This window comes from Papilio machaon, chromosome 5 (assembly GCF_912999745.1).
Source record: "Papilio machaon chromosome 5, ilPapMach1.1, whole genome shotgun sequence".
NCBI lineage: Eukaryota > Metazoa > Arthropoda > Insecta > Lepidoptera > Papilionidae > Papilio > Papilio machaon.
This window is the reverse complement of record NC_059990.1, coordinates 8,199,423-8,343,601: the sequence shown is the minus strand read 5'-3', so window position 1 is coordinate 8,343,601 and position 144,179 is coordinate 8,199,423. Positions and strand designations below refer to the sequence as shown.

Below are 144,179 nucleotides of genomic sequence, written 5' to 3'. Positions count from 1 at the left end.
GACGGCACAGGCGGTACACATTCAATCATATTGGATCAATTCAAAGAGATATTTTAAATTGAACGACTACATTATATAGGTATTTTTGAGGATGCGACAGGCTTTGAAATAATCTTGTGTACTTGTCATAATGACTATCGACTAAGCTTAAGAGTTTGTAATTCTGATCATCGCCCTCTTACCATCATTTTGAAGGAAAAAAGAGTGAAAAGATGAAGTGGATTTAATCGACAAATTGGATAATTTGACGAAGAAAATTTTCTTTTTCTGTCTAGTTCCCCTTTTATTTCCATTTAGTAGATGTACCTGCAACCCATGAAAAATATAACTGTAATTTCAAACAGCGAAAATGTTTAACTCGCACGACTTATACGCAAAGATTTCAATAATTTTCTTTCAGAATTACAAAGATATTATAGAGAGATATATATGATAATAAAAATTCAATATTGAAATTAACCTGGACCTCTCTAAGTTTAAACTAGACTGTAATAAATTCTATCAGTATTGTGAACTCGGAGTTGTAAGTCTGCAGTTGTTCTTGAGAGATCTTTAAATTTTTAAAGACGAGAGAAAGTCGCTTAGTTTGTGCGCTTTATTTTCTCAACGGTTCACAGCATATTTAAAAGAGAAGTCGTATTATTTAAAAAATAAAACAAATTTATATTTTTCACTCTTAATTAATTAACATAAATAATTAAATAGTTTTCCCAATTAACTTTATCAGTATCAAAATAACATGTATTTCCTTCCATAAATTCACAAAGCACATTGTTTAAATAAAATAGTTGGATACTTTAATACAAAGTATACATTTATAAAGCCGTAAACATACAAATCGAAAGTAACAGGCTGCTGGTTAGATTTATATCGACGTTACATAGAGCGAAAAAGAAAATTGGAAGAAAAAGGGTCGCGAAGAATATTTCAATATGCCATTCACATTTTTACGATCGTCATGTGCGCCGCCTTACGATTGTGCAGAACCGCAATATTGGACTATTCTTTTATGTTGTTTTCTTGTTATTATTTTAGCAGCTTATTCTCAGATGCTATCGTTGTATTTACGTTGAAAGATTTTGTATCTTTCTTCTTTATTTAGAGCCTTTTTCCCAAGTCATTAGGCGTCTATATGTATTATAAATGTCTATTGTTCTATCGTTTAAATCATTTCCTAATTGGACTAAAACAGAAGCATTTTTGTTTTTTTTTATTTTCGTTTCAGTCAATTTTAAAATTTTTATCAGTTTTTGCAAACTAATGAATTTTCCCAGTAACAGTATTAAACCCTCCTTCAGGATTGTCACCAATTTTACCTTTTTTAGGCTTAGTTTTAAAATGCTGTTGGACATGAAGTTGATAATTCCGTTTTATTTAAGACCTAACTATATGTAGGAGTATATTGGTCCGTTAGGAACCAATTCAGATCGCCTGAGTTCGTGCTAGGAATTTGTAAATTTGATTCTCTCATTCAACTGCGATTGCAATATAATTTTCTACAGTACAGAAAATAAATATGATTTAAACTGAGAATAATTTTTTTTTTAAAATAAAATTCACCTATGAAACATATGTACAATATGTCCAACTAAATTGTATTCCGTAGTCAATTACATAACTGTATTACAATGTTTTATTACCAACATAAATAGTAACTAATAATACATATATAATGTACATTTTTATGTTTATTAGTTAACTAAAATCCGTGCCGAATATACTCAAAATGGCGAACACAATTCTAAACAACTAAATTTTATACATTAGTCCCCTGCCGGTCGTTCACAGATAATATGTGTATCTATATCGATTACAATAGTAGTGACACGGTTTTGTAGAATAAAAGATAAGTATTTCCTCCTAATGTAAGGGTTAGAAGACGCACGAGGACCGCATTTGGGATAAGAACACGAACGTAACTTATTGCCTGCCACCCAAGACTTGCGTCTTTTATTGAGAACATACAATGCATGGCGCTCAATATTTCTTTTCTCGGAAAATATTCATTATAAAAATGTTCTTTCCTATTCTTTTTATTTCTTTAAATTTTTCGAACCAATAGCCATTTTTTTAATGCTCTTATTAAAATCTTAATACCCGATATAGCAAAGTCTGAAATGTTAAGAGTGAAGACTTTGTATGAATGCAATAAAACAATTTCAAAATTTTGCAACTACCAATATTGTTAAAATTAGGTATATCAATGTATTCTCGAAATGCCACTCAGTTGAAGAACCATCGACTACTCTATAGTTGAAAAGCTCTTAAGCCGTGACCTCGACTTCATCGAGTCCAATGAAGAATTTCAATGTTCACGGTTAACCTATTGATTTTTAATACTTCGAATAACTTTTCTATAATATGAATTGCAAATTATGGACATAAGTAATGAATATTAATGATAACTTGAATATTGATAGATTTTGCATGTAACTTAATTTATGTTCAATCGAAAACAAATAAAAGAAATAACGCCACGTGAACAGTGGCGCAGTGGTTAAGCATCGGACTTAAAATCTACAAATCCAGGTTCGATCCCGCCAAGTACCAAGGTGTTTTTCGATTTTTTAATTTCAAATTTACATTTATTCGAATTTTTCGGGTAGTTCCTCAAGCCCCTTGTTGGGCACATATTAATTGACGACACTGGCATATTAATAACATATTTTCTATCAAATACTTTATTTTGTAATAAAATGTATTATGTAAGAAAAAAAAAATTAAATTAATATGAATATTTTTTTATGTAACTTATGTTTAATGTAACAAATAAACGTTATTATACTTAATCCAATTACTGCAAATAACTATTTCAAGGTATTCTTTGTCAATACATATAGAGCTTTATATTTGTTTTTCTTCAGGCCTTTAAAGGAATGTAATTGTAAAAGTTTTACTTGAAGTGGTCATAATGGATTGAAACTTTCTTTTCAAGAAATAAATTCTTTGGCACAATATACAAAGAAATATCGGGCATTGTTACTTTTGAAGTAACAGGAGCGAACAAAGAGTCGCCAGCTACTACGGAAGTACCTGTAGTACACAATACAAGTAAGTGAAAGTAATGCAAGGCGTAATGCTTCTTTCTGTTAATATTTGGACTTTAATATAGAGCCGCCATTAGTAATTTCTTCATACACATTTTTTTTATATTACAAGGTGGCAAACGATCAAGCGGCCACATGAATTCACCGAAATGGCGAAGTGACCGCTGCCCATAGACATTCGCAATTGCAGATGCTTTGCCTACCCTCAATCGACGAAGGTGGAGACGCACAAAAAGAGAATATTTAACCTTCCTATGCATCTCCAACTCCTTCAAATCCACCTCCCCTTCTCATCCTTTCATTACAGGAAAAGGGTGGGAAGGGAAAGAGGACTAAAATTAGGCCTCCGGCACCACACTCATCAGACGAAACGCGGAATTACTTCCACTTCACGCCTGTCTTCTGTGTGGTCGTGGTATTTCACTGGGCTAGCCGGCCAATTTGTGCAACTGATGTTGTTGTTGCTGGCGTCTACCACTGTTAAACATTCAGTATTGCGGTTTTTATTACTTTACTGGTATTTATAGATTGATTATTATTTCATATTCTGCATCATTTGCAGTTAAATTAACCTTAGCCTACATAATGATTACCAAAGGTATGGTCATCACTATCACTATGGCTATAAAATCACTTCAATTTCATATTATAAATAACTTCGTTCTATCAAGTAATTTATTATTTATATTTTGTGTTGTTTTTTTTTAATATTCTCATTTATATTGTATTTCAAAACATATCTAGCGCTTTTATATTTTTGAAATTAAAAGCTAAGGTTAAAACAAAAGGTGTTAAACAAAGGCACGGCTACCAGTTTTTGCTGCGGTTTCATAATTTCCTTATTTGCAGATGTCTACTGATTTTTATTTTTAAATTCTTCGCCAGACCGGGCTTAGAAATTTCCGGAGCTTATATCGTATTTACATTTCTATACAATATTCATTATTCGCCCTTTTTAAATTTTGTAACAAACTCTTTTGTAATTTTATCCTATTATTAAATGAAATGATATCATGAAACAAATTATTAGGAACATTGCTCGGTATACGAGACAATCAATTTTTTACTTTGCATATGGCATCGCTCTTGCATGGCATGGCATGGCTCTTGCATGGCATGGCATGGCTTCCGTATATCAGTGAAAAAATAAACTTTTGTTTATGGAGTTATTATTACTTTAATATTCAGACAGACTTGAAAAGTTAGTTTTACAATATGTAGAAGTATGAAAGCCTTTCCATTTTTTTTTAGAAATAAAATTTAACAAACTGATATGCAGTACAATTAATAAAATACGATTATAATTAATGATGCGAAACTCATTGATACTTATTTAAAATCGAATTTAATACGAATATGTTTAAAGCAGAGAACTTATTTGATAACAATAGGTTCGCAGCGATTGTCCGCGATTTATATCGAAATATATTTTAATAAATAATCCACTACGCAATATGTTTCGCTAATCAATACTTGTATCGAATTTATTAAAAACTAGTGGTCGCCTGCGACTTTATCAGCGCAAAATTAAAAATAATAAAGTAGCCTAAAATATTCCGTTCCGGAGATTACGCATACTTGATTCGGAGATTATCCGGAACAAAGGCGGATATGCGAAAAGGCAGACAGACGGACAAAAAAAAATTGGATTTTCATTTTAAGCAACACAAACATACATCGTATGAAATATGTTTTTTTTTCGATGTTACACATACAAACACCCAAATTTTATTAATTGTACAGATGTTGAAAATTTGAAATATTAAAATTTAATAACGTTGTGCACTCACTTCAATTTAAACAATTTTTAAATATTGAATTTACAAGTTTATTTTATATTATACTAGCTTTTGCCCGCGACTCCGTACCCGCGGAATTAAAAAAAAAACTTTATTAGTGCCTAGAACCTGTGTCTTCTTCCAGACTATTTTCTAGATCTGTGTCAAATTTCAGCAAGATCCGTTGAGCCCTTTCGGAGATACCTTCAAACAAACATCCATCTATCCATCCATCCATCCAAACTTTCGCATTTATAATGTTAGTAAGATTATTTATATTATTTATTTGGACATCTCCTCCTCCGTCGAATAAGGCAGCGGTCGCTTCGCTATTCCGGCGAATTCAGGAGGCCGCTTGCTCATTTCCCATAATATTTTAAAGGACCGTCCAATAATCATACATGCTATGCTGTACTTTCTGCCACATGTTTAATAAGTTGTTATCTACACTAATACTACAATGTTATAATTTTTTTTTAAATGTTTATACAAACGAATTCTTTCACCATTATAATGCTACATTTTCCTGAAAAAGACGGGCTATATAAATGTCCAAGTTTACGACGTCAGAACTAGCTAGTCAATAATATATAATTCAAAGCTATGTTGTATTACTATTCACTCTAATAAATTTAAATGTCATATAATATTATGAAGATTCAACTCCAATAATTGTTAAAAATGTGATAAACTACTGCGATGAAAATTATTACATTTTTTGTTACATTAAAGTATTAAAAGGCAAATACGGATCAGAGCCTTATACAGCAATTAATTTAAATTGCTAAACTTAATGTTCCAACGCTATAAATAGTTTAATTGGTTCTCAATGCATACTCGTGAATCGTGGAAATTGCTTCGTAATTACTAAAGCTTCAGCCTTGTTTCTTGTAACTTGTGTTATAGTTTTTTCTTTACCTATTATCGTTGCACATGAACATCGTAACAATTATTATTAAATTAAATAAACAACAGTTTATTTTTATTGTATATTTTTATTTCTTTTGATTGATGAGTTAACAAATTATTTGTGAATAAGCGTTTTAATTTATAACAAGACTGGAATCCCGAGGAGATTTATTATGACATTAATCAAGTTGTAATATCAAACCTTTACAATTAACTGGATTTATTTTTAACTGTTTTTCATACCCTTGGTGATCAGAGTACAGAATCTTAAAAATATTTATTTTATTATACAAGTGCTCGACTGATGAGATGATATGTTTGTTTATTTGTAGTTATTTGCGTTTTTAGTTAGTTGTAGTTAGTTTAGTTAGTGTTAGTTTTGTAGTTAGTTGCGGATTCGTGTGATTGGATTCAAAATTTTGATTTTCTATAGTGTAAGCAACTAAACCGTTTTCAACAAATTAGTAATATTGAGTCACTAACTTCTAGTTATGTGTATGAACAACGCACATTGGAGCTTTCTTTTTTTTCTACGAGGAACTGCAAATGTAAATTTAACGGATTTTAATTTTTTCACGACCATTATAGTGTAATTGGTTCCACTTTTTATAAAAGACAATTTGACATTTTAATATTTAAAGTATTCGTCAATATTAACACATTAAAAGAAAGATAATTTCAAATATTTCAATAACAGGTGTCAAACTTTGTATGTTTATGTTGACCCTCAAATTGAACTCTCCCTTTGTTACTTAGTACACGTTAATTTACCTTGTTGTTTTAGGTTTAAGGAAAGAGCAATGTCAATAGGAATATAAATTGTATTTATTCAACACAGAAATTCTCCCGAAGTTGAAGTTCTCCGGTAACTATACTACAAATATTATATAAAATAAATAATTTCAAATGGTTACAAACACCAATATGAATTGAATTGAATGTGGATGGCTATAAAGGTAGAGGAAAACCAAAGAAAGTATGTATGGATTGTGTGAAAGAGGATATGCGTAAGAAGGGGGTAAATTCAGATATGACGGCTGATAGAGATGTATGGAGGAGTAGTACATACTGTGCCGACCCTCCATAGGAATAAAGGCAGGTTGACGATGATGATGATGGTTACAAAAACCAATATCTGTTTTATTATAAATAGTAATATTTTCTTCATACAAGACCGAGGAGCATGTGCATAGATATGTGAATATAGATGAGGTAAGAGAGATGTGCAAATACCGAATCAAATGGAAGTCCATAATCTCTACCTAGCCTTTAAGGTTACGGGAGTGTAGTTGTTGTTTTAAGATTTACGTGTAATTTGAATGAATTAATTTAAATTTTATTTAAATGTTGGTAATGAAATTCAAAAAGCTTTAAAAACTTTTAAGCTCAAAGCAAACCATATTTAAACGACTCTCACTTGTGCTAACATCGCCGGACGTTAGACCAACACTTAATCGAATTAATATTGACGAACGATATCAAGTAGAAAGTGTTGATTGCGGATGGGAAGTTAAACACGATTTATATCCTAACGGCTTGAAATAATGAAGTTATTTTTTACTAATTCTTATTAATACTTCAATGTAAATTAAAAATAAACTTAATAAGTAGCCTATGTGTTCTTTCAGACTATGTTCTACATCTGTGACAAATTTCATCGAGATCTGTTGAGCCGTTCCGGAGATACCTTCAAACATCCATCCATCCATCCAAACATTCGCATTTATAATAATAGTAAGATTCTGTGACATTTAACAAATAGAAATGTATCATATTATGATATTTATCTAGTAACAAGTTACTTTGAAAGCTTTTTATCTTTTCTTACGTGCTACTTCGTAAGTATGCCTCTCCATTAAGTCGCACAAATTAATAAGTTTCCCCTTACAAGCGTCGAGTGAAATTATTACGATGCTTCAAGCTTGTCCGATCTTAATGGACTATTTTCTTTCTCATCAAAAAATTTTCTTCCTTATATTTCCCTTTTACCTTCCTTATTTTGCTCGTATGTTTTCTGATGAAAGTGAATTTACGTCAAATTTATCTGTTTCTTTAGAGTCACCTACATTCCATGTCAAAATTTCGTTCCATGCGCATCTCAATTTATCCCAATGAATTGTGAGATTACCTTTGTAGCATATACCTATAGTACAGGAGCTCGGTTAAGTTTCACTATACACGAGTAAATCCAAGTTCGGTGCTTTACCAATAAAATCATTTATAGAACAAGAACAGATTTGTTTTAAAGAGAGAAAGACGCATTATCAACTAAAAACAATTCTGTTCTATAATGTAAAATTGAATAAGTAAAAATCTAATCTAAAGTTATCAAATTTAATATTGGTAATCTTCTATCTATGGCTTCCTTTGTAAAGATAGCTGATATAAGAAATTCCAATTGGTAATTATCAATGCCCGATACAGATAAAATTTGTTTGGCACAGTGACTCGCGAGAAAATATTTACACATATCAAACAATTAAAATATTTTCTCCAATTATCTAACATTCAAACATTCGGCAAGTGGTCTTCAAAATTCATACATTTGCAAGCTCATGTTACGTATAAGCTCTAACAAAGCAAACAAATTTAAAAAGCTATTACTTAAGCTAACACTAGAAGTTATATTGAGTGATGTTTGAACGTCCGTTCGTGTCCGTTAAATGAAATGTTGATAGAAGTTATCAAACGAAAGGTTCAATTATACGTTCAATTAATTCTATCCTATTCTATTTTCTACTAATTTATTTTGAACGCTGCCAGTATCTTCGGAACCTTGCCTAAAGGGACACCTTTTAATGACATATTTTAGTTTTTATATATTATGTTTAATCTAATATCTTAACTTTATTTTATATTTGACATAATTATTTATAATATAACTTTTTGAATTGATGTCAATAGTAAGACTACATCTATGTCATTTATTTTTGAAATCACATATTATACGTACTTTTTAACAACGTAATGCTATTTTCACATCAGGTCAGATAGACCAGCAGAACAGTGCAGTATTGCTACTGGACGGGAAGTGTATTTGGCGAAGGATTGAACGTATAGGAAGGTGAATTATCCTCTGTCTGCGCGTCCCCTCCTCCGATAATAATTAAAGGTAAGCAAGGGAAGGGGTCGCTTCCCTATTTTGGAAAATTCAGGTGGAAGTTTGACTGTGTAAAAAAAATAAAGAGACTCAAAATACACTCATAGCGGTATATAGATATAAGTACATTATAGAGTTTTTACTATGTTCAAAAATTATTTTTCTTGATGAAACAATAAAGTAGGGAGATAATTAAAACATTTTTACGTCATCATTTTAAATATTCCACAGTCGGCAGTCAGCAGACAGGCAGTTATGAGTGGAAAAAACTCGAACACCTATTTTGTGTTGAATCAAAAGGAAATTACATCGTTTATTTACCGTAGCACTTTGACAGCTGGAGTTGGTGAATGATTTCTTTTTTTCGCATGCTGGCATAAAAAAAAGATTAATTGACCTATGTATATTACTTGGGTATTTACCACTATTATGTATTTGTTCTTTTATTATGTTTAATTTGTAAAAGAAATGTTTAAATTTACACGATATATAAAAATATCTCGAAATTAAATATTAATTTAATAGAACTAATATATAAGTAATGGTATTAGTAGTATTATCTGGAAATCACAAATATAAATTATTCTAGAACCTTGAACCAAAAATCTTAAAAAATATAATGTAAAAACTAAAATATGTCATTAAAAGTTGTCCCTTTAGGCAAGTTTCCGAAGATACTGGCAGTGTTCCTTTGAATGGCTAGACTACGACTTACTAGTACTTGTGTGTTTACTTTGATTATTAAATATATATATATTAAATCAGTGTCCTATTTAATATAATACCTTTGAAATGTGCAGCTATGTTTCATCATCATCATCATCATCAGCTCACTATACGTCCCCACCGAGGGGCTCGGAGCCTACCCCAAGTTAGGGGTGACTAGGCCATAGTCAACCACGCTGGCCAAGTGCGGGTTGGTTGACTTCACACATATCATTGAATTTCTTCTCAGATATGTGCAGGTTGCATCACGATGTTTTCCTTCACCGTAAGAACGTCGGATAAATGTACATATGTAAATCGAAAATCGAAAAACACATTGGTACATGGCGGGATTCGAACCCTGGACCTGCAGATTGCAAGTCAAGTGCTTAACCCCTGAGCCACCGCAGCTATGTTTGCTATAAGAAAATTATAAATTAAAAATCAGTTGTCAACATTATAACAAATATAAATTGACGGAGTAAAATGACACTTAAAAATTTTTGCTTAGAAATATAAACATCACAAAAAGATAATTTTATTGTTAAACATAACATTAGGATTGATGGTTAAGTGTTAAAGTGTTAAAAATATTGGTCATAATAAAAGATAATTAAATTAACCATCCGACTCTATTCCTTATCTTTTCAAAAACTAATTAAAAGCTTGTTATCAAACGTGAAAAAAATGAAGCGACGACTAAATCCTATCAACTTGATTTTTCAATTAAAATCCTGAATGACCAAAATAAGTGTTCGGTGAAAACAAAGGCGCGGATGCCAGTTAACTTCGGTTTTATAATTTCCCTGTTGCAAATTTCGACCTTTTTATTTTGAAACGAGGATTACTTGATTTGAAAAATATTGACTGGTTTAGAGTTTTAATGCTGTGAAAAATAATATTAGTTAAACTTATCGTCATCTTATCTTATCTCATAAACTCATCATCATTATATTAACGTCATATGAATACAACCGTATAATTCCATTGTGAGACACTTTAATACACGTTGACATTCTTTTCGCTCTAATTAAACAGAGACTAAAATAATAAACTAGCTGTCGCCCGCGACTCCGTCCGCGCGCAGTTAAAAAATGGGGGGGTGGGTATGAAAATAGATGTTGGCCGATTCTCAGACCTACTGAATATGCTCACAAAATTTCATGAGAATCGGTCAAGCCGTTTCGGAGGAGTACGGGAACGAAAACTGTGACACGAGAATTTTATATATTAGATTATTACAAGTGTCACGAAAGTTATATACTACTAGCTGTCGCCCACGACTCCATCAGCGCGGCATTAAAAAAACGTAACAAGTAGCCTATGTGTTCTTCCAGACTATGATCTAAATCTGTGCCAAATTTCATCAGGATCCGTTCAGCCGTTCCGGAGATACCTTCAAACAAACGTCCATCCATCTAAACATTCGCATTTATAATATTATATACAGTACGATGTTCTTTTTAGGTATATGTCTAAAGGTTTTTGAAAAACCTTATCTCCAACGGTCTCCACTAAAAACCTGCATTGTAGCTCTTTAAACATCGAACTCTTGAATCTTAATTACGATTACGTAAAAGGACACATCTTTTTCCATCAGCTAAATCTATTGTTACTGGACCTATATCATATGAGTAATAATTTATTTTTACTCGAAAAAAATCCCTAAACAAATTTAGCTTAAATTATAAAATTCTGTCGATTTTTTTAAATTAGAATCATTGAAGTACAAAGCATATTTTAATAAATTGTTTTCCTAAGTAGAAGAAAAAGTTGCAACTCTTTAAAAATACTTATTTTCATTTAAATATTAAAACATAAATATTAAAGCTGAACACCTGACCTAAATCTGCAGAAATTAAAACGACAAAGATAAAACAATCAAAATAGAAACAACGACCTATTGTTGCGGATTTCTACAACTGGAAGACCATTTGAACGTGGAAGAGGTTTCCATAAGTTTAATCACAATATTCTTTTTAAGACGTCATCAAATAAATAGAAACACTATAAAAAATTCTTAAAAGCGAATTTTAAAAAGAGTATCTAAGTTTATATTTATTATTTTAAATGTATATGAAGGGGCGGGAGGGCCTTCATCAGAAATTATATTGTGCGAGTATAAAAGCGGGTATGTCGGCAGGTGGGCGTGAACAGATTACGAGTCCTTGTTGCAATCGCAGTTGTTTAATAAGGGTTAAGTAACCAAAAATACACAGTGGAATGAACACTGTAGTGTCTAACCAACGCGACATCAACTTAATTAAGCGGTAGATTTAATTTGTTAATTAGATGCTAAGCGATTCGTCGCAAGCGTGGTGCGCGGGCGCCGTCTCGAACAACACTGTTCAAAGATGGCCGCCCTCACAACCATCGACAGTGACGCTTCGCTTGGCTGACTTTTGACAGCTAAAAGTCAACCAGTCATTTGACTTTGGCGGATACGCCGTCACGGCCGGACTGACATTCGACCGTCCTCGGGCGATTCTCTGAAACAATGAACTGCAGTTGTACCTATTCCGTTCGGCATCCTGACGGACTACTCATTACAATCATCATATGATACTTAAGACTTAAGGCGAGCGTTTCGTAACAATTAAGTCAGATGACACCGCCTTGTCACTAAACAGCATGTAGGTTAACTGTTCACAATCGGTACTATTGGACAGGTCAATCCTTTGGTGGATGTGACCCGGACGACAATATTCGTCTTACCACAATCTGCAAGGCATCCAGAACAAGTCAGCCAACATAAAGGGCTCTGACTCGGACGACAATATTCGTCTTACCACAATCTGCAAGGCATCCAGAACAAGTCAGCCAACATAAAGGGCTCTGACTCGGACGACAATATTCGTCTTACCACAATCTGCAAGGCATCCAGAACAAGTCAGCCAACATAAAGGGCTCTGACTCGGACGACAATATTCGTCTTACCACAATCTGCAAGGCATCCAGAACAAGTCATCCAACATAAATGGCTCTGACTTGGACGACAATTTTCGTCGTATAAAACAAAAGCACAGAGACAAGTCAATCTGATACTGACTCGGACAACATTTTTTGTCTGACTATATAGCAAATTTTTCTGCATCCGATTTGCTGCTGCTGCCGATTGGCTGCACTCGTCACTTAATCGAGGTACCTACGTACACCGTCGATTATTATGTAAAATGAACATGCTGAAGTAAGGGTTTTGAACCCCGCGAATAGCCTCCACCATCACTTATAGCCATCCCTATCCACACGGTCTGAATTTCTCTGTTAAATATCAACAAACAACTCACCGCAGTGATACACAAATGACACAGTAACATCGCATATAAACTGTACTCACAACATTAACAAAAATTGTATAATCGCTTACCAACTGCTGAATCGCAATCTCTGTCTGCCTTGTTTTGTAATATTCAGCCAAAGTGAATAAAACATTACCCTCCATAATGAAAATATTCTAATGTTGACAGGAGAAGAACGTTGCTAGTTCAAATACTTAGTTTCTTACCGAACTAATTCGCGTGCGTTCGCGACACTGCCGCCCCATGTCTTGAATTATCCAACACGTGTCAAGATTTGACCTTTGAACTTTGAATTCTTGTCTAAAATTTTGAACATACAAATATTCAACATTATTGTTCTGACATCTTAATGGAGTTATTCGATTTTACATTTGTGTTAAATCTACTGGCCTGGTAAACATGCTTTTCAATATCAACTAAAATTATCAAATGATAAAGAAACAGAAACATTAGGTTAAAGGTAAACATATTTCTTGGAAGCATCTTGATAGTCATAATAATGGCAAGGTTATACCTGCAACCCTTTTATCAAGTCACCAATATTATGGGTATTGGCAACAAGTGTAACAACTAAATCTTGATATTTATTCACCAGTGCAAGATGTGCAACTGCACAATAAATGTAATGTAGTTTATTCTATACCCACACAGTTGCCTTAACAACAGATTGATATAAAGCAGTACAAATTACCAAAGAATGTAATTTTGTCTGATGATAATTTCAATGTACCTGATGAGCTTTCATTACTTTTAGGAGCTGATGCATATTTTAACATACTTTAGAATGGTAATATTAATTGTATAATGGTCCTGTCTTACAAAATACACCCTTGGATATGTTGCGGGAGACACTGTCTCTAATAACTCATCAAGTAAAAATGAAAGTTTAGTGTCAAATTTTCCTATTTGTAATACTGAAAAACTTGAAAACATTATGCAGCAGTTTTGGTTGAGTGAGAAAGTGCCAGAGGTACCAATGGGTAATCTGGATTAAATACCAGCAAAAGATATTTATTTTAAACACAAACTAAATCATCATCATTAGGTGACTATACTCATTAGACATGTACATTAAACTGTGACCTGTATGGTTACAAATTGGTTAAAGATATTCATTTGTACTTCAAGGCTATGATTTCCTAATAAGTAGTTATAGGTATAAAATGGATTGAGCTCACCATGTTTCCTATGTTATAGTCATCGTCTGATAGTCATCAACATGCTTTCTGTTTTCCTGCTTATTAAGGAGACTTACATGACAGGAGAGTCGTTTCAAGTTCAGTTGCTACTTACTCACAATTCTTCAACCAAAAGTAATTCCATGGAGTCGCTCAACATCTTTAAACATGTCTCTCATGTTTAGGGGTAACTAAAACTTACACAAAAGGTCCCATCCCACTTCTGATGAAGGGGCGGGAGGGCCTTCATCAGAAATTATATTGTGCGAGTATAAAAGCGGGTATGTCGGCAGGTGGGCGTGAACAGATTACGAGTCCTTGTTGCAATCGCAGTTGTTTAATAAGGGTTAAGTAACCAAAAATACACAGTGGAATGAACACTGTAGTGTCTAACCAACGCGACATCAACTTAATTAAGCGGTAGATTTAATTTGTTAATTAGATGCTAAGCGATTCGTCGCAAGCGTGGTGCGCGGGCGCCGTCTCGAACAACACTGTTCAAAGATGGCCGCCCTCACAACCATCGACAGTGACGCTTCGCTTGGCTGACTTTTGACAGCTAAAAGTCAACCAGTCATTTGACTTTGGCGGATACGCCGTCATATATTATAGTATATTTAAATGTATAACGCAGACTCAAGTATGTATATTCAATGTAATGTTGGAAGTTTAAGAATTAAAACTAAGAATAAATAAACTATAGCGTCCTTGTCGATGGAACAATTTGTGCTTGTGCCATCTCTTGTGACGTCCTCTTTATGACTTCCATTGTTTGCTTTATCTATTGCATATAATATGTATGTTATAGGTCTTCCACTATTTCTTTTCCCTTCTATTTTCAATTTAAAATTTTTAACATAGTTATATTCGAAAAAAATAAATTCGTTTTAGATTAGAATTATAATGGAAAATTTGAGTCAGTTAAATCGATAGTTGTTTCTGTATTTAAGTCCTGGTTCTTAATGATTATTTTGTCAATGTGTAGTAACATTTTAAGACCATCCATTTCCTAGACATTGTAGTCCAACACTGGAATCGATAACACATGTTCTTTGTCACGAGAAGACAAAGTTCTTGCGGCCATAAAACATGAACTAATTTGTCCAAGTTCTCAGTTGCAGCTGTAAAAGCAAACAACACAGTCGCAGTACGGGATTTAAATTCGCCGTTTTGCTCTACCGGAGGGTAATGTCTTACACGAATATTATTGCTGTCTCCTTTTTGTCAAAGATAACTAGATAAATCACAATATGTTTATATACGAGTGTTTAAACTATGGAAATCGTTACTTTTAGCATGTAAGAGATGACTAACAAATCAATGTCTGTGTTGCGGTTGTTAAATTATTTCATGATTCGATTAATGTATTCGCCCTCCGCTTATATTACAATTAGAAATGTTGAACATTTGCGAGGTTCATGTAATATTTGGCTTTGTTCAAATTTATTTTCTAATGTTTTTGTTCAATATTTGTTACTCAATAATTATTAAATGATAATGTAAAATAAAATAGTTTCTTATATTTTTATTTGCAACGCGCAAGATTGCAAACGCGTTTCTAATGGTGTCATTGAGTTAACGACTCAGATAAAATTATTTTATTGATCTCTGTGCACTAATCAGTTAGACCTTAATTTATAAAAAACAATTAAGTTATAAAATAACGAAATTCCTATTAAAGTAATCTGTTATCATGATAACAAGTTATATTTGTCGCAAGTTAGTCTTAGAAAAAAATAATAATCTTATCATAGAGGTTAAATCTAATGACATTAACGGGAGCATTAAGTCTACGCCACACGATAGTGTGAAACAGCAAACTACGCAAACTTGTGCAATTGAAACTCCAATATTATAATCTCGGTTACAGCGGCGTCTGTTTTTGCCGCAAGACGGCTTATAAACGCTTACGCGATAACAAAGTGTCCTCGTATTTTGCAAATCTCTTTTGTATTCCATCTCTTTTCGTATTTACTTTGTTATATACACAAAATTATGAATACGCATGATTTGTAATGAAAACAGAGGATTGTACAAAGAAGTATAAAGTAATGGGTTAGTTTACTATTAACTCATCAACTTAAAAGTCCACTTTATCTTTTTTACTTTGTAATCTGCGTCTAAAGAATTATTGACCTCGAAAGAATTTTGGAGCGATTTTGGGTTATCAGGTTTTTCGTCAGCAATATCTACGTCGATTGAACTACGTTTCATTTTAATCGGAGCACATTTTTGGTCTTTTAATAAATCAAAATCACAGCATTCATTAAAACTAATTAATAAAGTATATCGGTCACTAGTATGCCTTATAATACAGTTTAAAAGAGTAAGAGATATAAAGTAGGATTTATTTTTATTTTTGTGTGCTCAGATTTGAGCTTCGTCCAAAAAACTTCATAGCATTATGTGATATGCGATTCGAGGCAGTTAATAAAAGAATAAAGGGCAATTTAGCAACGCAATCTCATAAAATTATTTAAACGTTCAGCAATAAAACGGCCAGAGGACCGCTATAAACGTATCTTAATTGCGTGCGGGAGCTATACACATCTAAGAATTCTTTTTTGCCCTTTTATAGTTGAACGCCTATGTCTTTGATTTTAAAATTTCACTGAAATTTACTTTACAAAAATATTTATTAATCAACTTAGATCAGATCCTTTTTTGATGGAAATTGATCATGAAGGGAAGCCTCAAGAAATGACGTTGTTTGGCGAGTTAGACCGAGTACGGCCGATTGAAGATTTCACCCCCGACAGCAAGAAAAAGGTCGAGTACAACCGAAACCAAATGGTTGACAAAATGCATACATGATGATGATAATAAAATTTTAATAAATTGTATTATAAATTTATTTTCTTTATAGTTGTTCACGGATAACATGAGATGAGGAACTTTCTAACTCGATCGTTTCACTGGAACTTGCTTTGTTTGTTTGACAACAACAAAGTACACGTTCTAAGTTAATTATGAAATGCAATTTGAATTTCAAATTTATTGAGGAAGCCAGTTAGTGAAATAAACATTTACTTTAATTACTTTACTAAGTTGGTAACTGTTATTGTAAACTCTAATACTGGCGGAAATTTCTTGTGTACATAATATTACAGAACATAATATTTATATATTGCATCTCATCTTTAGTAAGAATACTAAATAGTTTAAGTTTAGTTGATTTTCATCTGTTTTATCTATTTATATTCACTTTGAGTGTAATTTAGTTTTGCGATTTTTGAGCTTTATGCAGATGTCTATGGGCAGTGATCACTCCACTATTTTAGCGATACCAAGTAATCGTCTAAAAAAAAGTAATTAAAAAATTAAATTAAATGTTAACAGGATTCAAAACCACGATTTGTTTTATAACGCGGTTTGTTGCTGTTGGCAGTTTTGTGGTAACGTTGGTTTAGTGAAACAGAAATTAATTTGACCATTTTATAGCATTTAAGGTAAATGAACTGTGAATACGATAAATGGAATTGTCAATATTATATATTGTCAAGTATTTACTAGTCTATATTAGTCTATAAACTATGAATAATTTTGTTAAATTAGGCGATGATCGAAGCAGTAATTAATCTTAGTAAGGCAATACATGTAGAATAGTTGAGTTAGTAATGCACAGAGAGACGGAAAGTAAACAAGTCAAAAATAAGAATGGGAATACTTTAGTCGTCAAATTTTTAATTTGTACCTATAATTGATAATTCAGTAGAAACAGCAATTAGATTAATGTTTCTTGGTTCTGTTCGATTAAATTTAGTACTTTTATACCAGGTTTTTAAATACCATAATGTTAAAATTTTGAACAACTAACATCAGTTCAATAATCAAAAGGAAAAGAAATGACTGACTTAAAATCTGCATTGAGAAACTACTCGTTAAATCCTCAGTGTTCGTGATTCATAAAAGTGACGCAGGTCTGGCGGCTTTGGGATAAGCGTCTATCAAAGTAATAAGAGCGTGTTAGAAGTTCGAATGACATTAAATCTTCCTCGAGGTGCACTCTCTCGTAACCAACCTGACACTCTAGTAATGTACTCGATCTAAAATGTAACATTTTTGAGCATAGTGTGTAGGTTTGGTAGAAATCTTAATATATATAAATCTCGTGTCACAATGTTTGTCCTCAATGGACTCCTAAACCACTTAACCGATTATAATAAAATTCGCACACCATGTGCAGTTCGATCCAACTTGAGAGATAGGATAGTTTAAATCTCAAATTATAGTCGCAATTTTAATTTATTGCTAATTTTTTTTTAACTGCGCGCGGACGGAGTCGCGGGCGAAAGCTAGTTTATATTTTATATTTTATACCAACTGTCACCCGCGATTCCGTCTTAAAAAACTTAATAAGTAGCCTATGCGTTCTTCCACACTGTTCTACATCTGTGCCTAGTTTCATCAAGATCCGTTGAGCTGTTCCAAAGATACCTTCAAACAAACATCCATCCATCCATCCATCTAAGCATTCGCATTTATAGCTGACTTCGTCTGATTTCTTTTTGTTATTTAAGTACAACTTGTAACTATTTTTGAGAGAGAATACATAAGATATTCTGAGAAGAACATCGAGAATTTTCCAAACCGACTAATAATTTTATCAAATTAAGTTAGACGTTGCTATTTATACTTATAATTGTTTCCAAGAAAATAACCTCAAGACTTATAGCATCGAGTTTTCAAAGTAGACACAAAATAGATGTCTAAATCTAATTACGAATTATGATTTGAATATCAAATTTATCTGGGGACCAAGTTTGGGCCATAAATATTTGCGTTAATTACTTCACGAACTTTGTGACTGTTTATGTTGACTGAGGCGCTGAGTAAACTTATTATTAAAAACATTTATGAAATTTCCCTTCGCAAATTTGCAAAAAAAAAAACATCTTTTAAAATTTAAATACTTATTTAAAGCGATTAAGGGCCTGACAATTATGGATTTCACACTCTAAGGCCCTTCGTACACAATGTAATGTAAATCTTCGAAACCTAATGAGTTCAGTGGCTAAGCGACTTACGTAATTGGCTGTGGGCGGCTTAAATTTTTAAAGCATTTAAGCCTTCCTATTATTGGTCTGTACCAATCACTGTTGATTTCCATGAGCAATCGTAAAGTATGGGGTGATTGTAAATTCTTTATTTGAAAAATCTATGACTTATTATTTTTTCATAATAAAAAACATAAAAGTAAACAGATTTTAATTACAAAGCCTAATAATATTACGACGTATTTGAAATAGATATAACCAAGTATAATTGTAGTTTGAGACACAAGTAAGATAGAAGAAGATATTGTTTGTTTAGGTGTAAACAACAGAGATGTATACCAATCAAGTTAAACAGAAGCGACCCTTATTTTGAAAGTTTTACCGCAATACGACACAAAATCAGTCCATATTTAACTTTTAAAGTTTCCACTATAAGTTTGTTGTAACAAAATATAATATTAACAGACTTAGAATTAAGTTAAAGAGTTCAGTAAAATAGGATAACATGTAATTAAATTGTTTAATTGTCTCCTATTTTATAATAAAAAGTACATTAGCTTTTTTATCTTAAATAATAATTTAACCTTTGTTTGTCTCTCCTCTCTCGTCCACTCTTTGTAACACATTCATCTCTTTTAAGTATTTAAATTTCACACACAATTGCAAATATATGTTAAAGTAGTAACCAGTGTAATCGTGTGGGTGAGTACCTTTTCAACCAGTCACCGATTAACGCTTTACAGCTTACCACAGAAACACGAATGAATAAATACGTAACCATCATTTCCGCAACATAAATGAATTTTTACGCTGAGCATTTGACTTTATCTACTTTGTTTTATGTTAAAATAAATTAAAATTAATTATTTAAAGAATATTAATTTTAGAAGTATTAAGACTAGCTGTCGCCCGCGACTCCGTCCGTGCGGAATAAAAAAACTAAATAAGTAGGCTATCATGTGTTCTTTCACATTATGTTCTACATTTGTGCTAAATTTAATCAAGATCCGTTGAGCCGTTCCGGAGATACCTTCTAACAACATTCACCCATCTATCTAAACTTTCGCATTTATATTATAAGTATGATTGTACTTTCGTAAACTTAGAGAAATTTTTCCTATGCTTTCAAACTACTATTTACGTTATTTTATATTTGTTTTTTTTTTTTTTTCATCTAATTTGAAATGTAAAATTACATGATAGGTATGACTATTAAAATGAGACGTAGTACACATATTATTATTGTCCCGTTCGTATGTTAAAATTAATCAGGTAATTTGCCTGTCGACTTATAACTTTTATATCCATATCCTATTATATATATCTTATTATATCCTATATTTTTATACCCCTTATGAGCGGGTGAAAGAAGAATAAATAAATAATTTTAACCTATCTTTATCTCTGACCAGATTTCCACGGACGTAACAATTCATTTGTTTTATTCATACAGTCAATTAACTAGAGATGTGTTTGAAAATGTTTCGCTTTTATTTGGAATATTGTAATATTTCTGCACTGCACAGCTTTGAATTGCGGTTCAATTTATATTGTGACACGAATTTTGTCGTTGTCAGTTAAACAAAACTGCAACAAAAACGCTTGTTCGGCAGAACAAACACCGGCTTTTTGTTGTAATAGCGGCTCTGATGTCGGTACACCTGGTTTTTATTGTTCAAATATAGAACATCATATCTAGCTCGTTAAAACAAGTTATTTTTAATACAACCCACTACTCCAAAGTTGTTGTGTTTCTTTGGAAAGTTGGGTTGGTTGGGGTTAGTCTGAGTCCTGCTCATTCGCAAAATACACGCTAGCCGTGAAGTTGCGGAGAAAAAAACGATTCGATTACTCTACACTTTTATTTTCAGTTTATATTGTTCCAGCATTTGCCTTTTTTTTAGTGGGAAAGCCAGCATTTGCCTTGCCTCTCATTAAACTCGATTTCCAATTCCAAAAAACTGAAATGCATTATTGACACCCTCATAACTTCCCTTTAGAAGAGAAAGATGGCTATATTATTTTGTACAATCAGTATAAATGTATGAAAACATATCTCTATTGTAGCTTATAATTTTGTAAAGAAGTATTCTTTAAATTTGATGCATCAATAGTCGTAACCAAAATCGATTCATAAATTCCATATATCGGTTAATATAATAAAATGATTCGATTATGCAATTTAATCGAATATACTTGGTCGCGACCGTCTCGAAAGTGCCCGCGCGGTCCCGTAAGAGATCGAACGTTGCCGATCTCGTCCATTGTAGTGCAAATTCAATTTACTTCGCCGTCGTATTTGCCCAGTCCATTGGAAGATTAGCAGGTAGTACGTGGAAAATGAAGACTTTATTTTTGTCAAATATTTTAAAATTCATAAATTAAAAACTATTAAAAAAATTAACTTTGTAATAATAACTTCAAAAAAGTTAAGCTTCTTTTTTTGATTTAAAACGCTATTGCAATACTTACTTAGTAATGTTTACGGACGGAAAATCTATCATTTAAAATTACTGTTTGTTGTAGTTTATAATGATTCTTTTTACCGCAAGGATTAATGTGAATAATACAATATAAAACTGCAACTCAATGAGTAAAAACTAAGTTGGAAAGCACTAGAAACTAGTTTCGAAACTAATTCAGCTCTGCGCATAGAAGAACTTCATATAAAACACAATTACGCATATATTCACCCTTTCATTATTCTACTGCACACATTGTGTATGAAAAAGCGTAAATTTTAAATAGTTAAAAAGTGAATTAAATTAACTCCGTTTCATCTTTTATGACAGCTAGCAGGTTCGTCCGCACGCAATTATAAATAAATAGTAATAAATAAAACATACTAGTATGTTATCCGGGGATATTTTAGCTTTCCAACAATATAAGAATTTTTCAAATCAGTACGAAGTTTCGAAGTCTATTCAATGTGAACAAACAAACAAACAGTCAAATATTTCCTCTTTATAATATTAGTAAATATAATAATTACTTGCTTGGTTTTGTTAACAAAACATGTTTCTTGATTCCCAAGTTTTAGAATAGGAGAGCTAAACACGTTCGGCTTTCGTGGCTGTAAAACAGGTTAAACTATTTTGGCTTATAATTAACTACTGAACTCTCCATACAGAATAAATTCGAACTGTTTCCAGCTCTAATCTCTGCGCTGCGTACGATTTACACGATACAAATAAATCAAACGACGACTATTCATTAGTCTTTATTTACTGGAAATCTACATCCGCTCTTTAGTTCCTAAATAACAGATTAAATTAGACTTTAATTACAGTTTTTTCTTACATAAATTGTTACATAAATGTAAGGTCCAAAAATTAATGTTATTATGAGATAATTTTCGTTATGCCCGAATGCAAAATAGGGTTATTCTTATAACTTATTTTTAATAAATACGTTGAAAATTAATTACCAATGATTGCTGTTTCGCGAACTGAACTCACAAATCGGTTGACCCAAATTTCGATACTTGAGGTAAAGAGTTACATCTCATATGTAAATGTAACTCTTTTCATCGCATGGGTCGATTTGGTTTATAAGTTAATACAAAATGATACCGTTTGATATTTATATTAGGTTCTGTGTTAGTTAGTTCAATTATAATTTATGATACGTGCAGGGCCGAACATTAATTAAAAGGGGTCACATAGGAATACCACAACATGGCGTTGTTAAATTATATTAGAGTTATAACATATTCTTTAGTTTAGATTAAACTAGTTTAGATTAACAGACATAAACTCTTATACTCTTTAAATATTAATGAGATAAACAGAGCTAGCAGTTGTTTACCAACATTCAGCAAAATTATTATTTACCGAAATACAACAAGTTAGAAAGCGTTTTTTGACAATTACAAAAGATTTTTTTTTTTTCAAATGAATTATACAATAATGTAGTCTAAAAAAAACTTTACAAATTTCGCATTTTTTCGAAATTGGTTACTCTTAAAAATTCCTTATTTTAATTTAGATACAATATGACTTATGGCGTATATCCCTAGCCGTGAAGTAAAGAATGTGCGAATCCTTTGAATCTCTAAAGCCTCCAAAGCCAGTATCTTGGGGTGTCGGTGAATTGATCCCTATCATATAAAAAGGCTTTTCTTCCCTAAAGATTTGTTGCTATTAGCCAACAAACTTTATTACGGACACGGTGAAGATAGTACAGTTATTTAGTATTTATATTTTATCCGAAGGTTATAGTTTTCAGTTACCGTGATATTTCGCAACAAGAACTCGTCTTGTAACGTAGTATGTTTTTTTTTTTATTTAAAGACAATTTTTTTTATAAAATTTCTTAGACGACGAAACCTACAGTTGGATGAAAAATAACGCATATAACTTATTTGATACCTATTTTATTAAATGCCTTAGAATTATATTATAGAAAAATAACCAACAGATCTGAATTTCATATTTGGTGTGATGATTATGGTATTTTTAAATAAATGTGTAAGCATATGGATTTTTTTAAGGATGAAACATTTTACACAGATTTTAAAACTACAGAGGTGCTTGTTTTGAACAATGTTTTTTTTATTTTAAATCTTGCAATTTATCCACGTTGCGCAGGTTTGAAATGCGGTGCAATTTATATCGCAGCACATGTTCCGTCGTTGTCAGTTAAATAAATCTATAGTTAAACCGCTTGTTCGACAAAAAACATCGGCTTTTTGTTGTAATCGTGGCTTGTGCGGCCGTGCACCTGCTTTTTATTGCTTGAACATTGAATACTGCTATAAAACAAGTTTTATAATATTAAATCGTTTTATCCGGAAATAATCCCCATACCTTATCCGTTGCCCGGAAGAAAAGCAAATTAAACTAGGCTTTGCGTGTTAAGGTCTTTTTTTTTTTTAAATGATTCCTACTATATTATTTTTTTTTAATCTTCTTCTTCTTGAAGTGCCTCTTCGACCAGCGAAGGTTGGGGATCAGTTCTCCATATTAAAGGGAGAACGGGAATAACATCTACACCAACCCAATTGCCAACCTCACCTGCACTGTGTTTATAGACTTTTGTAAGGAGTCGGCCCTCACGGCCATAAAAAGGAATAGGGTGTAGGATAATTTATTGTTTTAATTATTAATTGACATTATTTATTGTTTTAACTTTTTATTTATAATTGTAAATTTAATTTGTGGATTTTATGGATATTTAATTGGTTTAATTTTGTTTTATTGTAATAATTGATTTTAATTGTATATAGTGTAATGTTTTACGAAATTTTTAGCTTAGACTTAACAATTAACATTGTGATATTAGATTTAAGTTATTTTAAATATGAAATAAAGATAAATCCGCACCCCAGGTCCCTGACCCAAAACATGTTAGGGGGAACGAGAGGGCGGCATAGCGCCGCCCTCTCGTTCCCCCTAAAAAAAAAAAAAAAAAAAAAAACCTCACCTGCACGCGTTGGTGCTTTGAGTAACCAATGGCGGTGATCCACTAAATCTGACCGCCGCGGTGCCCCCTGCTAGATAACAGACGAGGCTCTGGCGACCTAGAAACGGCGGTAAAACCATACACCCCTCTGGGCAACCAGACGGAAGACGGAAGAGGCTATAGAGGCCTGGAAGTCTAGATAACTTCTAAAAAGTCTAATGCAGAAGGCAATGGGAAACTACTGCATAATTTATTCCCTAGTCTTCAGTTTTTTTTTTAATAATTTAAAAAAATACGTTGAGGAATAATAAGACAAGCCTTAAACACCGTTTAAAAAAAAGTTGAAATTTTTCATTGAATTAATATTCGAATTATCCTTTCATACAACATCAGTTAGACGTCATCATGGACCAGAAGTGAATTATTCCACCATGAATATTACATCAAGAATGTAACAGGTCAATGTGTTAAGTAAATTGGATGTCGTCAGCGGAGACTTGACAGTTAATAATGTCGTCGCTAGACTATACTGTTACTGACAGTAACGCAATATAATATGGATATGAATTTGACGCTATTGGATACCGTATGTATGAAGAATTTAGAATTAAATTGAGCAAACATTGTTCATATCCAACAAATATTAGGTCCTTACATATGAAATTGGCGTTTTTCGTACTGGCCACTTTAATCACGAATTTCTCCTCTTTGGTAAGGAATTCCAAATTCAAATTTGTACAGCTATAGACTCATGTATTTGTGGTTCGATGACCGTCATTCATTTGTTTTTTTTCTTCTGTTTTTTTCTGTTTGCGTCACTCATTTTACAAAATGGAAAACTTAAAATATCGCATTATTTACGAGTACGAGTTCCGCCGTGGCACTAGTGCTGCGGAAACGACTCGAAGGGTGAATGATGTGTATGGCGGTCGTGTTGCAAAAGAAAACACAGTTCGTTTTTGGTTCCAACGTTTTCGTTCTGGAAATTTCGATCTGCAGAACAAGCCCCGTGGACGGCCTGAGACTCAAGTTGATAATGAAGAGTTGAAGGCTATTGTGGAAGCGGATCCATCGCAAACCACGTCCGAGTTAGCTGCAGGCTGCGATGTTAGTGATAAAACTGTTTTAATTCACTTGAAGCAAATTGGGAAGATTAAAAAGCTTGAAAGGTGGGTACCTCACGAATTGACTGAAGCAAACCGGCAAACGCGCGACGACTGTTGCGTTACATTACTAAACCGGCACAATAATGAAGGTATTTTAAACCGAATCATTACCTGTGATGAAAAATGGGTTCTTTACGATAATCGGAAGCGCTCAGTGCAATGGTTGGATCCTGGCCAGCCAGCCAAATCCTGCCCCAAGCGAAAATTAACCCCAAAAAAGTTACTTGTAAGCGTTTGGTGGACTAGTGCCGGTATTGTTCATTACAGCTTTCTCAAATCTGGCCAGACTATTACGGCTGATGTCTATTGTCAGCAATTGCAAACCATGATGGAAAAGCTAGCGGCTAAACAACCTAGGCTGGTCAATCGCTCCACGCCACTGCTGCTTCACGACAACGCTAGACCACACACTGCGCAACAGACGGCTACTAAATTAGAAGAGCTTCAATTGGAAAGTCTAAGACATCCTCCGTACTCCCCGGACATTGCTCCAACAGATTACCATTTTTTTCGAAATTTAGATAACTTCTTGCAAGGGAAAAAATTCAACTCCGATGGGGCAGTCCAAATCGCCTTCAAAGATTTTATTGATTCCCGTCCGACTGGTTTTTTTAGTAAAGGGATCAATGAACTACCTATGAGATGGCAAAAGTGCATAGAAAATAATGGTTCATACTTTGATTAATTAAATATATTATATTAAAAAATATTCGACTTTTTGTTCCTCCCATACAAAACGCCAATTTCATATGTAAGGACCTAATATTATAAATGCGAATGTTTGGATTGATGAATAGATGTTTCTTTGAAGGTATCTCCGAAACGGCACAACGGATATTGATGAAATTTGGCACAGATGTAGAACATAGTCTGGAAGAAAAAATAGACATATTACGTTGTTTTAATTCCGCGCGGAGGGATCGCGGGCGACAGCTAGTAGTTCATATAGTTAAACACTATTTTTGAAGTACGAATTATGTCTGTTTGACGAATCCAAACGTTTAAGACCAAAAATGGAGTTTTATCAGTAAGAAAGACATTCTAAGTGAAAAACTTCCTAGCATATATTGTCGTGAGTAGAAAACCTATGAAGGGATTAACTTAATAGTCTTGGTTTCTACGCTTTGATATTATTTCGGGTAAGTTAATTATTTCTATTCTACAGTCAATTAAAATTCGATGGAGACGGAACAATGGAAAACTATTGTTAGTTTGAATATAATTCTTTAACTTCTTTCTTTTACTATATTAATAAATAGTTTAACAGCAGTTATATTTAATACATGTTTAATTAGTAATTTATAAATCGTAATCACATTCTATTAAAAACAATGTTTTCTACGTTCACTATAATAAAATTTTTATACTAGAATACGAAGTTCATACAAATATGTTCTTAACATTGTGATGATTAAAATTGTTATTAATCGTACTGAAATATCAGCTTCCTTCAATTATCTCGTGTTTGATAGAGCTTTTAATTAAGCCATTGTATATTCTTGAAGGTAATAAATGATTAGCGCCGGTTGGATTACAATTATTTAACGCTCCAAGTCAACATTATTATGATTTCTTAAAGAAATTGTAGAAAAAGAATCACTCTTCATGTTTTAATTAAGAGATAATCTAAAAAAAAAACACTTTCGTTAATTTGTACTTTTAGATCTTGAACAATTGCGACTCAAAATTCACCGAGTAATTATTATTAAAGTTTTCATTGGATTTAAAAGTACTTTTGCATTTGAAAAAAGAACATTATTAAAAAAAGTTCGATGGCTGAAACTTGTTGACTTACTGACCTCGCTTACTCTGCTATTTGCTATAGCGCTTTGTATAGCAGTTATTCTCAACCTTCTTACATTATTATTTATAACACACTGGCAGCTAATTAGCTGATGAGTGTGTCGAATAGCTTGGAGATATCTTTTTTATTCAGTTTATTCTTAAAAGAGTTTATTGATGGACTACATATTCTGGGACTGTGCTCCTTTTGCCTAAGTTTCAATGGATGACCACGTAAGAGCTCATTTTTTTTGGTATATATTTGTTTTAAGGCTCGCCACATCATAATAATTATTGACGATTTTATAGGTTTCAATTAACATGCCCCGTTGTCTACATGAAAGTGGCTTTAGACTTTATATTTTGCCAATACCTTTATACTGTCTTACTTGTAAACTCGTTTAATATGACAACAAATGATTTGTTTCAAGTGTATTATTTGTTTAAACGACAATATTATAACATCAGAATATAACGTGAAACCCAAGCAATGTCACTATTACTCCGTTCCCAAACACTATAAACTAAAGACTCGAACTGTTTAGAAATAGCAATAATTCGCCGGTAATATTTGTAAGGCTGTTTGCGAACTATTGTTATATTAATTGATTGTATTGAATACCTCCGCAGCGCGTTACTATCAAACAGTGACAAATGGGAATTGTTTCGCATCCATTACCCCAGCCACTAATTTAGAATCATTATTTAACGTTAAGATCGCATTTATTTCATTTATAAAGAAACAATTTCACATAAAATAATTTAATTTTGGGATAATCATTTTGTTAGCGATTATCGCTTCGCGCCTATCGCACACTAAGAAATCATAGACATAACTGTTCTATATCTTTGGACATACAATAAAATGTTTATAATTTATGGAATATACTTTCATACATATTTTAAGAAGTATGACTAAATGGAGGTGGCTTGGGGTAGAACCTTTAATGTAAGAAAATTACCTGTTGAGTTATTTAAAATGTAAATAAATTTTCAAAGTTATTCACGTATAGTGGTCGCTCGCAACTTCGCAAGCGCAGAAACAAAAAAAAGTAGTAATAATCTTGCATACATTAGCTGTTTAGCGTTTCGGAGAATACCCAGCACAAACTAACAGACAGATAAAATTTAAAATTAGTTTTCTTTATAAGCAACGCAAATACATCATGTTCTCGAAACATAATTTTTTTTTACACAAACAAACATATCTATTTTCTCAATTTCATAGATAGCACATACATACGGATCCCATGCCCTGCTTTGAACAATATATTCAGTAATAAATAATGGCATTAAAAGAAGATTAATATGACCCAGTGGTAAAGACCAATGGTTCGCGCAACATGTATATCTATTTACGTATATGGGAGACGATACCAATCTTTTTCCATCGCTGCCGTGATATCGCCTTTAGCGGAATTCGTACTTAGCGGTGAATGACCCACATGGGACTAACATGGAATTACGTTCTATGGAACAGTCAGTCATAATAAAGGAAATTGAACTTGACGTAGAAAGAATTGATGTTTTTAAAAAGATAAATTGATTTTTATTTCGGATTACAAACGTAACAGAGCTTAGCTCTTCGATTAAAAAATTAAATTAATCTATATATATAAAACAAAGTCGTGTTAGTTACACCATTTATAACTCAAGAATGGCTGAATCGATTTGACTGAAAATTGGTGGGCAGGTAGCTTAGAACCAGGAATAGGACATAGGATAATTTTTACCCCGTTTTCTATTTTTTATTCCGCGCGGACGGAGTCGCGGGTAAAAGCTAGTAATTAGATAGTTTTCCACAATAACATTTTTAACCGTATATATACGTTTGATAACCAGTCATTTTATTTTGCCATCACTGTTTTATGGTAATTTATATTAATAAGAGTAATGTTGGATAATGTTTACATCTTTCAGTTTAAACTATGTTCGCTGTGGAAGAAATAACGATATTTATAATAACGATTATACGTACATTTACGGGAATCTAATTTTCCCATTTTTGTCATACGTCATTCGTATTTTCTCGTGTATAATATATGTCACTTACAGTATCTGTATATCGTATTCTTTGACAAGCAAACAAAGAGGCATTTGGGTCGTGCGAATAAATTTTACAAATCCGTGGCGCGGCCGCCGTTGATCTACATCGGGCCCTAATGCACCAATATGTCGCTGAGGCTTTGCCGACGCTGTTATGGGATCCAATTACGATTAACGCGCGATGTGTGCTCGGATTTTTTTTTTTTCAGATTTTTGTTAACAAAGATTTGTTATGTGTTTCAAAAAAATTAAAAACATATTGCTAATATTTCAACAGACGGATAGCCCAATAAATAAATGTTTGCAACTACGTTTATTAATGAATAATATTCATCTATTTAGATAAATTTGAAGTGATTAGAAAAATTATTATAAACATCGCACAATTTTTGAAAAATTAAAAAATTACTCATATTAAATTACCTTGGTGCCTAAACTTAGCGATTATGAATACCTTAAAACTGTTAAGTGGTAATTTAATTTAATTAAGAAATAATAATTACACTAATAAATTGTGTATTATAAATTATATCATAAATAACTTTAATAAGATACAACAACTAATGTTGTCTCCCTTTCTCTGTTAGAACATATAACAATGTAACTGTTGAATGTGTAGGAAGTTTCCTCGGTCAATAAAACATGAACTAATTTGTCGCAGTTCTCAGTTGCAACTCTAAAAGCAAACAATACTCGTGTTATTATTATTTGATATGAAATAAACTCCACAAAAGTTAAGTTACAGAATTGTATTAACATACACAAATGATAATTTTTACTTTTAAATTTAATCAAAGGAACATAAAAGAGGTCGTCGCAGTTTTCACGATAACCGAAACCAAAACATAGTATAGATATATAACCGATACTTATGTAGTTGTAAAGCAAAATTTTAAAACGATGAATGTTCTTTGTATTTATTACTAAAACTGTCTTTTAGAACTCAATTCGCACTTCGAAATAAATTGAAAGGTACATATTTATTTGTATATCATCGTAAAAGGTAAAGGCTCAACATGAGACGTCATTAACGCGAGTGGCTGCGGAGCCGCGATAGTGCGCAACAGCAAAATGTGCAAACTTATGCAATTGAAACTCCAAAATTATAATCTCAATTGCAATAGCGAAATATTTTCAACACAACTTGTTCGATTAACGATCAAAAATTACGAAAACATCGTTATAAGTTTTATTTCTAACATTTAAAATCTACTAAATATTGACAGATGAATATATCTCATGAAAAAAATAAATATAAGTATTACGTACAACATCAAAATGAAGACAGATACACCTAAATATTTAAGAAAAAGACAATTTACATTTTATGAAGTACAGACATTCCTGTTAGTCTAGAAAATGTAACATCTGATTATCGCTAGTAGAATGGACAAAATGTGTCATAAATATGGGAAAAATTCATGAAATACACGTTACATTTTGAATGTTATTCTCACTTCCATACATTTTAGACTTTTCGATAAGTCTAAGAAATAATTTAATACATTCAAATATATTCTAACGTAAACTTCAGTATAGATTTTTAATTAAAATTTTATGTGGATACATTTTCATGTAACCCTACGCAATTATCAAAATTGGGGGCGTTTTATTACTAACTCGGGACTAGCGAGTTCCCTTCTGTTTATAAACAAACAGTAGGCTGAGGAAATAATGGATTGTACAAAGGCTATAAACAATGAGCACGAATACCGCGCTCACACAAAATATGGCTGATAAATACTGTAATTATTTTTTTGAAAAAATAATTACAGTATTTCTATGGACATTTTTTAATACGTACAAATACGACATTTTTATTTCTTTACGTGCAATAACATTATTAAAAAAAGGCAATTTGACGAAGACTAAAAGAAGGCAAATAGGTTTGTCATCTTTATAGTGATCTAAAGTATACAATAAATAATTTATAAAGAATACAAGACAAAAGGAGACATATCTTTAATCAGGAAGAATAAATCAGATCATATTGCAAGTGAAATTACTAACAAGAATTATATCTGTAAAGTATTTTAATTGCTCACAGTAAAACATTAGAACCAAAGAATTCAATGGAATTCTATGTAGTGAATATAAATCGTCACAAAGAAATTGTAATTGATTCCTGGTATTCAGTTAACGTTTGAAATTTGTCTCGAACCGGATAGGAAGTGACCGAAGTGTCCCGAGGGAGCACAAGCGTCGCTGGCCCACTCACTCTAGTGCAAAGTCAATTTCGTTTGTTGTCGTATTTGCCCTGTCCATTTCTGGATTAGTAGATAGTGTTGTACTGAATATTTTGTATTAAACATGTCTTATTTTCGGTTTTACTGGTCTTTCTAAATTTTCAAAAATATTTATGATATTTAAACGGCATATTTATAAAAAGTAACAAAAATATAATATTTTCATGTAACAATATTCAAATGTTCAGTTGTAACAATATTCATGTATTTAAAACGTTATTGAGTTTCTGTTTTTACATAGAATAGATAATTCAATGAGAGTGAGAAAGTCATCTTATTTAGCCCTGTAGTTTTAGTAGCTCCTTCCAGCAGTTATAAAATAAATGTGAATGTAAAAAATAAATGTAACTGTAAAAATAAATGTAACGCAATTAAAATGTTTATACAAACTGTAATATTGATACATTCGTTATGTTGAAAGAGTATATAAATAATTGAAAACTGTTTTCTCTAGGAATGCTTATACTACGCAATTTTGAACTGCATAATTTTCTTTTTAATTTTTAATGTTTAACATGTTTATGTTATAGTTAACTAGAATGAAAATAACATACAATTGTAACTATTATTTTACAATGTACTCTTATAAATAAATTGGTTTCCGTATATTACCCATCAACCCCATTTCATTTGTCTTAGAAAACATCTAAAGGAATTTTTGGAACTTTTCCAACGCTATTCCAATAGTCATGAAAGTGGAAAATTGCACTCTTGTATTTGACATTAATATAAAAATTCGATTATGTTTAAAATTAGAAAAAAAGCTAATAAACATTTTATAAAAAGCTATTTTATGCGTAGTACAATTTTGGTAATGTCTTAGTAACAATTTCGGAGTGGATTTAAAACTTAAAACAATTTTGTTTTCAAATAGAAAAAATAGCGCTGCATCTTGGTAAGGTAGTAGCAACAAAGATTTCACGCCAGATTGTGATCTGTAATTTTATTTACTTTATAATAACAACATGCCCTGAGATACCACTCATATTAAATTAAAATAATTCGGCAGACAATATATCGATTTTCATTTATTAACACAAAAAGGCTTCAGTTAACGTCAGCGCTCCTTTATGAACGTTTCAATACCTTCATTGTCGCTGAGCTATTGAAGTGTTTGAAATGAGAACAAAACCAAAAATTCATTCATGCCTTAAAATGTCTGTAAAGATAACGCCGTTTAATAAGGGAGAACTAATTTTATTGAGTTTATAAAACTGTTCGCGTTTATAACATTAGTAAGATTTTTAAAATAACGTATTTCATGAATTATGTGGATTTTTTTACAAGAGAAAGGAGCAAACGAAAAGCGAACTGAAGCTGATCAACGAAGCCCATGGACATCCGTAACACCAGAGGAACTGTAGATGCGTTGCCGGCCTTTAAGGATGTGATAGTAAGTACGCTTCTTGAAGGACGGTCACCGTTGGTTTCTGAGATCAAATATTATAACTGTTATGTCAAAGATAATTACAGGGAAAAGAATATGATTTAAAATAAACACAACAGAACATAAACAATACATCGGATTTTGGGTTCAGAAACTCACGGTAAGTCGTTTCAGGTTTGTAAATACTGCCGAGGACAGATCATTCCATAGTGCTGTTATCTGTGGCAAAAGTTAATTCAAATTAAATTTATCTAAGAATCTAAAAAAAAATCTTCGTCACCTACCACTATCAAGACTTAGTCTGTACAACCGAGGAAAAATATAAAGTGGTAGAACAAAGGGCAGTCATCGCATAAACTTCCTTTGAGCTTCATTGAAATTGCTGTTGCATTAAAAAGACCTTTCGCTATATCAAAGTTACGAAACCTTACTTTAAAATAAGGTAATATGTAGGATCTTTCGATATTACAATATCAGATTCTAAATTTCCAAGTTGAGTTGGCCTCCGTTGTTTAAGAGCTATTGAACTGTAAGAAACTCGAGAGTTCTTCAATGTATGGCATTTTAGGTCCGTATCGAGAAATACTAACAATTTGTTTTTATTATTACCCTGACAGCAAACGCTGCATGGTAATTTTCTATAAAATAAACTTTTCCGATTATTTTTATTATTATTATGCTGATCAAAGCTATAGACGATTTTAAAATTCTAAACACTTTTAGCTAGATCTCTAAACGTGTTTTTAATATGATCCTACTTTACTAATTATAATTTACATAAGACGAGGTATAGCCCTTTATATAGATAAAGTCTTATATTCTAATGATGAGATTGCTTCGTCTATAATATTCACGAAATGTACTCTTTCTATAAAAAAAATGTTTCGACGACGTTACAAATCGTGTAGCCTGTGTACTGTTACAGAACGTAACAATTGTCGAGAAATGTATATTCATAAATTGGAAGTATAGTCAGGCATTTTCTTTAAACAATGTTGTTGACGTTGCGTTTATTTGTGGTACCAGAAGCAACGTCGATACGGCGACAGTGGACATAATGCTTTATGGGTAACGAAAACAATAAGAGAAGGAGGCCTTTTGTCTACTATGAACAATACGAAAAAGCTTCGAATGCCACTTGCATTGAAGAATTCAATGGATTCGTGGTCGACAGTTATTACCTCCTCGACAACGCTGTTTGGGATATTTATTTTATTTTATGGAAAAAAAAATTGCCGTGACGTATTTTTAAATATATTCAATGGGAAAAATAATAAAAGGGAAAAGCCATTGAAATGAGTCTAGACAGAAATTTTCCTAAAATTATTTTACGTAAAAAAATGAATTGCAGCTGTTTGTTCGTCCAGAATGTTTTTGTAACATATTCACAACTGATATTTGAGTCATAAAAAGGGACAATGAAATTACCAGAACAAACTACTACATAAAATGTTATCTGGCATGTTTTCATTCAGTGCCTGTTCTTCTCGTAATACCTCGTAACAACAGCTAGCCGCCAACTACCGACCATTTTCTTCTGATTACGAGTGTAGGGTAAACGGTCTAGTAATGGCCCGCCGTCGTTTAAACTGACGGGGTGTATATATCAATTACTCAAATGAATCTCACGGGAATTCACATTATTTTCATTAAAGTAAAAACAAGGGTGAAGTTGAATTTTGGGTTATTAAATATTTAGGCTCTTATTACGTTTTTACGATTCAATACATATTTGAGTATGTTATAATCTATGTTTATGTTAGATTGTGCTTCAAGTTATTTTCATTATTTCAGCATGTAGTATATACTTCAAATTCGTTCACAGTTTAGACACTACAATTTGCTTTAAATTGTTTGTATATTTTTTACTTCTAATAAATTCAAGTCCATTGCTTGCTGATCGAAAAAATAACGAAAATATTCTCCAATCTGAAAAAAAAAAATAGATTTATGCGCAGCATACGTCGATAGCCGTGAAATAGTGCTTTTTCCCAACCATGAATTCCACTCGTTCTTTTCAATTCATCGTTCAAACGATGATTAAATATACCTGGAGTAGAACGTTGCTAAATTGAAGGGAAGGGCGCTTAGAATAAATATGCACCAAAAGGACACGTAGTGCTCTCTAGCGATCGTTTGCTAATTTGACCAAAACTGGTCAAAGAGATACAGTTATTTTGAAATGTTTCCAAACTTGTCATTGAAATTAGGATTCTTTCTTTTTAAGGTTTTGAAATTAGATAATATTCTGAAAAAATTATGTTGAATAAATTAAATTTTAGTTAAATCTAAGTGGTTACTTAGTGTTGCGGAGTCCATAATTACATATGGCCGAAGTCATTTGTATGGGTTTCTTAAAAGAAATGAAGTTAGTTGGCTTTTGTGATAAAATTAACTTTTCTATATAAGCTTATATGATAATAATGCAATAAAAAAAGTTTTTTAATTTTCTAATAAGCAAATTTATTACATATCAAGAAAAGTTACACGTATCTGCTTATTCCATACGATATGTCAAGAAGTCTTCAGTATTATTTATTAAAGTAAAATAAAATTATACAAAAAAAAAATTAGGAACAGAGACGAAATAACGTATGCAAAATTAATTAAACATTTATCTATCAACAAGATGATTTTATTTCACAAATAAATATTTTATAACATATTTTTTTCTAGTATACTTTATACAATTTAACCAATTGATAGTTACGTAAATCTCTAGTGACTTCATAGCACTTATCTTTATAACATTAAACGTTATGTACAAATGTATAATAAGTGATATAATATAGAGTTAGGGTGCGATCACACAGATTGAGACGGAGAGTGGAGCACATTTTTTATCATAAACAAAATTAAACTTTGTACAATTGAAAGAAGGTTTAATTTCACTTTTTTATCAGGAGTAAGCGTAAAAAAGATGAGGAAAAATTAAATCTTGTTTCAATCTTATATAAAGCTTAATTTTTTTGCAATAAAAATGTGCACTTTTCTCCTCATCAGTCTGTGTGAACGTATCCTTAATATTACAAGTAATAAATTTTATTAGCATCACAGTGAATTTATTTCTATATAACATAAAATACATTTTATATTAAAACAGTTTCATACAAAGTACATTGAAATATGACTTCGAAAATCATACGTCAATGTATTTTAAAATGTTTTATTGAATTGTTGTTAGTGAACTAAAGGTGGTAACAAAAACTTAATAAATTAATTCTGAAAATAATGAGAGCGCAACAGTTTTTCCCTTAAATATTTAGACAGAGAAAATTCAAAGTTATGTTTCGTTATTTATTTCTTATCACGATTTTTATTAATAACATAGAAGTATGTATAAAATTAAATATAGGAAACTTAATACTAAATGATTTTTTACTTATCTATTACGTGTTTTATTGTCTGTATTTCTATTGAAACTAGTTCGTAAATATATTTCAAGAAGATTACAGAACAACTTTATGAATTTATTTGAAAACAATTTTTAAATCCAATTCTCTTTTTATATTTTGAGCTTGCCCGCTGAGGATTTTTTATTTAAATTTACAATTTTGTTGAAAATTTACCTAATTATAAAGAGTGTATTTTAATAAATTTAATTTATATAATAATTAATTACATTTTACAAACAGTGTTCGTTATATATATTTTTTATTTGAAAATACATTATTTTACAATATATTATTTACACATTTAATTCACTAATTTGTCAATTTAATTAAAAAAAATGACAGCTGAAACAGTCTTTGTTTTACATTCGATGTTCAACTAAGGGTGTTCCAAAAATAATGATAATAAAAAAATACCATACACAATTATTCTGAGACTTAATAAAAGTATTAGTGAAAATATGTGTACAATGGGTGAAAATGAATAATACATTCCTTTAAAACATTATCTGGATGATTTAATCAATAAATATTTTCAGATTATTTATTGCACCGATATAAACAATTTTTATATTACAAATTACCTAGATTAGTATAATCTATCTAAACGCAACTTTCTCTTGCGTTGGCGAGCAGTGGTGTTCTTGTGGTGACCACCTCTCTCCGTCGGGATAATGTACCGCTGGTTACACTGCGCCGATCCTCAGCCAAAGTACCGATACTCTGTATGAAGAATCAAATGTATAATATCGACCAAAATCACAGTTTAAAACATATTGTTTTCTATATACAGAGATAACAATATGTTTTATACAGAAATTTTTATCTCAGAAACCCATGGTTAGGACGTTTTCTTATCACGAATTTAATTGCACTTCAATCAAATCATCTCCCTGTCCTTTCCCTATGGAGGTTCGGTACAGTATGTACTAAAAAAGTGTTAAAATTTAAACCCTGCTTGCAAATTTATTCTACATACTAACTTAAGCCTGTAATCAAAATATTTCAAACAGTTGATCTTGTTTGTCGGTGGCATGGCATAGCTAGCGATCCGTAAATTATGAGCACTCGACATTTACCTGTATATCGGATGCCGGTGTGTTCGGCGTGTGAGGCGTGTTAGACCGAACGTCGTGCAAGCTGTGAGTGCTCTTAGATGACCCCACAGGGGGTGACACCACAGCTCCGTAGGGGGGCGGTTCAGGTGGCCGCTCCTCATCGCGCGTGCAGTTGAAATCTGAATAGAGGGGATTGTTTCGTCCGTTTTAATAGTTCTTTGTTTTTAATTTTTATACCTCCAATGTGCTTTCCATTTAGAACGAGCTTAACCAGAACAAAGGATTTTTTTAAATTAATCATTTCAGCTTTGCTCTTTTATAACGCTTAAACAGCGTTTGACGATTTATTGCTAGACGAATGTGTTAATAAATATGCGATGTTTGAATTAAGTTCAATATAAATTTAAATATAACTATGAAGTATCGGAGACAAGAAACTTTCTTAACTTGAATAAATGTAGTCAAAGGTAACACTTAAATTATAAACTCCAATTACTAAAATGAAGCGTTGTTTTAAGAGAAGTAACCTACCTTTACCTAGAGGGACTACATCTGGATTCTTGTCATCTGGCTGTATTGGTGAATGATTGACGGGTTGTATTGAACCCTTATATGCTTTCGCGGTCTGCGTTGGAGCTGAAAAAAACTTATTATTATTTTTCTAATAATTAATATTTTAAATAAAAAAAAATAAAAACAGTAAACTGTGATGTTGAAACAAATTGTCATCGCTTTCACTATCTTACTCTAAATTCAACTCAACATTCTTATTTATCGTCTACTCCTTATCCACCCTGTCCTGGATTGTTTTGTGCCAAAATCGTCATCAGGACTGTTTCATGCACGAAAATGTGATACACATTGGTCAGATAGTTCGAGCATCAGGTACAGAACATATCAAATCAGTTGATCGCTATCAATGGATCTGATGTACATGTGTATGTAGTATGTTAGGGTTAGATTAACAACAAACATATAATGTTAATCTATTCAATCTAACATAGCAAAAGCAAATGTATGATTTAGGATAAAAATATTGGGCATCATACATTAATATCACCGAAGTTCGTTCGTGGCGAAGATTGTGGAGTTCATCACATTTTATAATCTACTAGCTTTTACCCGCGACTCCGTACGCGCGGAATAAAAAAATGCACACAAGATAAAAAAGTTCCTATGTCCATCTCCTAGTTCTAAGCTACCTCCCCCTCAATTTTCAGCTAAATCAGTTCGATCGATCTTGAGTTATAAATAGTGTAACTAACACAACTTTCTTTTATATATATATAGATGTTCGGTATTTTCTTTACCTTACGTTCTTCACGTATCGGAAGAAGGAGAGAGTCAGAACTATTAGATTAAATAGAACATATTTAAGTTAAATATTCATCTTATTTTAAACTGTTAAACTAGTTTACGATTAGACAGCAGTAAATTTAAAATTTAGCGTTATATTCTTTGAAATATCGTGAGCATTGTATAAAACTTAATAAAACATCTGTATCTAAGTGACGAAACGTATGCAATTTCAGCGGGAATGCAGGACATAAATCACATTTCAAATGCAGTAAAAACGGTAGTCGAGTCGATCTTTGCGCCAGAAAATTCCGGACACGCGAGAAAATCTGTCTCCATTCATCAGCGAAATTCACTACGACTGTGAATACGATTTTTATAGAATCATACTAATATTATAAATGCGAATATTTAGATGGATGGATGTTTGTTTGAAGATATCGAATTATCGGTTTATGGGAGGTATCGAACGGCCAAACGGAATTCGATAAAATTTGGCATATGTGTTGGACATAGTCTGGAAGAACACACTAGCTACAAGTAAACATTTTTTTAATCCCCGCGGATGGAGACGTGGGCGAGGGTTAGTGTGTTATAATTATTTTACATTATTAATTACTAGTACTATCACGTTTAATGTCAAAAAATGTACTTTGCCCTATGAATTTGAAAAACCGAGAAGGATAATATAACAAAAGAATTTATTTTCTATTCATCTGTTACATACTTTTAACTTAAGGATATCTTTGCATGGAGGAACTATAAATTATTTTAAAACTGTAACCAGAAGTAGTGGTAGTAGTAGGACCTACATTATTCGTGTCATTACTGAAATTAATTCGAGTGAAAATAAGAAAAATTTTGGAAATACTTATGAAATTCTAAATTTTATTCAAAATTAATGAGTTAACCTACAATATATACAAAAAAGTATATACTTCAATCCGCTCAAAGGACACGTTCACCATGGTACAATTGTAGAGTAAATGATTGTCCAGGACTACTAACATTTTGGTCGGTCAACCCTTGAATGGATGACCGCTTTAGAAGCAATTAATGTCGAGCGTTTTCGTGCTTCGAAAGGCACGTTAATATGAAACGTACATAATAACGGTGTAGGGAATTCGTGACCATAATTATTGAATACTAGATTTTCATGTAAATTTATGTACGCTTAATTGTAATCATTGCCTTAGTTTGCTTACTAATAACATAAAAATATAAATTTACAGTTGCACAAACAAAAATGACTTCATTTTATTGTTTGTGCTCTTTTACGATTATTTATTATCAAAGCTTATCATCTTTTGGCCTCATTATTATTCAATAAAAATGTCATAATTTCATTGAAGTGTATTAAATAAATATTTACATCATTGATTCAATATTTATATGAAGTGAACTAGCACTAGAGAGTGAATTTAAAATATCCAACGGTATTTGTCTTTAATCTACATACTTCACTTTATTGCAACTGAACGTCACATTTTTGCACCTTGCGAGCTTCGAATGTATCGTATTTTTCAACATTTTTAGCTATGCATGCAATCCTCAGTGATGTTATCGCGCAGATATACGAGAATTTCACTACCAAGAAAAGTACAAAATTTCAGTCGACTACATTTGGATATATCGAACCTTTTTACAAACAGTATTTGAAAATTGTAAATCTATATATCAGTTAAGATAAATAAATAAAATTTTATATATAAATAAATAATTTAACAAATAATAATAAATTTTATATAATAATATTTTATAACACTCCAAACTATTCAATAACTTAATGAGGTACTAATGAAAACACTCAAAGGAACAGTAGTTCCTTAATATTTTGTTGGAAGTTGTGACTGATATTTGAAAACGCATACACCATTTGTTTCATTCTCTTACTAAAATGATAATTATATATTTTAATCTGTCACAATAATATAACAGTATGTTGATAATTCAATAACCTACAACTAAAATCCATTACTTCACCGAGTACTGAATTTACTACATTTTAGACTTGCAGTTAGCATTAACGCTATGAGCCAGTCTATTTATCGTCTTCTATCCAAATTGTTTTGTTGACTCTTTGAACCCATTTACCACTATTTACTGCTTTATCGTGACACATGTGCTCTGTAATTTCAAGCCTGCTGAATATGTTAAAGTAATAATGCAATTCTAACCGCAAATAGCCTAAAGGCTTCGGTCAATGTTCGCAAAAACTTTAGGTCGGTCAAAGACAGGCGTAAAACTTTCTCTAGTCTTTCCTAAACTAATACTTGTAACTTTTCTTCAATTGTGAGAAGTATTTGTTGTTTGATTATCTACAGTATTTTAATCTTACTATATTAATATTATAAATGGGAATGTTTAGATGGATGGATGGATGGATGTTTGTTTGAAGGTATCTCCAGAACGGCTGCACGGATGTCCATGAAATTTGGTACAGGTGTAAAATATAGTCTAGAAGAACACATAGGCTACTTATTACGTTTTTCTTTTAATTCCGCGCGGACGGAGTCGTGGACGACAGCTAGTAAATACATTAAATTGAAACACTTTTGTCGCCTACGTTTCATTTGACTTTAAAATCATATTAAAGTGTGGTTATTAGCAATTTTAAGTTGATCAATTAATGATAACAATAAGAAAGATTTTTCCCATTCAAACAACTTGTCACAGTGAATATGGTCTGAAATTATCCCATATCAACCAAATTGCCTTGTAACTAATTATAGCTAGATTATCTAAATTAAAAACATTAAACTAAAATAAGCGCTGAAAGCGAAATTTCCCTAATTTTCGCAAAATATTTTGAAGCTAAATTCAAAATCTACTAGTCTTCTATTATTTAAAAAAAAAATGGGACCCATCTGCAAGCACTTTCTTTCGATTAAAATAATTTTTATCAAAATCGGACCACCAGGGGCGGAACATCGCGGTAACACACATAAAAAAAATACAGTCGAATTGATAACCTCCTTCTTTTTGAAGTCGGCTAAAAAAACGTTACAACAAAATGTACACTGGAAGTTAATAGGAGTGGTTAACCTAAGTCCCAGTAACGCCACATCCCTGTAATTATAAAATAAAATTTGTTCCAGTTTCATGCATTGTATCATTTCTTATTCTACTGAATATAAAGATAAAATTAAACTAATTAATTACCAAAATTTCTTGTTAATTTGAGATGATTCGTGATTTACTACGACGAAGATACCGATTTGTTTTCAAATAAAACAAATATTATATTATTATTACTCATAATTAAAATTATGTACTGATAAGATCTCAATGGAATAACGATATTAATTCTTAGGAATTATTTTTACTTTTTTAACTTTGTAAAAATAAGTTTCTTTTTTTCTTTCACAAAAAAAAATAATAAGATAAAATAGTTAAATTTCATAGCACATTTATATTCTCAACTGTGGGTATGGAACACGCGAAGCTCGGGAGATATATGTTCCAACGATAGGATTCTACAATAAGGAATTACAGTAGGAAACGGTTGTGCTGTGTGCTCAAAGTTGAATGGAAGCTTGGTCTATGTAGCAATAATGTGGAAACATTTTTCTTAGTTACGGTGCAGTGTTTCATTTTTAGTATTCTTCTTTGATGGTATTATAATGTACTTGAATACGCTACGAATGCTAATAATATAGTTTGAGATATAATATTGTGATCAGAATCTAGAAATGTACACTTCTGTTATTTAGAAATATGGAAGTAACAAATTGTAGCCCGAAGTAGTAATCACAATAAGTTCATACAGGCAAAATAATGTGAAGTTCTTCAAAACTTTTTTAATATGCTATTCCCGTTTTTTTTTAGTATGGGTCTCATGTTTGAGACTTTGAAGAAGAATTTGGCTGTCTTTCGCACTTTAGCTCTGAACGTATCAATGACATGGATTGAAATTACAAGCAAATTAGCAAAAATAAAAGTTAACGGTATCAGTATTTAGTATCAAAACCAATATCCTATTAAAGATTTTATTAATTAATTGAAATAAGAGGAATAGTTAAAAAGAGCGACATTAATAGGGACGATACACGAGTAACTGGTCATCGATATCGACGATCTGTGGTACATCCATAAAAAGGCAAAAGGAAGAATTCATCGAACCACTTAGAAAATTACAACGTGTACGAAGAATTAACTTTCAAATGCAAGTAATTTATAGCAGTAATCAACAATAATACACATCAATAAGAGCTAGTGTCACCTTCATACTGTAGAGGTCGATGATGTTTTCTTTTTGCAACTAGTGCGATGATGGTGACCGCAATGAGCGTCCCCGCTATGCCAGCGATGATACCCAGCGCCCAGCTGCTGTCCACTCGATTGCTTCTTGTATTCGCTTCTGAAAGAGATACAACTATTAGGTCTTCATAAAATTTCACTGTCGTATTTGAGCATAAACTGAGATTGGGTACCAAAGTACATCTTGGAACAGAATTAAGTCGCATCTTTAAAACCACACAAAATTCTTTAATACGAGTAACTGGAACAATTTGTGGCCAAGTATTCCAAATACTCTTATTATTCGACTACAAATTATAATAAGCAGTATAAACTAAATTATTCTTGGCACTCACCAGTCTGTAAAGCCAGTCTCGAAAGCGTGTGAACTCTCAGTGTTGTAATTTCAGATCTTCCCCGGGCGTTATTTGCATAAAAGACAAGTGTTAAAGCTTTGCCTGAGCCAAGCCCGTGCAGCTTCCAAACTGGTGCAGTCGCCGACACGTTAGCTACTAATACCTCAGTCTCCCAAGCTTCAACTACATAAGTAGTCTGAAGACCTCCATCATAACCTACAAAATTGAAATTCTCTTTGTAAATTTTACAGAAATGACTATTATTATTATTACGCTGGAAATCATAAATATAAAGGAAGTAAAAAAACAGACACGATTACAGAAATATGAAGCAATTGGGTAAAGATCCTCCTATAAAATTTGAGATACGACGTATCATAAAAACAATTACCCGCAACGCAGCGTAGTTCCGCTGAATCATCAGTCAGATTTAGCGAAGAGCAGTTAGATGGTGGATCTGGTTTGACAGCGGGTAGCAATGTATACCGACAGGGCTCTATCTGTTGTCCGGCTAGATTAGTTGCTCTGCACGCTAAAGAACCATAGTCCGTGTCCCCACTTGGAGTGTACGAGAGAACAGATCGACCGGCGCCGTCCACTGTAAACTTTCCCTTTTGGAACAGACAAGACTATAATTAAAACGATTTTCTTAACCTGATTGTTTGTTTCTTTTAACAATGGCCCGTAATTAATTGAAAACAGAAGTACAAGCATTGTTAAGTTGTAGTATTTATTTTGTTTGGTATCACAATTAATACTTGTTCTTAGACAGTCGATTTTGATGCGCATTCTTACTAAAGAAACAGTTGCAGTTTTAGTTGAAAGCAAATTTCTTACCGCTTCTAGTTCAACAGTTCCAACAGTGTTATTGAGAGTCCATTGAAAGTTCTTAGGCGGTGGAAAAGCATCGACTTCACAAGTGACTTTGGCTGCTTCGTTTACAGCTGCACCAACTAAACTTACTTCTTTGTTTTTACACACAGGCTTATCTGTTGAAAATAAAACATATTTGAAAATCGATTTTGTTCTAAATTGTATTTTAACAACCGCCTATATAAATACATGGACAGGTTTAAAGCCGTGTAATTTTGTGCCTATATGATTCACCATTATGGTGCTTATGGTTTCGGTTGGAGGCGGTTGTAAAAGACGCTTTTAAGTCTGAAAGTAGCAAAACTATCGTTTATATGCAGCGTCCATATATATAAACAGGTCAGGGCATGTTAATAATAATTAATTTTTTATTGTCTGTTCAAAATCTTGAATCACAGTTAACAATCATTCTTAATTATTATTCAAGTTCATCTGATGAATAACAAATAACGTGTATGAAATAAAAAATGCAACTGAAATAGACTTAATTAAAAATGTTGTTATTTATATTTCACCGTTCGGACATAAAGAGCAATTCTGCACAAACTTTCCGACAATATTAATTTAAACATTCGTACTACTTTAAAGTCATTTGTTGGGCAATAATTTACAGATGAAATTTACCGCGTGGAGTATTTCAAGAAGTTCAATTGCCGATACTAAGCTTGGCACAAGGCTTTTTCACGAACTTTTTACCGTCCTACATTTGTTGTTTTACAAAGTATCTAAGGCTTTAGGATCGTGTTCAATGAGGCGTCCTAGTTGAAATAAATAGAGCTTTAACAACCTTTATTTATAGTGTTGTGATGCCCGCTTTTACAGCTAATACTTCCTTTGTTTTATAACCCTTACTTACAATATTTACATATACCAATAGGTGAACTTTTTCTTTAACCGAAATATCGCTTTAATCAGTCAATTTCAGTTTTTATTATTTTGCAATAGCAATCCAAAAAACTTGTTTTTTATGTGACTTTATTAACTTAACATTAAAGATTACAATTAAGTTAAAAAACATTTCTTCTTTAGGTATTATATTTAGCAAGCATAAAAGAAAAAAATTAAAAATTAAAAGCAACGCTTGAAACTTTAACAATAAAGAAAACAAAGCCGTAATAGAATCAGGATGCTACGATGAAGCATTTTAAATACTTAAGCTTTCTTTCAACAATGCTAAGGAAGTTTCAAACAACAAACAGGCGTAAAATCAGATTAAAGCAGTACAAAAACTATGTTGTTAAAACAACATTTGAGTGGAGATATTTAAAAAAAATCATTCAAATTAAGACTTAAAGTGCTATCGAGTCTATTGGAATGTAAATAGGTCTTTCTCATAGAATGACCTAATATTAGTACATTTGTTTAAATACAAATAAAAAAAAACTGCACGTTTAAAAAATTATTTTAAACAATTATCATTCTACTTTAACGGTACAAAAAACTATTAAAGTGAAAAAAGACGATTTAAAATGACACGTGTATGTAATAAATACGTGCTAATAAATCTGTACAGTTTATCGTTACAGACGCTTGCAACGTTGGCGCGGACCATCAATAGCGAAAATTGAATTCACATCTAGCGTACATCGCATCACTCAACTGTTGATACTAAACCTGTTTTCGTATCGGGAAACTATTTCGGGCCCAAAATCAATCTTAGTCACTGCAATAATGTTGCTTGGTATTTGTTTTATTCAACAACAACCACATTCATAAGCTCTACATACTCAAAGTCACTAATTGTCCCCTTAGTGCATATTTACTATGACCAGTATGATTTCCCAAGTAACCAATAAAGGTATTGTATAAGCAGTTAGAAAATCAAAGCATCCAGGAAAACAGAGACGAAAATTTATTAAAAGTACAACCGAACATACTCAATCAAAAATCCATAACTGTAAGGAAATGAACGTATTGTAATAAAATGTAACGATAAAGAAATCGACCAATTAGGCGATATAACTTAGCAGTAGTTCTGCATCATTATTATTTCCTCACTAGGTTGTCATTAATAAAAAAGAGGTCCATAATAACGAGGTGTCGGCAGGGGCCGCGCTAGCCCAGCGTATATCGATCGTATCGGTAACGAAGTAGGGCCTTATTAAGAGTCCTAACAAGCGACGAGCGTGTGTGCGAAGCTTTATAGATAATAATGAAGTGAAACGTGTCAATAGCGTAGAATTAAAATACTAAGGTCCTTTGTTAGTGTGTTCTTAAAAACCTCTTTTGTGATTTTATATTGCTCATTATAATAGATTGCTGTTTAATATTGCTACAACTTTTTGTTTTATTGTTTACTTACAGATGTATTATTAATATTTGTAAAGTGTGTATTGAGCGTCCGAGTTTTCAATAAATATAATTTTATTCAATAAATCCTACTTCTTACTAATATTATAAATGCGAATGTTTAGATGGATGAATGGATGGATGTTTGTTTGAAGGTATCTTCGGAACGGCTGAACGGATCTTGATTAAACTTGGTACAGATGTAAAACATAGTCTATAAGAACACATAGGCTAGCTATTAAGTTTTTTTTAATTCCACGGAGACGGAGTCGCGCGCGATAGCTAGTACTTACATATAACTAAGAGATTGACTGGAGGTGACCTGCCATCTCCTTCTACATTGGATGCGGTACAAACGTATTTTCCCGCTTGTTCTCTTGACACTCCTTGCAGAGCCAAATGTGCCGAGCCCGCAATTACTCCGGCGCGCTGATTGTGCGTCATTACTTGACCCTGGGAGCGAAAGATTATTTTTAACGGCCCGCATCTTAATAAGCTCGAAAATTTAACAATTTAAAAATGTAAAATCTTTGCTTCTCTAAACCTGCAAGTTTTGAGAAACGAACACTTTTGGTTTATTTATTTAGAGATTTTAAACAATTGTAAAAGATTATCGTCATCTAAGTAAAAAGAGCACTACTAGATGCTTTGTAACAACAAAGCTTCTAGTAGTTGTAACTTTTTAGAAATTTAGAAGAGCATTCATTGTTTGAGTATACCTGCTTGAAGTTGAAACATAAAATGTGAACAAGTTAATTTAATCTTTGGTTCAGATAACTTTATTTGATAGATATCACTGTTTTCAATAAACTTATATGGCCCGTTGAAGGTTAATCAGAAAATATACTTAGTATAGAAATTTCACACAAAACATGACCTAAGAAGAACTATACAGTCTAACAAGGATAAAGCGGCACTTTTTTTGAAATTAACAGTAGGGCGCCACTTTTGTCCACCGGCCCAGATAATTAGTGTCGTACCATACAACTAAATATGATATTATTTAGAAGTGCTATGTGACTTTCTTAAAATAGTAATAATACTTTAAAATGTAGTGGTACATCTGAACTCTAGTTTCTTAACTCTGTGCACTATATGCGCTGCTTTGTCATTGTTTAAGGTTTAAAGTAAGTTGTATAAAGTTAGGTACTCGAGTCAGCGAACTTTATTTGTTCTACATACATGAAACTCACGTCTAAGCTATTTTACTCACGTTATGTTCCCAAACTACTTTGTAAGCTGGTGGATTGGCGCGCACGACGCACTCAAAGTACACGTCGTCACCTTCTTCTATATCGTTTGGATTAAGTTTCGATCCCAATTGCAAAACTACGATCGGCACATCTAAATAATAAGTATATTATGTAATAAATATATACCATAAAAATAATCTTACAAATAAAGGTTGTATTCAATGAAATTATGTTTCGTCTTTCAAATATAGATTTATGTGGTACAAAAAATCACGATAAAAATTAATTCAAAATAATGAAATTATAAATTGTAGTAATTAAGTAAAAACTTTTATCATTTACAAGTTAAATTAATAAATTATACATTTTATAAATACAGGTAAAGTTTGAGATAATTTAACATATGGATTATATTTTTAGGAATACTATTTTTTAACCTTCAACTGTTCTAGAAATGAATGTCAAAAGTCAATGAAAATATTTAACAAAAAAAAAACTAGTACAGAACGAGATAACACAACAAACATTCATTAAGAAAACAATAAAGTAGAAAAACGTCGGTGAAAAACTTGTGTTTTATTTGTGTGAGAAAAGAAAAATTCCTACAATGCAAGTTGAGTGACATGGTGGTCTCAATAGTGGTGTGTTCCAGTTTCACGTGAGACGCTCGACAGGTAAGCACCCGGCCGTCGTGCTCCATTCGGGGCGTCCATCGCAGAAATGATACTGTTTCGTTGAAATCGTCAGAGTTCTGAGAACAAAACAAAAAAACATCTGATGTTGGAACATTCTTATAAGAACAATTTACGGCTACAAAATCATTAATAACAAATGTATATGCATCTGCATTTTGCTTTCAACAAAATTCCCCTTATTAAGAAACATATTGATAATACTTGATTATTTCTTGGGACTTATTACTTTTATTGTACTTTAATTCATACGCATTAGACAATTCCAATAAAATCCTGGACTTAGTAAAATATTGACATTGACCAAAATTCTTTTATACACTTACTTTTTGAGGTTCAGTGACCACTATTGGTTTATCATCAAGCCACCAAGTTATAATCGCTGGAGGTCTCGCGCCGACCGCTCTGCAGGCCAGTTCGGCTTCCTGTCCTACTGATAGTGGCTGTTCTCTCGCCAGAATTTCCACTTGTAATGGACGTACTGTACACAAATAATTTTATATTTCTATCAACTTATTGTTAGAAAAGAAAATGGCGTATTTAGTTATCATCACTAGAGCATTTTGTTATCATAATTATATATCTTTTTTTAGCAAAATAATTATGCAAAAGTCACATATTACTAAGGTACTCGTAACTGGCAACGCTCGGGCGCATTTTATTTATTGTTCTTTGTACTGTTCATTGTTTATTATTTGTTACCTAAATAATAGTGTTGCCTGTAACCCAGTAATTGTTTAAAAACTAATTGTCAATTAAATTATGAATTACTTAACCACTCGTAATTTGTTAATTGTTCTAAATTTAATGGACAGCAAATTTATGTATGTAGTCGTACATTTGTATACCATAAAGTAATATTTAATGCTTATAGCTTCCATAATTTTAATAACATTTTATTGCAAGCTTAAATAAAATCGCCGCGTTAGATGTAATAAAAGCTTTAATGGTTATTTCTTTATAATTACCATACCTTGAATGAATTAAATTCACGTTAAGTTACTACGCTTTATAAATGTAGATTAAAAAAGAGCTAATTTTATTCCATTAGTGGCACAAATTGAAAAGTACAACGACGAAAATGTAACCGCCATCCATAAAAGTTTGTGAAAGTTGAACTAGCGAGTCTGGCACGGCGTGCATTAGAAGCCGAATAATATTATGATAATGGAGAATAATTTCCTGTTATTCTGGCAGAGCGATGGTGTTACTGCAGTACAATGAAGCCTCACAAATAAAAACTAATGATCGCGCTCTGGCGTGCCGGTAAAATGACACAAAAGAATTCCTTAATCCGCCGTCATATCTGAGATAATCTGCGGCGCGGACAAGCCTGCCGTTTGATCTAGGTTAATCGCTAGGATTTCGCTGGATTTCATTTTGCTGTAACATCGTACGAGTTGTTACTGTTAGGTGTTTTATTTTTTATTTTTTTGTTGAAAAATATATGATACGACCATTTACTACACTTTAAATTTAAAACTTAACTTTGCTCTAGCAAATTTATTTAAGAAATCCTAGAAACTTGCCTACATATTCAATCCTAAAAGTAATAAAAATGACTCTTGAATAGTTTTGTCTTGAAAGAATACAAAATCTTTTGCTAGAAATAGGCATGTAACATTTATGATTGAGGCAAAAAAGGATTCTTGTTTCATAATTAATTTAAACTTTGCATACTTACGATAAAGTTGTATTTGTACGTTGGTTCTCAAAGGTGGTACGAGGGCTGTATTATCCGCAGTACACGTGTACACCGCTTCGAAATACTCTCGCTTTAATTTCGGTATCTTAAGTTCGAGTAAGCTGAGACGCGAGCCGTCTTCTGCGGGAGCTAATGTTGCTATTACTTTATCGTCTCTCCACCAGCGAACGCGCGGCATCGGTTTACCTGTGGGTATAATTAAATTTGTTACCGAGCGTTACTCTTTAACTTTACTTAATCTTGTCGTTTCCTTTTAGCTAAGAGACGTCAAATTATTACAAAGCTTTTAGTTTAGATCAGATTAAAATTTTAACATCTGTTAATATTTTTATTCAACTACGAAACGAATGAAATGAGCTACCATTTTTTTGTGAACTGTGCTTTTGGACAGTTAAAAAATTAATTGAAAGATTAGATTATGAAATTAATGTTATTTACTATACAAACCAGAAATAATAATGAGAGGGAAAATGTTGAAAATGTTTTATAGATATAGACTGAAGAAGTATTAAAACAACAATGCCAGTAATAACGATGTCTACTACTTTTACCTCCACTTACAACACAGGTGAGTTTGAGACTGGTGTCCTCTATGTACGGCCCGGCCACTCCCACTACTTCCTTTTCGCGTGCATCAAATATTTTCGGTTTCTCAGGAAGTTCTGCAACAAATGTCTTTGTGTTTAATATATCTTACACTTATTTACTAACGTTCGAAATTCCTTTTTGTGTTATACCGTTAATATTAGTATTATATATTTTTAAGTACATAAACAACTTACGCATTGTTATTCTGTAAAGGCAAGAGACACATAGGTTATGTGTCTGCCTATATACGAACGAATAAAACCAATTAATAAATCAAGCTGTCTGATTAAACTTATTTAAATGCTTCTTACTTAAGATATATACTTAATATTGTCATATTTTGTATAATGATAAAATCAAAACATTTTCGTTTTAAGTTAATTACTTTGTAAATAAAAGTACCTCTCTCTCTTTGAAAGGGATAATATCGAAATGTTCCATTTGTTAGCAGGAAATGTCAATTATGCAGGATTATTGCTTTGTCGTAAAAAGCTTTGCTCAAAAAATCCATATACAAATTACGCAACATATATGTGAAATAATTTTCATGAAAAAAAATAAGCTTTCAAATCACTGGCTTTAATTGACATAGAGATTTTCAGTCAGCTAATGAGTCAATTGACGAGATATAAATTTTAGCTTTGTCAATGTGTATATCTCATATAATGTAGACGTCATAGTTATATGTACGTATGTTTATGTATAGCATACTGCACCACGACGTGTTTTCACATAATGAGCTCTACGTTTCACGGTTGATGTTTGCATCTTTTTTTCATATGAGCAGTATTGTTATAAACAAAAAGCTTTTGTAAATTCTGCTAAAGAAACTTACAAAGATTAACATCAAGTAGGGTATTGTAAATGGTGATTATAAAATAAAATAACAATCTTTGCGACGAAAATTTTTACACCTGAAAATGTAAATTTTTTAAGTTATTCAGTCATTATTGGTTTATTTATGGTAGTTATTTATTTATATATATATACGATATATATATATATACGATGAACTAAAAAAATACAAGTAATCGACTTCAAAACATACCATAAATAAACCAATAATGACTGAATAACTTAAAAAATTTACATTTTCAGGTGTAAAAATACCCATACATATATATATGTATATATATATATGTATGGGAGTTAAAATGAATTTGAAAGTTAAAATGTATCAGTTTATTTTTTATATATTTACCAACGAGGTTTGGTTATATACATCTGTGAAATTGTAAGCTAATAATACAGGCGTTTAAGCATCTCGATGTGGTCTTTAGTGCTTACGAAGGTAAGTACAAATATTCAGAAAACGCCTTTATATTCTAACGTTCAAATAACCTCGTAAGCATTATCACTAAATAATACCTTAAACGCTAAGGTTAGTATAAATGTTACGGAACATTGCTTAGATAATTTCGGCAAGAACAAAATTATGGGTTTTATAGAAAACTAGCTTTTACACGCGACTCCGTCCGCTCGGAATAAAAAATAGAAAACGGGGTAAAAATTATCCTATGTCCGTTTCCTGGTTCTAAGCTACCTGTCCACCAATTTTCAGTCAAATCGATTCAGCCGTTCTTGAGTTATAAAAAGTGTAACTAACACGACTTTCTTTTATATATATACTATCTTTTACCCGCGACTCCGTCCGCGCGGAATAAAAAATAGAAAACGGGGTAAAAATTATCCTATGTCCGTTTCCTGGTTCTAAGCTACCTGCCTACCAATTTTCAGTCAAATCAATTCAGCCGTTCTTGAGTTATAAATGGTGTAACTAACACAACTTTCTTTTATACATATAGATAAGATAAGATAAATAACTTAATAATTAAGCCGCTTATATTTCCATTGTATTACGCGTAATTAATAATGCTTATGTGGGTTCTCAAAATGGACTTCAATTTTATAAAAGCGTATACGAAATATGAGGTATAAAAGAAAAAGCATACTAACAACAAATTTTAATTTGGCTTATTGCCAAAGTGGAGTTTGCAAAAGCAGTAATTTAAATTTAGAGGTACTTTTTTTCAACATTACTTATATTTGATAAGAAAAATATGGTAAAATAAAAGCTCGGGTACGACTTCGTTTAAGTTAAAAATACGCATTAGACATTTCTTTTGGAGGCAATCTATTTATGAATTTATGCATGAAACTGACATCAAAGAAATTATGAAAATACTTAGGTATAATAATTAAAATAACTTTTGTGTAGTTACTTTTTTAAATTTATAATTTTGTAGGCATGAGTATTTTGGTAAACTAATCGCATGTGCTTGTCTGAATAAGTACTCATTTCTGAAATTGTCTCTTTATAAGACCAATTTGATGTTCCTATCATCAGGTCTTTGTCCTCCATATCGATCTATCTTTCGTCATCTCAGTAGCTTTCTTCATCCTATCACATTTCACGCAATCCATCCATTTCTTCCTTGGCTTACCTCTACCGGTGTACCCCTCCACACTCATAATTAAAGTTTTCCTTGTCACCTGCAATTGTTCCCTACTTATAACGTGCCCATATCACAACATTTATATAATACCAATGTTAAGTAGAAATATTTGAAATAAAATAAATAAAACAGTGTAAAATAAATAGAGACTAATGTATTTAATAGTCCAGTAACGACATTTACAAGAACTCATTTAATCTAACATGAAAATCAGGCTTAACGAATAGGAAAGAAGCTGTCTTATAAATTAAATTTACAATCTTACTATGTATCTTACTTCTTAATTATATTATAAATGCGAATGTTTATATGGATGGATGAATGTTTGTTGCAAGGTATCTCTGGAACAGCTCAACAGATCTTGATGAAATTTGGCACAGATGTATAACATAGTCTGGAAGAATACATAGGCTACTTATTAAGTTTTTTTTTTAATTCCGTGCGGACAGAGGCGCGGGCGACAGCTAGTATTTATAGATCTGTACAAAATAATTTAAGGCATCATTTACTATTATTATTAAAAATGACTAACAATAAATTATACCTTAACCTTGTTGAAACAAACACAAAGTTTGTTATATAAAACGTACAGGAAAAGGGGTTGAAAATTGATCAATTACTTGAATCATGTAACACGAAACAACTTCTACAAACGACTCAAACTATTAGAACACTTTTAATTATAGCTGCGCTGAAACCTTGGTAGGTTTGAAATCAAGGCTAATCAAACCTACTCGGCTTGTTTTATAACAATGCTATTTTAAAATGATTAAACAATTAAAGTACAATGTTATACGCCGTAAAGGAAAACCGCTTTCTACGAAGTTTCAAGTAATAAAAAACAATATACGTATTTAACCCAAAAAAGTCTTGTATCGGTTTTATAAAAACTCTTGTTAACTCCTTGTTACTCTCAATATGCTAATGTTTACTATGTAACGTTAGAACATTGTGATCTAAAATTTCTAAAAAAAATAACTAAATAGATAATGTAAAAATGTATTGAACTTACCTATGACATGTAGTATAAACTTATAGTTTCTCGTGGGCGATACTTTGAAGTCGACCCGACAGCGATAGAGAGCGCGATCTGTGGGCAGGACGTCACGTATGCGCAGTGCGGCGTGCGGCGCGGCGTGCCAGCGCGCGCGCCCTCCCAATGAGTCGTCCGCCCAATGCGCAGACGGACTCTTCTCGCGACTGTCGTAACTGACAAAAGAATTACATAAAATTTCGGTCCACTATAAACAACTATAGTTGGACCGTGTTAGCACCGACCACTTTCAGACTCCAAAATCTAATATTTGAGGATTTTTTTTAATATTCTATTTTTAATTTTAATGTAATTTATAAACAAAATTAATATTTCGCTGGCACAAGTGTGAAATATTGTGTTTGTATAACTATATCATTATTACAAGAACTATATATGTACTACTAGTAATGAAAAGTGAAATTTATTTTCAAAGTAATTGTTGTACTGTAAACCTTTATACCACTTTTATGCATTACTAATATGAGAATTAAGCATATGTCAACATTATACAAATATTATCAATAATACAAAAACCTTAAGTAACGAACGGGCATGTGTTCTCAAGGTCAGCGACAAACATAATTTTATTTTAAAACTTAACAATGGTGAATCCCTCAACAACAATATTTTTGGGGCCCACGAATGGGCCGCGTTGACTGGTGAAATACGACGACCACACAAAAGACAGGCGTAAAGTGGAAGCAATAACCGTTTCGTCTGCGTGTTCGTGCCGGAGGTCTAATTTTAGTCCACGTTCCCTTTCCACCCTTTTCTTATAAAGAATTGATAGGAAGAGGAAGTGGATTTGGCGGAGAAGAGGATGTAACGGAAGGGGACATATCCTATATCTGCGCGTCCCCTCCTCTATTGATTAAAGGTAGGAAACGCATCTGCAATTGCAGATATCTATGTGCAGCGGTAGCAGCGAATTTTCAGCGAATTCAGGTGGCTGTTTGCTCTATGTAGATTGATAATTGAATTTTATTGTAGACTTCGTGTGATGATTTATTCTTTAAGTTTCAACATTAATTATTTTATATTATTATTTTGTTCAAGTTATCTTAATTCTTACTAATATTATAAATGCGAATGTTTAGATGGATGGATGGATGTTTGTTTGAAGGTATCTCTGGAACGGCTGAACGGATCTTGATGTCATTTGGTACAGATGTAGTATATAGTCTGGAAGAATATATAGACTACTTATTAAGTTTTTTTTTAAAACCGCGCGGACGGGGTCGCGGGCGACAGCTAGTAATCCATATAGTTGGAATGACGGCTTAACCTTACCGGGAACTTACACAACTAATAGACTAACTAGCAGTTGCGCGCGACTTCGTCGGCGTGAAATTAAAGAAAAATTACTATTAACAAACTTGTAACAACTGGGGATAGTGTAGTTTTTCAGTGAAAGAATTTTCAAATCGGTTCAGTAGTTTCGATGATTATATAATGCAAACAAACATAAAATCAAATCTTTCCTCATAATAATATTAGTATAAAAAACTAAAACTGGAAACTCTTGAGCTGGCTTATTTCCTTTTCTATAGATATGAAGTGCGGTTGTCCTTGTACTTCCCTCTTAGCTATACGTCAACCTACCTATCTTATTGTACTTGAGAACGTATTACAGTTTCCTTCATCCAAATTTTGCTGAATAAGTAGCTTGAACACATTCCGGTGATATTCAACAAGTGCAAACCCACACACCACACGGGATATACGAATAATAATGCTAAACTTTACTGAGAAATATTAAAGCGAACTTTGTTAACAAACTTGTTGATTCCCATTTCACAGACAATCAGAACGTTTAAAAGAAAATTATGTTCGTGAAATGAAATAATTATATTTCGTACAAGGCGTAATCGTGACTTGATACCATTAATAAACGTTACAGTGCAGAAATTAACGTTGGAATTTCGCTCACGAACGTTTTTGCTGTAATATTGTTACTTTCAACAAGAGGATAAGTTTGCTAGAGCCGTGATATATCAGTCGCTAACTAATCGACTTACATCTCATAAAATCATTTTTGAGAAATATATTAATACAATTTAAACACTTTACAGTCTTAGTAAAAATTATGATAAAGTAGAAAAATAAATTATAAAAACGCAGCCGTATCGATATCCATTTACTTAAATTACTTCAAAAACTTTTATTTCGACAATAAAATTCGTAGGCCATTTCATTCTTTATGTAAGAAGTTAATAGTAAAACAATATTATTCAGCAAATAATATAAGAAGTAGCCGATGTTTAAAGTTTCCTTTTAAACGTTAATAGTAAACGGAATAATTGCTATAACGTAAGGTAACACAATTCGTACCTTCTTGATGACGCTACGCCCGCTCGAAACATAATTATCGTGAACCATTTATTTCCTTCAGAAGTTACCTTGGAAATTCACGTGAAAGCAGCTACCGCTATGCTTTGAAATGAAAACGTTTCGACTCATAAATATTTCATAACTAAGCGGACTTAAAGCGTCTTAGCAAAGTTCTTTGTACAGTCGGTAACATAACTGATTATAAGGTTTTCGTGTACAGTAGAACGTCTTAATGGTAAGATATTGATACGTAAAATATTATGGATTATAGCTGTGTATTTCCACTGTTCACTCATATGAAAACATCCTTACCATCTGGAAAAAAAACTGGGTTTATTAAAGGTTTTTTTGCATCAATATTTATAAGTGAATTTGGAGACAACAAAATATGCGTTATTGAACGTTTAAGTTGAAATGTAATTAAATACATAGTTAGTAACAGTAGAACATAAAATATAGTTTGCAGATAAATTTCTCAAGGCGAAGTGTTTCTCCTTAATTTTGCTCCAAGTTTGTATGGTATGGTAAAACTTTGTAAGCCTACGATGATTGTTCTTTATACCCTATGTTCGTCTTCCCTACGGCGATTTGCACTAGCGGGAATTTTGTTAATAAGTTTTTCTTCGAGCAAAAAACATCTTAGGTTTCCTACAAAATCTTGTTAATATTAATTAATCGTGAATATTTTTAATTTTAACAGATTAAGAGATAGCTTAATTTTTTTTTTTCGATAATGAATCATAAAAAATTTAAAGCTAAAATATATTATAACGAAAAATTTTGCCTTTTGACTACAAAAAAATACTAAAATATACAATATTTACGTAGCAATATCAGTAGAAATTTATTTTGTAGAAAAACTCGATTCAGCTCACTCTTAGATTTATACAAAGCCCTTTTTAAATTTCAAACGTCAATAGAAGTGAAGTTATCGCAGTACCGTTAGAGGTAAAGTGTTCTTTTTTGTTGAAAAAAAAAGTAAACGGATATTTATTGGCACAAACCATGACCGCTAAGCCTCAAGCGTCCCGCAGCTACCCACAACTAAAGCCTTAAAAATGTCCCGAGTTGTGAAACCGGAAAATGTTACCTTTAATACTTTATAGTAATAAATGTGTAGCAATGTTTTATTTTATACAATTCTTCAAAGTATTGAATAAATGTTGTATTTGTTTGAAATATAATCTTTAATTTAAAAAAAAACAGTGAAAACGACTGGTTGACGCTCTCATAATATAGCGCCATCTATCGGCTGCCCTGTAAGAGTGATTTCAACATTTTTAGTTTATCATTTCACATAATATATAAAAATGAGTTATACCCTTTGACACTGCGGGGAAAAGATGTATCAAAGGACACCTCACTCATCAAAATCGATCCAGATTTTTAGGCTCTAGACTGTTACAAATTAATTTGCATAACAAAGCTAACAAGCCCATACATAGGCCCAAACATATTACTTCTTACTAAGATTGTAAATGCGCATGCTTAGACGGATGGATGGGTGTTTGTTTGACGGCACCTACGAAACGGCTATACGGACCTTGATGATTTTTGGCACAGTTGTAGAACATAGTCTGGAAGAACACATAGGCTACTTATTAAGTTTGTTTTAATTCCTCGGGGACAGAGTTGCGGGCGACAGCTAGTATAACATATGTGCGAAAAACATTACCCACTTTGATAATATAGAAGCTTTCACGACTTAGTATCAAATTATTATTTAATCCATCCATACTTTCTTCGGTATTACTTTACTCTCGTAGCCTTTCTAAATTTTCCGATTTAATAAAGAATTTTATAACTTTGAAGTACAGCCAACATCAAAAAATGGTAAATTGAAAACCTACTTAAAATTATCTTCGAAAACCGTGACATTATTGCAAAGTTCTATAAATTCCTTATCACTGGAAAGCAATAACAACAGTATTTATAAGAAATGGTTTTTGAAATTGAATGCCAGCCAATATTGAAATAATTTAATCTACGCCTCACAAAATATCTCGTTGCCATAATATTAATAAAACTTTATGAAGTTATTTTAAATACTACCTGCCACCCACGACTCCATTCGTGCGGAATTAAAAAAACGTAATAATTAGCCTATGTGTTCCAGATTATGTTCTACATCTGTGCCAAATTACATCAAGATCCGTTGAACCAATTCTGCTGATACATTCAAACATACATCCATCCATCTTAACATTCGAATTTATAACAGTAAGTTTTAAATAACCACTTTTGGCAGAACGCCATAACATTTTGATGGCTTAGGGTTATTAAGAACGAAAGAAAAGTTATAAGTGTTGTTTGTTTTGTGGGGATCAAAAATAATGAATAATGTATTTAATAATAATATTTGAATACTGCAATTAATTATTCGTTTGTATAAATTAATTAGTGTATTTAATTAAACTATGTCACATTATTCGATTTATTAATTTTGTACTATACTTATAAAATAACATTATGTAATGAAGCATAGAAAATTAATTTATAACTATGCTTTTCAACGCTTATTACACACTGGTTTAATCGTGTAATTATAATCTATAACTATTTATAAACTATTTAAAACAAACATGTCGAACAATGTGTTTAAAACATATCAAATAAACTTAATTACACCTTTACAGGTATGTATGTAGCATTCGTTTAATTTAGCGACAGCCAAACGATCATGCATAATAAATAAGCGTCAGAGGTCCTATAGTATCGTTATCGACAAAATTTGTATTAAAATTTGTGTAGCGCCCCCTATCGGGCGTAACTTACGACTAAAATCTCATTCTAATTTTGACATAGTTGACGAGGACGATACGAAGGCTACTGTCACAAATACTCGTGTAGACCCACTGAACGTTGTATAAAATATGCACAAATTACTTGTGCGTGATGATGCAGTCATGAATCTTATGACGTCACGAGATAAACCGACCGTGTGTTGTTTGACATTAAACTGATAGGTAACATAGAAAAACGTGTTACTCTGATATGAAAAATGGTTTGTAGAGTTGATTTTTGTTTTTTTACTCCACAAAATTTGTTTTACCTATAGTCAAACAAGTTAATATGTAATTTCAAAGCTTCTTTTACCTAATATTAGCATTTGCCCGCGACTTTGTGTGCAAAATTAACAAAAGGGATAAAAGGATTTTTATGTGTTTCTCGAGACTTTATTCTATATCTGTGCCAAATTTCAATAATATGTGTGGAACCGTTGCGGATGCATCGAGTAAATATGTAAATCACGGAAACCGTAACTATTTCCAGGATCAAAAATAGCCTATGTTTGTGTTCTTCCAAACTATGCTTTACGACTATACAAAATTTTATTGAGATACCTTGAGCCGTTTTGGACATACCTTCTAACAAACATCCATCCATTCACTCATCTAAATATTCGCTTTTATAAAATTAGTAAGATATGAATTAAAGTCCTGATCATAAACATCACCTGAGGCATTACCCGAACACTCATTGCCTTGTCTCATAAATTTTTCCAAGTCTGAATGAACGAATGAAATATAAATATGTTGTGTTAATATTAAAAATATTTTCCATGCCATCCATAGATAATATTTCTAGTCTAGGTTATAGTTGTAGTGTTTTTTAGACACTAGCAATAGCAATGGGATTTGAATAAGTTTTTGATATAGTTAATTATTCTTCTATGAAATTTATATTATTTAGAAAAAACATTCCAAATCAGCAAACAATATTTTAATATGTTTTAAAAAGCTGATTTTTACACTGTGACATTTCGTGTTGAACTTTATTTTACTTACACCAACATTTTGTACAAGATAGTAACTTTCTGAAACTTCACACAAAGTTTCAACCATTTTATATCTTCACACAAACTTATTTATGTGTACTTTTAAGTTAAACTCAAACGGTAAATAATATTTTTAAAGATGTAATTTTTAAAGTTTTATTTTTTAAAAGATGTACAAAATATTGCGCTACGATATAAATGTTATTTTTTGCAAGTCCGAAAACCACCGAAATTCTAGAAAAACAAAAAGTACTGAGAATCGCGACATAAATTGAGACATGTATTAGAGTTGTAATTGTTCTTTTTGGAATTTCGGACCGAATCATTTAAATCTGTCTTCACAATTACAACGGCAAAAATGTTGCCATTTAAAAAAAATATTCATTTCGATAAATTTTTAACTAAGCCATTAATTGAACGTTCCGAATGTAACTGTTAGTAGAAAAAGCTTTAGTGATTTAAAACCGTAAAGTTTAACGTTGATACTATTACTAGTTATATACTAAAATTTTCTCATGAATTAAACGAAGAAACCTGAACAATTCCTTTGAGTTATTCAAAGAACGTTACTATTTCTCGTTATATTAATAATTCCTAAAATTTAAAGACTTACAATGTTCATGAAAAAAGCTTCCAAGAATCAGCAAAATGGAAATATATCAGTGTTCGATCTACTTAATATGTTCAATTAAACTAATTAAAGGTAATTTTAGATTTCATTTAAATTAATTTTTCACCACAGATGAAAAATTGTTTGTTATTAAACTAAGAAACTGACACTGTTTTAATAGCAACGTGCTTATTTTGTGGAATTCAAAATGTAATTTGAATATAAGCAAAAGAATAATTTGATGTCAACTAAATATCATCCAAGTAATATTTTACAAAGCTATCGCGTTAATCAACGCAGGGTAAGATTTTCATTATTATTCTTATCTCATACTTAATACTTTCAAAGAAACAGAACTTTATTAAAACTCAGTCATTAATGAATATTTCAAAACAGTTACAAGGGTAGAAAGTTATGAAGCTTCGCGTCAGCTAAGATTCAAATATTTACTCGAGCGGTACAAGCATTAAAGTAGAATACCTAAACAGTACTAATGAAATTGCGTTCACAAATGCTAACAGAATACTGCGGCGCATTTAACTTACATTATTCGAGTCTGTTAATACATTTTATAAAAGCAAAACACTCTAGAAGGAACAAATGAAGATTCTCTTTTATTTTGCAGGAGACTTTAATAATCCTTTGTTCCTACAAATCCATATGTGTCGGTGTCTGTTAGTATATCTTTGCATCAACAATGGTGACAAAGACATAAATGTTTAAGTTGAAAAAACAAACTATTGATTCATAACGTGATTGACATTAAAGATAGCTACATCGTAAAGAAATATTTTATTATGATTTATAGAAATCAAATGATCTGGAAGTATTCATTAATTTCTATTGTATTACTCGTATAAGAAGTGAGATGTTTTTAAAAATCACGGATTTTATGCATAACTTTGAAGGAAGGTTATGTTGAAAATAGAAAATTACACATATAATGCACATGCTTTCTTCACAAACACATCTTGGGATGCAACAATGAAACGTACACGAAGTCGTTATGAATAATTCAGTGCGGCTGCGGCAGATGATGACATCTGCGATACTTCGCATTTGATATCCAATTCTGATCATTATTTGTAACATACGAAATATATACACAGCGTAGCGTCTACAAATGTATACACAGCGCAGCGTGTATTTAAAAGTCACCGACTCAATTCTTTCGTACCTAAATCTCGATTGAACGGCTGCTAATTTTATGGTAATAAAAAATAAAACAGTTTGTTACACTTTGGTGGGCGCTTACAGTTGTTAAATATGAATTAGATATTCAAAAAAAACTATCTTTTGTTGCTTTATTGTTTATATCTCTTACTATAATTTTTTGCTAGTAATAAAACTGCGTAGAGCTAAGTGCTAGTTGCAACACTTACCTATAAATTGGAACATCGTCTTTATACCAGACGACTAGAAGCAGTGCGTCGGGTGGTTGCGGCGAGCGGGTATCACACGGTAGCGTCGCGTCGCCGCCCGCCACCGCTGACAAATTGACCGCGTCGAGGGACTCCGCCCTAACGCTCCAACACCCCTGCCGGAGACCTGTTGAACACCTTACTTATGAGAAAGAAGACCTCCAATCCTATTGTCTAAATATTCCACAAAGTTACAAAAAAATCGTGTCTCTATCTTTCGTATCATTTCTCATAAAAATGACAACTTTTTCACCTAGTCAATCATTTTTAGCTGATTTATAGTAGTTACATAAAAGGTGCTTTTCGATTTCGATTCCATTGGTCAATTGATCATTTGACATCACACAACGCTGCTCATGTAACCCATCGGTAATAATAAAACTGTAATACTTTTAGAATCTAAGCGTAATTGAGAATTGATGAACTAATAATTCAGTAAGTACTTAACTTCCATCTGAACTGTATACACACTAGTAGGGTCTAAATTTATGTTCATTTATCACACTTGCCCTCCTCACCCCTAAAATATGATCCGTTCCGTTAACCTAATAATTTGCTAGCGTTCAGAGCATTCCTGCACGGAATGATATTATGTTATAACCATGTCTCGCATTGGATATACTCGTAGAATTATTTACTAGTTTTAAATATAAAGATTCATTCCAAACAGTTCTATGAAAATGTAAATATGAAGCTTAATAAAATTCCAATGTCTCAATTATTTCATAAATTCCAACAGATATATTTTGAACGACGACTCGTTGACAATCTTGCGATTTGAGAACAAAATTGTTCACAAAATTTGAATCGTACCTTTGCACTGAATTCCAAGCATGATGACAAATGGCCCGATTAACAATCCAAGTCCCCGACAAAGGAGATGGCGCGAATAACGACCCAATATATCAAAGGATTTTTCTTAACGCTGACGAGTCTTTGAAAGAATTTCCTGTTTATTAAGTGTATACTGGTCTGCAGTTCTCTTAATTAATTTTGTATAGAGCTTTATTTAAAAAAAACTGTCAAAAAAGTAGATATAACGATTTTCACCGACCTTCTGGTCGTAAGACGTATACAACTTTACGTTCTACTTGGATAAAAGTTACTTAGCCCTTGTTATCAAGGTTGTACAACATTTTTTTTTTGTTTTGTTTAATGAAATTAGTTTTTTAGACTAATAATTTAAAAAATGAATACCACTACTTCTGTATAAAATATTATTGAACAAAATTTTGCTAATCTGGCATCCATTTCGATATAAGGTCTGTTTTGAAGTTTAATATTTCTTGAAGTCATATAAAATAACTGTTTGTAAAACGCGGAACAAAATTTTCTTGTGTCGGTAAAACGTACGAACAAGTTTTACGAGCAAACATTGGAAACAACTGTTCCCTCGTACGTGACGCAAGATAGACAATTGTTTTGAGCTGACGATAGTGGCGCTGTTGAAAAGACATATTACTTGCCAAAGCTATTCTGTTGTTATTGAATATTGCTTTGTTATATAACTTGGATATTTGCTATAGTTATTAGAATTATGGAATTCATATTCTGCAAATGTCCTCGGTTTAACAAGAATTTCTCATCACAAACATTTTATCCTGTAACGAAATTTACATTTCTAAATATCAAGAATATAAATGTAAATTTTACATAGTTCATTTATAACAAATTAAAATGATTTCTTTTATTAAACTTGGAAATTTTTTTTACAATTCGAAATAAGCTTAAAAACGGTTTATAATAAAAAAATATTTGCTTATAGTTTAACTAAACTTTTTTGGTTTTGTCTACTTTTTTTTTTAATTTCCCAATAAATATTATTAAACAGCATTTTTTGTACAGAAACATTTGTGAATCTATTTAGAGTGTAGTTTTGACGGAGTGTAACAATTTGCGATCTGTTTCTTATAAGGGGCACATACGCTACGTGCCGCGAGGGGAGCCTGGGGAATGTTTGCGAGGAGCACGTAACGCTTGAATTGTTACACCAGATCGATGACGCAGGAGGCGAACATACCAAATTGCTATATTCCTTTGAAGAACATTATCCGTATCGTGATACGCGACCCGAATATGTCATATAATTTTAATACAATTTTGTGAATTTCAACAATTTATTATTGGAATTTAAGTTAAAGCACTGTCCCGAGAGCAATTCTGTAGTAAAAATTTTAGTAATCGTGACTAGTAATAATTTAGATGGAAAGGTTGTTTAAATTTTTATTAACAACCGCACTGATGTTAGCCCTTTCCAAGTCCAAACCCCTTACCAATTAATATATGGCTGATAGAGATGTCTGGAAGAGTAGTATATACAGTGCCGACCCTCCGGAGGGACACGGGCAGGTTTATGATGATGACTGATTTCAACCCTTTACAAGTTTTTCTATTATAACTGAAGTGAATTACAAATGGACAACTGGAAGGGAGTCTAAAAAAGTTCTTTCCATTAAAAAAGACAATAAAAGCCAGGGGCCAGTATAATTCAGAGTAGAAACAATAGGTCGCTGAGGGAACGTAAAATGTCGCAGGCAAAGAGAAAATTGTAAAAATACAACGTAAGGACAATTTTTATTATAACTGAAATCCTTCAGGGAAATGTATTTGAAATAGAGATTGAGTATAACAAGTCAAATGATTAGAGATTTAATGGAGTTTTTTTTTTCTTACATTATTTTATCAGTGACTTTTTTATACCAAGTTATATTAAGGAATTTAAAAGCCACTCAATGGACCTGTATGCAATCCTTAATATCGAAGTGATAATCTTTTGATATTTTTCATTTATTATCCGGCTTATTCACAAAATAAAAATTTTGCTTGTAAACTGAACTACGAAAACATATCATAGAAATGTAACATGTTATATCAGGTAAAATCGCGCACCAAAAAATCACGGCAACGACGAATTGTCACTTTTTTTTCTTCTTTGGCCTGAGCTACAATCACCCGGTCCAGTGAACGGGTTAATTAATGTAATCTATTAACTTTTCTCGTCTCCCAAGGGAACGAAATCGCTCGTCAATTTTTGCTGAACCATCCGACGTTGCAAATGTTCTTTGCTTAAATCGGATCATGATTGGTCATGAGTTTACGGTTTTTGTAATAAGCCTTCTTGATACTTGAACAAAAAAAATCGAAACCGCATGTGACCCAAATACTCAGATAAGTAACTCTTAGTTTAGGGAGAAAGAACATTGTAAATATGAATGTAGCATTTTGATATGTTATACCTATATAATAATTTTGCTATGCAATTATTGTAGGTATTTTCTTTATTGTTACTAAACATAAATCAACTTAAGGTTACAAAATGTTAATAGTAGCCACTAATCAAACATCTGTATGTGTCTTACTGTTAATGTATTATGCGACGGAATCAACTTGATCCTCACGAAGAAGGAATAACAATGAAACACAAACATCTAGAGCCGTAGATATATACGAACGCTAAATATCACAGCACATTGATGCGGCGCCGATATAAATATTCATGATAGAGCAGAATATGCGGCATGTTAATGTCACAGCTTAAACGTTTAGACTATGGTACAAGTTAGAAATTACCAGCAGACAAAATTATAATATGGAATTCAAATTATCTAAATAATTTTAACAAATAATTCCTTCGCTGTTTTCGATTCATGTTTACTTCATTCTTCCTTCTGTCTATTTTAATAATTACTTCGTGACAATTTGTTTTCTAATTTAGAAATCGATTTAATAAATTGAGCGCCATATTTGTCGTGGAAATGAATAACAAATTAATATTTATAAGGAACAAAAGGCTCGGTTCGTTTTGAATAACCTTCAACGTCTTTACATTCATTCTTATCTTAAATCACAAAGGTAAAAACACAAAGCGTTTTCACAGATTGTAATCTTTAGAGTTCACTGATTTATGTTGAAAGCACTTAAGACAATGTAAAAAAATAACACTTTTTTCAGTTTCTTTTAATATGCGTTTGGAAAAATTAAACCTTAGTATATGTCATTTTACTTAGCACTTTAAGAAGAAGTGTTTCTTTGGTTGTTCTAAATTTCACCATTTAAATGACATTGGTCAGTAGGTTTTAATTTGTATTCATAATTGAAACGTAACATTATAAAGTTTAATATGTGTTCCGCTTAATACACATACTATGTACCATGTGTTAATAAGGGCGGGGTAATACAGCGTGTTCAACTCGTGGGGTACCGGCTGCTTTATTCCACAAGTATATTCAATAGTTCAACTTTGAAAATATCTGAACATTAGCGCAAGTCACGTGCGAATTACGAACAAGAAAAAATTATTTACTCGTAGTCTTGTAACAGAATACTAACAAAAAAACAATACTAGGTTTTTGGTATGATATTACTACAAATATATTTTTGTGAGTATTAAAAATATTTTAAAACAGTACTTTTTGGTTAATTTAAATTTAGAAATTAAAATAAAAAATACTTTCAAGCATGGAGGATGAAAATTATAGAATTACAAATTACGTACTACTATAATGTTAAAAATTAATTTAATATGACATATTTTTATTCCAACATAGCTATTGCCCACGACTACGTCCACACGGAATTAAAAAAAAACATAACGAAATTTCCAAACAGTGAAAGAACTTTCGACAAACAAATCCTATTTATAACATTAGTATAGATACTAAATTTATACGTAAGTTTTGACAAATAAATATTGTGTAGACTTGCGAGATAGATGAGGAAGTTTCGAGGACTGTACGAGTGAGATTAAGTGAATAAGGGACTTATGATGTCATTGCCTAATGCCACTAGCTTTAGACACGCAGGTTGTCATTTAACTTGCTTTGTAAATTCAACTAATTTCTAGCGTAGATCGTTTATTTTCAAATGTTTTCTGTTTAATTCGTGTAATTATTGCATTGAATTATTACTCTTGTTTTGGTAATTTTTGTCTTTAAAACAAAAGAATGGCAATGTTTAGCGTAGTTTAACAAAGAAGAGGTTTTCGTTCACTTAATGATTAAAACATTTATCAAGACACTAATAGTTGTTACATGTGTCTTACGATGTGATAGATGACTGTTAAAATCAAGAACAATAAAAATATGAATACCTAGCTTTCACCCGCGACTCCGTCCGGGCGAAATAAAAAAAAAACTTAATGCGTAGTCTATGTGTTCTTACTGACTATGTTCTACTCGTACATCTGTGCCAAATTGTCACGGCAAGGCGACACCTTAATACAAACATCCATCCATCCATATATCCAAACATTCATTAATTGAAAAATACGTGTATAACGTAAATAAAATACGTACGTATTCATTATTTCAAATTTGTTACGGCATGTCGATATAATATTACGTTCAGATGGCATATTGAAAGTAAGCACGAGCATTAACAATACGTCATAAACGATACGAATGGGATTACAAACGTAGCGAGGCATTAATATCATCAACATGAAAGCGAACATAAATTTGACGTAAAGACTTTCACGTAAACCAATCGGTTTCCAACATGATGCCGATTTTCATTTGAGTGTTAATAATTCATTCCGAAGATTCAATGTGAAGGAGGAATATTTGAATTCCTTTCGTTGTAATATCTTTCTCGGGAATATACTATTAATATTTTTCTCGTTTTGACGCATTGGCTATGATTAAATTCAAACTTATTATTCCAATAAAGATCGCAAGTTAAATTCTGTATCAAACGATAAAATATTATTTTCTCTGGAATTTTGATGATTTATATTTACAAAATGATACTGTTCTAATCTACATTATTGATTACCTAGGTTTTAATATTTACAAATATAAATACCAAGGAAATTGTATTACCTCACGCTACAAGGGTAAAAAAAAAAATAAGACATAATGCATTTTTTCGTGCAACTTAAATTGTTTTTGTCAGTTATAAAAGAACAATTTGTAACTTTCACGACTTGCAAATTTAATTTTCAAAGCATGAATATATGAGTACGAAATGATTACCTTTTATCACCAATAGTCTAACTTAAATAATTTTAAATTTCATCAAGAATATTAATAAACCTTTTATGTGTGCCAAAGAACAATAAAGTTCTCAGAGTCATTTTCTTATTCTCTCTTATCTTCGTATATTTAGTCTACTACTCGTAGTATTTACTCTTTGACATTTTAATTTCTTTAGTAAAACATTAATACTTAAATACGACCATGACACAGAGGAGTTGGCAAAAATCACTAATGTCCCTTTGGCGTGGTCCTGACACACCTCTCTAGCATTTTTTTTAATAAGTAAAAATATCTACGCAAGCATATATATATCGGTTACATGTGTTTACAATACTACCCTTCTTAAGTATATGAAATGTATGCAAAATATCATTTTCGTAACACAAAAAGATTACTTTTAAGAGATCATGGTCAACGGATTTGATAAGATTCATTCGCGGTACATAAAAGACGTTCATATTCATGCGGCTAGTCTCGCATTTATCTTTCATCGCTGTATTTAAAATCTATCTCGACACTACTATTCACTAAACTGCAGAAACACAAATCTGACCTAAATCTGAAAAAGGAAACAAATATGAATAAGTTTTAATTTATAGAATATACAGGGTATCTTTCGAAGATTCCCCCCACCCCCCGATACCAAAAAAAAATCGTGGTATATCTTTAAGTTACTTTACTTTAAGTTACTTTTCTTACTTTATCTACCTTAATTATAATACCTATTTTTTTCATACATCTAATCTTTTATTGATATAGTATACGTAAATTTAAATTTATTCAATACTATTAGAGGTTTAATCATAAAAATCTCAACAAGGGTCTTATCATAAACGAAACATAAACGTAATTAAGTTGATGTTAAAGAAAACCGAAATCCTCGATCGTATCGCAGTTGAGGTTTCGTGTTATAACCTTGTCCCTGTAGTGTTAATTATTTTATATTTATGTAATTAAATCGCTGAATAACTAAAAGGCTTTGTGCCGCGTTGCAGGTAAATTTAATAAGCGGCCCCAATCGATAAGTGTAATAAGGTTAATGAATTTTTAAATGATAATGATAGCCTAAATTTAATTACGAAATTTACTATCGAATGGAGCAAGGTTTTAGTAGCGTAGAATATAAATTTTATATTAACAGAAAATTTATTGGTTTATAATAAAAAATGGCGGGAAAACGTAGTAACTTACTTTAAGGTCACATAGAGACATATTAATTTAATGAATATTGGTTGTACTTTGCATATTAATTGCAAATCATACTTATTTTTTTAGTAACTGGCCTCAAATAAAAACTGTTTTTTTTCATTTATTCAACAGAGAAATGCTAACTTATTAGGTAATCTATATAAAAATTTGCTTACATTCAAATATATAGTTCACTGAACATTTTCAATTTGTGATTGAAACCCAATGAAACTAACTAAACTACGACATTCAAAACTTTATCTGTGCCTTTGTCGCGGAATAAGTAATTGGCATCGCAGAGTTAAGCGGGACCCGCTAATTTGCGTATGTTTCAAATAGTTGCCTTCAAAGTTATCTATTCAATTATATTACATGGAAAATATTTTCTTTTGAAATATCACACAGGAAAAATATCATGGTGATATCTTTGGAAATCGAATTATTATGTTTTTACTTTGATTAATTAGAGAGCATCAAACATAACATAATATCTTGTCAGCCTTTTATAAGAACGTTGAAGATGAATCAACCGTAAGAGGTTTTCTTTTGCTTTGAAATAAAGAAAGGTCCTTGTATCGGTTTCTATTCGTGCTTTAACTAACACTTATAGGTTAATTTAGAAAATTAATTATAAGAAGCTTGTTGTTTTTTACTTCATAAAATTTAGTAAGAAACTATAAGTTGATCTTTAATTTATGTATATAAAAATTCAATATTACAGAAGATAAGAACAAACAAACAAACTTCTTAGTCCGATATCATGTTTTTATCTACGTATTCTATAATTTGATCTCATGAATCGTTCATTATTGTTTCTTTATTCCACAGACAGTAGTTAGGATGTTCTGTTGTTTCGTGCCGAGTACAGCGGAATTCCTTCAGTGAGTTGCACGTCAGCGACTGTAGAAAGCTACTATTAAGTGATTACCAAGGTGTATACAGACTGACAGAATAATAAGTTACCTACTTCATGATTAGCATATCAATCATAACAAGAACAATAGTCGGCGGAATTTGCAATGCTACGATATAATTAGTCTACGTAGATCTAACATGCTAACGATGCTACGATTCATGTATTTTGAAAATGTTATTTTTTTTTTAGATTTTTTTTTATTAAATTAGTCATATGTCATTCGTGGTCGATTGTCTGACGCCTTTTTCAAATAATATACCAATTTAACGCATAGTATACCAATTTGGCGCATAGTATACCAATTTGGCGCATAGTATACCAGTTTGGCGTATAGTATACCAAACTATCGCATAGTATACCAGTTTGGCGCAAAACAATAGTAATTCCTCAATTTGATCAGTTTTGGATATTTTTGACATTATTCAGTCGATTCTATTGGACGAAATGGGTATCGTACTACAAAACATTTTGTAAAAACATTTTAAAGTTTTGTTTCTACAAAACTTCAAAACAGCAAACGTGTGAAATTATTTGAGTCAACATATTTAAACATAAGCACGACAGGTTTATCTAGTAAAGTGAAGGCAACAGAATAACGTTAGAGCGCAAGGGACGAGCTTCTCTTCGCTTCATTTCTCCTAAACCTCTCAGCTTGGCCTCAAAGGAGTTATCTTTCCTCTTTCCTCTTGTAAGTCCCCATTGGTTCGTGTGAAGGAAAATATTATTTTCCCTTCCTGGAGGACCTATTAACTGACGGAGGCTTACAAAAATAAAATATTACTTCGTACTAAGACAACAGGTAAGAAAGACAGAAGAAGTAAATACAAGCCAGCGATGATATCCCAAAGGAATTATAGTAACCTTTCTATTTTAAGTTTATTAAAGGCGAGTTCCTTGCGAGCTTTATTATGAACTTTGGAGTGTGTGTCGAATAAACAAAGGAACTGAAAAATAACATGATATATTGGCAGATGTATTTTTCAGCTTATTGCTAAATAAAGCATTGAGGCATTTAAAATTGCATAATTACATTTAATGCATACATATTTTAATATGGAAGAATTTTTGATGTAAATAATCATATAACCTAATATTGAAGGAGTATTTTAGTTTTGTAAACAACAAACAAAAGGCCCAATTCTCAAAAGCAATTCCAGGATTATCGACGATTACCAAATAATACGGTTTGCGGCGAATCTCGTAAAACGAACATTTTAATAGCACAAAACAATTGAAAATCGTTTGTCCACGAGAGGTCGGATTTAACAGACTCCATTGAAAGAAAATGTAATCGTCTACTCGTATAATATTAACATAAAACAAACACCATTGATGAGCTACCCTGATTGAAGACCAATTGTAAAACGCCTGTTTAAGTATTTAAATCGAGCGTGTTACATTGACGGCAACATTAATCACTTTGGATAATGCAAAATAATAATTCGACAGCTGATATTCGCAGTAAATTAATAAATAACTTCAAAATTAATGTTTTGGACTATTTCATAAATCTAATATATAAAATTCTCGTGTCACAGTTTTCGTACATACTCCTACAAAACGGCTTGACCGATTCTCATGAAATTTTGTGAGCATATTCAGTAGGTCTGAGAATCGGCCAACATCTATTTTTCATAACCCCCCCCCCCCATTTTTTTTTACTGCGCGCGGACGGAGTCGCGGGCGACAGCTAGTATTATAGAAAAATAAGGTCAAAAGACAACTCTGGTGTTGTTTTGTAGTAATAACTGATTACTTAGTCATTTATGTGTTCACCTATTCTGATATCCATAGGAGTTGCAAGGTGTGGAGGTAAACAGATCGCATGGTGCCATATATCTTTAGTTATTACCATTATTTAGAAGTCGATTTTAGCATAGGTTATCTAATAATAATAATGACATGCTACACTCATAAATTCTCTGTATATATCCAACAAAAATCACGCACCTTTTTGCCGGCCCCGGGCGAAGTAGCGCTTTCTCATGCAAAATACATATACAACGCACGCAACCCAAGCGCCGATTTATTTTCAAAAGGAACAATACGAAATAATAAAAAGCGGCGTACGTGCGAACACGAATCGCTTGTGTTGAATGACCTTAAGATAATAAGTGTCGGAGGGTAGGTCGATGTCGACTCCATTTCATTGTGTCATTTTAGTCTGTATATTTTATGTTATTATTCGAAAAGCTTTGTGTAATGTTTCTTCTAAAAGATTTATAAAAAAATAAGTTTCAGTTCTAAAAAGTATAGAGTAAAAAAATCTAATCTAATATATAAAATTCTCGTGTCACAGTTTTCGTCACCGTACTCCTCCGAAACGGCTTGACCGATTCGCATGAAATTTTGTGAGCATATTCAGTAGGTCTGAGAATCGGCCAACATCTATTTTTCATTTTGTTTTTTTTTTTTTTAACTGCGCGCGGACAGAGTCGCGGGCGACAGCTAGTACCATATCATTCCGTAATAAAGTTTTATGTAACTAAGAAATACTCTTTCAGATCACTGTGATTAATATTCATACTACAGAAACCTGAATCAGATCCGTTGCCAGCACCAATTAAATAGTTAATTGCAATTTTATAATCTAATTAAACTTGTGGTCAATTACAATACGAAAGTTCCAAAATTTATGATTTCAATTTATCATATTATGTTCATTAAAATGTTTGATATCAATTCAAAATTTCGGATCTATATTAACAGAACTTATCCATATCAGGAAAAGATTCTTATTTCCAATAGTACAATAAATTTTATGGGAGATTCTTTTTAACTTACTTATAATATTATTTTGTCACGTATTCAAATAAAATTTAATTTACCTAAATTTTAAAATACTCATTCCTGTAATTCTGTTCTGTTTTAAAACAAAATAAGTTTTTTTTTTTTATTTTTGGCTTTAATTTTATTATCAAATGTGGTTTTAAGTTTATTATACTTTAATTTAAAAATGCATTAAAATCCAAATTAATGTAATTTTACAAAATTAAATAATAAAAAATCGCAAACTTACAAAATAATCTTTTCAACGTGCTAGCACTCGTCTTCAATATAAAAAGCGCACTCCGTGTTTCCACATAATCAAAGCGGCGACACTCGCGCCTCAAAGGTTCACATTCCCGACAATATGAAGGGGTAACATTCCTGCCGGGATTTAACTACGCCGTAATTTAACTTTACGATGCATAGACATTAACACAACTTTTTATACCACCGGTAACAATTTTTTTTCGGCTTTAAATGGCATGGAATTTAAGATGTTTGGAAATTTCAACAGAATTCATAATCTATATATATAAAAGAAAGTTGTGTTAGTTACACGATTTATAACTCAAGAACGGCTGAATCGATTTGACTGAAAATTGGTGGGCAGGTAGCTTAGAACCAGGAAAAGGACATAGGATAATTTTTACCCCGTTTTCTATTTTTTATTCCGCGCGGACGGAGTCGCAGGTAAAAGCTAGTTAAACATAATTAATAACAATTTCATTTGGAAGCATTTAATGTTATAGTAAAAAGTAACAGAAAAAATAAATATGAATATTTAGAACACGATGTCGCACGCTACTCCGTCCCCGCGTAATTAAAAAAAACGTAATAAGTAGCCTATGTTATTCCAGACTATGTTCTACATCTGTGCCAAATTATATCATGATCCATTGAGACGTTATAAACATTCGCATTCATAATATTAGTATGATATAAATTTTCTGTTAACAGGGAAGGCCTACGACTTTTACAGCGAGATTATTTAACTATTTGGTTCAGTAGTTTTTTTGAAAATACCGGTTTAAATTCTTAACAATCCCGAGCGACGTTATAATATAATCCTTGTTTGCAGACTTAACAGTAACAAACATATGACGTTATCTCAAAATCTGTGACGTCGCCACTTTAATGCTTATAAAATTCACATATTGTATCCATGTTAAGGGGTACAACTTAAAGTCTCTCAAAAGAAATTAGATGTAAGCATATGAGGAAAAGAACCCACTTACACATACAAAGTGATTTTATTTTCCAGATAGTGTACCTTTTGCAGCCTGTCTACGAGAAGGTGGCGCAGTAATAAAGCTGACTTTACTTTAAAAATGTTCCTAAACTAGTTTTCAGTACACCTTTAGATGCGAGCTGATTTTATAAAAATATGGGCTTGTGTAATAAACTTGAAGCGCTCCGTAGCTTTATAAAGTTTGTTATCTAAACACCGCCGACTTTACTCTGTTTATACAGTAGTTTTTAATTTTATATGAAGACTTTAGAGAACTTATACAATAAAACCATAACTTTGAAAGTTATCTGAAAACTGTTAGCGCGGGTCATGATATATATTCTTTTATTGTGTTTATTTTATTTTAAATAATAATATTTCTCGTGTCACAGTTTTCGTCACCGTACTCCTCCGAAACGGCTTGACCGATTCTCATGAAATTTTGTGAGCATATTCAGTAGGTCTGAGAATCGGCTAACATCTATTTTTCATAACCCCCCCCCCCCCATTTTTTTGTCGCGGGCGACAGCTAGTTATGTAAAATTCGGATAATGTATCGAAACATATTATCGACTTTGTTTTCAAAGAGATAACAATGTTTACACATAGTATAATAATTGTTAAGGCAGTGGAATTCAACGAGTGTAATTTAATAATGATAAACTTACCTGCGATATTAAAGCTTCCAATTAAAAGAGTCCAGAGTGAGAGAACTCGTGTGGGACTGGGGCGTAGCGAGCACTCCGTCATCTCTACGTATTAATCAAAATTACTTGGCTTAGTTTTTAAGGAATTTCACGAAGCTATTTGTTCACATCGGCGGTTTACGATCACAATCCCGAACTTAACTGAAACAAGGGAAAATTATAATAATATTAATTTAATTTATAATTTATTAACAACTTGATATATATATTCCTATGTGGTATAATACAGTTTATATCTTCGTTATGTTATCAATTAGTAAAGACTAAAAATTAAAATTGTCTTCTTCTGAATTCTACATAACGATAAGGTCTGGTATGAAGAGTTATATTTTTAAATGTTCATATATTTAAATTGAAGTTTCGAATGATCATTAACTATTACTATAAATAGATGACTAGAAAGATGTATTCACTTGAAAAATTATGATTCCTATATCGAGTGAAATTGAACAAAACAAAATAAACCATAAATAGATTAACTTTACATTCTATCTGATTTGTGGCACTTTCCACGTTGTTAATAGATAAGTTGTAGTAAACGAAGTCTATCAATCTTCATATTTCATGAAGAACAACCGACTAAGACCATTCATCTCTGTAAATTTCCATTAATGATTCGAATTCTTATAGAGGCATAATTTTTTATTGGCAAGCAGACAGGCAACTAAGCAAGAAATATTACTTAAGAATATTTAGTCAGTAGTCAGTCAGTAGTTAATATCAAATATGAATATAAATACTCAGAGCGTCGGTGGCTCAGAGTTTAAACACTTGACTTCCAATCTGCAGAATTGAAGAATTAAAGAAAAACTGAATCATAAGTTTGTGTAATTTTGTTACTTTTTCGATACTGTTGATTGCCTCTTTTTTGCCAAAGAGTTTTTTTTCACCTACTTTTACGGCCAATGTATCAAAAGACAAGAAGAAAAATATAGTATTCATTAATTTTCTTAAGTCATTATTAACTTTTCCTTTATAATTTTTCGGAGAGTAGTTCTGAACTTTCACGGAGCATATTCTAAGCACTCAGGGAGTATTAAAAATTCAAAAAACGGCCCCATACCCAACTTTGTCTGTAGCTTGAATTTGCCAGAGCCTGAGATGTAAGAAAAAGGTCTATTTTGTTTTACTATACTAAAAAGACATTTCTATACAACTGCTTCTGTAAAGATGTGTAAGTTAAGGATTATATTAACCAACAGTAAATTAAACAATAAAAACAACCCACTATTTTGTATTCAGCTGAATCTTCTGAAGGTCAACTTTGTTCGATCTCTTCCGGTAGGGTGTCACTCAGAAAGTATTGGTATAATGTATGAAACAAGATTAAGTGGAAGAATGGAGAACAGATAATTGGTAAAATAGTATAAATGTTTACATATATCTTGGCGGCTCTTAATTTGGCAAAAGTAGCTGCGCAGAAGACAATTGTAGGTATAACGGAACGGACCGGTATGCGGGGGAAAAGCACTGCGCAGCGCCCTGTTGACCTTGGACTGCCAAGATATTTGAAAAAAAAACTAATACATACTTGCACATTGCCGTCCTGCGAGGCAGATACATCATGTTTGAAACACTGAATTTCTACCAAAGTATAAAGATATGAACAAATTTCTTGATTTTTATGGGGGCTTTTTGAATAGTTTAACGAATAAAGCATGTTTCGCTTTTGAATTTATTCATACACTGAATCAAATACGAAATTGCTACACGAACAGAACTGCGAACTTATGACAATCTTTACAAATAATACCATTTCGGTATAACAGAGTCGTGGAAATGCCAAAGTGCATCGCAAGTTCTATGCGGTAAACTGAATTTCAAAGACAAATAATTGAATTGGAATTGCTCGAGGAATAAGAGATTTTGTGCACATTCCGCAAAAATGGCTCCGCTTTTGAACGCTATTAAAATTCATCCGTGACATCCATGCTTGTAAAATGGTTCTAAATGAAATTCAAATTTAATAATTTAACAATTTAGATTTTCTTAGAATAATTAATTCATAACTAAACTAAAATATTAATATTTTTGTGAATATAGGACAGTCCAAATACTCATCAAGAAAAAACGTTAACTTTTTTTCAATTATTTCAATAAAAATTATTACAATTTCAATATAATAAATTGTTCTACTAGAGGATAAATTCTACCATAATGTACAGCAAAAAGTTTAACCCTTTCCCATTAAATGTTATAAACCACCTTTTTGTATGTATATTTAGAACACTAGAACCTTCCATCACAACCATCATCTGAATATATCTGTTTTTTTCTTCAAGAAACTTAAGTTTTTTTTTTTTTAGTTCGCCTCAAAGACATGCAATACCATGCCATTCAACAAGGTATGTATTAAGACTGATAATTAAGCGAAGACTGATACAACTTCACTGTTTTAAGCAGTTGGAATTAAAATAGGCTTAGGACATCTTAAAATAATGTCTCTTTTAAATTTTTACACAAAAATACTACAGAAAAGGCAAGATTTGTGTTGTCGTTAACAGAAACAATAACAGTTTACGATCTAAAATAAAATTAAGGCACCTGCATAAAGAGATGGCAGAGCTAAAAGTCTTTTGAGATAGGAAACCCTCAGCCGCGTTTCTTTTTGTTAGGATTATCTTTAAGTTCCATCTCTTTATGGGCAGCGACTATCTGTGCATTTAATCCACTTTCTGTTTTTATCTCAAGACAAGGAAAAAGGTCGAAAAGGTTTGTGTCTTTTGTCCGCGACCCCTGATAACACGGTGACCTTTTCATCTCAACGTTTATTAAACGAAAATACACCTGTGCAGTCTTCAGACGCCACTGCGCAGATTTCATTAAATTCAATGGAGGCCGGTGTAATTGGAATTCCCTGACTTATTTTTCTTTTATTATTTTATTCTATTCTTTGAATTTGTTATATCTATGTTAATGATGTTTTTTCATCGTTAGTGAAAAATTTGATATTCTTTGATACGCCGACGTAACACTTGTAATGTTATAATACGACTGCAAAATAAAATCATCGTGGTCAATTGTGGTCTCTGTCTACCCCTATAGGTTACATGCGTGACTTTTGTTTGGTATTTCAACAATATTTCTCAAATGCGTAGTTCACTGTAGACATGCTTCTTGCTTTATCACTATATTGTATACATGTAATATTTCGGTAGGGGTGTTCAACTGGTGGATATGCAGGCTTACAATGTTACAATATTTATCATAATGAAGGAAACGCGCGGCACGGCGGCCTAAACAAATGAGGTTGTCAACCGCAGGTGCGTTCCTTACGTGCGCGAGTTTACTCAGCGTTTACAAGCCGTGTTTCTTATACCTGTAGACTTATTTTCACGTAATTGACTACCAAGTTTATTCACTCTGAAGCCTGTCAATTATAATTTACGAGTATGTTTTTGGTGAATTTATAGTTAAATAATAAATAGAGCAAGAATATATACTAATTGGGCTAAGGAATCAATAGAAATTTCAAATAAATTTTTGCTATTAAAAACGTTTATAAAATATGTATTAGTGTTTTTTTTTTATAATATATATTAAATACATCAGTTGTAACATAAGCGGTGTATGGGCAAGTAGCACAAGTCCGTTACATGTGCTGGTAGAACATGCCTTGAATATTTCGTATGGTCCTACAAGCTATTCCGTGCAGCAGCGGGCGAGAGAGCCACTAAATTTTGGTTGCCAATTTTCGGTTGGCAAGGCACTCTGGTTGATGTTTAGCCCCGTCCGTTAATCAGCTGAGTGGGCAGGTGCAGTTGGCTTAGATCCCAGTTGTCCGATATTTTCAAGAGTTATAACCCTTGTAGTATACCAGATTTGTGATGTTAACATACTTATATTGTACAGTTATTAAAGATAAACTTAACGCTCTTGATACTTGTATCTATAGAATGCGGCAGAAGGAAAATCATTTACTCTCTGAATTAAACTCAATAAAATTGATGAAAAACTTTCAGTTAGCAATTACTTTGCCGCTACCCTTAAGATAATAATTAGACAAACAGATGTAAACAAAATTTATTGTCTAAAATAATTACAAATACTACATTAATTTTAAAAAATGTACGCTTACTTTTGACTTTATAAAATAACATTGAGATAGCTTAGGTTAGAGCGGGCACGTTGAGTAAAAGCGTACATTCGGTTGCTTAGACTCCAGACAAATGGGGACGTCAGCCTCAGCGTCGCTTGTTGACGAGCGAAAATTGCTTTGATTCTCTGACAAATCCTCGAGAGGAACAATTGCTATCGCGTTTACTACAGAGAGATCACGTTGCACATGATGTTCAAAAGCGCTTCATTACTTGAGACAGAACTGTAAACAGTTAACATTATATGAATAATAAACAATGAACAATGAAAATTCAAAAAATAAAATAATATGGTTTATGAAGCTTCTTAATCTATATTTCTTATTGTGTTATATACCTTATTAATTTACAATTAGTCGTATTTTTAAGCATATCAGGATACAAAATAAATGTTTTCATAAAAAATATGAAAATAGCAAAACATTTTCGATTACTGTACGAATATAATTTGAGCACGTAAAAGAAGCAAAACATATTTGGCACAGAACGCTTTTAAAGTATATGTAGGTATAGTCCCTTAGCATGTAAAATTGATTTTGTTTTCTTAAATTAATAGACAATAATCGTACCTTCCTATTGTGATAATGAATAAAGATTTTAAATATCTATAAGTTACTTACGCAATCAAATATTATTCGTAAGACTTATATAAGTACAAGTTGGTTTCAAGAAAAAGCAAATTTACTTATTTATTCATGCAGTAATTATCTTTAATTAAACAGCTGGGCAAAATACAATCCGCAAATTTTTAATGTGCAAACTAGCAAAAACAGGTAAAGCGGTATTTGAATAGAAACTTAAGTCGACTTACGCTTAACTTAAATTTAATTTTAGTTTTGCTAAAGCTTATCTTCGGGCACAAGTATTGCCGGGGCTTCCAGTTTCGATAAAGTTATACCGGTGAATAGATAGGTACAAATCAAGCCGAGCAAATCGATTGTTACTTACCGCCTTAGAAACATTAGACTTTGAAAACTGTGAACTGTAAAGTCTTTAAAATAACAATGCCAATTTAACCTATTTTAACAACTGTGTTTTACAGCTTTGTATCTTAAAAGGAGGTATAAACCAGAGTTGTTGAAATATGATCTGATATATTTTTATAACATTAAATTTCTGAGCTTAATAGTACCTACAGAATATTATTTTGTATTATCAAGTAATTATGGAAGTAATCTTACTTCTTACTAGTAGTAATGCAAATGTTTATATGGATGGATGGGTGGTTGTTTGTTTGAAGGTATCTCCAGAATGGTTCAACCGATCTTTATGAAATTTGGTACAGATGTAGAACGTAATCTGGAAGAACACATAGGCTACTTATTACATTTTTTAATTTCGCGCGAACGTAGTCGCGGCTGACAGCTAGTAGTATATTATTTTTGGAGCCAAATTGAAAACTAAAAATTAAAGGAAAGTATGGAGCAAACAAACTAATAATAAACAATAGGTACTCCGCCTTAAATGTTACAAAATTCTGGTATAATTTTCAAACCAAATTTATAAACCATGTGTAAATAGTTATATTAAGAATATAGTGTCTTGGCGCTTTGCAATCCGAGATCCAATATTAAGGGGGGACAGGAAAATATATAAAATGCTAGAATTAAATCTAGAATATTAAAAAAAATAAAAAATCACTCTAATAAAAAAATGCCGTTTAATAACTAAACACAGCTTGTAAACACTGCCCTAAATATAAAAATATTTCACGTCATCATTTTACAAAATATTTCACGAATTTTTAATTGAAAATAACAAACTTAATATTTATAGTTTCAATACCAGCTTTGTGACAATAACTCAGACTAAACGACAAGGTCTAATCGATAATAATTAAAACGTTATTATTTATTAAAACCCTATTGATACTGTCTGCAACGCAGTGGCTAACATATTTATATTTAGACATCTATTATTATACAAAATAAACTTTCACCTTTTAATTGGATAAGTTTTTAATAGAACGGACTTTTATTGATTTTTCATACTCGTGTACTTATAACGACGGCATAGAATACGTAAGAATAATATGCCACTTGTACCCATTTAGAATTTTTTTTGCTTGATATTCATTGGATGAATATAATATAAAGGCTGCTATCGTGCTTTCATTATCGCTTATGTGTAGAGGGGTGATCTACATGAACTGCTTCAAGCAACTATCAGCTGACAAAGATACAAGATCAACATTAATGAATAATCGATTAGCAAAATAATTAAGAAAGATCATCTTGCCAAGCGTCATAACAATTAAAATAAATTTAATATTTTTACACAGGATAAAAACTCATTAAAAATTACACACACAAGGTTACACTAAACACTAAGTTGATATAGTAGTGCAATGTAGTGAAATCACTTAAAACATATCTAGGCAACCGAATTTTGCCTATTATAAATTTATGTTGACTGATCTACGTTAATATTTTAAGGCCCGCCTTATTATACAATAATGGTATAACATGTTGGGATTTAAAACGGGGTCAGACCAATCATGTTAATGAAAACAAGCCATGCAATGCGGCCCTGTGTTTAGCCTCCTGAATATTCAGTACGGCTATTTTCTTAACCGCCCTCTAGATTGTTGCTGCAATCTCAAATTATTTCCCCTTAACATTACGTACCATTGTACATACCTACTAATAAATTGTGCGCCTCGAATTGAAATTAAACAAGGAATTTACAAATTGTCATTATGACGTCATTATGGTTTAAAAATTAGTATAGCTTGTGTTTAATTTTAAATATGGAACGTAGAATACAAATAAATAAAATGTCCTATTAAATATTTCATTTAAATATTAGATATCTACGTTAATTTATTTAATACTTCTTAACTTCGATAATAACTTAAGCTTTATACATATTCGGAACAAAGTAGCTCAACGCAAGTTACTTACATTTTTTTAACAAAAAAACTAAAGTCGTGTATTGCCTAAAATTACTTTGTGAAATATGAAATTTGAATAGGCAAATAAAACAAAGGAATGAAGCACAGGCTGAGTGAAAATTGTTTCAACCGCCATAAGCGGGGGTCGCGTAAACTTTTATTAATAAAAGAGTAAGTAACTGTAGGCATGAGAACGCCTTCAAACATTCGCCAGACGTGGGAATAATAAAAAATAAGCGAAATTGATGAGACGAGCGTGGAGCTCGGGCGCCCCGTGGACTTGAATTTTTGCTACTAATATTACACTTTCTGTACAAAGTATTAGAACGTATTGTATAAACCATGGGAATAATTTTATATTTCAATGGTGGTAAATCTTACCCAGATTACAAATATAATAAGAACCTTTACTAAAGATAAAGTCACTTACAATAAACTTGTTAAACACGTTATTAAACTCTTATAAATCAGTTTGTTACACTACGTCCGACTATGTCTCACCAGTTTCTTACAAAATGCCACATAAGTAAAAAGGATGCGACATGAGCATTAATTTGAAATGCTATCGGTAGGAAAAAAAACTATTATTTTATACTTTTTGCTTACTAATATTTCTGTATATGACATGTTCCGAATATTACTAATTAATTAGTGTTCACGAGTACATTGGAAATTAGAACGGTAATCAATCATGTTTAGTATTAATTCATGGTTTATATTTAGCTGACGTAATGTCTACATCCTAATGGAAAGGTAAAAAATTATCATTTGATAAACTTATCATCATCAGCCTTTATCTGCCCACTGCTGGGCATAGGCCTTTCCCAATGCCTTCCACAGTATGCGGTCCTCCGCCTTTCGCATCCAACAACTTCCCGCCGTGCGGATTATGTTGTCGGTCCACCTGGAAGGAGGAAGCCCCACGCTCCTGGTCCCCTGCCGTGGCCTCCATTCTAAGACCTTCCTTCCCCACCTGGCGTCGTGGGATAAACTTATATGACTCGGTAATCCTAATTTACAATAGCTCACTAGCGACCCCCTATCAATGTCAAAAAATAAAAGATTATAATCAGATTGTTACTGTCTTATCCTGTAGAATGACAACGATATCTGACCCGGTGAGCCTTAGTCAAACTAAATATATGACAGCTCACTAGCGTCACCCAGTCAAAGTCAAAAAAACTTGAGAGGTGTCAAGGGACACCCGGATGGAACGAAGTTCCTTTCTATTTATTAGTGAAGGAACCAATGTTTATTCTATGAATAAAAAACTTAAGTCTTCACAAGACGTACATTTTATTTCTATGAATTTTCGTTATATATTGTCACGTCGTTGCTATGGTGAAGTAGCGCTCATTCGTCTATAGCAAAAAGTGTCGTGACAACTTTTCGTAAGAATTTTTTCCGTCTAGCCCCCTTTCACAACGCGCGATAAGGAACTTCGTTCCAAAAGTTTCACAAAATTATTATCCTACATGTAGCTGTATTGTCATATTTTTTTTACTTAATTTTCTACGTCTAATTGTTTTACATATTTTCTGATAGAATTATATGTCGACATTATCTGCCCCATTGGCATAAATGCAAAAAGTTTCACAAAATCTTTATCGGACTACCGCTGTCATGTCATTCCTTGTCTTTCCTTAATAAATTTAATTTAACTTACATAATATGTTCTGACAGAATTAACTGCCACCGGGCCAGAGAAGTTTGTTTCAATATATACGAGTATTAATCATAAGAAGATGTACAATCACGTACAGTCACGTACAGTGAACAGGGCAATTCTGTAAGGGCCACTCAGAATCTCCTTGAATCTACACGTCGTTTTGACTCACATCCGCGTCGCGCCCCTAACAGATTTAATCTGATATGGGACAAGAGGCAAAAAGTAATCGGATATTAGTTTTCGTTCCATTTTCTTCTTTCCGATTTCTTAGAATCACATTATTTTTTGTAAAAGTAGGTACAGTTCAAATTTACTACATAATATTGCTTTCAACATGATTTGTTTTTGCGATAAGTTGATTTTGAACTAAGTTTTCTTGCTAAGGCGACTTTTCTTATTTCAGCTTACTTTTGACGTCGAGTATAGACAGATTGTTATTTACTGATAGGAATTTGACAATGACAGAAGAACAGCAAAGAGTTATTAAAGTTGTTTTAATATGAAAACATCAGTAACAAAGTGTTAAGAACTTTTGCAGTTAAATAAAAATTACTAATGAGAAATTTAAAACTTAAAAATACTCAGTAAAATATTCTGAAACAAAATACATTACATTTGGCAGGCTTCAGGCTGAAGGCAGTTACAGTCTAAAATAAAAATAAGGCCGAAAAATTAACAGAATGCTTCATTAAGTTATTGAATAAGATATACGAATACCTGTCATCAACTTGTTCTTAATTTAAAAATAAATCATTGATCCCGACTGACTTAGATACTCCGAAGCAGACTATGAATCGAGTAACACCTCACTCGCCAGCCGTTTAGCTTAGAAGAAGTCTTCATGAAATTGTTTTTTTTATTTTTTTTATTAAGTATTAGTAGTATTTTGTTTACTTGCTTATACAATTCGTGTAGTTTCAAGTTAGCTTGAAAAAGTTTGTGTTTGGATATGGTTCTCGATAATAGTTAAATGGCGGGACTTGAACTCACGACCGCTAGATCGGTAGACTATACTCTTAACTATTGGAATCTGCGCTTCAATTTCTTACTTATTATAAATGCGAAAGTAACTCTATCTGTCTGTCTTGCTTTCACTCCAAGACTTCTGCACCGATTTAAATTAAATTTGGTACACAGATAGTTTAGAGCCTAATAAAATGCACATGACATACTTTTTAATACGAAAAAAGTGTTTGAAAGGGGGGATGAAAAGATGTATGGAATTATCGACATTTTTATATCTACAAGCTGGATACCTATTTTTAGGCTGTTAATTTGACATTCAAAGTTTGTAAAAGTTTTACCCAGAAGGATGCATAATAATAGGTAATAGAGGTTGAACAATGAAATTTTGTATGGGAATATGTAAGGTTTATGTCAATGTTTTATAAGTTTATTATGTTTTGTAGTAACTTTAAGTTTATTATGTTTTTTGTAGTAACTAAAGTTTGTTATGTTTTTGTAGTAAGTGTAACTTTAAGAAAAATTACAACTCTAACTGTATCGTTAACTTAATGTAACTACCCGAAGACAGTTTTTTTTTAATATAAGATAAGAGCAGAGAAACGACGAAGTCACGGGCACAGCTAGTAATAAATACTTTGATCCAATAAAAAGGGTAAGTAAAACTAATCTAAGCCAAAGGACTCCTACTCCTAAATATATTAGAACGGTACGAAATGTATTAAGTAAATGTAGTTATAAGTTTAACAACATCTTAACTAGATAAAGTGTGTTTTAAAAGTTATCGTCAAAGAAACTATAAAAAATTTGAAATAGAAAATAAAGTCTGGAAAACGTTTCCATCGCGACTTTGGACAGTACAAAAAATAATGAAGACAACAACTCTACAATATCCCGGCAATCCGAGGTCGTTTGTAGGTCTTAATATTATCATAAAATATGCCAAATCCATTTAAGCTCAGTTTTTCTTTCCAGCTTACCGGACCGAAAATATTATTATGGCGGAAAGTCGGCTGTGGGAATTTTAATAATGGCTCTGTACTTTGCCTTCGTATTGCTAACTTCATACCTAATAAAGTTTCGAAGAAATCCCCTACTTTTTTGTTATGTTTTAAGGTCAGAAAAATTTAAGATGCCAACTCTGTATTTATATTAAATAACTTTTAATTCTATTTTATTAGCTTTGCCTGTATATACTTTGAAATAAAAGGTTTATTTGAATTACTCATAGAGTATTTTGATTAACTTAAAACTTTACACGTGTATCGCAAGTGTAACGAACAGAAAAGAATTTCGAGTAACGAAAATTTAATTAATATTCATATACACTTAAAGATCGAATATCAAGTTATAAGTAATGACAACTACTGACATAGATTAATAACGTACTGAAATTTCGTTTTAAATAACATCATAGCCTTATGGCTTTTAGTTAACAGAATATACTCCAAAGAGATACGAAATGATTCAAGTAATTAAAGCGCATACGCCCGAAACACGTGTGCCAGTGGCAGATATTACCGGTTTCAGTTTTGCATAATCCCGCCACCTATCACTCGCTTCTTTGACAACCATACGTTCGAATAGATAAACGCTAGTTCGTCGCGACTGTACACGGTACGCCCTTTAATTTTATTCCAGTTTAGTGTTTTTTTTTTTAGAATTTTACCTTAATACTAAGATAAAGTTGTTGAATTGATATTTTTCATGTAATGAGGATTACAATTACAAAGAAACTTAGCTTATTTAATTCGAAAAAGTATCTAATAGATTTATTACTAGTCACAAAGTTGAAATTAATTCACACGAATAGAGCCATTATTTAAATTTTAAGTCGTTTTTTTACATGAAATAGGTTCGTCGCATCGTAAAACACCTGAAAAATTTATGAGATATTTTTTCATAAAGAATAATTTAAAAAGTTAAGGCATGTCGGACAAGGACACCTTGAAACTTTAACCTTCAGATAAACACGTTAATAACACGATTCTTATTGAAAATGGTTTTAAACTAAGATGTTTTTTACGAACCTAGTGGTTCTTTAATGCTCTAGACTTTTTGAGAGGAATGTGAGAAGGAAAAATCGTGCAAAAAATAACAGTGGTCGTAAAATCTTATCACATTTATAAGTAATATACTATAGAAATGTATACTGAAAAAAGATCGTACCTTTGACAGTCATACCTGTATTTAGAATTAAAATTGGTTAAACTTTACTAAGTTATTTTACTATAATTGTACAAGCTATTCTATCTATGCCTTTGAGATACACAACCATGTGTTTGTGCTGCTTACGTATTTCGTGCGGTAGCAATACCGTTATGTAAGCTTCGAGATACTGGAGGATATCCCGCATTACACATAATATCCTCAAAGGAGGCTTCTATTAAAGCGATCCTCAAATTGTTATTACACTTAACGTCACTTGCATAGGCTTACTGCGGAAATCGGCCTTGTGAGATCGTGTGGAGTCATCTCCTATGAAATTGCTTCGATCATAATCACGCACAACGCTTAGCTTTGAAATTAATAATTATTAAATTGATAACCTGTAGATTAAAAAAAAAACCTTTATTACATAAATATAACAAGTAAGCTATTGAGATTAAAATATAAATATTGTTACTAAGGAAAAATATTAACCTGTTCAAATTATTTTTTAATAGTTTTATAAGTACCAGAGATCAGTCTGTATTTTCTAGCGTGTAATTTATTTTTTCTGGTCTTCTTTATATCAGTTGCCCAAAAAAAAGTAATTGACTAAAATTTTGCTTTCTTGTATGATTTTTTTTTGCGTGAATAACATTTAGATTTTTTAGAAATTACCAGGAGAAAGATTACACACAAAACAGATTTAATAAGCAGTTCTTACTGTTGGCTTACATGGTCGAAATATTTGAACAATTTTGTACTTATGCTATCCAAATTATGGACGAATTTACTACACCTTTTTTTAAATTAAATAGGAGTGGTTGCCATAGTATTTTGCACTACTGTTTTAGAAATGAAAACCCACTGATATACTAAATACACAACATTTATTAACAATAACGTTAAGTCAATCCACATCGTGCGACATAAAATATAAAAAAAAGAAGCGACATAGATAATTCAGGCCGTCACTCAACCTTGCCTAACGCTCAATTACCTTTGAAGGCGCACCCTAAATCATTGTGTTCCCCGAGTATCATTTCTCATATTTAGAGTGGAATATTTTTGTATCGAGCTCGAGGAAGTATGATAAAATGTATTTAATTTTCTTCGTTATTGATCTTTACATTTGAACTTTGGACTACAAAAGACAAATTTATTTTGTAAATATGTATTGTATGTATGTATACTGATAAGACAATGCTCTTATATAATAAACAGCAAAGATAAAATGTTATTATAATTTTTGCCGATATTTACGAATGGAATTTCTTAAAGTAAATTGATACGTAGTTCTATGTTATTAATGCCTTCATTTGCTAATGGATATTTTTAAATTTATTTTATAAGATACAATACCTGCAATAATTATGTAACCGTTGCTACGATAATTACATTATAAGCAAGTTGCTCGCTTAACCGCATAACACCATAATATCCAGCTGCTGAGCGCTGTAATCTATTAAACAGTGTAACTTTTTTACGTATAGAAGTTTTTCCATAATGTCTTATGAGGTTAATGTTTGTGCATGTACACTTTTTATATCGCTAGGTGGCAAACGGGCACACTGCTACTTGAATACTTCGAAATAACGAAGTGACTGGTACCCATTGACGTCCACAATTGCAGATGCTTTGCCGACCTTTAATCGATGGAGGAGGGAACGAACATAAAAAGGATATATTCCATTTACTATGCATTCCCTCCTCCGTCAAATCCACTTCCCCTTCTAATCCCTTCCTTAGGGTGAGAAGGGAAAGGGGACTAAAGTTAGGCCTCTGGCACCACACACATCAGAAAAAACACGAAATTGCTTCATCTTCACGCTTATATTCTAGTTATTAATTTGTTTACTTTCTCTAATTAAAAGGGGAAGAATATAAATCGAATGACAGTCATACAGGCTGTTGTTTTTTGTTTTTTTTTATTACTAACTTTTTTTTCCGTGTTAAGTCTCGGGCAATTGCTAGTATGAAATATTATTTTATTTTTTATAAAAAAAATGGGCTTTATGTACAATTCTGGCCACCGTAATATTCGGGTAACTATGTTTAGAAACATCCTTTACTCAGATAAATAACTAAAACACCGCTATTACACGTCTCGCTTTTCTTATCAAATTAATAATGAGGAGAAATATACCCTTTCTGTGATACGGCGAGCTTTTTAATGAATTAAACCCTTAAAGTTATTGTGATAAGAGTTATTTTTGTATGAAGAATAAATGAGAGTATATCATTTTCATTGGAGGCCATAGTTTCGAGTATAGGGCAGTTAAGATTGAGCGATAACGATTTTAATATGGGCCGGAACTACCCCAGTACTACCTACGGGCAGCTAAAGAAAATAACGCAATTTTCTCTCTATTTTCAAATTAAATATAATAAGCCTTATGTGAAAATTAAGGAAAACTCGGAACGGAAAATTATCCTCTTAGGGAATAATCTAATGATAACAAGTTCGGGAATTAGCTCGATTAACATGTTTTTGAAACATGTTTTTCTTCTTAAACAAGTAGAAAATATGTAGCTAAAATTAAATTAAATATTAAATTAAATTATATACTATGATTTCTTTATCAGAATATAAATATCAAATGTAAGACTTGGGCAGTTTCATTTAAGAAAAAATCGACAAAAATAATTCAATTTTCATTTGTTTTTACAAAGATTTATTCTATATAAAAAGGAATTAAACCTTGAAGACATCGTACGATTCTTCACTAAAATTTAAGACGTAACTACGACGCTTGTGTTCAAAATATTTTCTTTTATATTTTTCTATATACTTCAGCTTATTGATATAACAATAGAAAATGAAACCTTTAACTCAAACCTAAAGGTCTAAAAGCAATAGTTCCCAAGAACCTAAAACTACATATAAATTTAAAAGGCTTAGGTGAACACAACTTTGCTAATTAGCGAACGTTTTACAACAATAGAGCTAATTGGATTTTAAGTTGGGTTCGTAGTTCTTGAACAAGGTCGCAGATGACGTGTTAATGCGGTCCAACTGTTCCAATTAGTTCCACGTACACAAACAAAATGAAAGGGTATTGATAAACAATTAACTCTCGAATTTTAGGGACTGGAATGTTCTGATTAAATACCAGCTAATGGAAGTTATTTGTACAAGCTGATACAAGGCAATAAAGCTTTAAGCCCGTTCGTATAGAATATTGACTGTAAAATTTTCAATAACCTTTTCATTTAATCAATACTAAATTTTAGGACATATTACTAACATTCGATTATTTTATTTCATTTTTTAATTATACGAGTACATATAATTTTTGAATGTTACTAACTTAAGGTTTTTATAGATCTTAACATTTCCATTTAACATCTGATAGTTTGATAATATAATGGTAATAGACTTGGTTGAAGTCGCTACATTTCATTACCAAATTTTATTTCTGACTGGTTTCTGAGTGGAGCAAAACATGCTCTAACTTCAATGATATAGTGCAAACAATCTACATATAAACATTTAAGATACTGTCTGTTAACTTTAATAAAACGCAACAACTTTCCTGCTCTGCGTTGCGATAGTATATAACAGAAGAAAATTAAGCTATAAACGTTTCGCGGACGACGGATTTAAAGCCCCTTATGCAAGTGACACGTCACATCTTTTGCAATGCTGGCTACGAATGAGATATCACATGTGAAATACAGTAGTCATTTTTTTCTTTAACTTAAAACTTAATCTTACTAATATTATAAATATGAATGGTTAGATGGATGGATGGATGTATGTTTGAAGGTATTTCCTGAACGTCTCAACATAGTAGAACGGTAGAAAATAGTATGCAAGAACTTGTAGACTACTATTAAGTTTTTTTTAATGCTACGCGGACAGAGTCGTGGGCGACAGCTAGTATTTTATTAAATGTAAAACATCTGTGACGGTAGAGCAGTCATATTTACTTTGATATTTTCATTAGTTGAGCAAAAGGAGAAAAAAATCTTCAGTGTAAAATTTATAATCCATACAAAAACTATTTTTTTAGCCGACTTCAAAAAGAAGGAGGTTATCAATTCGACTGAATTTTTTTTATTTATATTTTCAACAAAAATTCTCTAAAACAAATTATATTCAATTAACAAAAATCCTGCAAAAAGAAAAACTTTCCCACCCGCAATTAAATGAATGAATTCGATCCAATGACAGCATGACTAGCATTTATCAAAAACATGACAAAATGTTAGGGTGACCTGATAATTCCGACTTTATCCAGGTAAAATTCATCGTCGAGAACGCGTGAAAAATGCCATCCACTTATGACTTATTTTACGACATAACAAAATGAAGCGAGATATGATAATTTGTACAAGATTACAATCGTATTATTAGCATATTTGGATATTTATGCAATTATATCTACGAGTGGTTTATATTTAGAGTGGTACTACGAGTATATGAGGTAATACTTACTAGTCATACTACCTGTATATATATATATGTTACTTATTACTAATATTATAAATACGAATGTTTGGATGGATGGATGTTCGTTAAAAGGTATCTCCAGAGCAGCTGCATAGATCTAGATGAAATTTAAAATAGATGTAGGAATAACAAAATATATAATTTAGTTTTTTTTTTTAAATTCCGCACGGAGGGAATCGCAGGCGACAGCTAGTACCAAAATAATATGAAATGCTATTTTCCTCTCACGCTTGTAATAAGATAAAACTTTGAAACTACTTAATATCTTAACACGTTTTGGCTCTAGTTATCACCATTATTTACTAACTTTCCGGAAAAGCCTTTGAACTGTGTATATAAACATAACAAAATAAATATCAGCAGCGTACATTTGCTGCTGTAAATAAATAAGTTTTGTTTGAAAATGCAATTTTTTCGTCCCATTTGTATCAATAACATTTTTAATACACTTTTAGACGCATCAGGAATATATTACTGAAGGTTTGGTAACTTTTTTACGAAATTTTTAATCGTGATATTTTTAGTCATAACTAGCTTTTACCCGCGACTCCGTCCGCGCGGAATAAAAAAATAAATAAATAGAAAACGGGGTAAAAATTATCCTATGTCCGTTTCCTGGTTCTAAGCTACCTGCTCACCAATTTCCAGTCAAATCGATTCAGCCGTTCTTGAGTTATAAATGGTGTAACTAACACGACTTTCTTTTATATATATAGACTAGCTTTTACCCGCGACTCCGTCCGCGCGGAATAAAAAATAGAAAACGGGGTAAAAATTATCCTATGTCCTATTCCTGGTTGTAAGCTACCTGCCCACCAATTTTCAGTCAAATCGATTCAGCCGTTCTTGAGTTATAAATAGTGTAACTAACACGACTTTCTTTTATATATATAGATATAGATAACGTAATGTCCTAAATTCTTTTTTTTTTGTACGATGCTTTTCATATCGTCGAAAATATAGAGAAAGTCCATTGCTTCTGTAGTCAAAAAAAGAAGGAAATTAAATAAAATTTAATCTGTACAAATAGTTACTCACACTGACGTACCGTATTACGAACTGTCGCATATATTACTTATAATTCGTGTACGATCATTAGTTCGTGCATTGTCAGCTATATAAAAAGTCAGCAGTGGAGCCGTGGCCCATTTCAGTTGACAAGGCAAAAAAAGCAGCTTGAAAATTATTTACGTACCGAGCGAGGTGGGTTACGTGTCGGTCAGCTCGCGTGTCACGAACGCTTACGGACACGCACGCAGAACAATGCGGGGCGGGGCGCTGCGACACCCAACACCCGACAACACACCACAAGGTCACAAGTAATGTATTTCCAAGTACTGGAAATTGAAGGTTTAATCAGTACATACAGTATTTATTAATGTCTTCAACTTAGCGCTTTATACATATGTGATGGAATGTGTGTACAACACGTCAAAGTTGCTACTTTCAACATATACGGTAAAGGAGGCCTGATTTGAATCCTCCATCCCCTGTTGTCCATTTTTAATCAGGACATGAAATAGAAGATTTCCGCGTCTTGTCTGATAAATTGGGTGCAGGAGGCAAAATTAAAGTTCACCTACTGTCCTTTTTTAATAAGGAATTGGACTCGACAAAAAAGTAGGCGACATTTGCGACACATTATGTTCCATATGTAGCGCTTACAACACCAGGTGACATAGTTGCTCGTTTCTTTTTTTTTTTTTTTTTTTACAGAAGGGGGCAAACGAGCAGCGGGAACACCAAGGTGTTCATCGACGCCCATGGACATCTGCAATACCAGAGGAATCGCAGATGCGTTGCCGGCCTTTGAGAAGGTGATACGCTCGCTTCTTGAAGGACCCTAAGTCGTAGCGGTTTGGAAATACCGCCGAGGACCACCGTTTATACCGTTTTTTAATACCGTTTGCCACCATTTTGTCATTTTTTTTCTGTTATCAAATATATGCAATTTTTATACTAAACTAGCTTTTACCCGCGACTCCGTCCGCGCGGAATAAAAAAAAAATAGAAAACGGGGTAAAAATTATCCTATGTCCTTTTCCTGGTTCTAAGCTACCTGCCCACCAATTTTCAGTCAAATCGATTCAGCCGTTCTTGAGTTATAAATGGTGTAACTAACACAACTTTCTTTTATATATATAGATAATGCAAGTGAATTCATTTATATTTCACGGAGTAGACGGAAACTAATTTCCGTATATTACAATATTCATAAAAAACAATAACTTAAGTTTCGTTTAAGTTTTCCTAAATGAACCTAGTTAAATATTACCAATGTTGATATGGGTGGCAACCATTTTTTAAGCAAAGATTTTAAACGAGTAGATGATACTTTAAAAATATTTACATTTTTAAAAGAGAGAAAAATATTTTTATTGTTTCTTAAAAAATGTAATTGACATGGTTTAATTTTAACGTTCGTTTTCTGTACTTAATTTACTAGTTTATGTAAATATTATTTACATAATTTTCCTTGATTTGGATTATGATACTTAACTTTATTTTACTTTTACGTTAATGGATTTATTTTTGCCGCTCTTTTTCCTGTAGGAGAGATAATATTTTTCTGCAAATACACAAAGCCACATTTTATGGACTACCTCAAGATAAATTCGAATCGAATCTCACACCAGGTAATTCCTTAAGTTATGCAAATTACAAACAATTTACAAGTGTAAAACAATTGCGATTTTTGAAATGTACTCGTATAAACGTGGTTCTGAATGAAGCAATTAAAATGAGAGTTGTAACGAAGTTATGTAATTAAAAACGATGATTTAGTTCTGAAGTTCTATCCATTAAGGTAGTGAACGTAATTGTATAATTTTTATTTTGTTTTATACTAGCTTTTGCCCGCGACTCTATCTGCAAAGAAAAATAAGACAAAAACTTAATATGTAGCCTATGTGTTCTTTCAGGCTATGTTCTACATATATCAAAGCCAAACTTTATCGAGGTTCGTTGAGCCGTTCTAGAGAATCCTTCTAAGAAATATCCATTCATCTATTTAAACATTTGCATTTATAATATTAGTAAGATAGCAGTTGGCCGTGACTTCGTCCGCGGAGAAAAAGTCGAGTACTAAATAGCCTTTGTTACCCGACAATAATGTAGGTTCACAAAAGTGAAAAAAAAAATTAAATCGGTTCCGTATTTTCGGTTCCTATTCAATGCAAATAAACAATACAATCTTTCCTCTTTATAAGTGCACTGAACTGAAATATTTCCTGCAAGTGGAAGTCTAAAGACCTAATTTTCTTTTTCTAATCTATTCTTCTATCGATTGTAATTTTATTGCCTTTAAATTAACTTAAATCAAATAAATAAGATATTATTTACGAGTAAGATCAACAGTTGTTCCTATGGATGAAAGGCTTACAGGCCATAATGTAACTTTATTTTTTTTTTGTGACTTAAAGTATTCATCATCATCTTCTCTTTGTGCTTATCCCACTCTATGTGGTGTCGACGCACGAGGTTTTCGTCCTCCTGATCGTCGTGTTTTTTGTACAACAACATTTTTCGTATAAGTTAATATATTACAATAACATTGATCCTAAATTTAACGCTTTTTAGTTTTAACAAAATAGAATATTACGCTTAAAATTTATGTCATTCAATTTTTTTATTTAAAAACCTAATTAAATAATTTCCTTTTAAATAATGCCTTCAGTTTTTAAAGGTTACTTTTTCTAACTCAAAGGTACATACATCAATTATTCTAAACAAACAGCATTATCTGAGAACAGAATAATAACTATTACTAGCTAGTTATATAACAAAAAGTCAAGGTAATTACAGTGAAATAACTGAAGATTTTTATTTTCGATAAACAGCTCACGCATGAGATTAAGCCAAATTATACTTTTCAGTCCCCTGTCAAGCGAACGCTTAATTGACCTTCAAAAGTTACTTGTTTTGTTGGTAAATGTGAAATATAAATTACATATTATAATGTTTTGTTTCCTACATCCTGTATAATAGAAATAAAGCTTGATATTTCAAATAAGATTGAGTCATAAAATGTCGAGTAAAAATTTTACGACCGTACAAAATATAGAAACATTAACATTCATTTATTTATTAAGAAAAAAAAAATAATATATAGTAATTACTTTTATCGCTTTATGATAAAGATAAAAACAGTGTACAAAAGCTCTTAGAAAAAAAAAAAACAAGAAAGCACAATTCGTTCAAACCTGAGAAAATTTAAATGTTTATTATTCTATTAGCATTCTTAAAATTAAACATAACATTATTAGTTATTTCTTACCTAAATATGTTAATCCACACAGAGCACAATACACTTTAACTGTTTTATTAATTCAAACTTGCAATGTTATAACTTTTTTACAACTTTTATACCAACAAAATACTCACTAAATCATTTATGTACGACACAAAAATAACACTGAGAGTTGTTTATGTCTTGTTGAAAGTACACTTATCCTAATGTTCACCATATCGGTATCGAATTGACAGATGTCACGTTCGAAATAATTCCCGAGCGGGAAAGACCGGTCGAGAATCGTCCGGAGATGGTTTCGTACGGACGGCGCGGCGTACGGCCAATTACTGAAGTCCGCACGCAAGCCCGCGCTAAAGGTGAAACGGCGCATGCTCCGAAGCGATTGACACTAGCCGAGCTTGCTACGAGCTTCGCGGACAAATATTCATAAGTTAGTTTTAGTTTCGTTTGGTCGAATGTTTCCCGCGGGTGTTATTAACAATGCGTGTAAACTTGATAAATCCTAAAAAAATATATATTTATAAAATGTTTTAACTTTTTACTATTCAGAATAGCGAATTTATGTTCGCGATGAAAAGTTGAAAAAACAATATTAGGAAGAATTTTTAGAACATTTTTTTAAATGAGGTTATCAAAAATATATAAAGTGAAAGAGGCTAATATTAGTCCTCTGGTATCTCACTGATTACTTGAAAACTGCCTACGTCTTCAAATGTTTTCTAGGAAGTCATTGTATTTCTCAGCAACAGATGTTGGTGGCTCTACTGTTTGTGAAAATCTAACAATTAAATTCAGTTACCTGCTAAAGTTCACGGGTAAACAGTAGTTTGAAACGAATTTTACCTTCACGTATAAATGTGCCATGTAATTGCTTTTTAGTTTCAAAGTTTGTTTCGAAACGAAATTATTCGAGAACGAATTTGAAACGGGAAATCGTTGCGACCTAGAGTATAATTAATTTACCAGAGGTCGCTTGTAACGCATGCTTCGTGATCCATACCACAGATATATTTGAACTGTGTCCGAATACATTATGACGTTGGTACACTGATAACTGTATATATCTTACTAATATTATAAATGCGAATGTTTAGATGGATAGATAGATGTTTGTTAGGTACCTTCAGAACGGCTGCATGGATCTCGATGAAATTTAGCATAGAGGTAGAGCATAGTCAGAAAGAAAACATAGTTATTAATAAAACATACTTATTAAGTCTTTTTTTTTAGTTCCACACTAGTAGCTAATTAATTATAAATACTTTCTGAGGCTTCTAAAGCATTAGTTGTTAATGATGTCTTCATTGCAACATATCAATTGCACTGATCATTTTACACTCATAACGATTTTCGTTTTTTTTATTTTGTTTGGCAGCGCAGCATTCACGGCAAAGATTCAAATTTCGAATTCAGAACCTTATGTTTCGAACATCGTTATAGTATCATTAGTGACAGTGACGGTAAAACAGAAGGTTCACCATTTTCATATTGAGAGATCCAAAACATGTTTCTAATTATCAGTACTTTGTAGTCGCGACGTAGCACGGTGACAGTACCTTTATTTTTCTTTCCAATCGTATTTCTAAACTTTAGAAGCTTCGACGTCTCAATCGACTTGAGCTGTTAAAACTTCAGAACGGCGAGATAAGGAACTGAGAGACGCCCCTATAAAAGCGAATCGTTCAAGATACGCCCGGGATTCTTATTAGTTCATTGGCGCTAAAATTAATCCGACAGGACGGGACATCTTTTAAATCGCTAAAAGCTTTAACATTCATCCCCTTTTATCAGAACGATTGTACAAAACCACTCAACCCTTTTAAACCCCAATCCGAAGTGCGTCCGGTCGTTAGCAGACATTAATGGAATCCACCCGCGCGCTCGCCCGTGAAAATAACAAGGACTAAGGATTTGGGAACTCAATCAATTGTTTCAAACAAAAACATCTCGCTTGACATTCTAAACCGCACAAATTTTAATCGAGGTTCATTACTTCTTTTTTTTTATTTGTATACCGATTTCAATACACTGAGTCCTTTCCAATCAACTAACACCGTTAGATAATGGTAGAGTGTATTCCAATTAATAAGGAATTAAAAATCAAATTCTAATAATGTGCCTGCCAAAAGGATCGTTACTTTTTATGTCAAAATCATGTACCATGTTTATTCTATCGGAAGATAAATTTATTTTATATCCATATATTTGTTTTAGCGACGAAAATATTTATCTTTGGACGTGCATACGATACTTCAAAAACAAATTCTCCAATATTTATTTTAAAATTCCGAGCGCTGTAAACGATAAATTTTGTAAATTTGTTGCAAATAATCATAAAAATAAAAATTGTACCCAATAGTGTTAACAGTAACTATGATCTTTGAAAACCCGAAAATTTCAAACGCACGCAACGCGATTTTTGCGGTGAAACCGTCCAAGATTAGTTTTGACGATTTACGTTGTACGTACTTGTATACGAAGACGCCTTTTAGTAATCAGTTTGATACCGGAATATTATAACAATAATTATGCTCGTTAAATTTTCTCTTAACAAAGACCCACTTAACGACATCAGATTGATTTAAAATTTTTACAAATACTAATACAAATTCAAATAATAATTATTTGTGCCATTAATTTGGCTAGTCTCACCAAGATGGTATAATTAACGAAACTTCAAAACGCATTTTTGCAGCCGTATTCAATTATATATTTATAACACACAATTGTATACTTAATACTGCTTTGTACTGAGTACATATCAATTAAATAAAATGTAAACAAATGCGTTGCTACTTTCGTTATTTTTTTAGGCGCTGTATAAAAGCTTTCAACGTTTCAGCCGTCGTGATTAATGTTACTCTAAAACGTTTTTTTATAAAAAACTAAATTCTACGTTAACGTTTTTATCAATCTTACTTACGATTTAATTAAATAAAATGTAGTCAGTATTTTTAAGCAACTGTTAAATGATAATGCAATTTATCATTAAATTGAATAATGAGTCAAAAAATGTGTGTTAGTTTAAACTAGATTATTTTAACCACAGTTAAAAACCTCGTTATAAACTAAATTGAAAAAAACTAAAGCGAATAGCGTGAGTTTTTAAAGTTAGTACAACATAGTGTTTGGTTGAATTCGCATTTATCCCAATGAAAAGATACCGCATTTAACGAACGAAGAGGAGAGAAATTATAAAAGTTACTGCCAGATGTGCAGCGTTGAAAACCGTTTTGAAAATTAATGTACTTTTTGATGTGAAACATCTATAGGATCACTTGTAAACCGAATCGTTGGGTTGGCGACGCTTGCCGTGGCGACGGGTCGCCAAGCTATACTGAGGTATACATATATATATTTTATGTGTTTAGTTTAATAATATTGAATATTGAATATTATTTTTATTATTATTATTATCATTATTATCATTAATATCTAATATCATTATTATCATTAATATCATTAATATCTTTAATATAATTAATAACATTAATATAATTAATGTCATTATTATCATTAATTTCATTATTATCATTATTATCATTACTTTCATTAATATCATTAATGTCATTTTTATCATTATTTTCATTATTATAATTTTTATCATTATTATCATTAATGTCATTTTTATCATTTTTATCATTATTATCATTTTTATCATTAATGTCATTTTTATCATTATTATCATTTATGTCATTTTTATCATTTTTATCATTAATGTCATTTTTATCATTTTTATCATTAATGTCATTTTTATCATTTTTATCATTATTATAATTTTTATCATTTTTATCATTAATGTCATTTTTATCATTTTTATCATTAACGTCATTTTTATCATTATTATCATTAACGTCATTTTTATCATTATTATCATTATTATGATTATTATCATTAATGTCATTTTTATCATTTTTATCATTATTATAATTTTTATCATTAATGTCATTTTTATCATTTTTATCATTAATGTCATTTTTATCATTTTTATCATTAACGTCATTTTTATCATTATTATCATTTTTATCATTAATGTCATTATTATCATTTTTATCATTTTTATAATTATTATCATTTTTATCATTATTATCATTAATATCATTATTTTCATTTTTATCATTAATGTCATTATTATCATTATTATCATTTTTATCATTAATGTCATTTTTATCACTATTATCATTTTTATCATTAATGTCATTTTTATCATTTTTATCATTAACGTCATTTTTATCATTATTATCATTAACGTCATTTTTATCATTATTATCATTATTATGATTATTATCATTAATGTCATTTTTATCATTTTTATCATTATTATAATTTTTATCATTAATGTCATTTTTATCATTTTTATCATTATTATAATTTTTATCATTAATGTCATTTTTATCATTATTATCATTTTTATCATTAATGTCATTATTATCATTTTTATAATTATTATCATTTTTATAATTTTTATCATTATTATCATTATTATCATTTTTATCATTAATGTCATTTTTATCACTATTATCATTTTTATCATTAATGTCATTTTTATCATTATTATCATTATTATGATTATTATCATTAATGTCATTTTTATCATTTTTATCATTATTATAATTTTTATCATTAATGTCATTTTTATCATTTTTATCATTATTATAATTTTTATCATTAATGTCATTTTTATCATTTTTGTCATTAATGTCATTATTATCATTTTTATCATTTTTGTCATTAATGTCATTATTATCATTTTTATCATTTTTATAATTATCGTCATTTTTATCATTTTTATCATTATTATCATTAACATCATTATTTTCATTTTTATCATTAATGTCATTATTATCATTATTATCATTTTTATCATTATTATAATTTTTATCATTAATATCATTAATGTCATTATTATCATTATCATTATCGTCATCATCGTCATCGTCATCGTCATCGTCATCATCATCGTCATCGTTATCATTATCATTATCATCATTATTATTTCTTTTATATTAATTCTGTCTCCGCCTGGCTGGTTTTTATATGAAAGATAAAGTAAATAAATAATGGTAAAATATAAACTATATAAATATATTATTATTATTATTATTTATTTAATATTTTATGCATATTACTTGTACACGATGTTTTTTTCTACAACTGTAACTATACAACTTTTTATAATTCTAAATGGCCTGTTATTTTACACACAACCTCATTCCACAGATTATAATCAGATATTATATTTAATTAATTAAGGTTATAAAATGAGTAGCAATTGCCTTTTAGCATATCTCCGTTTCTCAAGACGCATCAAAACCTTAATTACACATGTAAAAACCTCGAAAATATTTTGATATTATCTGTGATATAATTCATCTTATACTCTAAAACATATTGTGTGATATATACAACTTTTTGGTTTAATGTTTATTATTTTAAGTACTGGCCGTGACTAAGGTATACGTGTACAGTCAAAACCGTTTATGGCGACATCGTTTAGAACAACATACCGGTTAAATTGACCAAAATCAAAGGTCCCGGCTGAATGTTATATACATATCTTTCCTATTAATACCTGTCACCGGTTGTTACAACTATCGGTTTTTACGACTCAATATGAGTAGTCCCTTCGATGACGTTATAACAGATTTTGACTGTATATATTTTATGAATAGTTGAGTGAACGGTGTAGCTTCTCACTCAGTTCGACGTTGTTGGTTACTACGGTACACATAACCTGCGTTTTATTTAATTTTGATGTGAAATTTTTTATATTATATTAGGTCCTTACATATGAAATTGGCGTTTTGTATGGGAGGAACAAAAAGTCGAATATTTTTTAATATAATATATTTAATTAATCAAAGTATGAACCATTATTTTCTATGCACTTTTGCCATCTCATAGGTAGTTCATTGATCCCTTTACTAAAAAAACCAGTCGGACGGGAATCAATAAAATCTATGAAGGCGATTTGGACTGCCCCATCGGAGTTGAATTTTTTCCCTTGCAAGAAGTTATCCAAATGTCGAAAAAAATGGTAATCTGTTGGAGCAAGGTCCGGGGAGTAAGGAGGATGTCTTAGACTTTCCAATTGAAGCTCTTCTAATTTAGTAGCCGTCTGTTGCGCAGTGTGTGGTCTAGCGTTGTCGTGAAGCAGCAGTGGCGTGGAGCGGTTGACCAGCCTAGGTTGTTTAGCCGCTAGCTTTTCCATCATGGTTTGCAATTGCTGACAATACACACCAGCCGTAATAGTCTGGCCAGATTTGAGAAAACTGTAATGAACAATACCGGCACTAGTCCACCAAACGCTTACAATTAACTTTTTTGGGGTTAATTTTCGCTTGGGGCAGGATTTCGCTGGCTGGCCAGGATCCAACCATTGCGCTGAGCGCTTCCGATTATCGTAAAGAACCCATTTTTCATCACAGGTAATGATTCGGTTTAAAATACCTTCATTATTGTGCCGGTTTAGTAATGTAACGCAACAGTCGACGCGCATTTGCCGGTTTGCTTCAGTCAATTCGTGAGGTACCCACCTTTCAAGCTTTTTAATCTTCCCAATTTGCTTCAAGTGAATTAAAACAGTTTTATCACTAACATCGCAGCCTGCAGCTAACTCGGACGTGGTTTGCGATAGATCCGCTTCCACAATAGCCTTCAACTCTTCATTATCAACTTGAGTGTCAGGCCGTCCACGGGGCTTGTTCTGCAGATCGAAATTTCCAGAACGAAAACGTTGGAACCAAAAACGAACTGTGTTTTCTTTTGCAACACGACCGCCATACACATCATTCACCCTTCGAGTCGTTTCCGCAGCACTAGTGCCACGGCGGAACTCGTACTCGTAAATAATGCGATATTTTAAGTTTTCCATTTTGTCAAATGAGTGACACAAACAGAAAAAAACAGAAAAAAAAAAACAAATGAATGATGGTCATCGAACCACAAATACATGAGTCTATAGCTGTACAAATTTGAATTTGAAATTCCTTACCAAAGAGGAGAAATTCGTGATTAAAGTGGCCAGAACAAAAAACACCAATTTCATATGTAAGGACCTAATATTTATTAATTAATTATATTCATATTAATCATATTAGTAATAATATAAATTATATTAAGATTAATAATTATATAAATTATATTAATATTATCTTCAATTAATTATTTTTTATAATTCATGAATGAATGAAGGTATATATATCTTATACCTATATATACATATATATATATATATATATATACCTATATATATAAATATATTATTTTAATATTATTAATTATTATTATTCCACATATTTATTTCTTGTTTAATTTTATATATTTTTCTTAATAAAATCTTAAACAATATTAAAAAAATATAAAAAAATATAAAACTATATATATTATTATTATTATTTTTATTATTCATTCATTCATTCATTTATTCATTCATTCCTGCATTCATTCATTCCTTCATTCCTTCCTTCATTCATTCATTCATTCATTCACTCATTCCTGCATTCATTTATTCCTTCATTCCTTCATTCCTTCCTTCATTCATTCATGAATTCCTTCATTCATTCATTCATTCATTCATTTGTAATTTATTTATTTATCTAATATTTTATGCATATTAATTGTACACACACGATGTTTCACATCTGCCAGGCGTCCCGTGACGGCTCACGTTTTTTTTTTTTTTTATTTAGTTACTAAAACTATTTTGTCGCAATGCGACCATACAGTCCCATGAGCGTTCTAATTAGAGGCCCAAGGCTCATGGGCTCATATTAATTAATAGTCCCGATGTTTGTAATCAAATCTTGCAAATTAAATTTAATCCCTGTAACTGATTGACCTGACGTTTTGCATACATGTGTAAATCACACGCCAATACAATACTAGGTACTGATCTGATGACGGAGCTATTAGAATCGTCTTGACAAATAGGTAGAATTGTATGACCTGCAAATGAGCTTCTTGTATAACATATATAGGTACTGTACTTCTATGCTTGTAAAGTATTATTTTTGAATTGAGTGAAAGGCTAGACATTTCGAAAAGTTTTAATAAATAATGTACAATCATATATGTGTCCTAGAGAGCAGGGAAGAAGAAAATCTAAAAAAAAAATAACAGGAAACAAAGAAGCCTAGTGCGTTATTAGCCTAGCCTGTATGTTATACTTTTCCGTTGAAAAACTAGAGGTAGCAGTCTAATATGAATGCAAATGAGAATGTCTATGTCCAACTACGCTAAAATATAGATGATATCACGATTATATTATTTGTGGCTACTCTTGATGTTAAAATATCTTTGAATTACGAATTTGTCCCTTTACAGTACATTTAAAGTTAATCGTTAAAATGAGTTATGTTCCAAACATTTTTATAAAGCTAAGAACACATCGTTAATGCGCCTTCGAAATAAAAAGTCACGTCTGGAACATTCACAGTTCTCGAAACGGGCAGTAACTGCATGTCACGACGGCGCAGAACGTAAAGTCTTAATAAATATGTTTCTGTTCTCCGTCGATTACTTTTCAATATTGAATTTAAGCAAGCAAAATTGCCGCACTTACAGTCATTTCATGTTTATTAAATTATTTATTACTGTAGGTTTCTCATATTAATTTATATTAATGATTCTCAAAAACTGAGAGTACTTGCGAACTGTAATTGTTTTCATATTGAGAATTTATTTGTTAATTCGAAGACGACATTATATCAGCAGGTGACGACTGTATTCAAGTTATAAATGATATAAACTCATACGTATCACTAAAGTTCCTATGGATTGAATGACAAAAAAGACCTCTATTCGTTGTTAGTTGGTAATAACAGGAATAATCTGGAGTACATTAATCATGATTGATTAACGCTGTTATAAGTCTCGTGGTAAAATGGAACAGAACATGGAAATAAAAAAAGAATGATACACATTGGAACGCGTAACGATTGAAATTCGTGACGTATAAATAATGCAACAGAATAAATCCGACATCATCGAAGCAATCACAATTGTGAAACAATCCGAATGTTAAAAATGTAAAAAATTGCATATTTGTACTCGCGGCACGTAACACAAGCCGCAGATATCTTTTCAAAAATTATGATCTCTCGTTATGGGTCGTGAGGGTGAATTTTATTTCGCTAACCGAGCGTGCTCCGTCCAATACAATTTGTTAAAATTTAAATTTTTCACGATCGTCACTACGTATTCCTGATTTAAAAATTACTCGGTAGCATTTATTGTTCTTTTAAATTCAAAGCTCATATATATTATCTTTCATCTTTATTATCCTTTTTTATCTTCTCTTTAATCTTTTTTTCCTCCACGGAATACCTTTTTCAGCGCCTTAAGTAAGACTAATAATTAATATCATGTGGATAACACTATTTCTTAAACTTCATATTCGAAAACTTATTACAGTTTGTTTCCATTGTCAAAAGTCACTACGATACATATTGTTGTCTCCAACATGGTCTTTGTAAAGAGAGAGACCCAATATAATGTAATAAAACTACTGCGACAGTGTTACTTTAAGAACGACTACAAATAAACCAATGAAAATGAAGGCAAATTGTGGGTAACATATTAAATTCACTTAAATTTTATTTACTCTTCTAAATATATACACAAAAAGTACGATTGCTCACTTGCCCTGATACCCAAATATAAATCAGCTGAAATATTAAGTGACTCCTAATGACTAAAACTAGATTTACCCCAAGGAAAGTGTTAAATGCATTAAATATTTAAGGAACCTAATAACAAAAAATAAAATTATGCCTGTTACAATTTAGAGGTAGAAATTACTGTTAAATATGTTGTAAGATTAGATTTGTCAATTAAATCAGTAGTGTATTTTGAGAACGAAATAAAATTTGGCATTCTAATCTAACAGTTTTAAAATTATACGATACTAGCTTTCACCCGCGACTCCGTCCGCGCGGAATAAAAAATAGAAAACGGGGTAAAAATTATCCTATGTCCGTTTCCTGGTTCTAAGCTACCTGCCCACCAATTTTCAGTCAAATCGATTCAGCCGTTCTTGAGTTATAAGTAGTGTAACTAACATGACTTTCTTTTATATATATAGATGTAAATGAAAAGAGATGTCAGTTCAACATTTCGTTCTATCTTTTACTCGATTAGGAATTGCATGTAGTGTCTCTGTCGGCGCTTCTTTAACTTTACATCGAGAAATGCCAATTTAAAGTTAGTAACAAGGTTTTCTATAAGAAGAGGCAAAACAAGATTAAAAACTTTAGCAGTAGACACTGAACTTCTTTTGCGCCGACTCTACATTTGACTTCACTTTATTTATATTTACACATTTTCTGTCTTTGGATGGATGACTTGTATCAAGACTGTTTTAGTGTTTAATTTTTTTTGTATTAGGTTGTCATCAGCCACCTGAATTCGCCAAAATAGCGAAGCGACCGATGCCTATTGACTTAGCAACGTTGCTTACCTTTAATCGACGGAGAAATGAACGACGGAAAAATGTGCGTCTCACAGAAAGAGAATATTTCCCTTTCCTATGCGTCCTCACTACCGCCATGTTCACTTCCCCTTCACATCATTTCCTTATAAGAAAAGGGTGGAAAAGAAACGTGGACTAAAATGAGACCTTCGGCACACACACTCATCAGACGAAACGCGGAATTACTTCCATTTCACGTCTGTCTTCGCGACACTGCCCATTCGCGCACCCAACAAATATTGCTGTTGCGGGAACTAATACTGTTAAAGATTTTAAATTTAACCAACTAACAAATATAGCGAGAAATTTAAAAATGATTATCTTAAATGATTTATTAAATTGATATAGATAATCATTTAATTTTTAAAAGATTCGTTTTTAATTATTAATGGAACCAGATTTGTGGAAAAATCATTAATCTGGTTCCACAGACCCTTAGCAATCTAATTTTAATGCAATAACTTTGGATAGAATAACTCATATGCTATCAAAACCCAATGTATATGTGTGATATAATCAAAGACAAAGTTAAATTGAAGTTAGTCAATTGGGAGTTGCACAAAAAATGAAGACGGCGTCAGATCATTGCCAGAGAAACTTTGTTAAAAGTTTTCGTGACAATGTTTGAGAAAGTCAATAGCTTTTTAACAATTCTGGGACCTTACTGGACGCTCAGTTCTTCGAATGAAGTTGGCTTTAATGAACAAATTTTACTTTAATTCACTCATCCCTTTGAGTGTGATTCTTTTTTTACGTACGTTACGTACACTGTTAAAAATAAATGCTTATCTTACCTACTAAAATTATAAATGCGAATGTTTGGATGGATGTTTGTTTGAAGGTATCTCCAGAACGGCTCAATGGATCTCGATGAAATTTGGCATAGATGTAGATCATAATTCCGCGCGGAGGGAGTCGCGGGCGACAGCTAGTTGTTAGTAACAATGTAAGAACCGCAAATTATATTACTTCAAACATGAAAAGGGAATGTTTTTACAGATATTTTGAACACTCTTCCATGAAATATTAATTAAGATTTTTCAAGGAAAGGTAGAGGAATTTTTGTATGGTTGACTTATAATAAATCTGTGTTTCTGCATGGTACGAGTATATATTTTTGTGAAAATTGTATGATTTTTGTACAAATATGTAATAAATGAATTTGAATTTGAATGTTTTATCTCGTATCTTTTGATCTTTGTTACCGTAAACATGTTCTCAAATCGCTATTTCCCCAGGAAAATAATTAAAATGTTATGATAAGCTTTGAAACATAAATGTACAATTAATTTAGAATAAGTTAGGTAAGTAAGGTTTATACGCGGATACAAGCATTTTTACTATAACAAAGTAATCACTAAATGAAAACATTGCTGGTTTAAAATTAGAATCTGCAATCTGTTTTATATAATATTTAAAGGTTAAATTCTTTCAATTATAAAGGACGCATTTGCGATTCCTCTGGTATTGCAGATGTCCATGGGCGTCGATGAACACCTTGGTGTTCCCGCTGCTCGTTTGCCCCCTTCTCTTATAAAAAAAAATATAAAGGACTATATCCTTTCGGTTTACACATGTAAATAATATCTGTCTAAACTTTGGACAGATATTTAGTAAAAATATTAAAACCTAAAATTGTTTTTTCTTACATGTTTAGTTGCTTAGCGATGATGGATTTAGATGAGGAGAAATATAAAAATAAATATTTTTAATACAAATTTCTCTTTGCTGTGTACAAAATTCATCTCATTAAGAAATCCTTTTAATACCAACAGCTGTTACACCGATGCTAGACACGAGTAGCGAGCGGGCAAAGCCGAAGCGGAGTAATTTAATGAGTTGACCCGTTAATTGGTGAACAGCTGGTTTCTACAGCCAATGTTTAAATAAACTACGAACGTTTTGTGCTCCTTGGATGTTTTCTCCGCTAAAGAAGTTAATTGACACGATTTCCTTTTCTCAAATTTGCAAATTTTGACTGCAATTTTATCAAACCGTTTCTTACTTTCTTTTAACAACTCTGTTCCATCTAATAAAATATCGGAAAAATTTAATTCAGATTATACTATTTTATTCAACCAACTGATAAATTTGCTTGTTAATGACTGTTTCTAGGGATCGGACATTCGCGGAATTATTGCGCTGAATAATAGAAATAAATTGAAAATATTAAATATAACTAAGTTTTATCTTAGTTATAGATTCTGTTTCTACTATTTTAGTATGGATATATATAAAGATAAGTGTTTACAGTCATCGCTGATAATTTCGTGTTTCTGCTGCAATGTCTATTGAGGCAGTAAAACATTCTATTCTAACATTAAAATTAATTAGTAATCACAAATAAAAAATATATTGTTCGGCCGAAAAAGTTTGAATCACCGTTCCTTGTGCGTACTGTTAAGGATTGGAATAAGTTGCCGGCGTCAGTTTTTCCGTCCAAGTACGATGTGGGGGCCTTCAGGAGTAGAGTGAATAGGCATCTACAAAGCTAGCGCGTACCATCTTCAGACCACATCATCACCTCATCGGGTAGGATCGTGGTCAAGCGCTAACTTTTTCAATATGCTAAAAAAATTTTGTGAACGAGACAAAAAAATTCCACGTTACAATTTCATTTGTCCCACATGATAGAACAGTTTATTTTAAATATAATCGTTTCGACATTTAGCTCACGCGTTATCCTAAATATCGTGATCAATCAAGCGTCTGGCATCCTCATGAATAATACCTATCCTGTTAAGAAAACTTCACAAAAGATTTATGTTCTTTCTTCAAGAATAGCGGTCGGAAATACGGCAAAGATTGATTGATATGGGATAAATATTGAAAAATGTTAACAAAATATCATTATTCTTTATTCACTAAAAAGTTTTGGGTAACATTTAAAGGAAACGTTTTATACGTATTTTTCTTTATCAACAATATAATACAATATAATTACTTTTTTATTTTTTTTCTGAGAGTTATTTCGGCTCCCTTGTGCATACTTTTATCGCGTGAAATTGTGAGGTCACTTTATAAAAGTTTAAAATATTTATTTCTTTAAATTTATTTTTACACAAATTCGAGTCGCTTGTAAAGAGACTCTATGGGCTCTTTTGGAGCTCTTATGTAAAACTAAAATAAGAACTACTTCAATATTGTGCTATATCATGTGAAAATAAAATAAAACTTCTGCAGATATTTTCAAGATCGAGGTGAGTTGTGCGGGAGATTTTAAGAGGTACATATTGTCAATGTGTCTAATAGATACATATACAACCTTTTTAGTAGGCTGGGAGTAAGGATGCTGCCAGTGAGATGGTACTGGCCTATAAGAATGTTGCACATTTAATCTAGAGAAAAAAAAAAAAGAACTTGGAAAGACGATACTGTAAAAGAAGCCTAAATAAAAAGTTTTAGTGTGATCATTTTTGGTTGTAGAATTGTTTGTTTTTAATTTATCCACAATGTTTTTTATTTGCCTGATGTGTTTTTATTAGTTAAATAATTAAAGAACACTATAGAAGTTGCTCTATAGGCTGCGACCACTGCTCTTGGATGTGCCAATTTAAAGTTGTAACAAGCTGAGCCGCGAGGGGCCGAGAATAAAATTAAAAATTCTACGGAGTCGACTCTCAAACGGTCGCAATACTGAGCGGACAGTTATAGCCTGAGTTTTGCACTACTTTACAGAGCGCATCGTGATATTTATAATTTGGATCTAATTTACCGTAAAAAGGATTGTATTAAAAAATTATATTTCAAATTGGCGTTTAATTTACCGTATGGTTACCTTACAACTTGGAAAGATTGCTTGACTTAATGTTTTGTTCTCTTATATTTTACTAATCACTCAGTTCAAATTAAATTTTTAAATAATGGTGTGGATAGCTTTTCCTATGGAAAATGTATTAAAATTGGTAATGAAACATAACTACTAGCGCCATCTATGTTCAAAGATACACAATTTTCTTCAGATCACAAAAGTTTCAGGTATAAAGAAAGAAAACATCAATTGTTGCAGATAGTTTAATTACATTCCAAATTTCCTCAGCTGCTATATAAATTCAAATGGGAAAGGGGAAGAAAGTTGAGCATAAAAACAGTTTGAATCCCAACTGTGACCCGTAGTTTACTGAGATTTCTTTCATGCGTATTACGATGGTTGAACGAACACGTATATTTCAGTCTCATGGGTAGATTTATACCGGCGTATACGGTCCGAGCGTGTTTTACAGCGAAAGATGGTTTGAGGACGTGTATCGAATTCGAACGCGTCCTCTGGACTCGGTTACATGTGATATATTACATAAGTACTGAAAATTGCTTTTTATTTGAAGCATTCTGAACTGTGTTAGGTGTATAATTGAAATTAGAATAACACGTTATAGCAAAACTTTTAGATAACAATGTCAAGTGACAGAATACTTAAGTAAAATGAATTAAAAAATAGAATACAAAAAATGCTTTATTCATCGATGGCACTAATTGTTTTAGTCAAAGTTAAACAAATTAAAAAATATCAATTTGTATGTTACATTAAATATAACAACGATATTAAATATTCACTAACAGACCGACAGTAAGTTCTTGAATGTTTTATCGTTGCTTTTATCTTAATTGCTTCCAGGAGTTTTGTCATTAACTGAAAAATAATACTTATAAATAAATGTAAGCAGTATTTTATTATGCCTGAAACAATTAAATATAAAATCATTCCGATGAGTAGTTTTCTTTGAAAGATTTGCATATAAAAACTATTTTCATTCTAGGAAACTCTTAATTCGAAAAAAAATATTGTTTACGTAAATTATAAATAAGAAAAAGTAAGTATATATTCTTGTTAATAACTTTAATGTTTTAAATATCTGATACTTTTTCTTTCGGTTGCCGGCACAAGAGCCAATTTAAAAGTTTTGAAGCTGTTTACAAAAATTACCTTTATCTTCAAGATATCACTTTCTCGAATATAATTAACATCGACGAACTTCCAGATTTCTTTTCGATATTTTCATTTTTTATATAATGAACATTTTTTTATATTATTATCTCATTGAAATTCAGGCCGCGATTATGACGACATTTCTATAAAATCTTTACGTCTATGGTTGAAATAAACTATAGGCTATTCATTAGATGCTCTATTATTACTAGTCCGACAATATTACTTAGTATGCCTACCGCCGAAATATACATTAACATAGATAAAGCATATTGTTTTTTTCAATTTTCAAATTGAATGATAGTTGACGGATGAATATGTTTTGATAAGCTTTTAGGCAGTTTAAACATAAACGAAGGTTTAAGTTTATTATACAGATGTCTAAAAATTAGCAACTATTTGCAAATTCAGCCTGTCTGATATTACAACGTTAAGATTAGGTTAACAAACCCTAGCGGTGTTATGTCGCTTTGTCATGCAAAGTACGTAAATAGCCAAACTTAATGTTGTATTTCAGTTTTGAAAGGAAATAATTAAAGTTAAACTAGTATTTAATGAATAATGTTTTTTAATTAGTTGTTTTATAACATTAGCCAAGAAAAGTTGTTTACTGAATAAATAATGGAGTTCGTATTTTCTGATTTGTATACATCAGATAATCGATCAGTACAAATGTCAAATAATTCGCCATCAATTATTGGATATGCGCCTTAGTACTGAGTAATCTCCGAAACGGACGGATTTTGACTACACTTTAGGTAGGTGATGCGTGCGGCAGTAACTAAGGCCAATTTTAAGTTGCGGGCAAACGCTATTGTTAACTACCAGGGCACTCGGATTGACATATTGCTGTATCTGTTTTTTTAAAGTGAATGCGTGGGGTTACATTATGTGTCACTGCAGTCGAAACCCACAGTAATATTGTGATTAGTTTCGCGTTAACTTCTGGCATCGTTTAAGGAAAACGAAATCACGAATGTGTTGGATACAAGTTTGCATGTCGTCGTTTAGTGCATGCAACATGCATGTGTAGCTGCTGTTATGATGCGGCGTGACAACGATACGTTCTCAGCCATGTCACTAAAGTTGTACACAAAACTTTCACTTTCGTGAACTTGAATAAGTAGGGAACGAAATTTTTATTTTGGTAAGAATATAATTATAATTTAATGTCTGTATTATCCATAGAAATGAAATCTATTGAGGTAACAAGAAAACAGGTTTATAGATAGTATATTAAACATGTTTTGTTTTTCAAATCAACAAATTCAATTTTACAAATGGAAAGTTTTTTTTGAAAGGTGAATTCGTTTACAATTCATCACGTTAGTAACATCGTGTAAGTATATCGTATTGATTCGAACTAAGCAACTTTTACGACAAATTCGCTGTGACGTGATGCGAAAAACTTAATTTTCTCAGGTCGCAACCCTGTCGATATTTCTCTGTAACGTTCCAAGTTTATTGCTCGAGCGGCGCGGCGTACGGGGTGTGCGGAGCGCGCGGGGGAGGCTCGTGTCTCCCGTTTCGTGTCACCGCAGCATTGCTGTCATATATAATACAAGCCTGATATCACATGATTTGCAGTATCAATACTTTATCTTATTTATATCAGTTTAGCAGCCATAAATAACAGAAAAAATAACACGTGAAAAGAATAAAAGTTGACCTTGAACTTCATTAATCTATTAACAGTTTATAAACCAATCAAATTATTGGTTATATCAATACAATGTAATAATAGTTTTGGCAAATAAAACCACCTGTACCTTATTTCCCTCCTAAGAATGAAAGCGAGTAATGTTAGTTATGCATTCGCATTTATAAATGTTAGTTATTACCTTGTACGTTAGTTAAATACTATTATTATAATAATAATTTTCATGATAGGATAATAAAAAAAATCAAATCATAACATTTTTTTTACATTTCTCTGGAACGACAGAAAAACCAATTTAAAGTTAAAAACCTATTTACTGAAACTTTTCTTGCAGATATCAGTTCGTTGAATATAATTAACTGTTGCCAAGTTTTAAAAATTCTTTTACCAATGTTACCTTAGGAGTCCGAATTTTGTACAATCAGAAAAAAATTAAGGAAAAAGATCATCTAGTTGTGATGAATATTAATTTAACTAAATCGTATCATCGAATATAATTATATCAAAAAAGTTATTGTTGAAAATTCAATTACCACAAGCTGCTTTTAAGCATTTTTTTTTTCTTTTTACATTAAGAAGGCAGTAGTCAAGTCACAGTAAAACATAAGCCATTCTAGTCAACTAGCAACTTGCTAACAAAGCTATATTTGGACATAACATTCATAAATAGGAAACGTAGAAATATCAATTTTCATTACCTCAATCTATTTTGCTGATACGGTAATGCGTGGCCTTAAAACCGTGGAAGCTTTGCCGGAGGCCGACATGACAGTGAATTTGAAATAGCATTTTCAATGTCTACACGGGTGGGCGAGAATTTGACACTCGTCAACTTCTCACCCACATCACTACTAAGGTTAATGTAAGTTAACCTTTACCAATATTCTTTTAAACTTAAAAAAGGATATACCTGATTTCAAATAATTAGGTCAATTGCATTACTATTTATAAATCAGTTAATAGGTGCATATGTTGTGCAAACAATCCACAACGCGGCTTACAATCAAATAGTTCAACTCAATGGTTAAACTAATACAATGCTTGTTTGCATACAAAATTACTGAGCTGGCTGCGACCCAATCAAACACTGACCGCGCTCGTAACAACTTTATTAATTTCTGTTTCATAAACATGTTTAATGACGGAATGGAATTCAGGAGTTATGTTCGCTTCGCACGACATGTTTGTCGCAAATGGCATACGATTATCTGCTGATAATATTTAGTGTTATCCGTTACACCGTGAATATTCAATTTATGTCCAACATATACAGAGCTTAGACTAAATAATAATGACGATAATGGAATGAAGAGTAAGTACAAGAAATTAAACAAGATTTATGTACAAATAATTAAGTAGTTCAGTCGTTTTTGAGTTAAATCGGAATTATAAATGAAATTTGAAAGCTCTTTAAGATATTGGGACAACAATAAGTGACCACTGACCTCAATGGAAAATTATAAGTGAGACTTCGTCTTTGTTTTAGTGATAACAGAAACAACATATAGGTACTTCGTTAAAAGTTATGATCTGACTAAGACATAACTATAAAAAACTGAAAAAGTACCCTCTTATTTTCTTGAATGCAATGAAAAAATGCTTTAAGATATAAAGATTGTTTAGTTTCTTTGACTAAGCTGGTCAAAGAGCAATCTGCAACAAAGTGAAAAAAATGTAGCGAACGTCTAATAGTTTGCTTCTAAAGCGAATAATTTGCAATAATTAAAAGTATTCGAATACGACCATTAGAGAAAATGTTTACAATTAAAGTTATTTTAAATAATAGTTTAAAGCTTAAATAAGCTTCTGAATCGTAATCAGAAATAGAAGAATTTGCAAATCGAATTTACGAAGTACGAAAAGGGATGTGGAGTTTATTCTATAGTTAATTTTTATACACAAGTAAAAACTCATTAAACACCTTATTAAGTTTAAAATGTCATCATCAACCTGCCCTTATCCCTATGGAGGGTCGGCACAGTATGTACTACTCCTCCATACATCTCTATCAGCCGTCATATCTGAATTTACCCCCTTCTTACGCATATCCTCTTTCACACAATCCATCCATACTTTCTTTGGTCTTCCTCTACCTTTATAGCCATCCACATTCAATCTCATTACTTTTTTGTTTATATGATTATCATCCCTCCGCATAACATGTCCAAACCAAGCTAACCTTCTGCTCCTCAATTTCTCGATAACTGGCGCTACTTTCAAACTTCCTCTGATATGCACATTCTTAACTTTATCTTTTCTTGTCACACCACACATCCATCTTAGCATACGCATCTCAGCTACATGCAATCTTCTTTCATCCGAAACCTTGGTGGCCCAACATTCAGATCCGTACAATAAGACAGGTCTTACGATTGACTTGTAGATCTGTCCCTTAAGCTTGGGTGGCATTCTTGGATCACAAGTCACACCGGTGACCTGTCGCCATTTCATCCAACCTGCATTTATTCGGCTTTTCACATCCCGGTCAACACCACCATCGTATTGGAGGAGTGAACCGAGGTACTTAAAATCGGAGCATGTTTAAAATGTCATATCTTACTAAAATTATAAATGCAAATGTTTAGATGGATGGACGTATGAATCGATGGACGGATGTATGTTTGTTTTAAAGTATTTCCGGAACGGCGGAACGGATCTTGATGTAATTTGGCACAGATGTAGAACATAGTCTGGAAGAACACATAGGTTACTTATTACTTATTTTAATTCTGCGCGGACGGAGTCGCGGGCGACAGTTAGTCTCTAATAAAGTGCACGAAAATCGTAGAACACGAACGTTATATATCTAGTGTATGTTCATCAAGTATTACTCCAACAATCCACAATAAAGGCACGTCTACATTACATTACCGTCTTCTTCATTTTGTATTCAGATTGTAAAATTATGCCTGTGCGTTGCATTGGAGATGCGAGCTGTGTTCTTGAGTAAAATACTCCTGCACCGTTAGGGTACAGAGAAAACTTAGTTTCACCAATTAGAATTATAGTATAAATTCTGGGAATTTACTCAGAAAGCATATTAAAAATGAGCGGTTGAATAAAAATTAACTAGTTTAAAGTCTTTAATTCCTGGAATCGTCTATAAATAAAGCTATTTTAGATTTATGGCTATTTTTGGCAAATAATTATCGTTTTATCATGTGCGAGAAATTGCAAATAATGATGTGTAAATCACAAAAAAAAATGCGGTAGAAACGAACGATTCTATTATAATACTATCGCGGTTATTTGAAATGTAACAAAGCATCGAAGTATATTTTTCACAAAATTGAAATGAAGATGACTCTATAGACAACCATTTTCGGTATCTATACAAAATAATAACAATAAATTCATCACAGAATTTCTTTGACCTGTCTTTGAGAAAATTAGGAGTTTAAAAAGTCTTTACTTGAATGCCAGTTAACGGTTATATCGTTGTTATAAAATTCTTATATGATGAAGCACCACAATTTCTAAGTAAAAGATAATAATATGAGTATGTTCATATTTAGTTTTGGCTCGTAATATTTTGGATCCCCTATAAACATTAACCCCTCTAGACCTTTGAGTTTGACGACATAAAATATAGTTTTCTAAGGTTGTAAAATGAAGATAAGCTGTGTGAGTTACAATGTTAGAAGTTAGTAATATATTGCACAAAATTCGTCTGCAAAGTTTAGAAAGGTATAAATTACTAGCAGTTGCCCACGAATTAATAAAAAAATCTAATATATAATAAAGCCTATGACATCTGAGGATAGCGCAGTTTCCCAACAGTGAAAGAATTTTTCAAATCAGTTCAGTAGTTTCGAAGCCTATTCAATGCAAACAAACAAACAAACAAACAAACAATCAAAACTTTCCTATTTTACTACTAGATTTACGCATTTTGTTTTGGTGACCAGACAGTTTTTTAACCTAAATTAGAAAGATAATCTCGTATAAAAAAGTACTATCAACTTCACTACGAAAGTGAAACCAGTAATTAAATTAAATAATACGCTAAAAGATATTCCTTACAGTTGGTGAACCTGGCTGAGATATTAACACCTAGTAGGTAATAACACGTTTAACCCTTCCCCGGCCAAGGGTCGAGGCGTGCAAAATTAGATTCGCTGAGTTATAAACAACCTTATTGGCGTAGACTACCTTCGACCTACTTGATTAATACTTGAACATCGTTTTATAAACTTTACTAATTGTGTGAATTTGTTACGCAATATCAACGTTATTGCATAAAGTTATTAAGGAATATATATTAAATGCGTTATAATGATTGTAACATTTTCACGTGAATAATTTAAGACGTCCGAAAACGGATTTTATTGCCGTAGAAGCCAATTTGCATGTTCAATAATGATACAGAGCAAATGTAAATGTGGATACGATATCACATTTTATGTAAAGACATAACTTCTATAATGGCAAATAAAATTTGATACATTGCAAAAGTATTGGCGCTGTTTCAAGTCATTTTGTGGTGCGAATAAGGACATTATTGAATCGAGTTTGGTCGAAGTTATCTAGTCATATTTGAAAAAAGAACTATACTGAGTTATAAAAAATATTAACATATTCCATTTTTAAATAGTTAATCGATTTTATTTGTGTAAGTAATCGATTATTATTGTTCGTAGAATCGTGAATAAAATGGGCATTACATCTTAAAAGTGAGAATTTTCAAATAATGTAATCGTAACAAGTGTGGGAGTAAGATATCTGATCTATGAAATAAAAAGGGCCATCTTTTGTGGTAATTCAATGTGACGCGATGCGGGAAACTCAATCTACTCAGGTCAGAGCACTTTTTTGGTAAGTGAATCGATATTTCCGAACCGGACATCCCTATGACGTTTTTGGATGACAATCGAACAAATTAAATTTATCCGTGTATAGAATTCATGGAACCTTTTGCTTTGCCGAATGTCGATTAGCATTTAAAATAGCCTTTGTACGGGATAAATATACTATACATGTGACAGATGATGAGATGTACTGTAGAATGTGCGTGACCGACACAAATCGAAAAAAGTAGGTATGATCTGTGAAATATTTTTTTTAAAAATAAGTGCATATTTTGCAACTTATCAGCATCTTTCTGTTTAAAAAATATACGTGAATAATTTTCGATAAAATATGTACTTTAGTAGCAATGTTTGTGATGTATACATTCCTATTTAAATCATAGCAAGTCTCATATTAAAACTGTATGGAATCCTAAAGGATGTTAGATAAAATAAAGTGTGGAATTCCGACAAAATTTCGTTGTGACTTGAACAAGGGACCAGGTGCATCTAATTTATTACGTGGTTTAAGCTTAATGGCCGCTGGTGTACATCACTTGACTTAAGACCTTGGCTCCTCGCCGTGACGTCTGCATACAGAGGAATGTGAAATTAAGCCACCATTGAAATATTAAATCTTAGTGTCCCGTAAAGATAGTGTTTCTACTGTTAAGCTGTGTAAGTACTTGGTACGTTTTGGCTAACTCCTCGTTACTTTGGCTCAGTAACCATAGCTTTTATTCATTAATATCTTATGCCTCTTTCTTTTGTTTTTAAACTAGAAAATAAAATAGTTCATCAGATTTATTTTGCTCGTTAAAACATCAATTAATCAAATATGTCTCGTTCAGTAAAATATATGATTTTTGATCCTGAATTGACAATGGGTGATATAAATCATAGGATTCCTGTAGCCCAACACATAAATGCTTAATATGTATTGTAGTGAAGTTCAAATTTTTAGCTATGAAATTAATTACCATTAATAGATATGATAATGAAGGTAGATTTTAACTATCATCGCCTCCATTTCCTTAGATAAATTAATTACTTAATTATTTGCTTTTTTTAATGCTTTACTTTGTGCTTTAATAGATTTATTAATAATACAAAAGCTAATGTTTTGATGTATGGATGGATGTTTGTTAGAAGGTATCTCCCGAACGGCTGCATGGATCTCGCTAAAATATAGCATAGTGGTAGAACGTAGTCTGGAAGAACACATAGGCTACTAATATTTTTTATTGGCACGCGGCCGGAGTCGCGGGCGACGTTTGGAATGATATATTATGTATCCTCAAAAAAGATGTAACATTTGAAATTATTTTACTATTTATAAACTTACTTTGTTTGTTTAAGTCCAAGTTTTATATCATTGGAACTTTATTACATTTATGAACGAGCTCATGAAAATACTAAAATATCTGTAACATATTTTTGTATCGTTTACTTTCATTTCTTGTATAGATAACATATTTTGTGCCCTTTGTTGAGAAGTAGGAAGGGCTATATTTCCATCTGAAGGGTAATTTATTATCTTAAAAGGCGGCTTCTTGATATTCTGTCTTCTTGGGATTTCTCGGAATATGTTATACTTGTAGCCCAACCATGTGGCTTAGTTTATGAAAGTCGATGAGTTTAATGTTTGTTTTGTGTTATTTGTATGATAAATATCTTTAAATGTTTATTCATTGGGCAAAGAATAGGATAAGAGACAAGACTAAATAATGTTACCGACTTTGACTAGCACATCAAAAATAGTAAAATAAAAATACAGTCGAATTCATAACCTCCTTCTTTTTGAAGTCGGCTAAAAAGGTAAGAAGTGAACTTCTGTAATACTCGTACTACCATATGTATTTTTCCCCGTGCGAAAGCAGGACGCTTTTGGTAGAAGGTAAAGTAGGCAAGTAACAGTGCTCTCTTCATCATTAGCATCATCGTTTTTACTTCAAATCATTCAACATTTCTGTCGTTACTCCCTTCTTAATCAAGTCATCTTGCACGCAATCCATCTCTTACTATGCCTATTTTTTTTCGAAAAATAGGTCTCTTTTATGATTCAAAACAGAGAATAGTAATTTAAAATTATATGGCCACAAAAACTTTTCCGTAGATTAAAGTGCAGAGGGGCTATTTTGAAAGCTTCACAAGTGCGATACTAATCTCGGTGCCAGCAATCCCGCTTCGAAGGCATTGTTTGTCTTATTTACTCTTGTTCTAGTTTTCAACGCCAGTTTTAATTAACGCTGTAACTACCTACAAACGTTTGAACTTAAGAACTATATGGTGCGCTAAAATACTTTTCCTTTAGCTTGTTTTTAAAGTAAAGTAAGGAAATCTTAATAGAATAGAATTTTCTATTGTACGATGCTCTTTGTATTAAAATTAAAAGGAAAAAGAGGATTTTTATTTAATTTTAAACTTAATTGGATTAGAAAAACGCTGTATAAATTAAAATCATGACAAACATAAAAAGGTTTTTTTGTAATCTTACATATTTTTTGCATGCTTATGTAAAGTTGTAGAAATTAATTTGCTAAAAAATCAGAATATGATTTTCTCTTCAATGAAGACGGAACTATTACGTAATTAAAGCAGCATTTCATTGTCATTTAATTTTTAAAATGTCCCCAGCATCATATTTCTTTATTTCCCCGTATTTCCAACCAAGCTTTATCTTTTACACAGAATTCTCACAATAATAACGAACTTGAATGATTCAAAATTTCGCAGTACCTGAGGTATATTGATGATGGGGACCATTCAGGTTTCACATATAAAGTTCTGAATATACCTACCTATTTTCAGCTAAAGCTAAATGAAAGAGTTGGAAATATTGTTGAAATACCGGTGTTATGATAGTGAAGTTTCATCGTAATGGATTATGCACATCAAGTGTCAGTACAGTCAGCTGCATAAATATGCAGACACTTCCAAATTTGTATAGTATAATATATAGTATTATATATGTTATTTGTATAGTATTGTATTGTATAATATAGCTCTTCATTTTCAAAAATACGTATGCATGAATTCGTCAATAATTTGTGTTGTTGTACGTACTAATAAAAACCGAAGGCGTATATCAATTTTGGTAGCTTTGCAAATGTACACATATTTGTACAGCTTTAAGATTTTCCCCTTGTCTTCCCGTATCTTTTTTACATATTATTTATTTTCCATAAGTGACAGAGTATGAGAGGCATAGGTCGTCATGAGCGGGGAATAAGTAAGCTCGTTACAGCTGCGGCCGGCGTCTGATTACGCTGCAAACAATACAGTGTCGTCTCTCGCAAACAACTGAGAACATTGTGACTTGAATATATCATTTAATTGTTAACATGAAGAATTTCACGTTAATCATTTGTACGTAAATTTTTTTTAGGATTTAAACTTGTAAATGATATTTAAAAAAAAACTAGCTACAATACAAATTTTTTGAGACCAAAATCTCTGTATAAAACATATCGTCATCCTTGTCATTATCTTTGACAAAACAGTTATAGCAATATGATTTAAATATAGCTTTTGATCTAAGAAACCCACAGTTAGTGTGTTGTTCTAATATTTAAAAACCTTGGATATTTTCACCCATATTAATATCGTTGACCATACTAGGACTAAATTAATTAAGAACTCTCGTATGATTGGCCGGTGTCGACACCGATTAGTTTTGGATCCGTTGGGGGTCCATCTTCAGGGAGAGTGTTTATTCTGGGGACTTCGCGGTCGCGTCACGTTTCGGATTATTATATATTAGTTTATATAGTAATAGAATCAGTGCGACATGCGACGCGACCGCGAAGTCCTCAAAATAAACACCCGATGGGTCCGAAACTAGTCGGTGCTGTCACCGGATAATCATACGTGAGTTAAGATACTCTTAATTTATTATTATGTCTCACGAAAGTTTAAAAATACTAGGACTTTAGACCTCATATTCTGTACATATACAATTTTGATATATTTAGAATATCATGATGTTGTTATCAACAAAATCATGACATTCTGGAACTCCAAACATAATTGAATCCTTACATAGTGCAGATAGTAATTTTATATCGACTTAGCCATTCGTCACGTTTTGATGTTCAGTTACTTCGCAAAACTCTAAAGCAAGTTAAGCGCGACCTATTTCGCAATGTGTTGAATGCGAACATGTGTCGATTTTGGCAGTGAAATGAGAGAACTTTGTTTAGCATTATAAATGACGCATTGCGCTAATACTTCCTGTACATTTTTCTTAGAATAACTTTAAAAATATAGAGATAGAAGTCTTTTATATCACTTATACCGCGGTTTTACTCATCCGTGGTTAGATACTTCTCGTTTGATTCTCTATTGGTGGAATAATAAATAGACAAAACATTCTTTAATAAATTATGCACAGATTTTTATTTCATATCCGATCATTTGAAATGAGCAGGAACAACTAATCCTTTTATTTTTATTTTTTCAGTTACAAAAAATGGAACTGTTTTACTTTTACTTATTTATGAAATTTTCAACAACACTAATCTTACAGATTATCCGTATGATAGACATAATCTCTATCTCGTTGTTATTGTAACATTTTATAAAATACAAAATCTACATACAATATGCAACACGGTACGTTGATACACGTGTTGGCTTTTAATATTAGCATTTATAGAACAGGAAGCCAGAGATTAGTCGGTCTTGGGCATGTTGTGGGCGTTGGTTTCTGAGCCGCTTACAATCTGGAATTATTAACGTAGAAAACTAGTATTAACTTTAACATGAAATAGGCTAAAATTTAATTCTAACCATAGAAAGCTATAAAATACATAGTTTAATATTAATCTTGACTTAGGCTATATCTATTAATATTATGTTATTAAGAGTAGAAAGCCACTATCATACCTGACAGATGTATGGAACATTTGAACTGTTGAATAAGATATCAATCTCGTTTTAGCGTCTGAAAATAGCCGTGGATTAAATCAATAATATAGAAATGCAGTCTCTGCTGATGGTAGATTCGAAATGGATTCATCCTAAATTACTTTTAATTAACGTTATTTATAAAATACGAGTATCTGGCAGTTAATAATCAATGATGTACCATTCCCAAACAGCCTAAAGAATTTCAAAACAAGTAAAATATTAAAAATATAAAAATTAACCGCTTTCAAAGATGATTTAGTCAACTGGTATCTACGAATGGATCGTACCTATTTAAATATAATTAACTAAACAACAATTTAGAATTTCAAATTTGGCAAACATTTTCAAACGTCGTGCCGTTACTAAAACCCAATCGTTAATAAATATTCAATGAGAAGGTATAAAGGGAATAATTTATAAAGGGGTATTTAATCTTCGAAGTTTAATTATAGGTTGTTTAGAGCTATGAACAAGTCAAATTTTGGTATTAACTAACTATAATGAAGTACATTGACAATAATACTGATCGATTTAGCAGTATTCGATTTATTTTTAGTATATTCACACGCAGTTTTATTCTTTTCGCCAAAAAAGAACAAGCACGAGAAAAATAATTTAAGGAAGCGACCGTCCTGAAAAAAAAAAATGAAAACTTTAGTAACACAAGAAATAACGATTTGTTGTTTGTCAAAGAGTGAATTAAAAAAGCATAGAAGAAAACATGCATTCAAATAAGTTTATAAAAAAAACATGGCAACATTTTAAGGTATAAAAATATCAACTTTTAATCGTGGTATTTCACATAACACTTGTGATGCAACAACAAAGCCAAACAAGATGAGTGTGATCCAGTGGCTAAAGTGAAGCTAAACAATTGTAGAGTCGTCGAGCACGGCCCACAACGAGACAGTTTGTCATTTCAGCGGCCATTGAATGAGGAAAGATAATTATTATGAAATGTGGCTCTTGTCTAATTCATATTTAAGTACTTTTAAGTTAAAAAAACGTTTTAAATGAAGTTATATTAGATATGGATGTGATGAAGAACACACGTTTACATGGGAAAATTTATTCTTGAAAAACTATATAAATGCTTGACACATGACTGACGTACACTTTCATAAAACTAAAACAGCCAGTGCACATCTCAGCGTCTAAGCAGATTACACTACTCCAACACGCCCCCTTTAATCTGCATTATCTACGAGCCCTAAACCTTTTACACAAAGTAAATGTTTGGATATTGGCAAAGCTTTATTAAAGATATCGGCGATCATTAAATCCGTTGACAGATGCTTCAAGGTTAAATATTTTTCTGTCATAACACTACGTACAGGACGTATACTACGTTTAGGACATTCAGCCAAACAAATCGCACCTCTATTGTCAACATGCATCACCACTTTAGCAAGTTCATCCAAACCTACTTCAGCTAATAAGCTATTCAAATATATACTCTCTTTCATATATATTCTGCCAGGCTCACGCATTCAGCTTCCTCATGCATTCAGCTTTCATCGACGATGTAGCTACCGATTTCTGTTTCTGCGATTAAGACATATAGCGACATCCTACAACATCACAGTTGGTAGGCTTCAAAATAATATCAAAAGTATTATTTTTAATTAGACTTTGAACTTCTGACGAAATGGCTTCCATCCAACCTTCGCGTTCGTCACCCGATAAAGCTTCATCTATAGCTATTTCTATAGCTCCAGCAAAATGTTCATTTTCATAAAGCCGTTCACTGTCTTCTTGATCATATTGCGTTGTTGTATTTTCTGTCATTTCATTTTGATTAACTTCTTGACTGGTTTCTCTAACATTATATAACTTCTTAGGCCTTCCACGTTGACCTCTTTGTATTTTCGGTCTTCCAGGCATTCTTTTCAATATAATCTCATTTGTTCCACCAGTTGCATTTTCACTTGCATCGCCATTATCATTGTTATCATTTATGTTATTTTCATGTACAATTTCAATATCATCACATATCGTATCTTTATCAAATACCATGTCAATAATCAATTCATTATTTGATTTCTTATCCTTTTCGATAATCTCATTTCCATCTCCATTGCTGTCTTTATTTCTGCAAATTTCATTGATGTTGGTATTATGATTTTCTTGAAATTTCACGTCTCGTGCAATAACAACTTTATGTTCATCTGGTATCCATATCCGATATCCTTTAGAAGTTCGTGGGTATCCCACCATTATGCCTTCTCGAGCACGTGCGACAAACTTATCTTTATTAGGCGTCTTGTCTAAAACAAAACATTTAGAACCAAAACATCGCATGTACTCAATATTAGCTGGTTTTCCATACCACATGTTATACGGCGTGTCACCATTAAAAGTATTCGTCGGACAGCGATTTCTAATATGGCAGGCAGTTACCACAGCTTCAGCCCAAAAACAACTAGACAGTCCCGAAGACAATAACATGCATCTCGCCATCTCTGTGAGAGTACGATTCATACGCTCACTTACAGAATTCATTTGAGGTGTATGTGCTACCGTCAAACGACGTTGAATTCCTTCTGTCCTAAGAAAATTGTCGAATTCTTTGTTGCAGTATTCGCCACCGTTGTCAGACTAAAGAGCTTTAATTTTCATACCAGATTGTTTTTCAATAAAAGTTTTATACGTTTTAAACGCGTTCAATAATTAACTTTTCTTACTGAGCAAGTACACTTCACACCAACGTGTACTGTCATCTATAAAAGTAACGAAGTACTTTGCTCCACCGAGAGATTCGGTTCTCATTGGTCCAACCACGTCCGAATGGACAGTCACTAATTTAATATTACATGGGCCTCTCGTCTTCAAGAACGGTAGTGTAGTCATTTTCCCCTTCGTACATGTTTCACAGTCATATAATACATTCATGTCCTCTGTCTTAACATCAAATCCGTAAGTATTCATTACTTTCATAAGATCTCGTGCATTTAAATGACCCAAACGCTCATGCCACAAACGTACATCTATATTCATAGCAACTAACGCGTCATTCATTCTATTTTTCACTTCTTTCACTCTGTATAAGTTACCCACACGGTCAGCTGTCATTTTGACAATGCCCTTGTTATCAGTGACATAAGCAACATCATGTTTAAAAAGAACATTATGACCATTTTCAGTAATTTTGGCAACTGAAATTAAATTACTTCTTAAATTGGGAACGTACAAAGTATCACGAAGCAGAATTTGACGTTTGTCTCGATCATTTGAAGCTACGAAATTAATATCACCCTTACCTTTGACATCTGTCGACAGATTACTAGCTAAGTTTAATTTTGCAGTATACGGAAAAATCCCTTTACCAAAAATTTCAGGATCTTTGCAGAGATGAGATGTGCACCCACTATCTAAAATAAAAGAATTGCGTATTAAATTATTTGGTAAACCATTACAATTAAACGTTTCATAATTGTTTTGTTCTTCAAATACACATCCTATCTCGTAATTTTTCTTCTTAATTTTGCAATCACTAGCTTTATGACCATAATTATGACATTTGTAACATTTGTACTTGAATGTAGCACCGGAATTAGATGCAGTATTGAACTTCTTGAATGACTTATTTCTCGTCCCATTCTTCTTAGCATACATAGCTCCTTGTGTTTCCATAGTATTATTACTCTGTCGCCTCGAGCTATCCTCTTCCAAAAATTTTATTTTTAATATTTCCACCGTAGGTAAATCATCGCGGGATTCCATTGCGCATCTAAAGTTATCGTAACTTGCTGGTAAACTATATAACAATAATATTGATAACAAATCTCTATGTATTTCGATTCCAATATCACTCAGTTTATCTACAGCGTCCATAAATTTTGAAATGTGTTCACGCACATCCTCGCCCTCTTGCATACGATGTAATGTTAACTGTTTCAATAAAATTGCTTTACGTGCAGGTCCTTTCGATGCATGTATAGACTCGAGTATCAACCACACTTCTCGTGCAGTTATGCACCCTCTTACGTGCTTTAACTCACTCGGACTAATAGACAAAATCAGGTCTGCCTTCGCTTTTTCATCTGCAGCTAACCAATCATCTAATAATTTTTCATTACCTGGTGTTGAACACGGTCTCACATTTTTCCCACTTACGTATTGCCAACCTTCCGTCTTCGTTAACAATGCTTGAACTTGTATTTTCCACGTTTCATAATTCTCTTTATCCAGTAACTCTATTCGCACTGATTGAGCCGTCATTATGTAAACGTTTTATATTATTTACCCATAACCTGATAATATTGCGTTTCTGGGTTTTCTGGGCCCATAACCTGATGAAGAACACACGTTTACATGGGAAAATTTATTCTTGAAAGACTATATAAATGCTTGACACATGACTGACATACACTTTCATAAAACTAAAACAGCCAGTGCACATCTCAGCGTCTAAGCAGATTACACTACTCCAACAGGATGCACCCATGTCGAGCAACAAAAACAAAACATACAAAGTTACAAATAACTACTGCTTTTAATCAGATTTTTAAACCTGGTGCACGATGTGATATTTGGCACGGAGGTCTAATTGTAGTCCTATTTCCCTTCCCACCCTTTCCTTACAAGGAAAGGATGGTAAGGGGAATTAGATTTTATGGAGGAGGGGATGAATAGTATGGGGAAGTAGAATTATTTATTCTCTTCCTATGAGTCTCCTCCTCTTTCTATTAAATGTAAACAACGCATCTGCAATTGCTGATGTCTATGGGCAGCGATCACTTCGCTACCTCGGCGAATTCAAATAGTCGCTTGCTCGTTTGCCATATTATGATATAATAATAATATATATATATTATTAGGTCCTTACATATGAAATTGGCGTTTTGTATGGGAGGAACAAAAAGTCGAATATTTTTTAATATAATATATTTAATTAATCAAAGTATGAACCATTACTTTCTATGCACTTTTGCCATCTCATAGGTAGTTCATTGATCCCTTTACTAAAAAACCAGTCGGACGGGAATCAATAAAATCTTTGAAGGCGATTTCGACTGCCCCATCGGAGTTGAATTTTTTCCCTTGCAAGAAGTTATCCAAATTTCGAAAAAAATGGTAATCTGTTGGAGCAAGGTCCGGGGAGTACGGAGGATGTCTTAGACTTTCCAATTGAAGCTCTTCTAATTTAGTAGCCGTCTGTTGCGCAGTGTGTGGGCTAGCGTTGTCGTGAAGCAGCAGTGGCGTGGAGCGATTGACCAGCCTAGGTTGTTTAGCCGCTAGCTTTTCCATCATGGTTTGCAATTGCTGACAATAGACATCAGCCGTAATAGTCTGGCCAGATTTGAGAAAACTGTAATGAACAATACCGGCACTAGTCCACCAAACGCTTACAAGTAACTTTTTTGGGGTTAATTTTCGCTTGGGGCAGGATTTGGCTGGCTGGCCAGGATCCAACCATTGCGCTGAGCGCTTCCGATTATCGTAAAGAACCCATTTTTCATCACAGGTAATGATTCGGTTTAAAATACCTTCATTATTGTGCCGTTTTAGTAATGTAACGCAACAGTCGACGCGCGTTTGCCGGTTTGCTTCAGTCAATTCGTGAGGTACCCACCTTTCAAGCTTTTTAATCTTCCCAATTTGCTTCAAGTGAATTAAAACAGTTTTATCACGAACATCGCAGCCTGCAGCTAACTCGGACGTGGTTTGCGATGGATGCGCTTCCACAATAGCCTTCAACTCTTCATTATCAACTTGAGTCTCAGGCCGTCCACGGGGCTTGTTCTGCAGATCGAAATTTCCAGAACGAAAACGTTGGAACCAAAAACGAACTGTGTTTTCTTTTGCAACACGACCGCCATACACATCATTCACCCTTCGATTCGTTTCCGCACCACTAGTGCCACGGCGGAACTCGTACTCGTAAATAATGCGATATTTTAAGTTTTCCATTTTGTAAAATGAGTGACGCAAACAGAAAAAAACTGAAGAAAAAAAACAAATGAATGACGGTCATCGAACCACAAATACATGAGTCTATAGCTGTACAAATTTGAATTTGGAATTCCTTACCAAAGAGGAGAAATTCGTGATTAAAGTGGCCAGTACGAAAAACGCCAATTTCATATGTAAGGACCTAATATATATATATATATATATATATATATATATATATTATTATTATATATATATGTATTATACATATATATATATGTAAAAACAGGACTAGACCAAACAAAAACGTTGTGCTTTAGCACACATAATTGTTACGTGGATACACGTAAGGACAATACAATTTTTTTCTAGGATTGAAGGAGTACTAAACATCGGAGTTACACGAAAAATAATATATATAACTCCGATGTGTGTCGAATTCATAGCAATATTTCAATTAATAAAATAAGTAATTCGACATGTGAAACCATATTTTCAATGTCATAGAATGAAACGATCCAAAAAAGAATTAAAATTTATAACAAACACAAACATGTAACTGCTAACAGGTAATACCCCTTTTAACAGCTTTTACCTAACTTATCTCGTAGCTTTAACACCAGTTGTTAAACGGGACTTAGAGTTTCGTAGCATATGCATGAAGTTTATGCAGTGGTCCTGTGAAAACGTCGACCTCTGGGAGTTTAATTACATTATAACGCCTACATAACGCAACTCGCCTCACCCTTCCCTCGCCTGCCGGCAGGAAGTGTGACACGTGACAAAATACCTGAGGGATTTAACTCCCTCAACATCGGACTTGATGGTGACTAAATGAATTGCATATGTTAAAGCATGTTGTTTTGAACGAACAATATTTGATGAGAAATTGAATAAAATATTACTTATTTCGTAATAATGTAAATATATATGTACATTGCAGTACATAGAAATACATACATATGTATATCTATTGATAATTATAGATGTATCGATGGTCGATTACAAGGCAGATAGTAATTCAAGAACAATACTTCTTGAAACCTTAGCATTTTTATAGGTTAGGTTACTTTATTTCAATATAACGATGCATCGAATTAAACCACAGATCACAGCAAGTAAAATACAAAGAACTACAATATATTAATATCGATTTTTACAAATGTACTTTAGGCCAAAATTAACAAAGACAATGTACCGCTAATCGATATTTCCATCTGCATTAAATATTTGTTAACCTCCAGCAAGTTCAAAATCGAATGGCAGCAATATCAACCACCGTTGAAGTGTGAAATTGGATACTTCGTGATGCGAAATGGTCACCACAAGATATACACGATTGGATGAACTTTCAAACTGATTAACGGCCGAGGCGCCAGCGAGATCTAAAAGTTACGTTTAAAGTTTGCACTGCTGCATGTTTATAGCTTGTGTAATATATTTAGTACGAGTTTTAGTGCTTAATTTAATTCTTTAATTACTCATTGAATTTACAACGTACTTAATTTATAACCTATTTTTAATTTTGCAAAGTATTCACATTTAGAAAGAGTTGAAGAAAAAGCAACAATTTTATATTATTTGATCATGTTTTTTGTCATAAAATGTAAACCTATATTAAGAAATTATAACACTGCATAACTTATTTATTTTATTTCATATACAAGCTGAACTTATTACATTTTTATCAACCCTAACCTAACTTCCCTACGGGAAGTCGCGTAGTTAAAGTTACGCTTTTCTCTAGCGAAGATCGAATATCCGCATTCATTTTTCAATACTTTGCAAAGTGCTATCGCTGGAACTTTTGTAATTAGGTCTCTAGGTAGAATCTTTTATGTGAGGTTTAATAATATAATATGCGGGTTTTATATTATACAAATATAAGACAGTTTTGGTACCTGACGCTGGCAGATAGCAGAGTGAAAGGGTAATAAGATTTTTGTATGATGGCCAAACTTGTGACTGTTGAAGCTTTTCGTCTTGGCTATTTATGACATAATTTTACATTTAACTACAAAATAAATCAGCAACTTGAAAGTGATTACGTCACTTGTTCCCAGTAGACTGAGCGGTTGAAAATTTAAATTAATTAACTGATCTAGATTAATTTAGGAATAAAACAGGTCCTAGTCTAATAACATCATGTTTTCATTATTGGCTTTGATAACAAAAGTGCATCAATGATATAGGAATGTTAGTCAATATTTACTTCAAGTTCATTTACGCAGTCCATTCTTAATCGAATCGACCCAGTAGTTGAGTTGAAGTGCGGCTCTATCAGTTAAATGTTGAATGTAGCTCGTTAAGAATTACCCACGGGACAAGAACTGGGCAGTCATTCGGGTCACAACAGCGATCGCGAGCAACTCTGTCATGTTATGTGTCCACACGTAATACCATAACATTATTACTTATGAACAAACTTCTTGCAAAACTACAAATGGCTTGAGCATATAGATGATATTGATAAAGGTGCTAAAGAATTCGATATTAAGAGTACCCAAGCTATGTGCTAGAAATATCAATAATAAAATAAAATAGCATTTGTTAATCTCTGACAAGTTTATACATAATACTGAATAAGATTGTGATGTATTGTTTTAAATGTTCAATGTATATGCTTCTTTAAATAATTAAGTGTATTCGCAGAAAGCAATATCTCGTTAATTGGAAGTAATTTTAAAGTAGTCTCGTGTTGTTCTATAATTATAAAATTTGATGCATTATTGTTTAGCACTGGCATCATTTCACTTCAGCATCAAAATCTTTCAATTAAATGTATAGCGTGACGGAGGATGGAATGACGAAAAGACGAAGGACGATATAATGTAGTAAGCAATAAGTAAAAAATAAAGAAAATTAACGATGATTAAACGAAGTTTTTAATAGGAGCCACCCTCCACATACATGTTATTTTTTATTCAATTCAACTATAAAAATACATTTTTAAGTGAAAATGTTGGAAATTATTTCTGTGTAGTTTTATGTACATATTATATATTTTTAATTTCTATTGTCAGTTTTAATGTTTATGAGAGAATTACTGTAAAATTACAGTACTTTTATACTAATACGAGTATAGCGGACCAGTTAGTTTAATATTCTGGACAGAGCTAAAGTGTCAAGATAATGGACTGGTACCGCAATAGTCTCAATTGCGTTTGTTACTGAACAAATTGTCTAGGTGAATAGACAAATTTATTCTGGATTTAATATTATATTTACAAAGGCGATGAATTTATTTGTTTGAATATCGTTGTTATTTTGACTTACTTGTTATGTCTGCTTTTAAGTTGACGGTGAACATTATTGTGCTATTATTATACCATAATAATTAAACATTCCGTGAAATTTTATAACGATTTCACCCTAATATTATAAGAGATTAAGTTGTTAATTTTGACAGTTTAATAATTTGTTTACAGTTTTCTAGCTATGTCTCGAGGAATTCGAATTAAGTTTTTAAGGCATACACAATTAAAGCTTTTACAAATTCATTATTATATTAAAAAGCATTATTGAAGTTGTTGAATTCATATTTGAGAATAACACAGAGTGAATAAATGTCACTAAAATTGAGTCAATAATAGGACTATCCTTTATACAGCATTCAAACGTTGCGGTGTCATGAAAGGGGATACGACATGACCCCTCCAAAGTTCTGCCTCAGCAATAAACTTACAACGTTACATGAGAATATCGACAGCGATGTGACCTGCCTAAATTGTGCTTGCCTATTTGATTTGTACTCGTTATTTCCTTAAAGTATAACTATATATAAACGGATATAAAAAGATTTAACTTTTACATATTTTAAATCGTATTGGTGCCAGCTTTTATGTCAGGGAACGAAAAAAATATTTAGAAATGCTATTTTTTTAATAAAAAAAAATCCTGTTAACGTTCAATTTTGAAGGGCAGCGCCATGTAGCTATTCTGTAATGTCAAGTTTATAAGGATGAATGAAGCAACTGAACAGACTGACTAATCGTCGGTTTCTGAGAGTAAAATCCTCGCTAAAACAGAGATGTTTTATATATTGTTATCTTTGTTTTGTCAAAGATAGTGATAGGAATGACGATATCTTTTAGTTATACAGATATTTTGGTCTCGGAAACCAACTGTAACATCACTCGTATTTATTAATAAACAAAGGATTCGTTAATTTACAATAGTATTCAAGAGATTTGTCTATTAAAATTATAATAGGCCTAAATAAAATCGTATATTAAGGTTCAACTATCTAGTATTATTACCTAGTATTATCCGAAAAGCTTTGAAGGATATTATGACCTTTATTTAAATAAAGATAATTCATTTCGTTAAAAACTTGTTGAGCGAATTGTTCTTTTTAAAGAATGTTCAACGACGAATGTTCATGAAATGAGATAATAATATTACAATTTAATTTAATACGAACATGTAAGTAAATAATTGAAATAACAAGCTTTAGCGAGAACATAGTTAGATTCAAAGCTGAACAAGTTTCAATTACAGCATTGTTAAAAACTTTTTTGTTCGCAGCATTTTAATTGGACGTCAACGAGATTCGGACCATTACGTGAACGAGCGACGAGTGTGAATATCTGTGCGAAGTTTATTTTCAGAATAAATGGAACTTATCACACTCATGATCTTCAGACATATTTCAATCTCACTTCTTATTCTAATATTATAAATGCAAATGTTTGATGGATGTTTATTAGAACGGTGCAACGAATCCCAATGAAATTTAGTATTGACGAAGAACACATACTGGAAGAATACAAAAACTACTTACTAAGATTTTTAAATACCGCACGGACGGAGTATACTACACCTCCATTCATTAATAAATTAAGAACTCGTCATCAGCCTCCTCTTTTCCATACGGAAGGTTGGCTCAGTATAACATCCTCCTAATTACATCCCTATCAGCTGGCATACCTTTCTTTTCTACTGGTTTCACCTCTTTTACATAAAACATTCTTACTTTTTCGGTCCTCATTTAACTGATTTAAATATATTTCTTTCAAAAATCATATTCTCTTAAACGAGGTTTAGGCTAAGCGCCATCTGCGCCCGGCCACCTCAAGCTCGGTGAAACTGTAAATGCCTCTTCAAGGCAAACAGTGACTACTCAGTCACAAAAAAAAATCATATTCTCTACGAATCATAAAAATAACTTAAGTTCATTGTATTTGATTTAAAATTCACAAGAAGCTATTACTTGTTATTTATGTCGTTATAAAATACGCAGGTGTATCTTCTAAATAGCGCGGTGAAAACTTAATTGCTAAGTGCTGAGCGTGACGTAAGACGTTAGTTACACAGGTCAACGTGAGACAACGCATTTGTTACATTCATTTTATAAACGTGCATGTTAACACATTGAAAAGGAAATGGGTATATTTATTTCTTTGTTGAATAAAATTTTGAAAACGCTATAAATTAAGCTATAAAAAATTTAAAGACATGTGTAATGTTATAGTAGGTAAAATTAGAATTGTTGTAATGGGAAAATAACACGTTAGTTGTGTATGTTTTTTTTTGTAACTATTTAATTTATTTATAGCTAGATCAAATTGTACAGTAAAGCAATACCTAATCTAAAATATTTATATGGATGGATGGATGTTTGTTAGCAGGTAACTCCAAAACGGAAAAATGGATCTGGATAAAAATAAGCACAGATATAGATTACAGTCTGGAAGAACACATAGACTACTTAATAATTAAGATTTTTTTAAATAAGCGTGAACGGAAATGTGAACAAAAGCTAGTTGAAACATAATCCGATATCTTCTATCGATGTTACATTAGATCCTATAAGCTCATAATTAATTGAATAATTGTTTGTAAGTATTAAAATATATATTAGTTAAACAAGCTATACTGAATATTCATATAGCCTTTATATATTTACTTTTATATACCTTATTTAATTTAGTTAACTTTCCGTTAAATATAATGTGTAATACACGATATTTTATTACAGCGCATAAGTAATTACGGTATTGTTGGCGTACGTTTAAATCAACCGTGTTTTGGTTTAGCTTTTTGTTTTATAGCACTAATTTAATTTAAACCTTTGAATATATTACCTTCATTTGTTTTAATTTTGGTTTAAATTTCTTTACTGTTTAAATGTAAAAGATAAACTTAAATGTGGGTAAAGCTTCTTTTGGATAATCATTATTTTTAATGAAGACAATATATTGGTTTCCTTGTTCGAATTTCAGGGAATAGGTCTATATAGTAATTCAAACATGTGTCTCATAATGTTGCATTTGTTATTAAGCAATAAGTACGTGGCATCCTTGTGCATGTACACATTCTGTAAGCTTGAGTGCAAATTAACAATATAGTAGCAATCCGTTTTGGATTCCCAGCGCCGGCATTAGTGAACTTGTTAATTGCAAAATTAAGTGCTAATTTACCACACGCTCAGCGGTAAGTTAGAATCTCTTGAACAATTCTACGTCTAAGAATAATTTTGTAAATAAATTGAGATCTGCCCATAAATATGCTAGCTGTGGTATCTAATTTAAACACTGATATAGGATTTTAATTGGCAACACTAAAGAAAAAAATCACGCGGCCTCTCACCAACAAGATGGACCGACCAAGTGAAGGAGTTGTCGTCCATAAAAATTTTAAATCATCGTGAGAGACGCGCTGGACAAGAGCCGGTGGAGGCATATCATACGCTATGATGCGACCCTACACATGCTGACCACGATCCTCAGAAATGAGGGACCGTCACAGAGAGAGATAGGATTTTAATATGCCTTTGAACATTATTGTTGTTTTTGCGCGATATTTACAATAAAGTATTTTTTGTGGCAAAAGGTGGATAACGAGCAAGTGGTCACTTGAGTTTGCCAAAATAGAAAAGTGAGAGATGAAATAAAAAGAGTAGTAATAGTTCGAAATGAAGTCTGAGGGTAACAAGGAAAATGACGATGATAATTAAATTTTTAAAAAGAAAACTATGTAGTAACAAATAACTTTTCTGTTAAGATAAACTTAAGCATATTGTTTTTTAATAAAACGTTAACTGTGGTAAATTTTAATGCGAACTGATCATTAATTAATTCAGATTGTCCGGCGAGCTACTTCATATGTCGCCTGACGCCGCAGCGGTGTGTCAAGCGCGCTCGAATTAATTTGATAGCTGAATGTATCGCAAAAAATGATCTTAAAAGCCTTCTGCGGCAGCCTGGCTGCGGAAGGGGTAAAAGAATTTTAAAACTAACATGGAGTTCAATTTTTTTTCATAATAATAATAGCGAGATTATTTATTTGTACAGTAAAAATACCAGTTTAGATAGTTATATAAAAGTAAAATCCAGGCAGAAAAGAATTTTTTAATAAATTAGAAAGTAAAGGAAGATATTTTATAGATTACGTTAAAATTATTGGTACGTGAGGTCAGTCTCAATAAAGATTTATTTATCAATATGATTTGAATGCTGATTTCCTAAAATAAATACATCCAAAAATTCTTTAAGCAACCTATACTTAAACGTAGTACATGTAAAAGATGTTCTAACGACCATATCTAAGTTTAGTAAAGCAACCTAGTAATATATCATATGTTTTATAGAATGTACATAAGCGTTAGTTAACATTTGTCTAAGACATTTTACGCTTGTTAGTCAACAGTGCATCGCACGAAACGTAATCAAGACACCGTTCAACTATGCTTGTAATTATCTTGTGTGTTCCATAGTTAAACGTTGCTTTGCACATCGCTGTTCTGCGTATTTGTAACATATTCAATGATTAAATAACAAACAACTATTTTATAGCTGAAAATCAAAGTCTAATTTCTAAAAGCAGTATTAAAAAATCAATTATATAAGTTAAACCTATTGGCCTTAAAAAGTATTAATCATTAAATTGTTTAAACTTTCGCGAGATATAATAATAAATTATTTAAGAACAGCTTAACTCACCTATGATCGTCCGGTGACGGCACCGACTTGTTTCGTGGGTAGTCCATCTTCAGGGCGAGTGTTTATTTCCAGGTCTTCGCGGTCGCGTTGCGTCTCGCATTGAGTCGGTGCCGTCACCGCACTATCATACGTGAGTTAAGTCGTTCTTAATAAATTTCGTATTAGTCGTGTATCACAAAACTATTTGGTTACTCTACCACTCGACTCAGCGCGACGTTTACGAAAACATTTTGAATGATGATTTTCTTCATTGTTTGTAGTAATCTCTTATATTGATTTCAATATCCATAAACCTCTGATTTCGTAACTTCTCGTAATATTATCCGGTGGTTTCTCCGGCTTTCCTAACCTTCGTAAGAGAGATACTCTATCTTTTTTATTGAGAAAACTTTCATAGAGCAAGCGGTGTGCGCGTGTAATATGCAATATATTAAAGCCATATTCGCACCCGCTTATATTACGTGGGGGATCAGAAAGGTGACACTTACTTCGTTCCTTCCCTTTATTACTTGACCAAGTTTCGGTTGCAACTTTTGCGACATTTAGTTTTTATTGCAAACGCTGTAAGCTGCGCGGTTTATTCGGATCACGTAAGACGAAGACCATATTTTTTGTACTTCTTGTGTTAAAAATCGCTTTGATTTTATTTTCTTTATATGTAGTTTGTTAATATTATACCGGCCCAATTGTAGAGTAGTAAAGTGTAAGTATCTATAAATATAAATGATAGAGTCTACTTAACGATGTTTTTTTTTGAACTGAAAAATGTGAAATTTGTTGTTTTGCAAATAGGCAAGGCAACATAAATAATTATAGCGTAAAACTTCTACAAAAGAAGACAGTGATGGCTAAATTTTACTTCCGTGAATAAAGTATTGAATAGTATCCATTTACACGTATAGAGTTGGATATCTTCAGATTCCGAGCAGCTCTGGCGTGCTAAACTATGCAGACGGCGCGGCGGTGTACTTCCCAGTTATCCTATATTTACGGTCTTTTATTCCTAACTTTACACTACTTCTACTATACAGTTTTAATGATGTATTTTTTACAAAATATATATGTACATAATAACAATAAACTTCAGTGCATTTTTACTTTATTTTATTAGACATTCAGGGTAAAATCTCTTCTGGTGTTCTTAGAAAATTATATCTTTTCATCTAAATCCGCCTCTATTACGAACTCATAGAGACATACAAATTTTTTGATGTGAAACATCTATAGGATCACTTGTAAACCGAATCGTTGGCGTGGCGACGCTTGCCGTGGCGACGGGTCGCCAAGCTATACTGAGGTATACATATATATATATATTTTATGTGTAGTAGAGTGTACGGTGTATTACTTGTACACACACGATGTTTCACATCTGCCAGGCGTCCCATGACGGCTCACAAGTTTTTTGATGTGAAACATCTATAGGGTCACTTGTAAACCGAATTGTTGGCGTGGCGACGCTTTCCGTGGCGACGGGTCGCCAAGCTATACTGACATATATATACATATATATTATTTTAATAATATTTAATATTATTTATTATTATTCATTCATTCATTCCTTCATTCATTTACTCATTCCTTCATTTATTTATTTAATATTTTATGCATATTACTTGTACACACACGATGTTTCACATCTGCCAGGCGTCCCACGACGGCTCACAAGTTTTTTTTTTATCTAGATTAGACCTATTCTTACTATTATATACTTCGTATAAATAGTTTTAATACAATTGCTTCTTGTTTCTCTAAGCGGTATTGTTAAATTTAGATATGTGTACTGGTATCTAACAAACTCTACCCTTCCTCATTGGGGTACGCTAAATTAGTTTGGCTGAGTTATACACAAGTTTATTGACGGCGACAGGTACCTACCCACTTTGTAAATAACTTTGCTTTATTTATACTGACGTTTAAGTTGTGATCCCAATTACGTTTTATATTTCATCTAATTTCATGCATTTTATACGTAGGTTTATTATTTACTTTTATTTTATATAGTGTAAAGGCCTAAAACTGAGAAAAACAATTTTGCATGTAACAATAAACGAAATAGTTGATAAAGCTAAACACAGGAAATACAGTGGATATGTTTGGGTATCGCGATGTAGACGCATATACATTTTGTATAAAAATGTAGGTTTATCACAATAACACGTGGTCAAAAGACGGTTTTCAAATTAATAAAGCTTGAATAGAAAAACAGAGAGGTATAAATTTTACACTCAATGCTATATCGAACAGTGATAGACGCCAGCAACAACAACATCAGTTGCACGAATTGGCCAGCTCGCCCGGTGAAATACCATGACCACACAGAAGACTGGCGTGAAGTGGAAGTAATTCCGCCTTTCGTCTGATGAGTGTGGTACCGGAGGCCTAATTTTAGTCCTCTCCCCCTTCCCACCCTTTTCTTGTTAGGAAAGGATGGGAAGGGGAGGTGGATTTGCTGGAGGAGGAGATGCATTGGAAGGTTAAGAATTCTCTTTTTGTGAGTTTCTTCCTTCGTCGATTGAGGTTAGGCAACGCATCCGCAATTGTGAACGTCTATGGGCAGAGGTCGCTTCGCCATTTCGGCGAATTCATGTGGCCGTTTGCTCGTTTGCGCCCTTGTAATATAAAAAAATACCATATCGGTGTCTATTCGCTATCTATGGATATAGTTTTAGTACATTGTTTGGTTGTGTCAACTCTCATCAACGGCGTCACATGAAAAAGAAGGAACAAAAGACGTACGCACCGGCAATGAACGGGTCGCGTTACTCTATGGGCTCGTAGTTTGTTTAGAAGCGCAAACGTGAAACCATCGGCAGGCATTCTCGTATAACACAAAGACCTACTAGTTTAAGTAATAAAGGGTCTATGAAATTTGTTAACGAGCGAGAGAAATCACTGAGTAAAAGGCGATTCAATTGTCATATAAACTAAGTTTTGAATTAGTAGAAACTCGCATTAGATTTTTATTTATTTTTCAAGTGTCTATGGAAAACTTTTATTACATTTATAAATATATTCGTATTTATATCTATTCGTCTACAACTTGGGATTATAAAATATTCTCAAGAACATATTTTTATTGCTTTATTTGAAATGCAATAAGAATTTTAATTATTGCACTTTAATTAAACAACCGGGACTCTGAATGAAAGACGTCTATTGTCTTTTTCTTTAGTCTTTATTTATTAATTGCGCCAGCTTGGCATGGATTAAAAAACGAATGAATAAAAATAAGTTTCGTCGGCATTTTTAACCTAAAAAAATTAATTTGTAAATATGGAATTTTGTTATTCTTGTCTTTTATCGATCGTAACTTATAAATTTGTATTAATATAGTTTAAGAGTCATAGTCGGCCGGCCGTAGAAAATAAGCCAAAACATTATGGTTTATTAAACCTTGTCCGCCGACCCCATGTGAGTAGGAAGAGGCCAAGGTTGATGATAAAGGACCAAGAAGAGCTTCCTTATAGACATAAACATGTCACACATGATTGTGAAACAGAAAAGATTATGGTTTTGTTTCCACCGTTTTTTTTTTTTTTTTTTTTATAAGAGAAGGGGGCAAACGAGCAGCGGGAACACCAAGGTGTTCATCGACGCCCATGGACATCTGCAATACCAGAGGAATCGCAAGTGCGTTGCCGACCTTTGAGATGGTGATACGCCCGCTTCTTGAAGGACCCTAAGTCGTAGTGGTTTGGAAATACCGCCGAGGACAGACCATTCCACAACGCGGCCGTGCGCGGCAAGAAATTTCGCGAGAACCGCACTGTTGTGGAATGCCAGCCGTCCAGATGGTATGGATGGTACCTGGCGGTCTGTCGGGTCGTCCGATGACGAAACTCGGCGTCAGGAATCGTTCCAAACAGTTCTTCGGAACACTCCCCGTGGTACAAACGATAAAAGATGCAGAGGGAACTGACGTCCCTCCGCAAGGCCAGAGTATCAAGCCGATCGGTAAGAGCTCGGTCGTATATATCAACCGATACATTTTTCGTGATACTAAATTCATACTGTGATGTCACGATATTTTATGTTATGTCTGTAAAGGTACAATGAAAAGAATTTGATATTTGAAGATGTCTGCTACCACAGTAGGGTTGAAAGTCGTTTGTTTGCTATTATATTTTGTAACTTGTTCCAATTTTCTACATCAACGATTAGGGTTTCTTTTTATTGCATATAAAGCCAGTTGTACCGACGCTGTGTAATAGTCCCTGCTTGTCCTCGACGTTATCCGCGGCAGATGTTCGGAAGTGCTCTACTTGAAAGATGTCGTTTTAGTGCTCAGTATGAAAAATACTTTATTGTATTATTCGTAAGTTTTCTTTGAATTAAATAGCGATTGCTAAGTTGTGATTGTTGTAAACATTGATAATTACTTTAGAAACGATTTAGTAAAGATGGATGGGTATTATTGGTTACTTAAATTAATATTTTCTTTATTAACTTTCATTCTTTTTTTAACGTGACAAAAAACAACGCAAACCTGTAATATATTTGAGCTTTTAAGAAACAATGTATGTTTAAAAGTCCTGGTTGATGTAATGTGACTTTAGACCAAAGTGAATTAGAATGAAATTAAGTAACATAAAAAAGTTGTAGGTAACAAGATAGTGTTTGCTAGCAATGGGCTATGCGAGCTGTTTGTGGTAAACATTCATTAATTAGGTCCCACTGTAGTCGTAAAACCTACCTGAGTGTAGGCGGAGGCGGGGTCGCATTAATCACCCGACAGTGAGTCAACTCTTTGTGATTACTGCGCTATAAGAAACTGTTTGATTGATGAATTATCTGTAGTTTAGTTGACTAGTCTATAGATAATTTACAGCTTCAGAGTTGCAAATGATTTGGTTTTTTTTTTTTTTTTATAAATATGATGTAACGTTAGTTTATTTAGATAATCGTATTTTATATTAATAATCTGTGGGCTTAGATTCAAAGTAAAAATAAAGTTTTAAAATATTTGCAATGCTGCTACGTTACTGGATTGACTACGTATGTGCTACGTACCTGCTACGTAGCTACGGTGAAATAAATGGAAATGTCAAGTTACATAGTTAAATATCAAATATTAATTTTTGGACCTTAAAATTACTTTGCGAATTATAACTGCATATAATTACTGCTGTTTTTAAGTATCACTCTTAAATTTTGTCATAATTATAACAGTTTTGAGTAAAGTCAGGGAACTAAAACGTATCGTTAAACTTTCAAACGAATAATTAAATTACCGTTGTAACATTTAATTAAAAAAATGAACGGCCTTATATAAAATAAAGTCAGTAATATCTTTTACTAGAGTTTTTGAGTTATAAAATTAAAGTCATCAATTCGCAAGCGCTGCGCTGCTTGATTGCGGTAAATCGTCCACAATGTTTTCAATTTCATTTCACCGGTGAACTATTTACGGTTGTTCATACTCGTAAAGTACTTTTATCGATTTTATCTCATGAAATTATTATTTCTTTTAATACTCTCTCATGGACGATGACTTATATGTTCAATCTCCCGTAGATAATTAAAAAAAGTTTATTTATAAAATTGTTTTTTTTTTTCATCATCAGCTCACTATACGTCCCCACTGAGGGGTTCGGAGCCTTTTTTTTATGAGGGGAAATGCAGTTACGCACCCCTGCGCCGGGCTAAGGGGTTCGGAGCCTACCCCAAGTTATTATAAAATAATATAAGTTCGTATAAGTTATTATAAAATTGTTAACGACTATTATTACTTCTGTCTTCCAGACAGTAGGATATTAGTTACTTGCTATGTACGCTTGTTCTGTATTTACTTCCATTAAACTGTTACAGACTGCACTATTAACTGATTTTGAAAATTGATGTGTCATTACATTCGAACATTTCCCTCGTTATAGGAATATAGATAAATAAGTTAATTATAATAACATATAATTTGTAAGTTTTCAATATGTCACAAATTATTACCGTTTTTGGTGATATTTTAAAATGGACGAGAGCACTCGCGTGCAGGCTGGACCAAATATAAATCATTTACTAGCCAGAGTTATTAGTTAGCCATTAGTGTGGAAATTAATTGGCATTACATTTTTACCGAAATTCAGTTATATAAATTTAATATACTTATCAGCATTTTTATTATCGGTTCGGAAAATTTTATCGTAAGTACTTATATTAATATTGTAAAGGTTTCTAATTATTTTCAGAAACGAGCCCTGAGGGTAAGGCGCTATCATTTAAGGAACCGCAGACCTCGCCTTAGGGTATTAATAATTTCTTTTACGATACGCTTGAAGCATTTATCTCATATAATTTAAAACCATGCAAAGAATCTAATCCAACTAGATTTATAATGTATTTACTACAAATATAGTTTATCAGTCAGATTAAAATTGTAGAGTTAATTATTAATTTTATAATCGTTTAAATGAAATTAAATTTTGTGACAATAAAATAATCTTATAGATTTATAAATTTAAAACAAGTTAGTTAAAGTAAAAATGTTTTAACTATTTCCAAATGTTAATCCATTTAGATGTACTTTTATTCTCAATTAAATTATTCCAATCCAATGAAATAGTAATTCCATTTTGGAAGTGGATGTATCCTTACAAGTAACTGGAACAAACATTCCAGGATATTACTTTCCATTACAATCCAAAATGGATAATCTCTATAAATCTGTACCGAAGCCGATAAGCTAGATGTGTTTGTACGTCTTCACCAACAATCAGACATATAGATACAAATGAATATAACTACGAATGTATTTATTTAATTAATAAATTAGTTTAGATAGATTTTAATCAACGAGCAAGAAAGCGTAGATTTTTTTTTTAATGGGGTATCATAGTTGACAAAAAGGAATAGTAATTTTAACCTATACGATTTCTTATACTCCATTGTTTGTTGGTTTCTACCATAGACCTTTAGACCTGACGGGTATATTGCGGTTGCCGATGTTCAACGACATAAAACCTTTATGTTTTACAGTTTTGTCTGAATTATGTAGATCAATGTATACAACTTTATTTTAATATAGTGAAAATATAATTATATATGTGTGTTAATGTTGATGTTTGTAGCAGTAGTAAAATAATATAATATAATAAATATTAAAATCGACTCTTATATTTAAATCATAATGTTTAAACGTAAGTCATTAATTTATATGAAATCCGCAAGCAAGCTCTTGATGCAGAAAAAAATACAAGGCAAAACTTAATATATTGCGGCGTTAAGCACGGCTTAAAATTGAGCTGTGTAAGCTTAGAATGAGTGGCCAGCTTAACGCGAAGACAAACGACGTAAAAAGACTATTCAGAATGTGCAGCGCTGCAAAACATCCGCAATGACGCTTCGGCGAAACACTTTCAAAGGCGTCGTGTTATAAAATCAATGGAACCCATATATTCTCGCGCCTTTATTCCTTTTGAAAGGTAAAGAGACGAGAACGCGGTGTTTTATTCGTAAAATGACGAGTAACAAAAATTTTTTTTTCATTCATTTTCCGATTTAAACAAGTTGCTTACAAATTGCATTGGTTTAAAAACATGTCTTAATTTACTTTAATGAATAGATATAAAATTTAAACGTTTCAATTCACCTAAATTAGAGGTCCATTTAAAAATTATAGTTGCGTTTTTCTCATCAAAGCAAACTTCATTTTACTACTACGATGTCACGGTTGTCTACCATATGGTCTACTTGATTTCAATGAAAAAGTTATGATGTTTAATTTTTTTGCTTTACCGAGAAATTTTGCATATTAAAATATTTTTATCCAGAGCAGAGACATATAATTAAAATAAATTCCAATTATTTCGTATGCTCAAAGATGTTCGTTATTTTTAATGGGGGCTGTTTCACAGCGCATAGACTTTTAAGTTGTTTATGTTGTAATATGTGTGAATTGTAAATTGCAGAAAATGCTGAAATAACTTTTAACGTATCAGTACGCGAAAATGAGCAGAAAATATTAAAATGAAG

At 32.0% G+C, this 144,179-nt stretch overlaps 1 protein-coding gene across 1 annotated transcript; it reads right to left on the bottom strand.

Annotated features, from left to right (window-relative positions):
* Nucleotides 1-36,991: 36,991 nt before the first annotated feature.
* Nucleotides 36,992-95,783, bottom strand: LOC106710588 (nephrin). Its single transcript, XM_014502680.2, has 17 exons — nucleotides 95,642-95,783; nucleotides 75,101-75,280; nucleotides 62,318-62,483; nucleotides 54,193-54,389; nucleotides 50,688-50,798; nucleotides 50,116-50,322; nucleotides 48,758-48,912; nucleotides 48,346-48,490; nucleotides 47,760-47,890; nucleotides 46,840-46,999; nucleotides 44,222-44,373; nucleotides 43,776-43,995; nucleotides 43,385-43,600; nucleotides 43,012-43,149; nucleotides 38,025-38,129; nucleotides 37,515-37,672; nucleotides 36,992-37,158 (listed from the first exon to the last, which is right to left on the bottom strand). Exons 2-17 carry the CDS (start codon nucleotides 75,180-75,182, stop codon nucleotides 37,039-37,041), a joined length of 2,463 nt encoding a protein of 820 aa, XP_014358166.2. The 5' UTR covers nucleotides 75,183-75,280; nucleotides 95,642-95,783; the 3' UTR covers nucleotides 36,992-37,038.
* Nucleotides 95,784-144,179: the final 48,396 nt, after the last annotated feature.

Excerpts from the sequence above, each read along its gene's own strand:
- LOC106710588 (XM_014502680.2), bottom strand. The coding sequence starts at position 75,182 with ATGACGGAGTGCTCGCTACGCCCCAGTCCCACACGAGTTCTCTCACTC. Across the intron at positions 50,799-54,192 it reads GTTTATACTACATGTCATAG|AACTTCCTGAGAAACCGAAA; the intron begins GTAAGTTCAATA and ends CATTTGTTGCAG. Across the intron at positions 37,673-38,024 it reads TGTAGTCCCTCTAGGTAAAG|ATTTCAACTGCACGCGCGAT; the intron begins GTAGGTTACTTC and ends CCCTCTATTCAG.